The 140,485-nt window shown below is 53.9% G+C and overlaps 5 protein-coding genes across 8 annotated transcripts in view; 1 reads left to right on the top strand and 4 right to left on the bottom strand.

Moving 5' to 3' along the window:
• LOC115653514 (avidin-like) overlaps positions 1-2,089 on the bottom strand; it is a 9,418-nt gene extending 7,329 nt beyond the window's left edge. Inside the window, exon 1 of one of the 2 annotated variants that reach the window (XM_030566884.1) lies at positions 1,842-2,089. In XM_030566884.1, the coding sequence (XP_030422744.1) occupies positions 1,842-1,910 (69 nt within the window). In that variant the 5' untranslated portion in view covers positions 1,911-2,089. The remainder of the gene's footprint in view (positions 1-1,841) is intronic. The other variant, XM_030566883.1, reaches the window with a different exon arrangement.
• A 23,604-nt stretch (positions 2,090-25,693) lies between these two features.
• On the bottom strand, positions 25,694-34,377 carry LOC115653504 (avidin-like). Of its 2 annotated transcripts, XM_030566866.1 has the most exons (5): positions 34,208-34,303; positions 31,618-31,718; positions 29,612-29,822; positions 27,621-27,741; positions 25,694-26,023 (listed from the first exon to the last, which is right to left on the bottom strand). In XM_030566866.1, the coding sequence occupies exons 2-5, from the start codon at positions 31,618-31,620 to the stop codon at positions 25,990-25,992; spliced, it is 369 nt and encodes a 122-aa protein (XP_030422726.1). In that variant the 5' UTR covers positions 31,621-31,718; positions 34,208-34,303; the 3' UTR covers positions 25,694-25,989. The 2 variants fall into 2 exon arrangements, with proteins under 2 accessions (XP_030422726.1, XP_030422725.1); XM_030566865.1 differs by lacking the exon at positions 31,618-31,718 and having other exon boundaries at positions 34,208-34,377.
• A 19,461-nt stretch (positions 34,378-53,838) lies between these two features.
• GBA2 (glucosylceramidase beta 2) lies at positions 53,839-111,115 on the bottom strand. Its single transcript, XM_030565821.1, is given in 18 exon segments — positions 53,839-55,129; positions 55,211-55,402; positions 59,594-59,709; positions 59,945-60,087; positions 62,101-62,207; positions 62,351-62,502; positions 63,786-63,893; positions 64,760-64,864; positions 65,232-65,416; positions 66,332-66,457; positions 69,624-69,772; positions 78,630-78,737; positions 79,327-79,386; positions 79,388-79,585; positions 83,920-84,138; positions 85,651-85,766; positions 88,900-88,991; positions 109,803-111,115. Coding segments are annotated over 18 exon segments (2,589 nt in total). The 5' UTR covers positions 109,979-111,115; the 3' UTR covers positions 53,839-54,892.
• Positions 111,116-111,322: 207 nt separating this feature from the next.
• RGP1 (RGP1 homolog, RAB6A GEF complex partner 1) lies at positions 111,323-126,511 on the top strand. Of its 2 annotated transcripts, none has more exons than XM_030565820.1 (9): positions 111,323-111,411; positions 112,030-112,169; positions 122,000-122,136; positions 122,591-122,674; positions 123,821-123,970; positions 124,053-124,199; positions 124,659-124,786; positions 125,089-125,266; positions 125,564-126,511. In XM_030565820.1, exons 2-9 carry the CDS (start codon positions 112,054-112,056, stop codon positions 125,785-125,787), a joined length of 1,164 nt encoding a protein of 387 aa, XP_030421680.1. In that variant the 5' UTR covers positions 111,323-111,411; positions 112,030-112,053; the 3' UTR covers positions 125,788-126,511. The 2 variants fall into 2 exon arrangements, with proteins under 2 accessions (XP_030421680.1, XP_030421679.1); XM_030565819.1 differs by having other exon boundaries at positions 124,053-124,203; positions 124,609-124,786.
• A 1,645-nt stretch (positions 126,512-128,156) lies between these two features.
• On the bottom strand, positions 128,157-130,474 carry MSMP (microseminoprotein, prostate associated). Its single transcript, XM_030567788.1, has 3 exons — positions 130,363-130,474; positions 129,015-129,123; positions 128,157-128,361 (listed from the first exon to the last, which is right to left on the bottom strand). The coding sequence occupies exons 1-3, from the start codon at positions 130,472-130,474 to the stop codon at positions 128,172-128,174; spliced, it is 411 nt and encodes a 136-aa protein (XP_030423648.1). The 3' UTR covers positions 128,157-128,171.
• Positions 130,475-140,485: the final 10,011 nt, after the last annotated feature.

The raw sequence follows: 140,485 nt of genomic DNA, 5'->3' as shown, positions 1-140,485 counted from the left end.
AGAGCCAGCGCCCAGCCCCCTCGGCCCCTCACCCTGCCCAGCCTGAGACACCCCAGAGCCAGCGCCCAGCCCCCTCAGCCCCTCGCCCTGCCCAGCCTGAGACACCCCAGAGCCAGCGCCCAGCCCCCTCGGCCCCTCACCCTGCCCCACCCTGAGACACCCCAGAGCCAGCGCCCAGCCCCCTCGGCCCCTCACCCTGCCCAGCCTGAGACACCCCAGAGCCAGCGCCCAGCCCCCTCGGCCCCTCACCCTGCCCAGCCTGAGACACCCCAGAGCCAGCGCCCAGCCCCCTCGGCCCCTCGCCCTGCCCAGCCTGAGACACCCCAGAGCCAGCGCCCAGCCCCCTCGGCCCCTCACCCTGCCCAGCCTGAGACACCCCAGAGCCAGCGCCCAGCCCCCTCGGCCCCTCACCCTGCCCAGCCTGAGACACCCCAGAGCCAGCGCCCAGCCCCCTCGGCCCCCCACCCTGCCCCAGCCTGAGACACCCCAGAGCCAGCACCCAGCCCCCTCTGCCCCCCACCCTGCCCCAGCCTGAGACACCCCAGAGCCAGCACCCAGCCCCCTCGGCCCCTCGCCCTGCCCAGCCTGAGACACCCCAGAGCCAGCGCCCAGCCCCCTCGGCCCCTCACCCTGCCCAGCCTGAGACACCCCAGAGCCAGCGCCCAGCCCCCTCGGCCCCTCACCCTGCCCAGCCTGAGACACCCCAGAGCCAGCGCCCAGCCCCCTCGGCCCCTCACCCTGCCCACCCTGAGACACCCCAGAGCCAGCGCCCAGCCCCCTCGGCCCCTCACCCTGCCCAGCCTGAGACACCCCAGAGCCAGCGCCCAGCCCCCTCGGCCCCTCACCCTGCCCAGCCTGAGACACCCCAGAGCCAGCGCCCAGCCCCCTCGGCCCCTCACCCTGCCCAGCCTGAGACACCCCAGAGCCAGCGCCCAGCCCCCTCAGCCCCTCGCCCTGCCCAGCCTGAGACACCCCAGAGCCAGCGCCCAGCCCCCTCGGCCCTCGCCCTGCCCAGCCTGAGACACCCCAGAGCCAGCACCCAGCCCCCTCGGCCCCTCGCCCTGCCCAGTCTGAGACACCCCAGAGCCAGCACCCAGCCCCCCTCGACCCCTCGCCCTACCCAGCCTGAGACACCCCAGAGCCAGCGCCCAGCCCCCTCGGCCCCTCACCCTGCCCAGCCTGAGACACCCCAGAGCCAGCGCCCAGCCCCCTCGGCCCCTCACCCTGCCCAGCCTGAGACACCCCAGAGCCAGCGCCCAGCCCCCTCAGCCCCTCACCCTGCCCAGCCTGAGACACCCCAGAGCCAGCGCCCAGCCCCCTCGGCCCCTCACCCTGCCCAGCCTGAGACACCCCAGAGCCAGCGCCCAGCCCCCTCTGCCCCCCACCCTGCCCCAGCCTGAGACACCCCAGAGCCAGCGCCCAGCCCCCTCGGCCCCTCACCCTGCCCAGCCTGAGACACCCCAGAGCCAGCGCCCAGCCCCCTCGGCCCCTCACCCTGCCCCAGCCTGAGACACCCCAGAGCCAGCGCCCAGCCCCCTCGGCCCCTCACCCTGCCCGGCCTGAGACACCCCAGAGCCAGCCCCCAGCCCCCTCGGCCCCTCACCCTGCCCAGCCTGAGACACCCCAGAGCCAGCGCCCAGCCCCCTCGGCCCCTCGCCCTGCCCAGCCTGAGACACCCCAGAGCCAGCGCCCAGCCCCCTCGGCCCCTCGCCCTGCCCAGCCTGAGACACCCCAGAGCCAGCGCCCAGCCCCCTCGGCCCCTCACCCTGCCCAGCCTGAGACACCCCAGAGCCAGCCCCCAGCCCCCTCGGCCCCTCACCCTGCCCCAGCTTGAGACAAACCTTCTGCCCTGATAAAGCCCCCAGGGATGCCAGCCCCAGAGCCACCGTGAAGCTGATCTTCTTTATCATCTCTGGAGTGGAGGGTGACCGCAGGTGTCAGCTGTGCCCCTCTCTGGTGAGCTTCGTTTATAGCTTGGGGCCCCACAGCTGACAGGGAGCCCTCTGAGCTTTGTACTCCCAGCTCCCAGCTCATCAGCGGGACCATCATTTCCATCTGGTGTTTGTTTCGTTTCCTCTAAGTAGCTGAATTCCGAGAAGGAGGCACAGGCTTTGGGGGAGGCTGAAAGTGAAAGTGAGAGAGACGTGTGGCCAGCAATGCTGGGACCCATGCCAGGTGTAAACGTCCAGAGCAATGATTTCCCTACCCCCCCACCCCGAATTTCCCCAACATTCCCCGCCCCCCTCCCCACACAGTTTTGTGAACTGGTTACATGCAGCATTGCCAATTTAGTGACTGTCTGGAGATTTGAATTAAAATTGAAACATTAATACACACTTCAAAAGCATGTACAGTGTCTGATAAAAGACATGTATCTGAACACAGACTAGCTTCCTTACACAGCTGTGTTTTTATGACAGTGCCAGGGCATTCATTGCGGTGATGTTGGCCAACCTAATAATTTCAAATGATGATTTGTAAGCAAAGTCTAATGAGCTCTCCCTGGCAGCTAGTGATGAGCTGGGGCTGAGGGAAAGGCTTCAGGTCCAGATTATATTTACGTTCACACCTAATCTACCTAGGGATCCAGCAAACAGAGCTGTGTTCCTCAAGTGATAGAGTTTGGCTGGGGTTGGGTTACAAATCACTGGAATGCAGGAGGGTGGAGGGGATGAAATGTTGTTCTTACTGTATGAGTAAAGGGCAGTAGAACTGTTGTCAAAGTTCCTTCCCCACTCTGAACTCTGGGGTACAGATGTGGGGACCTGCGTGAGAACCTCTAAGCTGAACTTCCAGCTTAGATGTGGTTTTGCTGCCACCACCTAAATTATTTATGAATCATTTGGGAAACTCTGTCTACCTCCCCCCCTCCACCCCCAATTGCTCCATCCCAAGTACTACAACCCTTCCCTGGGCAGCCCTGAGAGACTTCTCCACCAAGTACCTGGGGAACACTGATTCAAACCCTTGGATCTTAACACAAGGAGAAATTAACCATTCCTCCTGCTTTCCCCCCACCAATTTCTGGTGAGTCCAGATCCACTCCCCCTTGGATCTTAAAACAAAGAAAAATCAATCAGGTTCTTAAAAAGAAGGCTTTTAAATAAAGAAAGAAAGGGAAAAATCATCTCTGTAAAATCAGGAGGGAAAATACTTTACAAGGTAATCAGATTCATATAGCCCCAGAGGAACCCCCTCTAGCCTGAGATTCACAGTTACAGCAAACAGAGGTAAATCCTCTTAGCAAAAATGAACATTTGCAGGTTGAGAAAACAAAAATAAACCTAACAGGCCTTGCCTGGCTGTTACTGACAAGCTTGAAATATGAGAGTTGGTTCAGAAAGGTTTGGAGAGCCTGGATTGATGTCTGGTCCCTCTTAGCCCCAAGAGCGAACAACCTCCAAAACAAAGAGCACAAACAAAAGACTTCCCTCCACCAAGATTTGAAAGTATCTTGTCCCTTTATTGGTCCTCTGGGTCAGGTGTCAACCACGTTTCCTGAGCTTCTTAACCCGTTACAGGTAAAAGGATTTAGGTGTTATAGTATTGTACACAGGAGGGCTGTTCCCTTCCTGTATAGTTATGACACCTGTACTTAGCCTGTGCTGACTGAGGGCATCGAGAGAGGGTGGGGACCTGTCTCTCTCCACTGATTAAAGACAGAGCTGATTAGGTTCCATAGAGAGTCTTCTGTTCTGTTAAGTGACCAGTGCAGCTGGAATCACAGATATTCAGGTCTAACGTAGTCCGGCCGTGGGACAGTGTTTCTGTGGAAGAGATGGCCCAGACTGCACTGGCAGCAAGCGAGGTTCCCCCACTGAGAGTTCAGGAGAAATGACTGAGAGCTGGTGGAACCTCACGAGACCAACTCGCAGAGGTCACAGTGGCAGGTGGCAGCAGAAGGTGACTGTGCAGGTGTGACGAAGTGGGGCTGTTCTTAATGTTCCCTCTGAATACTGTGGGGGAGCCTCAGTTCCCGGCTGACCCTCTGTTGCCTGGCAATTAATGGCCAGGCCCTTCCCCCACTGCAAGGGGATGCTAAAGGTGTGGGAGACAAAGATGTCGGGTGACCTCCTGGCCCGGGAAAGAGACAAAGCCCAGAGAGGAGGGGCTGGAGGGGTTGTTAGTCTGGAGCTGGCTGGGGACGAGGAGTGAAGTGCAGACGTGGGGGTCTGGCTCACTGCCCCCCAGGATGGACCCGGCCTAGGGGTCCGGTTCTCTGTACCTACAAGCTCTGTTTTAGACCCTGTTCCTGTCATCGAATAAACCTCTGTTTTACTGGCTGGCTAAGTGTCACATCTGACTGCGAAGTGGGGGTGCAGGACCCTGTGGCTTCCCCAGGACCCCACTGAGGCAGGCTCACTGTGGGAAGCGCACAGAGGGGCAGAGGATGCTGAATGCTCCAAGGAGAGACCCAGGAGGTGAAGCCGTGTGAGCTTCTTGCCCTGCAGACAGTCTGCTCCAAGGGAAAGGAGGCTCCCCAAAGTCCGGCCTGGCTTTGTGGGGAGCAGTTCCAGAGCATTGCCCGGGGACTCCGTGACAGCAGGGCCATTGGCAACAGAGTGGTGGACTGAACAGTGGCACAACGAACAGCCATGGCCAGAGCGAGGGGTGAGCAGCTGGAGGAACGAGCAAGGTGCCTTCTTGCCCCCAACCTAGGAGGTGAACTCATGTGAAAGCACCTCTGAACTCTGAGTCTCCACTGACCAAGGACAACACCGGTGAGTGGGGTGCGGTGGAGGGAAAAGTAAGGGGCATGTTAAATAAACATTTGTTTGTTGGACTATATTTTAGTGATTTTGCTCCAGAATGCTAGATTTGTGACTGGGAATGGAAACTTACATAAATAAGTTTCCTAGTAGGCCAAGATTTTTAAAATGCAGTATTTGCCAAGGTTGTTATCTCACATCATTGCTATCTTGAGTGGTCATTGTGTTGAGGAGTTTCTGTACTAAATCTTTTTATTATTATAATTAATTTTTACATAAGAATGGTCATACTGGGTGTCACGGAGTCACCGGGCGATGCTCTGGAACTGCTCCCCACCAAGCTAGTCAGGACTTTGGGGAGCCTCCTCTCCCTTGGAGCAGACTTGTTCAGGGCAAGAAGCTCACACAGCTTCATCTCCTGGGTCTCTCCTTGGAGCATTCAGCATCCTCTGCCCCTCCGTGCGCTTCCCACAGCGAGCCTGCCCCAGCAGGGTCCTGGGGAACCCACAGGGTCCTGCACCCCCACTTTGCAGTCAGACGCGACTCAGCCAGCCAGTAAAACAGAGGTTTATTAGATGACAGGAACAGGGTCTAAAACAGAGCTTGTAGGTACAGCGAACCGGACCCCTCAGCCGGGTCCATTCTGGGGGGCAGTGAGCCAGACCCCCCACATCTGCCCTCCACTCCCTGACCCCAGCCAGGTCCAGACTAACAACCCCCTCCAGCCCCTCCTCTCTGCTCAGCCCCTTTCCCGGGCCAGGAGGTCACCTGATCTCTTTGTCTCCAACACCTTCAGTTGGCACCTTTGCAGGGGAGGGGCCCAGGCCATCAGTTGCTAGGAGACAGAGTGCCAGGCATTTAGGTGCACTGGCCCTTTGCTCTTCAGCAATCACATGCCCTTATCCCACCACCTAGATACTTAAGAACTGCATAGGGGACACTGAGGCACCAACACAGTATTCAGAGGAAACATCAAGAACATTCCCAGTTCGTCACACTGGGTCAGGCCAATGGTCATATAGCCCAGTATCCTGTCAAGGCCAGGTGCCCCAGAGGGAATGAACAGAACAGGGAATCATCAAGTGATCCATCTCCTCCTGTTACCCATACCCAGCTTCTGGCAAACAGGCTAGGGACACTCAGAGCATGGTGTTGCATCCCTGGCCATCCTGGCTAATAGCCACTGATAGACCTATTTTCCAGGAATTTATCTAGTTCTTTTTTTAATCCTGTTATAGTTTTGGTATTCACAGCATCCCCTGGCAAAGAGCTCCACGGTTGACTTTATGTTGTGTGAAGAAGTACTTCCTTTTGTTTTTTTAAAACCTGCTGCTTATTAATTTCATTGGGTGACGGCTAGTTCTTGTGTTATGTGAGGTACTAAATAACATTTCCTTATTCACTTTCTTCACACCAGTCAAGATTTTATAAACCTCTATCATATCCCCCCCTAGTCTCCTCTTTTCTAAGATGAAAATTCCCAGTCATTTTAATCTCTCCTCCTATTTCATATCCCTAATCATTTTAGTTGCCTATCTCTGTACTTTTTCCAATTCCCATGTATCTTTTTTGGGATGGGGTGACCAGATCTGCACATGGTATTCAAGGTGTGCATGTAGCATGGATTTATATAGTGGCAACACAGTATTTTCTGTCTTATTATCTATCCCTTTCTTAATGATTCCCAGCATTCTATTAGCTTTTTTGACTGCCGCTGCACATTGAGTGGATGTTTTCAGAGAACTCTCCAGAGTGACTCCAAGATCTTTCTTGAGTGTTAACAGCTAATTCAGACTTCATCATTTTATATGTATAGTTGGGATTATGTTTTCCAATGTGCATTACTCTGCATTTTTTCAACATGGAATTTCATCTGCCATTCTGTTGCCTAGTCACCCAGTTTTGTGAGATCCTTTTGTAGCTCTTCGCAGTCTGCCTGGGACTTGAGTAGTTTTGTATCACCTGCAAATTTTGCCACCTAGCTGTTTACCCTTTTTCCCAATTTATGAATATGTTGAACAGTACTGGTCCCAGTACAGACCCCTCAGAGATACCACTATTTATCTCTCTCCATTCTGAGGTAACCCTTCTGCCAGGCCGAACTGATAGCAGCAAGGGCCGGGTTCAGTACATAGGGGTCCCTTCCTTACAACGTAATGCAAAACTAGCTCGAGCCCCCACCCAGTAACCTGGGAAAAACTTACACACACCCCTGGGCACCTCAAAGAGGCAATACTTCCCCTCTTGCAAGCACAGAGTCTCGGTGTAGCAGAAAATGTTTAATAACATGAGATAAATAACATAGCATTAAATTGGGAAAACACCTCAGCTAGAGTTTTTAGACCAAATCATGAGCAAAGACCCACCCCAGGAAGTTGGGCCATGTCCTTTTTCCTGGGCTCTTGAGTCCAGCAACCCCAAAATCACCCCAAGACTCCAAAGTCCAATACCCCAAATGTCCCTAGAGTCCAGCAACCCAAAGATCACCCACAGTCCCAAAAGTCCTGAAACCCAAAAGTCTCTGTCCCAGGTCAGTGCAGCCCCGGAGTTCAAGAGTCTATCTGCAGGATTTCCCCCTCCCCCCCAGCCTGGGTAGAAAGGTGCACCTTATGTGGTCTGGGGCCGACTGCCCTGCCTCTCCGTGGGGTTCTGCTTCCGCCTTCACCACGAACTGTTCCACTCTACCAGCCACTCCGCTCTGCTCTGCTCCACCAGCCATCCCCGCAAACTGCTCAGCTCCACTCCACTCTGCTCCGCCAGCTGCTCTGCTCCACCAGCTGTCCAATGATCCACTCCAGCCATCTCCACTGCAAACCACTCAGCTCCGCAGGCCGCTCCAACCATCCCACAAAGTGCTCCACTCTGCTTCACCAGCCACCCCCACAAACTGCTCTGCTCCGCAGTGTAGCTTCAGGCTCCCCCACTGGTTAGCACAGTGCTCAGTGCTCTCAGCTCAGTAATCTCAGCTCTTTAGTGATCTCAGCTCTTAGTAGGGGAGCCCCAGTGCTAGTGCACCATTAGCCCAAAGTGAGTTCAGCTCAGTCACCTGTAATTAGATTCTTAATGGAATAAAAAATCAGCTCTGACATTCAACAGCGGAGAGAGAAGAAGGTGTAATTGGTGCTTCTGGCTCATACAAAGGGCCCACACCACCAGATTCAGATACCTGTCCCCAGCCTCTCTCAGTTCACTCAGTTTTGGAATCCATGTCCCTTGTCTAGCAAGTGCTACTTAGTTGATGGTGAGACCCTCTGTCATAAAACAGTTTCATGGTTCCTCATACACATAATCAGGGTGACAACATTTTATTCCTCCTGCCCCAATAACAGAGAAATTGGGGATCCCACAGCTGTCAAAGTGACCATTTTCGGCTGCCGTGGGCTATGCTAGGCAGGGTGGGTGTGCCTATGCAAACAAAATCAGCCTCTGAAATAATTTTCCACACTCTCCATAAATCACCACTGGATATCAAGGTAGAGCTCATCCTGACTCTGCTTACACTGAAAACTGATAATTTATTCCTACCCTTTGTTTCCCATCTTTTAACCAGTTACTGATCCATGACAGGACTTCCCATGATGGCTTACTTTTCAAAAGTCAGTTTAAAATTAAATATATTTTTCTTAAAAAATTATTTATTTTTTTAGAAATCTAGACTTGTTATGTGTTTTGGTGTAATTTGCATTATCCTTATGTTAAATTTGCATTATCCTAACAAAACATTTACTTTATTCATATCTCTTTTATATGTTGCAGGTCAAAGTGAAAATGAAAAGACAAAAAACAATACAACAATTTTTCCACTCAAAAGCATCAAAAACTAACCAAGGTGAAGAACACATCAAGAACTAAGAATATATCAACATGTCATCTGAAGGTTCAAGTGGTGTAGCTACATCCGACCATCCCGAAGCACAAACACAGCTAGCTACTGAAGAAACAGTGTCTCCAAAACCTAAAGGCGGTTCCCGATGTTTGTCGGTCCAAGTGTCCCCATTTACTGGGGTTAGAAAAGATGGCTACTGGTGCACCTCTTGCAAAAAAAAAAAACTTACAAAGAAGGAAAGCTTCTCAATGCTATAAATGGTAAAAGTGGAGGAGCTTGGTTTGTCAAACCGGTCAGCAAAGCCAGTGCTGACAAACTACATGAAAAGGCTGCAAAACACCAGGCCTCTGGCGTGCACCAACAAGCAGAAAGCCTTATAAGCCCATTTTCAAAGCCAATTTTAGAAGTACTCAATAAGGCTGTTAAGAATGCTGGAGACACAACACAGTTCATGTGAACAAACATGGCTGCGGCATCCTGCTTTCTATTTAAGCAAGAGACACCACACACTACAGACTGGAGACCAATGTTAAGGGCATTGTCACTTGTTCATCCTGAAGTTGAACGCTGCTTCCAAACAAGACAGCAAATGCCCCCTATCTTTCTGCAAGAAACTCAAGTGACTGGCTAGAAGCATGCGCTGCAACAGTGAAAGACTCAGCAGCTGAAGCTCTCTCTATGATGAAGTCTCTCAGCACATTCAAAAAGTTTGCATACATGGCTGATGAATGCACTGATGCAAATGGGCAACAAGAATAAAGTCATTGTGTACGCAAGCTTGATGTTAAGGGTAGACCAGTAGATGTATTTCCAGATGTTCAAGTTATAGAAAACACATCAGCTGCATCTGTGACAACTCCCATCTTAGAAGAGTTAAACGCTTGTCAATAGGACCCCAAATAGATGGCTGCTTGTGGATTTGATGGAGCTACAAACTCCTCTGGAAGACATGGTGGAGTACAAGCTTTGCTCGGAGAAAAGTGTAACCCTAATCTCTCCTATACACACTGCAGAGGCCATCTACTCCAACCAGCTCTAGTACGAGCTGCAGACTCTTCAAAAGACATTTTAAAAGCTATTAATTTAATGTCTTCATTATATTCTTTTTTCAGCAAGAGTCCAAAAAGACTGAATATCTTGGAAAATATAGAAGTTACACTAGGACTGAAGTTCAAATTAGTCAAACCTGGGAAAACCCGCTGGCTTTCTCATGGGCAATCCTTGGCTGTTGTCTTTGTCATAAACAGATAGCTAAGGGTTAATGTCTCTTTCACCTGAAGCACCTGACCAGAGGACCAATCAGAAAACTGGATTTTTTCAACTCTGGGTGGAGGGAAGTTTGTGTCTGAGTCTTTGTTTTCTGGCTGCCTGCTTTTCTCTGAGCTTTGGAGAAGTATTTCTGCTTTCTAATCTTCTGTTTCCAAGTTGTGAGTACCAAAGAGTTTGTTTCTTTTGTATTTACATGAATATAAGTGCTGGAGTGCTTTGATTTGTATTCTTTTTGAATAAGGCTGTTTATTCAATATTCTTTTAAGCAATTGACCCTGTATTTGTCACCTTAATGCAGAGACACTATTTGTATGTATTTTTCTCTTTCTTTCTTATATAAAGCTTTCTTTTAAGACGTGTTGAAGTTTTCTTTACTGGAAAACTTCAGGGAAGTTGAGTCAGTACTCACCAGGGAATTGGTGGGAGAAAGGAGTCAGAGGGAGATCTGTGTGTGTTGGATTTGTTCGCCTGACTTTGCATACCCTCTGGGTTGGGGGGGGAAGGGAGATTGACTCGGTGATTCTGGTTTCCAGGACTGGGAACGGAGAGGGGGAGTCACTCTGTTTGGATTCGCAGAGCTTGTGTCTGTGTATCTCTCCAGGAGCACCTGGAGGGGGGAAGGGGAAAAGGATTATTTCCCTTTGTTGTGAGACTCAAGGGATTTGGGTCTTGGGGTCCCCAGGGAAGGTTTTTCAGGGGGACCAGAGTGCCCCAAAACACTCTAAATTTTTGGGTGGTGGCAGCAAGTACCAGGTCCAAGCTGGTAACTAAGCTTGGAGGTTTTCATGCTAACCCCCATATTTTGGACGCTAAGGTCCAAATCTGGGACTAGAGTTATGACAGACTTAAAATTACTCCAGCTGTTATTACTGGCTTTGGAAAGTATCTACCAAGATGGGATGGATCTAAATAGTGAGGCTGGTAGATTACTTTTGCTACTACAGTCAGAGAAAACTACTCTATCGTAAGTCTACTGTTGAAACCACTTGGGTCATTACACAATGCCATCCAGGCATCTGCTACAACAGTAAGAAATCATTGTCCAGCCATAGAAGGTACATTTGGATCAATCAGAGAGTTATCCATTGAAAAAGTACTGGAAGAAGCAAAGACTTCAGCCCAGAAGTTGACTAACGAAGGCATTTATACTGAATCCTTAAGTGAAGAGGACAAGAAATGTTTGTTCACACAAATAAAAAAGTACTCAGACTTGATTCTTAAAAATTTACAACAGCAACTTCTAAATTCTACTCAACTGCTACGCAGCTTTTATAGACCCCTGTCCTAGAAAGCCCCAACAGCTGAGTGGAGTGAGGCACTACCAGCAATAGGGCTGCCATGTGATCAGGACAGAATAGAGAATTTGAATGCAGAGTGGAATATCACACGATGAATGAATGAAGATTCGACTTCAACTTCTTTTTTATCATCCCTAGGGGCTCGACCCGATCTTTGTGTTCTGTTTCCTGGGATGAAAGAAGTAGGAATTCATCTCTTGCCACTCCCAGTCACAACAGCTACAGTTCAGTGTCTTTTTCCTCATTGAATAGAATTTTGGGTTCTGAAAGAAGTCACCTTCTGCCTGATCATGTGAATGAACTAATGAGCAGATCAATTGAAGGAAGGGAAGTACCGGACACACGAGAAACCACCAAAAGATGAACACACTGCATTCAAGAAGTTCATTAACAGAGTTGTGCAAAATTATAACAAGAAACCAAGAAGGATGTAGACATAGTGCTTCATAGAAGGCTTGAGTAGCCAACTTTAATTTGTGTGAGGATTTTAAAACATGAGTCAACCTGTGGAACTCCTTGCCTGAGGAAGTTGTGACGGCTAGGACTATAACAGCATTTAAAAGAAAACTGGATAAATTCATGATGGTTAAGTCCATAAATGGCTATTAGCCAAGATGGGTAAGGAATGGTGTCCCTAGCCTCTGTCTGTCAGAGGGTGGAGATGGATGGCAGGAGAGAGATCACTTGATCATTACCTGTTAGGTTCACTCCCTCTGAGGCACCTGGCATTGGCCACTGTCGGTAGACAGATACTGAGCTGGATAGACCTTTGGTCTGACCCAGTACAGCCGTTCTTATGTTCTTATGCACTTGCCCAGGCCCAAGGATGTGTTCTGTTTAGCTTGAGCACTGATTACTGGACCAACCTTTTTTGGTGAAAGGTAAGGTGATTCCCTTCCCCACCTGGACTTCCTCATCCCCTGGGACCAGCACGACTACAAGAACCCTGCACACAACGGGGTCAGCAGACATTGTAGGCATCCACGTTACACAGAGAGCGACAGTCCTGGATGCTCCTTCTAGAGACAGCTGCACACCACTGCCCTGCTCCCACGGCCCTTTTCACTTTCTCTTCCTGGCCCTGCCAGCTGCTTGCTGGGCAATTAAACTTAAGCAAACAAAATAGCTAAAATGCCTCACCATGCAGGGAGCTGCTAGTCAGTAAAAAAACAGGACAGGTCCCAGCCCTGCCTGTGCCCAGGGTTACAAGCAGGACACTGACCGGGGCCCAGACACAAGTCCCGGGAAGGAGTCTCACTTGGCATCCACTCCCAAGCTTGGAGACCTACTGACTCAGTACTCAGAAATTCAACACTACAAACATGCCTGTAACCCCCAAGGAGATGACCTAGATTCCTGGGGCTCTGTCTGCTGGCAGCTCAGGGAGAGGCAACCAATAGGGAGTGAGATGCCCCTTCCCAGGGAGTTCAGAAAAGGGGAGAAGCCATTTTGGAGTCAATCTGGAGCCAGCCAGGGCAGGACTTAGGTGAGAGGAAAGTGATCAGAAACAGTCACCATGGATTCACCAAGGGCAAGTCATGCCTGACTAACTTAATTGCCTTCTATGAGGAGATAACTGGCTCTGTGGATGAGGGGAAAGCAGTAGACGTGTTATTCCTTGACTTTAGCAAAGCTTTTGATACGGTCTCTCACAGTATTCTTGCCGGCAAGTTAAAGAAGTATGGGCTGGATGAACAGACTATAAGGTGGATGGAAAACTGGCTAGATCGTCATGCTCAACAGGTAGTGACCAACGGCTCCATGTCCAGTTGGCAGCTGGTTTCAAGCGGAGTGCCCCAAGGGTCGGTCCTGGGGCCAGTTTTGTTCAATATCTTCATTAATGATCTGGAGGATGGCGTGGACTGCACCTCTTAGCAAGTTTGCAGATGACACTAATCTTGGAGGAGTGGTAGATACACTGGAGGGTAGGGATAGGATACAGAGAGACCTAGACAAATTAGAGGACTGGGCCAAAAGAAACCTGATGAGGTTCAACAAGGACAAGTGCAGAGTCTTGCATTTAGGATGGAAGAATCCCATTCACTGCTACAGACTAGGGACTGAGTGGCTAAGCAGCAATTCTGCAGAAAAGGGCCTAGGGGTTACAGTGGACGGGAAGCTGGATATGAGTCGACAGTGTGCCCTTGTTGCCAAGAAGGCTAACAGCATTTTGGGCTGTATAAGTAGGGGCATTGCCAGCAGATTGAGGATGTGATCATTCCCCTCTATTTGACATTGGTGACGTCTCATCCGGAGTATTGTGTCCAGTTTTAGTCCCCCCCCACTACAGAAGGGATGTGGACAAATTGGAGAGAGTCCAGCTGAGGGCAACAAAAATGATTAGGGGGCTGAGCACATGACTTATGAGGAGAGGCGGAGGGAACTGGGATTGTTTAGTCTGCAGAAGAGAAGAATGAGGGGGGATTTGATAGCTGCTTTCAACTACCTGAAATTGGGTTCCAAAGAGGATGGATCTAGACTGTTCTCTGTGGTAGCAGATGACAGAACAAGGAGCAATGGTCTCAAGTTGCAGTGGGGGAGGTTTAGGTTGGATATTAGGGAAAACGTTTTCACTAGGAGGGTGGTGAAGCACTGGAATGGGTTCCCTACGGAGGTGGTGGAATCTCCTTCCTTAGAGATTTTTAAGGTCAGGCTTGACAAAGCCCTGGCTGGGATGATTTAGCTGGGGTTGGTCCTGCTTTGAGCAGGGAGTTGGACTAGATACCTCCTGAGGTCCCTTCCAACCCTGATATTCTATGATTCTAGAGCCTCCAACCACTTTACTCCCAGATGCCCCATTCAGTCGCAGCAGGCCTTCAACATGCCTCGCTGGTATTTCTGCAGTAGCACCAGGGTGGCTCTAGACATTTTGCCGCCCCAAGCACAGCGTCATGCCACAGGGGTTGTTCTGCCGCTCGCCGGTCCCGGGGCTCCGGTGGACCTCCCGCAGGTGTGCCTGCGGAAGGTCCACTGGTCCTGCGGCTTCGGTGCAGCCACGGGACCAGCGGACCCTCTGCAGGCACGCTTGCAGGAGGTTTGGTGGAGCCATGGGACCAGTGGACCCTCTGCAGGCATGCCTGCGGGACGTCCACCGGAGCCGCAGGATCAGCGGACCCTCCGCAGGCATGCCGTCGAAGGCACCCTGTCTGCCGCCCTCCCGGCAACCGGCAGAGCGCCCCCCGCAGCATGCCTCCCCAAGCACGCGCTTGGCAGGCTGGGGTGTGGAGCCGCCCCTGAGTAGCACCAACTGCTTTGAGTGAGGCATCTGGGGATGCTTCTGCCCTCGATAAAGTCGTCCATCCCGTACCAATAGATGGTCCCATTTATTTAGCAAAAGAGCCTCATCTGGGTGACATGGTTGGATAGGCATGGGGTCCTTTCCCCTTTCAAATGTGTAAAGGACGTCCTTCATCTGTGGATCAGCTCGCTGGGCATGCTTCACCTCTTGATCGTTTAGTCTGGGCAGCTGCAGATCCTGTACTCTAGTAAAACTTGAGTAGACTATGGGTTTGGCTTCTGGTGGTGCTCCCAGAGAGTAAATCACTTGATTTTCATTGGCTGTAGATTTTTTCTTCACAATGGATACCCATTGGCAGAAAATTCTTAATTCAGGGGTCCTCACATTCATCCAATCATTGGATGATAAGTTCTTAGAGTGAGGCCCCTGAGACAAGTCATCCGCATCCAAGTTTGTTTGACCAGCTGAGTACTGCAGGGTGAAATCATACGCAGGGAGTGCTAACTACTGCTATCTGGCTACAGATAATGTCACTATTGTCTTGACATACGTTAAAGGGTTATTATTAGTGTTCAGGGTGAACTTGACCCCATAGAGGTAGTCATGGAACCTCCCTATCATGGCCCACTGAAATGCCAGGCACTCCTCTTGCGGAGCAATGTCGTTTCTCTCAGGGGGTGCGAGAGTTAGGGTTGTGAACTCATTGTTTCATTTCCTCTAGTTCTCTATATTCATATTTAAACAGTGTGACAGGGTAAATGTTTAGTTTTGCTCTGTGTATGTGTGTTCTCACAGCAAAATGACTGACCAAATATTATTCTTTTATCAGCTAGAATTGGTGAATGACATAGTAGAAGCATCCAGATTGGTTAGTGGGGTTAATAATTACATCACATAGTGTTTTAATATCATGTGCTGCAAAGAGCACACAAAGACACATTAAAGAGTAACTTATGGCACCCCAGCCTCAGTCTGAGTATCACCGGTCTAAGCAAATAGGTAATATACCACCCTTGTAGCTCTGCAGTTTCATATCAGAGTGTCTTCAGACGGCTTGGGTGAATACCAGCTGGTCCTAGTGACTTATTACTCTTTAATTTGTCAATTTGTTTCCAAAACTCTGTGACACTCTATGCCTCAGGGGAACTCTCTGCACCCCTATGTTCAGCCTTATAATATGATTGTGTGGTGTCCAATGCAAAGTTTGTCCTGTCGGGTGTCTTCGGAAGGCTCACGATGCACCGAGCATTGTTGTTACAGGAATGTTATAGTGATGTTATAGGTCATAATTCCACGTATATCGTTAGGAGGCTGAAAATGTCTCCTCATGACTTAAAACAAGCACAGGCAAAATGCTCCAGGGACAGAGGGGCAGTTCACACCTCATCAGGGCAGGTGTGGGACAAACCCAGCCCAGCCTCACAGGAACAAAGGACGCTGGCCTAGGCAGCAACAACGGATCTGTTGGACTCTCCAGTGAGTCACCCCCCTTCCCTTGGTCAGTTTGGGAATGCAGTGAGGTAATGCTCACCTGACTCTGAAGGGTGGGGGGGGGCAAAGCCAAGAGGGAAGAAAGAACATGATAAAAGAGATGTTTGCCATGCTCTTCCTCTCTCTTCCACCTTCATCTACAGACACCACCACCAAATGACTGAAGTGCTGATCAAACGGGAGAGCCTGGCTGAAGGGTGACGTCTAAGTTTGTAAGGGCATTGAAAGTGTTAAGATCAGCTTAGAATGAGTTTTGCTTTTATTTCATTTGACCAAATATGACTTCTTGTGTTTTGACTTACAATCACTTAAAATCTATCTTTATAGTTAATAAATCTATTTGTTTATTCTACTTGAAGCAGTATGTTTGGTTTGAAGCATGTCAGAGACTCCCCTTGGCATAACAGCTTTGGTATTGATGAACTCATATAAGCTTACAGCATCCAGCAAGCATAACTGGACAGTGCAAGACAGAGGTTCCTAGGGTTGTGTCTGGGACTGGAAATATTCGTTAGTGTCATTCAGTTGCAAAATCCAAAGAGCAGTTTACATGCCAGTGGCTGTGTGTGAACAACCCAGAAGTGGGGCTCTCACAGCAGAGCAGGGTAAGTACATAAGAACATAAGAACGGCCATACCAGGTCAGACCAAAAGTCCATCTAGCTCAGTATCTGTTTACCGACAGTGGCCAATGCCAGGTGCCCCAGAGGTAGTGAACCTAACAGGCAATGATCAAGTGATCTCTCTTCTGCCATCCATCTCCACCCTCTGACAGAGGCTAGGGACACCATTCCTTACCCAGCCTGGCTAATAGCCATTAATGGACTTATCCTCCATGAATTTATCTAGGTCTCTTTTAAACCCTTTTATAGTCCCAGCCTTCACAACCTCCTCAGGTAAGGAGTTCCACAAGTTGACTGTGCACTGTGTGAAGAAGAACTTCCTTTGATTTGTTTTAAACCTGTTGCCTATTAATTCCATTTGGTGACCCCTAGTTCTTGAATTATGAGAATAAGTAAATAACTTTTCCTTATCCACTTTCTTCACATCACTCATGATTTTATATACCTCTATCATATCCCCCCTTAGTCTCCTCTTTTCCAAGCTGAAGAGTCCTAGCCTCTTTAATCTTTCCTCATATAGGACCCTCTCCAAACCCCTAATCATTTTAGTTGCCCTTTTCTGAGCCTTTTCTAGTGCTAGAATATCTTTTTTGAGGTGAGGAGACTACATCTGTACTCAGTATTCGAGATATGGGCATACCATGGATTTATATAAGGGCAATAATATAGTCTCAGTCTTATTCTCTATCCCCTTTTTAATGATTCCTAACATCCTGTTTGCTTTTTTGATCGCCTCTGCGCACTGCGTGGACATCTTCAGAGAACTATCCACAATGATGCCAAGATCTTTTTCCTGACTCGTTGTGGCTAAATTAGCCCCCATCATATTGCATTGATAGTTGGGATTATTTTTTCCAATGTGCATTACTTTACATTTATCCATGTTAAATTTCATTTGCCATTTTGTTGCCCACTCGCTTAGTTTTGTGAGATCTTTTTGAAGTTCGTCACAGACTGCTTTGGTCTTAACTATCTTGAGTAGTTTAGTATCATCTGCAAATTTTGCCACCTCACTGTTTACCTCTTTCTCCAGATCATTTATGAATAAATTGAATAGAATTGGTCCTAGGACTGACCCTTGAGGAACACCACTAGTTACCTCTTCCCATTCTGAGAATTTACCATTAATTCCTGCCCTTTGTTCCCTGTCTTTTAACCAGTTCTCAATCCATGAAAGGACCTTCTCTTTTATCCCATGACAGCTTAATTTACGTAAGAGTCTTTGGTGAGGGATCTTGTCAAAGGCTTTCTGGAAATCTAAGTACACTATGTCCACTGGATCCCCCTTGTCCACATGTTTGCAGATCCCTTCAAAGAACTCTAATAGATTAGTAAGACACGATTTCCCTTTACAGAAACCATGTTGACTATTGCTCAACAGTTTATGTTATTCTATGTGTCTGACAATTTTATTTTTAACTATTGTTTCGACTAGTTTGCCCGGTACCGACGTTAGACTTACCGGTCTATAATTGCCAGGATCACCTCTAGAGCCCTTTTTAAATATTGGCGTTACATTAGCTAACTTCTAGTCATTGGGTACCGAAGCCGATTTAAAGGACAGGTTACAAATCTTAGTTAATAGTTCCACAACTTCCCTTTTGAGTTCTTTCAGAACTCTTGGGTGAATGCCATCGGGTCCCGGTGACTTGTTAATGTTGAGTTTATCAATTAATTCCAAAACCTCCTCTACTAACACTTCAATCTGTGACAGTTCCTCAGATTTGTCGCCTGCAAAAGCCGGCTCAGGTTTGGGAATCTCCCTAACATCCTCAGCCGTGAAGACTGAAGCAAAGAATCCATTTAGCTTCTCCGCAATGACTTTATCGTCTTTAAGCACTTCTTTTGTATTTTGATCGTCAAGGGGCCCCACTGGTTGTTTAGCAGGCTTCCTGCTTCTGATGTACTTAAAAAACATTTTGTTATTACCTTTGGAGTTTTTGGCTAGCCGTTCTTCAGACTCCTCTTTGGCTTTTCTTATTATACTCTTGCACTTAATTTGGCAGTGTTTGTGCGCCTTTCTATTTGCCTCACTAGGATTTGACTTCCACTTTTTAAAGGAAGTCTTTGTCTCTCTCACTGCTTCTTTTACATGGTGGTTAAGCCACGGTGGCTCTTTTTTAGTTCTTTTACTGTGTTTCTTAATTTGGGGTATGCACTGAAGTTGGGCCTCTATTATGGTGTCTTTAAAAAGCACCCATGCAGCTTGCAGAGATTTCACTTTAGTCACTGTACCTTTTAACTTCTGTTTAACTAACCCCCTCATTTTTGTATAATTCCCCCTTTTGAAATTAAATGCCAGTGTTGGGCTGTTGAGATGTTCTTCCCTCCACAGGGATGTTGAATGCTATTGTATTATGGTCACTATTTCCAAGCAGTCCTATTATAGTTACCTCTTGGACCAGCTCACAGGGGTGGGGGGGAGATAGCTCAGTGGTTTGGGCATTGGCCTGCTAAACCCCGGGTTGTGAATTCAATCCTTAAGGGGGCCATTTGGGGGAACTGGGGTAAAAATCTGGGGATTGGTCCTGCTTTGAGCAAGGGGTTGGACTAGATGACCTCCTGAGGTCCCTTCCAACCCTAATATTCTATGATTCCACTCAGGATTAAGTCTAGAGCTGCCTCTCCCCTTGTGAGTTCCCATACCAGCTGCTCCATGAAGCAGTCATTTAAAGTATCAAGAAATTTTATCTCTGCATTTCATCCTGAAGTGAAATGTTCCCAGTCAATATGGGGATAATTGAAATCCCTCACTATCATTGGGTTCTTAATTTTGATAGCCTCTCTAATTTCCCTTAGCATTTCATGATCACTATAACTGTCCTGGTCAGGTGGTCGATAATAGATCCCTAATGTTATATCTTTATTAGAGTATGAAATTTCTATCCATAGCGATTCTATGGAACAAGTGGATTCGCTTAAGATTTTTACTTCATTTGAATCTACATTTTCTTTCATATATAGTGCCACTCCCCCACCAGCACAACCTGTTCTATCCTTCCAATATATTTTGTGCCCCAGAATGATTGTGTCCCATGGATTGCTCTCAGTCCACCAGGTTTCTATGATGCCTGTTATATCAATATCCTCCTTTATCACAAGGCACTCTAGTTCACCCAGCTTATTATTTAGACTTCTAGCATTTGTGTACAAGCACTTTAAAAACTTGTCCCTCTTTATTTGTCTGCTCTTTTCTGATGAGTCAGATTCTTTTTTATGTGAATGTTTATCATCTGATCTGGGCCTTACATTATCCTCTTCCGTCCTCTGTTCCTGACTATAACCTGGAGATTCCCTATCATCAGACTCTCCCGTAAGAGAAGTCTGTGTCCGATCCACATGCTCCTCTGCAGCAGTCGGCTTTCCCCCATCTCCTAGTTGAAAAACTGCTCTACAACCTTTTAAATGTTTAGTGCCAGCAGCCTGGTTCCACTTTGGTTTAGGTGGAGCCCATCTCTCCTGTATAGGCTCCCCCTATCCCAACAGTTTCCCCAGTTCCTAATGAACGTAAACCCCTCCTCTCTATACCATTGTCTCATCCGCGCATTGAGACCCTGAAGCTCTGCCTGCCTACTTGGCCCTTCGCTTGGAACTGGGAGCATTTCTGAGAATGCCACCATAGAGGTCCTGGATTTCAGTCTCTTCCCTAGCAGCCTAAATTTAGCTTCTAGGACGTCTCTCCTACCCTCCCCTATGTCATTGGTACCTACATGTACCACGACCACCGGCTCCTCCCCAGCACTACACATAAGTCTGTCTAGATGCCTCGAGAGATCCGCAACCTTCGCACCAGGCAGGCAGTCACCATACGGTTCTCCTGGTCATCACAAACCCAGCTATCTATGTTTCTAATGATCGAATCTCCCATTACTAACACCTGCCTTTTCCTAGCAACTGGAGTTCCCTCCCCCGGAGAGGTAACCTCAGTGCGAGAGGCAACCTCAGCACCATCTGGAAGGAGGGTCCCAACTATGGGAAGGTTTTCCTCTGCTCCCATTGACTGCTCTGCTTCCCTGGGCCTTTCGTCCTCCTCAACAGCGCAGGGGCTGTCTGAGCGGAGGTGGGACAATTCTACAGTGTCCCTGAAAGCCTCATCAACATACCTCTCTGCCTCTCTTAGCTCCTCCAGTTCCGCCACCCTGGCCTCCAAAGTCCGTACGTGGCCAGGAGCTCCTTGCACCAACAGCACACATACGCCACCCGCCCACAGGGCAGGTAATCATACATGCTACACTCAGCGCAATAAACTGGATAGCCCCCACTCTGCTGCTGGGCTTCTGCCTGCATTGTCTCCTAGTTAATGGAAGGGTGGTTTAAAGCAAGAAGTTTTGAATATTGTTTGGATTACAGGTTTTAAGGGGACTAAAGGGGCACAGATGGAACTGACAGGGGACCCTCGCTCCCTTCCAAACTCCCTTGCGAAACTCCCTGTTAGCAGCCCCTGGTCTCTTGTGAGCAGCTTTATAAAGCCCTGGCCTGTGTGAATGCCCCGCCCACTGATTAAGGCTCAGCCAATTATCAGAGGCTTCTAGCTTTCAAACCTCCCTTTGAAGCTCACGGCCTCCAACTGCCAGCTACAGTACATGGTCCTTCAACCAACCAACCAACCAACCAGACTGACACACACAAGCTCCCCCCAAACACAAACACACACACACTACAGAGAGTCACTTACCCCACAGATGCTGTCTGTGCTCCTCCTTCACCTGGAGAACTCCCTTGCGAAACTCCCTGTTAGCAGCCCCTGTTTGCAAAAGTCTGGCTCACAGAGTCAAGGACTGGAGTGACTTAGCAGGTCACCGATCCAGATAACACCGGGGGAATGTCACCACCCCTACTGACACCTCAATCTGGGACAGTTCCTCAGATTTGTCCCCTGAAAAGAATGGCCCAGGTGTGGGAATCTCCTTCCCATCTGCTGCAGTGAAGACTGATGCAAAAAATTCATTTAGCATTTCTGCAATGGCCTTGTCTTTCTGGCTGAAGGTAGTTGTTGTGATCAAGTTTTGGCCCTTGTAATGCACATGGAGGCCAGATTCCAGAGGAAATCTGAGACCAGTGCAGCTTTGTAGACCCATCATCTGCCTACGACATGGATTAAAGGCTTGATGCTGAAGCTCGCAAGGATCATCCACTGCCACAAAACATGATGCTGAGCAGTAGGCTCCATGTGTCCACTTGGGCAACAAAGTCAGTTTGCCCCAGTTCCTCAACAACGGGCTGCCACAAAGCTCAGTGCTCGCACCGACACTTTTCATTGTCTACACGAGCAACATGCCTCCAACGAAGTCACGCAAATTTGCATATGCAGATGATCTTGCCCTGGCAATGCTAGCAGCCACTTTCAAGGACCTCAAGTCCACTTTGAACGGGGACCTAAACACCATGGAGGAATATTTCCAGAAAGGGAGGATCAAGGCAAATCCGCACAAAACCACAGCACTGCATTCCATATTGATAACAGGAACTCTGCGTGCACCCTGAAAGTGACCTTCTGCGGCAACATTGTGCAACATGACCCCACTCTCACCTGTCCCGGAGGGAAGCTGGATCACACACTAACCTTCCATGACCACCTGAAGAAGGTCACTGCCAAGATGAAGACAAGGGTCAACTTGGTCCAGAAACTGGCAGGCACAAGCTGGGGACCAGTGGCATCAGTGTTACAGATGTCAGCAAGGGCCCTTGTCTACCCCGTAGCCAAGTGCTGTGCACCGGTATGGACCAGAAGTATCCACACTTGACTTATTGGTGTCCAGCTGAACACTGCCATGTGGTGCATCACTGGAACCCTCAAGTCGACCCCAGCACCATCGCTGCCGGTGCAGTCGTGCATTGTGCCCCCACCCATTGGCCACGATGCTGCAACCCTTCAAGAATTCCAGAGGATTGTGGAAAACAAATGTTTTTCCATCCACCAGGACCTTAGCAACGTCCCTCACCATCACTTGAAGTCATGTGAGCCCTTTTGCACCCTCGCATTTAGCCCTCAACAATACAAATGTGACGGGTTGGATCACAGAAACCCCCCTGGGAGCTGTCACTTGATGTGCCAAGACTACTTCTGCCCCTGCTTTCCCTGCCAGCTCAGGATACCAGCACCCTGTCTTGCTGAGCCAGACACACCCGTCTGCTCCAACACAGACCCAGGGTCTGAACCACATGCCGCAAAGCTGCAGATTTGACTGAAAGCAGTTCACAGAAGTGTTCCTGTCTTTAACACTTAGATGCCCAACTCCCAATGGGGTCTAAACCCAAATAAATCCATTTTACCCTGTATAAAGCCTTTAAAGGGTAAATTATAATTGTTCATCCTCTATAACAGTGGTCTCCAAACTTTTTTGATCACACACCCCTATCAATAAAATTTTTTTGAGCATGCACCCCCTCCTACATCGAAGCAAAAAAAAAAAAAAACGCTCAGAATCACACCCGAACTGCCAAAGTGAAAAACAAAACAAGAAAACCAAAATGCTCCTCCTGCTGTGCATCCCCAAGGAGCCTCTTGTGCATCCCACTTTGGAGACTACTGCTCTATAACACTGATAGAGAGGGATGCAAAGCTGTTTTCTCCTCCAAGTATTAATACATACTCTGGGTTAATTAATAAGTAAAAAGTGATTTTATTAACTACAGAAAGTAGGATTTAAGTTGTTCCAAGTAGTAACAGATAGAACAAAGTGAATTACCAAGCAAAATAAAATAAAACATGCACGTCTAAGCCTAATACAGTAATACAATTGAGTACAGATAAAATCTCACCCTCAGAGATGTTTCAGTAAGTTTCTTTCACAGACTGGACGCCTTCCTAATCTGAGCACAATCCTTTCCCCTGGTACTGCCCTTGTTCCAGCTCAGGTGGTAGCTAGGGGATTCCTCATGATGGCTCCTTCTTTTCTTGGTTCCAGCCATTTATATATCTTTTGCATAAGGCGGGAATCCTTTGTCCATCTGGGTTCCCACCCCCTTCTCAATGGAAAGGCCTGGTCTACACTGGGGGGGCAGGGGCAGGGAGATCAATCTAAGATACGCAACTCAGCTATGAGAATAGCGTAGCTGAAGTCAACATATCTTAGACTGAACTAAAATGACTTACTTCACATCCTCAAGGCGCTGGATCGACGGCCGCGGCTCCCCCGTCGATTTTGCTTCCGCCTCTCACCAAGCTGGAGTTCAGCAATCGACGGGAGAGTGATTGGGGATCGATTTATCGCATCTACACTACACGTGATAAATCGATCCCCAATAGATCGATCACTATCCACTGATCCTGCAGGTAGTGTAGACGTACCCTTAGACACCAGGTTAAAGATGGATTCCAGTTCAGGTGATGTGATCACATGTTGCTGCAAGACTTCAATGCCCACTTGCCAGCACACACGTATACAGGAGGACTCACAGGTAAAACAGAGCCATCTACAGTCAATTGTCCTGGTTAATGGGAGCCATCGAGATTCCAAACCACCATTAATGGCCCACACTTTGCATAATTACAATCGGCCTCAGAGTTATATTTCATATTTCTAGTCCCAGATACAAGAGTGGTACATTTATACAAATAGGATGCTCACACGCAGTAAATTATAAGCTTTGTAATGATACCTTACAAGAGACCTTTTGCATGAAGCATATTCCAGTTACATTAGCATATTTTCATAAAATCATACCGAGTGCAACGTCACAACAACTTCAACCCTGATGAAGCTTGGAAAGCCGAATGGAGTTCACAAGAAGTCACAAATAAACACCTCGTAAAAAACCTGATGCAGAAGATCCCTGGCTTCACTCTCCCACGAAGCTCATTGGAACCCTAACCCGTAGCCGCACAAACCAGGGCAGATGCAGCTACTTGCTGCACAAATGGAAAATTAAAGACTCTCCAGTGGGCAACTGGTCACCCAGAACAGACCATGGATCATATGATGACTCAGTGCCCAATTCAGAAATACGAATGAGGCACCACAGTGATACACGCCACTGCTCCTGACGCAGTTATCTCACTTAACCGTGTGAATGTAAAATTACAGGTCTTGCTCTACATTTCCATCAGCCATACGAGGACGTGGTGGTGCTCCTTTAGCATTCCCAGTGTCCAGCCCCCCCCCCCCCCCCCCACTGTCTGGCAGCTTCCTGCTTCTAATGTAATTAACAAGTTTTTTATGTTAGTTTTTGAGTCTTTGGCCAGTTGCTCTTCGTATTGTTTATAGGCCTACTTGAGTTGATGCTCCTTTCTATTGTTTTCACTAGGATTTGACTTCCAATTTTTAAAGGTACCTTTTGCCTCCAACCACCTCTTTTTCTCCGTTAGCCACGGTGGCTTTTTTTTTGGTCTCTTTACTACTTTTTTATTTTGGGTTTACATTTAATTTGAGCCTCTATTATGGTGTTTAAATAGTTTCCAGGCAGTTTGCAGGCATTTCCCTCTTGTGACTGTTCCTTTTCATTTCTGTTTTAACTAGCCTTCTCCTTTCTGCGTAGTTCCCCTTTCTGAAGTTAAATGCTACAGTGCTGAGCTCCTGCTCCCCAGAGGCTCCCTCCCCCTTTGGATTATTGCTCCAGTGTGTTAATGTGGGCCTGCCCCAGGGACTGACCCCTCCACCCTCTGCACCAGGGCCAGCCACCCCCATGCTCCGTGGGCTGTTCAAATCCCAGGAGATGAGGTCAGGTCCCACTTCAAGGCCTCTCCCTTCCTGCTCTATCACGGGGGGCAGGGTTTCCAACTCCTCCAATCCCATCCAAGCAGCAGTGGGATTTTAGTCGGGGTGGATGAGAACATGTGACTTTGAATCTCCAGAGTTTTAATCCATAGGTTTGCCCATCCCTTTCCCCATGCCGGGTTCCTCTGGAGCGTTACGCCTCCAGTGGAGGGGTTCAAGGGAGAACCACACAGAACTGAGCCCTGTTTTTCCAATGGAAAATGTTCCAAGGTGGGCGGCGCCAGATGCCCAAGAGAAACGAAACCTCGGGCTGAGAGCGCTGGACAGGAACCTCCTGAGCGAAGGGCCATTTAGCAGGAAGGGCGTCTCCTCGGGGCTGTACAACGGCTGTTGCACTCTCTGTCCCAGGCAATGGGCAGTCAGCAAAGGAGCAAACCAGGGGGATGAACCTGCCAAGGGGCATCCCAGGAAGGGCCTGGCTCATGGGAGAGAATCCAGCACCTGGCAGGGAATCCAGGGAGGGGCAGGTGGGAATCACGGCTCAGCAACAGCTTCAGCCCAAGAGCAATAAAAACACCAGAGACTCATTTGGCTCCCGCGCTAGAACTTTACTGGGAAAGGAACTTAACTGCAGCGTCAGGGGCGCAGGCAGTGACTCTGGGGTGGGGTGTAACCGGAGAGCGAGGGGAGATGGAGATGGAGACAGAGACGTCGCCTCTGCAGTCCAGCAAACAGCCCTGACACCGGGCAAGATGTTCTCAAGAGATCCCAGAACGATTCCAGACGGTGGGAACCAGGAGCCCTGGGATTGCAGAGTGGGGTAACGGTGCTGCTGAGTCACCGGGCACCATTGCTCCTCACAGATTCACCCACGTTCAGTCACTTGATCCGGGTGAAAACGTTTGTGCCGACCCTGCAGGGAAGCGCAGAATTCATAGATTCACAGAACGACAGTCAGAGTAAGGCTACAATTCTGACACGGAGGTCATGGATTCTGTGACTTTCTGTGACCTCTAGGACTTCTTCTGGGGCAATGGAGCAGCTGTCAGCACCAGGGTGTCTGGAGCTGTGGCCGGGGTCGGGGGAGGCACCAGAACTGGCAGCCAACCTTGGGGCTGCTGGAACAGAGGTCCCCAGCCTGCTGGGCAGCGGGCCCCAGCCTGCTGGAGCAGCGGCCGCAGTTGGGTCAGCTCCTGTGGGGCTGCAGGAGCAGTGATCAGCCCTTGCTGCAGGAGCAGCTGCAATCCCCGGCAGGCTCTGTTTGTTTCTCTGTTTGTTGCAGGCTTCCATTAATTTTTGTTCATTGCCCGTGACCGGTCCCTGATTTTCCCTAAAAATACCTGGGACAAAACTCTTACTCTTAGTCAGAAGGGATCATCAGCTTATCCAGTCTGATCTGTGCAGCACAGGCCAGCCACACTGCCCCCCGCCCTGAGCCCAGTAACTCGGGAATGGCTGAAGCATCTTCCAGAAAAGCAGCCGGGTTTGATCTGAAGCCCGTGAGGAGCTGGAGAACCCAGCGCTGCCCTGGGCCCTTTGCTCCAAGGGTTAAACATTTGGGCCTTATTTCTGATGGGAATTTGTCCGGCTTCAGCTTCCATCCTTTGGTTCTTGTCTTGCCTTTCCCTGCGAGACTGAGCAGCCCGCCAGCACCTGGCATTTCCCTCTGTGGTTTGTTCTCACCTGTTATTTGCCCAGCACAGACTATGTGCTCGGTGCTGCCCCAGACAGGGTGGGGGAGGGCGAAGGAGGGCAAAGGGGCAGAAAGTGTGTCAGCCTCAGAAGGAGAAAAGACCAAAGAAGGACACTCCCTCCCAGGCCACCTGCCTGAGCACCATGGCCTAGGGAAATGCTTCCTCCAGGCTGCGCCTCAAGGGGGGCATCCAGCCGCCCAGCCCAGGGAGGCAGTGTGGCTGTGGGCACCCCACACTGGCACGGCCTCAGAGCCACCCAGCAGCACCCAGGAGATGGGCAGGGACTCTGGGGGCTGCTCATCCCCGTGGTGCTCTGCAAGGCCACTGAGAGTAGGGACCCGCCAGCAGCCACCCACTCAAAGCTCCCCTTGGTGCCCTGGGAGGTGCCCCCAGGGCAGGCAACTCCCTTCCCCCATCCTCCTCCATATGGGCCTCTCCAGAAGGCGGACAGGGCCAAGGGGCACTAGCAGCCCCATGACGGGGAAGGGTTAAGCAGTGTGTGCTGCGCCATGGGGCAACTCAGCCTTTGCTGGGGCCTGGTCCAGGGTAACAGCAGGAAACGGCTTTGCCAAGGTTAGGGTTAGGGTTAAGGTTAAGACACTGGAGGGCAAAGAGTCTCCATGGGTCTGTGACTCTGAGCTGAGAGCCCTGCCCTGTCCCTGCAGGCTAGTTTTCCTACATCTCCAGTGCTAGGAGCCCTTTGACTAGAGCCAGGATCCCAGCCCTGCCCTTGGCACAGAGACGGGGCTAGGCCCTGCAGTCCCAGTTCCGCAGGCGGCTCCTTTGCTCCTGGGCAGCCTGTGCCCAGTCACCCACCTGGTCGCTTTCCAGTCGGCAAAGGGGGATCCGACCTCCTGGCGCAGCAGCCACATGGTCTTCAGACTCTCCTCCCCATTATCATCCATGAAGCACTGGCCCACGAAGACGGTCACTGAGTCTGCGGGGGAACCGGACAGGCGTGAAAATCAGTGAGGCCCCTGAGAGACAGACCCAGACCCCAGGGAAGGAGGAGGAGTTGCTTAAAGCGCGACTGGAGTGGAAGGAACCGCTACAGAATAGAACAGAAAGTCACGTTGTAGGTGGAGCTGGCAGCAGCACCTAGAGTTAAGAACGCCTGACGTTTTCCATTATAAGACCCTGTTCTCAATTGATTATAATTTGCTGCATTTCACAAGAACATAAGAACGGCCGCACTGGCTCAGACCAAAGGTCCATCTAGCCCAGTATCCTGTTTTCCAACAGTGGCCAATGCCAGGTGTCCCAGAGGGAATGAACAGAACAGGGAATCATCAAGTGACCCATCCCCTGTCGCTCATTCCCAGCTTCCGGCAGAGTTCGGCTGAAGTTTCCCATTTCAGGCACCTGCCTCAGGCTGGTGGGGTTTTGGTTCTTTTACTTTTTATCATAATATGGTTCAGCCATTTCCAAGAACAAAGTTGAGGGAAAAATACGTTAATTTTGCCATGTTAAAAATTGCGTATCACCATCTCAGTGGGAAGTTTGAGTGCCCCACGCTCGAGCTGGTGCTTGACACTTGGCAGCGGGGGAGACTGGCCTTTTACCACCCCATATTTGGGCAGGTTATGAAAAATCGCCCTCACACATGCTCAGTTGACACTTGTTAGAGTGTGGTAGCTAAGTGTCCCCAGGAGTCCCTGAGCGTGGTGCTGAACAGGACTTTCCCTGCAATTGCCTCTTTGGCCCGGAGTGGAAAACTTGCCTTTCCTGTGCGCTCACTGGCCCCCTGCTTTCCCCAGGCCGGGTGGAGGGACAGGGGGCACAGCCTGTCTGCAGTGCAGAGGGGTGAAGAGATGCAGGACAGGTCAGAGTTGGGTGGAGGAGGCAGAGGAATAGGGAGGGCAGATAAGGATGGGGCAGGCCAGGGAAAGGGGGGGGGAAGAAGCGGGGGGATAGGGATGGGGGAGGGGCAGAAGGGAATGGGGAAGACTAATGGGATGGGGCTGAAGGCAGGGGCTGAATGGAAGTTTCTGCCTCAGGTTCCCCTGCTTCCTCCTCCGTCCCCACCCCTCAGTCTGCTCTGGTTTGTACTCCCTCCTTCAGGCTCCTCCTCCACCCCTGTGTCTCACAGCCCCCGCGGCTGCAGGGGGACATGCTCCTGCTTCCCACAGCCCCTGACCGCTGCTGCGGAGCCCCCCAGTAATGGTCCCCAGCGCGTCCTGCTGAGTGAGGCCTCACAGCCAGCCTGGGGAGGCCGACAAGTGCCCTGTGCACACGGGATGGCTGAGCGCTGAGCCAGAGCTGGGTCTGTCCAGCGCCTAGCGCCACAGAGTCCTTGGCACTACCTACTACAGACAGTGACTAACAGTTCACAGCAACACTGGGGCTGAAAAGCGCAGGGCTCTCCAGTGCCTCCAATAGGCTGCCACGGACAAGCCAAGGTGGAGCTCGCGGTGCCCCCCAGCGCCTCTCGTCCCCAGAGCACTTGCTAAGCTGGCGAGGTGGGCAGGTGGAGAGGTGATGGGTGAGCTGCCCGAGAGCCCTCGGTGAGTCCCAGGCAGAGCCCAGGATGGACCCCAGGGCTTCGGAGACAGCTCAGGGTGAGCAATGGGCCGGGCGGGGGGCGAGGCTGGGCCCCAGCCTTTTGGTTTGAGGTTGTTACATTTGTATCTCGTTTCCGTTCTGTTCAGTTCTGACTCAGAGCACCGGCACCGGCCAGCGTTGAGCATTAAGGGGCCAGAAGAGCAGAGGTTGGTGCAGAGCCTGGGCGGGGAGTGTTTCAGCCTGGTTAGCACTGAATTCCCCTCTGTTCCCCTCCACCCCGGGCACCGAACCCTCGGGCCACATACTTGAGAAAGTCCAGCTCACGGTGAAGCCAAAGGTCGGCTGCTTCCTCTGGCTCTTGCTGTTCTGGGACCCCTTCAGGGGTGACACCAGGATGCGTTTGTTGGTGGCCGTCACTGCCGTGAAGTATGAACCAGTGAATCCCCCTTCGGCGTTCACGGCAGAGATGGTCATGTTAGAGCCCAGCTCATTCCTCCACGATCCAGACAGGACGCACTGAAAGAGGGACACAGTCAGCAGGATGGGTCCCCCCGCAGTGCTGCAGGGTCAGAGACTCCCCCAGGCCAGGAACGCGGGAGCCAGACCCACAAACCAGGAGAGGAACAGAGCAGGGTCTGTGATCAAATTCCCATGACCCAGAGGGAAGCCTCTTTCTCTGCCCCAAACCTGCAGAGAATGGCTGGCTCAGGGGTTCGATCCCTCCTGTGCTGTGTTTTTCTCTTCGTGCACTGACTCCAGCTGTCCCCATTCCCCACAGGAACACTCGGCCCCTTTCCAAACCCTGCTCAGCTGTTGGCCTCAGCGAGATCTTATGGCATGAGGTCCATGTCTTAATCACATGCTATTGTCCCACAGGCCCCATCTCATTCAGTGCTCAGTACAGACCGGCTCTGGGGCTGTGCAGGGAATGAGCTGTAGGACCTCTGCCTCCTTTGTTGCAGAAGCTGGAAGATGCGGAGTGACTGAGGCAGGGGACTGCAGGAAGAGAGAGGACAGTCTCATGGTGAAGACAGCTGAATGCTGCCCCGGGGCTGAGATTCTGTCCCTGCCTCTGCCACACGGGTCCTATGTGATGCTGGGCAAGTCACCTACACCAGCCTTGCCAGCGAGAGCCCCGGTGCGCTCCTCATTTTCTGGGTGCCTGACTCGAGATGATGTGGGTGAGATTCACAGAAGGGTGAGGCCCCCACTGCTGCTGTCAGTGGGAGCTGGGCTTCAAGCTTGGAAAGTGCTCTCAAGCACCAAGTTCTCTGACAAACCAGACCCTCGGCCTCACAAATGGGACATCCAAAATTAGCCAGCACTTGTGACGGATCTGGCCTTGACCTCGGCATCCCCGTCACTCACCTGTAAAACAGGGACACTTCATAGTCATGGATTTAGGGGCAGAAGGGCCCTGCCGATCATCTGTGTCACTGCTGGCTGCGCCAGAGCAGAGCTCTGAGGAAGACACCCGGTCTTGACTTTAAAACTCCACGACATCCCTGGGTCAGTTGTAAATTCCCCTCCTGGTTAAAATTTACACCTTATTCTGCCTTTGGCTGCTAGAGCAAGTTGCTGGCTGCTTCCAGAAATCTCTGCTCCACCTAGGGACTTGTGTTCCATGTTCCAGTCACTGCTGAGCCCTCTCTGGGATAAACTAAATAGCTTCAGCTGCTTTCTCTCACCAGAAGGCAGATGTTCTAGGCAAATCATTCTCCTCCCTCTCTTCAGAGCCCTTCCCAAGAGTTTCTATGAACATAAACTCATGAATAGTTAAAAGCAGCACTGAATCCTGTGGCACCTTATAGACTAACAGACGTATTGGAGCCTGAGCTTTCTTGGATGAACACCCACTTTGTCAGATGCATGACATGCTCCAATACGTCTGTTAGTCTATAAGGTGCCACAGGACTCTCTGATGCTTTTACAGATCCAGACTAAAACAACTACCCCTCTGATACCTGACATCATGAATATTGTAACCCACTGAAATGCTCCAGCAAGAGCTACCTAGAGAAGCCCAGGAGGAAATGAACAGCTCTGTGTTCAGTGCAGGCTTTAAACGGTGCACAGTAAATAAAGCCCAGGGCTATGCCTGAATAACGAGCAGAAAAGCAAATATTGCATAACAAGGCATTGAATGAGTGCACTGACTGAGGCCTCAGCGGATGCCTGTATGCACTGACGGAGCTGTCTGTGACTGTGGAATTAGAGACTGTAGCATGGGGCTGATGTACAAAGCAGCTGAAGTAAGGCTGTCTGGGCAACCTGGTAGTTCCTGATTTCTGAGTGCCTGACTTTTTCTTACCATTCTCTTAACGCTGGGTTTTTTGGAGGTTATATAAGTCACTGGGAAGCCCTCCCGAGGAGCCTGGCTTCTGGTCTGGCCATCCCACCTCAAAGCAGACACTGCAGGAATCGAGGGGTTTGCAAAGGGGTGACAAGGGTGGGTAGAGATGTACCAGGGGAGACAGAGAGGAGACACATAAGAGCTAACGTAACAGAGGGACACATGACCGTGGAGGTTCTCAGGTGCTGCTGCTCACTCTCACAACATGGGAACATTAAATAAAACTGAAAAGCAGCACATTTAAAACTGATCCAAAGGAAATACGTTCCCATACTATCCACAGTCTGTGGAACTCCCTGCCACATGATTTCATCAAGGCCAAAAGCTTAGCACTGTCCAGAAAAGGCTCACACATTTCTGTGGTGAATGAAACCAGACTGAAATAGAACAGTAACGATTAAAACAAATACAAGTTTTGGGAGGGCTCTGACCCCTCCTGCTTCAGGGCAGGAGTGCACCCCTCACTGCTGGGTTCAGGCAGAAGCTCTTCTGGGGCACATTAATCCCATCACTGCCTCCTCGTGCTTCCTCACACCTTCCTCTGAAGAAGCAGGTATTGGCTAGGTTTGGAGATGAGAAACTGAATTAATTGGCTCCATGGGTGAATCCAGGCTGGGAATTCCCACATGCCCAACTTGCCCTGCTCTACCCACGCAAAGGCACGGCCATGGGACCCTAGTGCCAAACAGCTGGGGGGTGACCAGCAGCCAGAAAAGGGGGTGTCATGCTATCAAATCAAAGGGAATCTTGTGTCCCAGTGCTGAAGATTGGGAGCTTTGCAGAGCTGAGCCTGCTGCATCTGGCCCCCTCACACTGGGCATCGTGCTTGGCCAGCTGTGTCTGCTCGCTGGGACACGGCTCCCCCAGCTGGCTCTGTTTTTAGGGCACCCCAGCACCACATTGCCCATTGTCACACATTCACAGGGGGCATTTTCTGCCTCCCTCGCCCACCCACTGCAACATTCTGCTCCTGGCTCCATCATCCGCCAGGCGCCCCAGGAGTTCTTTCCTGTCACAATAACATAACAAATCCTGGAGCCATTCCTGCCCCTGCCCTTTGCAGGAGGTGGAATCTCCGGATGGGACGTGCAGCGGCTCAGCCCAAACGCTGCTGGAAGAGACGCTGCTGCTTTCCCCTGAGAGTAAAATCCCTGCAGGGGGGCAGTCCCTCTCCCCCTCGCCTCCCCAAGACTCATTTCAGTGCCTGCCGCCATTGACGCTCGCCCATGGCTGTCATGCCATCCTCCCTAAGCAAGAGCCCCCTGCCCAGCCCAGAGCCAGTGCCCAGGGCCCCTCACCCTGCCCCAGCCTGAGACACCCCAGAGCCAGGGCCCAGCCCCCTCGGCCCCTCACCCTGCCCAGTCTGAGACACCCCAGAGCCAGCGCCCAGCCCCATCGGCCCCTCGCCCTGCCCAGGCCTGAGACACCCCGGAGCCAGCACCCAGCCCCCTCGGCCCCTCGCCCTGCCCAGCCTGAGACACCCCAGAGCCAGCGCCCAGCCCCCTCGGCCCCTCACCCTGCCCAGCCTGAGACACCCCAGAGCCAGCGCCCAGCCCCCTCGGCCCCTCACCCTGCCCAGCCTGAGACACCCCAGAGCCAGCGCCCAGCCCCCTCGGCCCCTCACCCGGCCCAGCCTGAGACACCCCAGAGCCAGCGCCCAGCCCCCTCGGCCCCTCACCCTGCCCCAGCCTGAGACACCCCAGAGCCAGCGCCCAGCCCCCTCAGCCCCTCGCCCTGCCCCAGCCTGAGACACCCCAGAGCCAGCGCCCAGCCCCCTCGGCCCCTCGCCCTGCCCCAGCCTGAGACACCCCAGAGCCAGCGCCCAGCCCCCTCGGCCCCTCACCCTGCCCAGCCTGAGACACCCCAGAGCCAGCGCCCAGCCCCCTCGGCCCCTCACCCTGCCCAGCCTGAGACACCCCAGAGCCAGCGCCCAGCCCCCTCGGCCCCTCGCCCTGCCCAGCCTGAGACACCCCAGAGCCAGCGCCCAGCCCCCTCGGCCCCTCACCCTGCCCAGCCTGAGACACCCCAGAGCCAGCGCCCAGCCCCCTCGGCCCCTCACCCTGCCCCAGCCTGAGACACCCCAGAGACAGCGCCCAGCCCCCTCAGCCCCTCACCCTGCCCAGCCTGAGACACCCCAGAGCCAGCGCCCAGCCCCCTCAGCCCCTCACCCTGCCCAGCCTGAGACACCCCAGAGCCAGCGCCCAGCCCCCTCGGCCCCTCACCCTGCCCAGCCTGAGACACCCCAGAGCCAGCGCCCAGCCCCCTCGGCCCCTCACCCGGCCCAGCCTGAGACACCCCAGAGACAGCACCCAGCCCCCTCGTCCCCTCGCCCTGCCCAGCCTGAGACACCCCAGAGCCAGCGCCCAGCCCCCTCGGCCCCTCACCCTGCCCAGCCTGAGACACCGCAGAGCCAGCGCCCAGCCCCCTCGGCCCCTCACCCTGCCCAGCCTGAGACACCCCAGAGCCAGCGCCCAGCCCCCTCGGCCCCTCGCCCTGCCCAGCCTGAGACACCCCAGAGCCAGCGCCCAGCCCCTCTCCCCCCTCGTACCTTTTTATCTGCAGAGGCCCCGAGGGTCACCAGAGGCAGGGCGAGGAGCAGGGAGAAGACGACTTTCCCCATCGTCTCTGGGAGTGGCAGGTGCCAGCTGAGTCTTCCGGAGGCTCACGTCTGGGGCTCCTGCTCAGGCTCCTATTTGTAGCTGCAGGGAGCTCCCTCCCTGGCAGTGCCAGCTATTGAGCAACCGCTGGCCTTTGAAAGTTGTTTCTTTCTGCAGCGGGAACCGAATTTCCCAGAAGTGTTTGCCAGTGGCTGGCCAGGTGCCGCCTGCCCTGCGGGGGGGAAGCGTTTGGCCGCTCGCTGGACGCCCACGTAGGCCAGGTGGGGCTGGGGGTTGACGTGAGCGCAGCTCGGAGTGGGCCGTGCTGGCCGGAGGGCACCGCTCCCTGCCCGGGGGGGCCCAGCTGGGCTCTGCAGAGTGGAGCGCTAGGGGTGGAGGGTCCCACGGGGGAGCTCCTGGCCTGGAGACAGGCTCCATGGGGCAGAGGAGCTTCAGTCTGAGGGCTGCTCTCGCTTGGCACCACACTGAGGTCACTGGCTCCAGGCACAAGAAACTCTGGGAATCCCAGCGGGCTGGAGGGAGCGTCTCTGTCTGGCAGCTTTGGGCTCCTTTGAACTTTCAGCTCCAAGTCAGGCTGGGCCCAAACCCTGTAACCCAAACGCCAGGAGACCACATCTCCCATCCTGAGCCCTCACATGCCAGGTCTCCCACCTGAGCCTCCTGCAGCCTGAGCCCCAAACCTGAATCCTCCCCAGCCTAAGCCCCCCGTGCCCTGGTTTCTCCTGTCTCCAATCCTGCCATGGGCAGCAGGCTGCTTGGAAGGGCCCTGGCCAAGCCCTGGGGGCCTTTCTGCCCTGGCTCTGGGAGGTGCCAGCCCATATTTGCCCCCTTGTTGTTTCAGGGGCAGCACCTGCTGTTGTTACTCTCAAGCCGAAGGTCGAAGTGACCCCCCAGGGCTGGGCTCTGGCCCTGCTGCCTGGGCAGCGTCTTGGTGCCGTGCTGCCTTGCGGTACTGGGACTGGCCCTGCCTCTGGAGGGCACTGTTACTGCAAACCCAGCTGAGCTGGCCAGTATGCGCAGCCCACGAACCTCAGCTCCCTCCCGCCTCTCCCTGCCCCAGCCCTGGCCAGGAACTAGGCCTGCCCCCTCCACACGGGCAGAGCCTCCTGCTGCCTCTGCCCCCCTCAGCACCTCCTACAGGCAGCTTGGCCTGGCGCAGCCCCCCGGGTGTGAGCAGCTTCCCCAGGAGGAAACAGGGCAGGGGACCACACACACTTTCGAAACACCCCGACTGCACAATCACAGGAACTGGGCAGTGAGCGAGCCTGGCGCAGCCACGCCATCCCAGCACCTGGAGGGAGGGGCCCTGCCACACGCCGTGCAGAGAAATAGAGATGGTAAATCACGTGTGTAGGGAGACTGTCTGCGACAGGGAGGGGCTGGAGGAGGCTTTGCTGGTGCCAGCTGGAGACGATGGGAGCATGGAGGGGGCATCGCTACACCTTTACTTCTCCCACCCAGCCAAGCTTGCACCCCCCCAAGAGCTCCTGGCTGTGCTACAGGGGAGGGCTCAGAGAGAGACATCCCAGCTCAACTGAAAGGTTTTGAGTGATGGAAACTCCAGTCCCAGCCTCCTCCTCTTCTGCATCCGTGCCCAGTCCCTGCCCCAAGCCAGGGCCTCCCTCAGCCAGGGCCATAGCCAGGGCCGGCGAGCGGGGCAGCTGGCCAGGGCACAGAGTCGCAGAATGGAGAAATGCTGAAAAAAACCAGCAGAAGGCGCAAATGTGTCTAGTTACAGCTCTGCCAGCAGCATCTGCCGAACCCACTCGAGCTTTCAGTCAACCATGTTCCTGGTCCGGACCATGTTCCTGGTCCCTCAGCTTCAAACATCAGAACGGCCAGATTGGGTCAGACCAAAGGTCCATCTTGCTCAGTGTCCTGTCTGCCGACAGCGGCCAGTGCTAGGTGCCCCAGAGGGAATGAACAGAACAGGGTATCACCAAGTGATTCATCCCCAGTCACCCATTCCCAGCTCCTGGCAAACAGAGGCTAGGGACACCATCCCTATCCATCCTGACTAACAGCCATTCATGGACCTGTCCTCCATGAACGTATCTAGTTCTTTTTTGAACTTTGTTACATTCTTGGCCTTCACAACATCCTCTGGCAAGGAGTTCCACAGGTTGACTCTGCATTGTTTATTTTAAATCTGCTGACTATTAATTCCATTTGGTGACCCCCTAGTAGTTGTGTTATGAGAAGGAGTAAATAACACTTCCTTATTGACTTTTGCCACACCAGTCATGATTTTATAGACTATATAGTCTTTATGTTCTTATCTGCCAAACCCCCTGAAGCCTCTGGTCAACCATGTTCCTGGTTCCCTCAGGTTTGCAAACAGCATTATTGAGATCTGTGGGGCTGGCCCCTGCGCTATGATGTGACACTGATATGTTTGGCAGGTGGGTCATAACTGGCTGTTTCTCAGGAACTGGCTGACATATTGCTGAGAAAAAACAACAAGGAGTCCTTGTGGCACCTTAGAGGTGAATAAATTGATTTGGGCATAAGCTTTCGTGGACTAAAACCCACTTCATCAGATGCACGGAATGAAAAATACAGTATGCAGGTATAAATATACAGCACATGAAAAGATGGCACTTGCCTTACCAAGTGGGGGGGTCAATGCTACCAAGGCCAATTCAGTCAGGGTGGATGTGGCCCATGCCCCAAAGCTGACAAGAACACATGAGTATCAACAGGGGGAAATTACTTTTTGTAGTGACCCAGCCACTCACAGTCTTTATTCAGGCCTAATTTGATGGTGCCAAGTTTGCAAATTAATTCCACTTCTGTTTCTCGTTGAAATCTGTTTTTGAAGTTTTTTGGTTGAAGAATTGCCACTCTTAAATCTGTTATTGAGTGTCCAGGGAGATTGAAGTGCTCTCCTACTGGTTTTTGAATGTTACAATTCTTGATGTCTGATTTGTGTCCATTTCTTCTTTTGCACAGAGACTACATAGCAGTAAAGAATGAAGAATAAGCCTAGAACATAATGCAGTTGAGATCCCAATGCAGAAAAGTAATTTTTCTTTAAGGATTTATAGTATCTATAACCCACGTGGGAAATTAGAAAGTTCAGTGCAACAAAAAATAGGGAAGATCCTAAAAGACCATATATTGTATGTGGTGATCTAAATAGTCATAATAACTTGTGGGGAAGTAAAACAACTGATAAAATGGTACCGGGCATCAAAGGGGCAGCCGTGTTAGTCTGTGTCCACAAAAACAATGAGGAGTCTGGTGGCACCTTAAAGACTAACAGATTTATTTGAGCATAAGTTTTGTGAATTAAAAAACCCACTTCTTCAGATACATGGAGTGAAAATGACAGATACAGGCGTAAATATACACCGGCACATAAAGAGAAGGGAGTTACCTTACCAGTGGAGAACGAATGCTGAAGGCCAATTCACTCAGAGTGGATGTGGTCCACTCCCAATAACTGATGAGGAGGTGTCAGCACCAAGACAGGGAAAATTACTTTTGTAGTGAGCCAGCCACTCCCAGTCCCTATTCAAGCCCAAATTGATGGTGTTACATTTGCAAATTAATTCCAGTTCAGCACTTTCTCTTTGACGTCTGTTTTTGTTGTTGAAGGATGGCTACTTTTAAATCTGCTATAGAATGTCCAGGGAGATTGGAGTGTTCTCTACTGGCTTTTGTATGTTACCATTCCTGATGTCTGATTTGTGTCCATTTATTCTTTTACATAGAGACTGTCCAGTTTGGCCAATGTACATGGCAGAGGGGCATTGCTGGCACATGATGGCATATATCACATGGGTAGATGTGCAGGTGAACGAGCCCCTGATGGCGTGGCTGATGTGATTAGGTCCTATGATGGTGTCACTTGAATAGATATGTGGACAGAGCTGACATCGGGCTTTATTGCAAGGATAGGTTCCTGGGTTAGTGTTTATGTTGTATGGTGTGCGGTTGCTGGTGAGTATTTGCTTCAGGTTCAGGGGCTGTCTATAAGCGAGGACTGGCCTGTCTCCCAAGGTCTGTGAGAGTGAGGGATTGTTTTCCAGGATAGGTTGTAGATCGTTGATGATGTGCTGGAGAGGTTTTAGCTGGGGGCTGTATGTTATGGCCAGTGATGTTCTGTTATTTTCCTTGTTGGGCCTGTCCTGCAGTAGATGACTTCTGGGTAACTGTCTTGCTCTGTCAATCTGTTTCCTCATTTCCCCAGGTGAGTATTGTAGTTTTAAGAAAGCTTGATTGAGATCTTCTAAGTGTTTGTCTCTGTCTGAGGGATTGGAGCAAATGCAGTTGTATCCTAGGGCTTGGCTGTAGACAATGGATTGTGTGATGTGTCCTGGATGGAAGCTGGAGGCATGTAGGTAAGTATAGTGGCCAGTAGGTTCCTCATATAGGGTGGTGTTTATGTGATCATCACTTATTTGCACTGTAGTGTCCAGGATCTCTTCTGTGGACTGGTCCAGGCTGAGGTTGATGGTGGGGTGAAAATTGTTGAAATCATGGTGGAATTCCTCAAGAGCTTTTTTCCCATGGGTCCAGATGAAGAAGATGTCATCAATGTAGCGCAAGTAGAGTAGGGGTGTAAGGGGACAAGAGCTGAGGAAGTGTTGTTCTACGTCAGCCATAAAGATGTTGGCATACTGTGGGGCCATGTGGGAACCCATAGCAGTGCCGCTGACTTGAAGGTATATATTGTTCCCAAATGTGAAATAGTTGCGGGTGAGGACAAAGTCAGAAAGTTCAGCCACCAGATTTGCTGTGATATTATCAGGGATGCTGTTCCTGATGGTTTGTAGTCCATCTTTGTGTGGAATAGTGGTGTAAAGGACTTCTACATCCACAGTGGCCAGGATGGTGTTTTCTGGAAGATCACCAATGGACTGGTATTCACCCACGAAAGCTCATGCTCCAATATGTCTGTTAGTCTATAAGGTGCCACAGGACTCTTGTTGCTTTTTCCAGATCCAGACTAACATGGCTACCCCTCTGATACTTGACACAATGGATTGTAGTTTTCTCAAGAAGTCACTGGTGTCTCCAAGATAGCTGGGAGTGCTGGGAGTGTATGGCCTGAGGAGAGAGTTTACATAGCCAGGCAATCCTGCTGTCAGGGTGCTAATGCCTCAAATGATGTGGTGTCCAGGATTCCCAGGTGTATGGATCTTGGGTAGCAGATAGAATACCCCTGCTTGGGACTCTAGGGGTGTGTCAGGGTAGATTTGTTCCTGTGCTTCTTCAGGGAGTTTCTTGAGAAGATAGTGCACTTTCTTTTGGTAACCCTCAGTGGTATCAGAGGGTAATGGCCTGTAGAATGTGGGGTCAGACAGTTGTCTAGCAGCCTCTCGTTTATACTCCGACTAATTCATGACAACAGCTTCTCCTTTGTCAGCCTTTTTTATTATGATGTCAGAGTGTCACGGACTCACATATCGTGCCCACTCTTGGCCCCGTGTGGTCTGTGGGGGGTGCCCCTTTCAGTGCGACAGCCCTTCTCCCGGGGTCCATTCTCTCTCGGGGCCAGGCCCCTCCACCTCCTGGAGCCGCACCTCTCCGAGCCTTAGCACATCTGTTTCTTACTGTGGGCCCCCTCAGGGAGTCCCCTCGCTCTGGACCCCCCGGGCCTCCTCACCCCTGAAGGGGCTGATGCAACCCTGTTCTCTAGACCGGAGCGACTGTCAGCCAGCATAAAACAGGAGGGTTTATTGAGAGTTGAACACAGCACAGGAAACTCTGAGGGCCTCAGCACAGCAAGTTGTCATAGGATAAGAGGGAAGGTCCTTTCATGGACTGAGAACTGGTTAAAAGACAGGAATAAATGGTAAATTTTCAGAATGGAGAAGGGTAACTAGTGGTGTACCCCAAGGGTCTGTCCTAGGACCAATCCTATGCAACTTATTCATAAATGATCTGGAGAAAGGGATAAACAGTGAGGTGGAACTGCTCAAGATAGTTAAAACCAAAGCAGACTGTGAAGAATTTCAAAAAGATCTCACACAACTAAGTGACTGGGCAACAAAATGGCAAATGAAATTTAATGTGGATAAATGTAAAGCAATGCACATTGGAAAAAATAACCCCAACTATACATACATGATGGGGGCTAATTTAGCTACAAGGAGTCAGGAAAAAGATCTTGAAGTCATCATGGATAGTTCTCTGAAGACGACCAGGCAGTGTGCAGAGGCGGTCAAAAGAGCAAACATGATGTTAGGAATATTAAAAAGGGGATAGAGAATAAGACTGAGACTATATTATTGCCCTTATATAAATCCATGGTACGCCCACATCTCAAATACTGTGTACAGATGTGGTCTCCTCACCTCAAAAAAGATATACTGGCACTAGAAAAGGCTCAGAAAAGGGCAACTAAAATGATTAGGGGTTTGGAGAGGTCCCATATGAGAAGAGATTAAAGAGACTACGACTTTTCAGCTTGGAAAAGAGGATACTAAGGGGGGATTGTCATAACCTATTCCCAGATTTGGACCTTAGCGTCCAAAATATGGGGGTTAGCATGAAAACCTCCAAGCTTAGTTACCAGCTTGGACCTGGTAAAGCTGCCATCACCCAAAAAATTAGAGTGTTTTGGGGCACTCTGGTCCCCCCAAAAACCTTCCCTGGGGACCCCAAGACCCAAATTCCTTGAGTCTCACAACAAAGGGGAATAAACCATTTCCCTTCCCTTCTCCCTTCCAGGTGTTCCCCCCCCGGGTTCCTGGAGAGATACACAGAAGCAAGCTCCGTGAATCTAAACAGAGGGACTCCACCCTCTCTATTTCCAGTCCTGGAAACACAAGGAGAGAGAGCCAATCTCTCCCCCACCCCCCTCCTTCACCCAGAGGGAATGCAAAGTCAGGCTAGTAAATCTAACACACACAGATTTCCCCCTGACTTCTTCCTCCCACCAATTCCCTGGTGAGCACAGACTCAATTCCCTGGAGTTCCCCACTAAAGAAAAACTCCAACAGGTCTTAAAAAGAAAGCTTTATATAAAAAGAAAGAAAAAGTACATAAAAATGGTCTCTTTGTATTAAGGTGACAAATACAGGGTCAATTGCTTAAAAGAAATATGTATAAACAGCCTTATTCAAAAAGAATACAATTCAAAACATTCCAGCAACTACACACATGTAAATACAAAAGAAAACCATATAAACCTTACTGCCTTATTATATTTGTACTTACAACTTGGAAACAGAAGATTAGAAAGCAAGAGACAGAAATCCTTCCCATAGCCGAGAGGGACAGATACAAGACAGAACAAAGGACTCCCACACAAACTTCCCTCCACCCAGATTTGAAAAAGTCTTGTTTCCTGATTGGTCCTCTGGTCAGGTGTTTCAGGTTACTTCTTTCCAGGTGTAAGAGACATTAACCCTTAGCTATCTGTTTATGACAGGGATATGACAGAGGTTTATAAAATCATGAGTGATGTGGAGAAAGTGAAAAAGGAAAAATTATTTACTTGTTCCCATAAGATAAGAACTAGGGGCCACCAAATGAAATCAATGGGCAGCACGTTTAAAACAAATAAAAGGAAGTTGTTCTTCATGCAGCGCACAGTCAACTTGTGGAACTCCTTGCCTGAGGAGGTTATGAAAGCTAGGACTATAACAGGGTTTAAGAGAGACCTAGATAAATTCATGGAGGTTAAGTCCATGAATGGCTATTAGCCAGGATGGGTAAGGAATGGTGTCCCTAGCCTCTGTTTGTCAGAGGATGGAGATGGATGGCAGGACAGAGATCACTTGATCATTGCCTGTTAGGTTCACTCCCTCTGGGGCACCTGGCATTGGCCACTGTCGGTAGAGACTGGAGCAGACTCCATGAGGAGTTGTTTCAGGCGAATGTCCCTCTCCTTTCTACTGTGAGGCGTAAAGGCCTTGCAGATCTTGCACTTATCTGCCTGATGGGCTACTCCCAGACATCGAATACAGGAGTTGTGGGGGACACAACAGTGGTACCCCTAACCCACCCAGCAATATCGTCAATCTATCCAACTACACACTCAGCCCAGAAGAAAAGTCTGTCCTATCTCGGGGACTCTCTTTCTGCTCTGCCACCCCCACCAACATGATACAGTTCTGTGGCGATCTGGAAGCCTACTTTCGCCGTCTCCGACTCAAAGAATACTTCCAGGACAACACTGAACAGTGCACTGATACACGGGTGCCCTCCCACCAAGAGCACAAGAAAAAGAACTCCACATGGACTCCTCCTGAGGGTCGAAATGACAGCCTGGACCTATACATTGAATGCTTCCGCCGGCGTGCACAGGCAGAAATCGTGGAACAACAACATCGCTTGCCTCACAACCTAAGTCGTGCAGAACGCAATGCCATCCACAGCCTCAGAAACCACCCTGACATTATCATCAAAGAGGCTGATAAAGGAGGTGCCGTTGTCATCATGAACAGGTCTGACTACCAAAAGGAGGCCGCCAGACAACTCTCCAACACCAAATTCTACAGGCCACTTCCCTCAGATCCCACTGAGGAATACACTAAGAAACTACAGCATCTACTCAGGACACTCCCTACACTAACACCAGAAGAAATCAACATACCCCTAGAGCCCCGACCAGGGTTATTCTATCTACTACCCAAGATCCACAAACTCGGAAATCCTGGACGCCCCATCATCTCGGGCATTGGCACTCTCACTGAAGGACTATCTGGATATATGGACTCTCTACTCAGACCCTATGCCAACAGCACTCCCAGCTATCTCCGCGACACCACTGATTTCCTGAGGAAACTACAATGCATTGGTGACCTCCCAGAAAACACCATCCTAGCCACCATGGATGTAGAGGCTCTCTACACAAACATCCCACACACAGATGGAATACAAGCTGTCAGGAACACTATCCCTGATGGTGCCACAGCACAACTGGCTGCTGAGCTCTGTGCCTTTATACTTACACACAACTATTTCAAATTTGATGACAATATATATCTCCAGATCAGTGGCACTGCTATGGGCACCCGCATGGCCCCACAATATGCCAATATCTTCATGGCCGACCTGGAACAACGCTTCCTCAGCTCTCGTCCACTCACACCCCTTCTCTATCTACGCTACATTGATGACATCTTCATCATCTGGACCCATGGGAAGGAGACTCTGGAAAAATTCCACCATGATTTCAACAGCTTCCACCCCACCATCAACCTCAGCCTGGACCAATCTACACGGGAGGTCCACTTTCTTGACACCACGGTGCAAATAAGTGATGGTCACATTAACACCACCCTATATCGAAAACCCACTGACCGCTATGCCTACCTTCATGCCTCCAGCTTCCATCCCGGGCACATCACACGATCCATTGTCTACAGCCAAGCACTGAGGTACAACCGCATCTGCTCTAACCCCTCAGACAGAGACCAACACCTACAAAATCTCCACCAAGCATTCTCAAAACTACAATACCCGCATGAGGAAATAAGGAAACAGATCAACAGAGCCAGACGTGTACCCAGAAGCCTCCTACTGCAAGACAAACCCAAGAGATAAACCAACAGGAGTCCACTGGCCATCACATACAGCCCCCAGCTAAACCCCCTCCAACGCATCAAGGATCTACAACCCATCCTGGACAATGATCCCACACTTTCACAGGCCTTGGGTGGCAGGCCAATCCTTGCCCACAGACAACCTGCCAACCTGAAACATATTCTCACCAGTAACTGCACACCACACCATAATAACTCTAACTCAGGAACCAATCCATGCAACAAACCTCGATGCCAACTCTGCCCACATATCTACACCAGCGACACCATCACAGGACCTAACCAGATCAGCCACACCATCACTGGTTCATTCACCTGCACATCCACCAATGTAATATACGCCATCATATGCCAGCAATGCCCCTCTGCTATGCACATCGGCCAAACTGGACAGTCTCTACGGAAAAGGATAAATGGACACAAATCAGACATTAGGAATGGCAATATACAAAAACCTGTAGGAGAGCACTTCAACCTCCCTGGCCACACTATAGCAGACCTTAAGGTGGCCATCCTGCAGCAAAAAAACTTCAGGACCAGACTTCAAAGAGAAACTGCTGAGCTCCAGTTCATCTGCAAATTTGACACCATCAGCTCAGGATTGAACAAAGACTATGAATGGCTTGCCAATTACAGAACCAGTTTCTCCTCTCTTGGTTTTCACACCTCAACTGCTGGAACAGGGCCTCATCCTCCCTGATTGAACTGACCTCGTTATCTCTAGCTTGCTTGCTAGCATATATATACCTGCCCCTGGATATTTCCATTACATGCATCTGAGGAAGTGGGTATTCACCCACGAAAGCTCATGCTCCAAAACGTCTGTTAGTCTATAAGGTGCCCCAGGACTCTTTGCTACCCATGGGCATAGGCTCCCTGAAGGAGCTACAGGGTTTGAGGCCCTGTCCCAGAGCACTGCAGGGATTTAGGGATTAGTGGAGCACTTGCAAGCAAGAGACCACTGTTCTGACACCCATCCCAGGTGATAAGAAGGAATTGAAGGGGGCTCGGGCCGGCCAGGACTTATATAGATCACCATTTCGGCACCACTCCAGGCAGGACCGGCGCTAGGGTTTTGAGCGCCCTAGGTGGATGGCAATTTCGCCGCCCCGCACATTGGTCCCGCAGTTCCAGTGGAGCTGCTGCAGTCGTGTCTAAGGGAGGTCCACCGGAGTTGCGCGAGCAGCCGACCGTCCGCAGGCACGACTGCGGCAGCTCCACGGGAGCTGCCTGTTGCCCCCTCCAGACACCCTGGACTGCCGGCTGCCGCAGCGGCGCCCTGACCCAGGGTCAGTGCGCCTCCGCGGCAGCCAGCAGCCCGGGGTTTCTCTGGGCCAGAGGACCCCCGCCCCTGGGCTGCCGGCTGCCACGGCGGCGCCCTGACCCGGGGGACCCCCTGGGCTGCCGGCTGCCACGGCGGCGCCCTGACCCGGGGGACCCCCCGGGCTGCCGGCTGCCACGGAGACGCCCTGACCCGGGGGACCCCCTGGGCTGCCGGCTGCCACGGAGACGCCCTGACCTGGGGAACCCCCTGGGCTGTGGGCTGCCGCTGGCAGCTCAGACTCCCTTCTCTGTCCCAGCAGCAGAGGCTGCTCAACCATTTACAAAAAATGTGGGGGCGCTTTTTGGCGCCCTCAAATCTCTGCACCCTAGGCAACCGCCTAGTCCACCTAAATGGTTGCACCGGCCCTGACTCCAGGGGGCTCCTCAGCCAGCCTGACAGGTAGCTGCTAGGGAAAAGTTTCCGACATCCGTGCATGTGGCATGCGCACACACCTAGCTGGAACAGCTATGAAGAAGCACTTGAAGAAGAACCAGTGTTGTGGCCCCTTGAGGCATGCAGGAGTTTAGATAGTTCAGTGCCCTTTTTCCTCTGTAGAGAAGCGAAGTGTGTGTTGTAAATGGCTTGTCTAGTTTTTGTAAAGTCCAGCCACAAGGAAGCTTGTGTGGAAGGTTGGTTTTTTCACACGAGTTTAGAGAGCTCATTCTTGATCTTCTCCTGTTTGCTGTATAGGATGTTGACCAGGTGGTTCCGCAGTTTCTTGGAGAGTGTGTGGCACAATCTCTCACCATAGTCTGATGCTGAGAAAGACACTCCCCAAACTCCTCTGAGGGAAAGCTCATGGAGGTAGCATCCCGGCTGCCATGGCCTGCAGTTAATATTGCTGCCCGTTATTAACCCACCCCTCGTGCCCGAGCCCTCGGCAGGCAGGTAGCACCCCCTGTCCCTTTCCAGAGAAGACAGCAGAGTGCTTACACAAGGTCACGCCAGGAGAGGCTGGGAACCCCACAAAGGAACGGGCCCAGTTAAATGGTATGTGCTAGCCAATGCAACCACTTGTCCCCATTGTCAGAGCCAGGAATAAGAACCCAGGAATCCTGCTCTGTCTCACAAATAGTTGTGTAACTCACTGGCCTAGCACATGCTGTCTCCCCCTCGGCATTGAGAAGAACAGAGTGCTGCCACCAGCTGTCATAGCTATTGCTGGAGTGGAAAAGGCTCGTGCTGCGAATCTGAAGGCCTTGGATTTGCACTCTGCTGGTGCCCCCACTGGGGGGTGCGAGGAATAGTCATCAGATGTTTGAGGACAGGACATTCAGATCAACAGCACAGGCCTCATCATTAGATAAATAACCTCTGGCAGTCCTGAGGGGGTGATTTTACATTGCAGAACACAGCGTGCAGGAGTGAGTTTGGAGGCTGTGTTAATATTCAGTTTACTGTTTCATTTTGGTATTCGCATTTGATTTAAAGGAAGCTGCCCTGTAAGAACAGGGCAGGCGCTCACGTCACAGGAGGAGCAGAGAAAAGCATTTGGGTTCCCTGCTGGCAAGTACTGCCTCTGTTACGGGTAGCCCTCAGCTATTGTGCAACCTGGGGATTTTGAAATCTTCTGTTCCAGCCCTAGGTCATGCCCTTTGGGTACTGAATTTACCAGAACCAGCTGCCCTGAGAAAAGGGAAGAGATGTCCTTTCCAGCCACTGCAGGAAACAGTTGGGTAATATGTGCTGTGGGTGACCCAGCAGCCAGAGACCCAGGCAACCCGAGGAGTGAACTCTCCTCCACAGGAGTCTTGGCATCTTCGTCTGGCAGGATTTTCCCATCCTTTCATTGCCTGCCTGGCCGTGCCACCGAGGGCAGCCCTGCTTTGTATGGCATTGGACAGAGCGGTCTGGGCTGGAGGTAGCTGGCTCTGTCGAGCCCTCGTTAACAGACAGATCGAGTCCCCCTTCCTCCAATGGCAAACGGTGGGTGGCCCTTCTCTGCGGGCGGTGGGATTTCAGACCCTGGCGTCTCTGCCCTGTAGCTTGTAGCCTTTCCCTCCCTCCCCCAGTTCTCCATGGCAGCTCCTGTGGGGTGCTGGAGCCATCTGTGCTGCTCCTGGGGCAGGAGACCCTCAGGGCACATTTACTCTCTGAGGACAAATAGTGGCATAGCCACGGTGCCATAGCTAAGCCGGCAGAGCCCTGTAGTGTAGACACAACCTACGCCGCAGGAAGGGAGTTTTCAGCTTGACAGTGCTGAGGCTGATGGAAGGACCCATCTGTCACACTGGCTTCCTCTGCACCGGGATTAGGTCAGCGTAGCTACAGCATTCAGCGATGTGGATTCTTCACACCCGTGTGTAGCCCAGGTCTGAGACCCAGCGGAGGCCCTGGGCTGGCTGGGAGGACGTGGGCTGACTTGAGCTCTGGTCCAGTAGCTGAAGAAGAAAGTCCATCGACATGAGCTCATCTGAAGCATAAGATTAGATGAGACTAAATCTGCGTGTTGGCTTGTTTGAAACTCCCTTTTTCTGTAGTGTTTTGTTCCATTGACTCAGTGAACACACTCGTCACAGCTTCCCAAGGGAGGAAACACAGGCCCTGAAGCCCAGTCAGACCAACAGGTGGTACCGGAGCTGGGTGGCCAGGCCCTGGACTAGGAGTGGGAGAATCGTGAATCCGCCCTTACTTGAGAGATCACAAACCACAAACCAGACTCTGGAAAAATCACAAGATTGGCCTCAACATCCTGAGATTTTTAAAAAGACAAAACCTAAAACCAATCACGTTTTTTCAGTCTGTCTACTGACTTTTTACCTCCCTCCTCTCCTCTGCCAATGAGTGCATGAGAATTTCAGGTTGAAAGTCAACCTTCAATTCACACAAACATGGCCACCTCGCATAGGCTGCTCAGATGAAGACGCTGGTGCTGCCCACCCTCGCCTCACTCCTGCGACAGGGGAACTGCCCTCCGGGCCCTGCTGCTCTCTTGGCTCCCCTCCATGGTGGCTGGAGAATAAACAACGAACACCCTAGTAACACAGAACACCCACCATGGAGCCAGTTTTGTGTGAACTGCAAAGATCGTCAGGTGCCAGAATGTGGTCACATGAGCAGCCACTTTCCTAAACGCTGGGAAACTCTAACCAGCCCAGAGCCCTGTGGCCTGGTGCAGGGATTGTATCTGTAACCTGCAGAGCATTGTAAATAATCCGTTCTCTCCACTGTGACCTTCCAAAACACTTCTCACTCACTCAGCCTCCTTTACGTAGCTATGCCCAGCTACAGAAATACAGAAATGAGCCAATCGTTACGTTAGGCTTGATAAAAGAAACAATTAATTGTCCAAATGGCTAAAACTATTTCTTTCTTTTAACTCTCCTCCCTCGCTGCTCAGGACCCCCTGCCCCCTTCCCCTCCCTGTGCATGCAGCAGCTGGGACCTGGGCTGAGAGTCCCAGGGCAGAGGGAGGCGGGGGAGCGGAGCTGGAGACAAGCTGCAGCCGTGTCCGGGGCAGAGGAGACATGGCGCAGCAGCAGGTGGGGGAGTTCTGCTGCTGGGGGCAGGCCCCCAGGCCCAGCAGCAGCTTTTCCTCAGCTCCCCCCTTCTCTGCTTCCCGGTGCCATGTGAGCCTCTCTCAGCTGCTGTTGAGATGGGTCAGCACAGCTGTGCAGGCCAGGCTCTGTGGCAGGGCAGGGCAGTGTCCTCAGCCCAAAGGCTCTCGCCCACACGCCCAGCTCTGAAAACAGTTCTTGTGTCCTTGCAACAGCTCTCCTTCCAGGCACCATGCAGGGCCACCCAGAGGATTCAGGGGGCCTGGGGCAAAGCAATTTTGGGGGCCCCTTCCATAAAAAAAGTTGCAATACTATAGAATACTATATTCTCGTGGGGGCCCCTGCAGGGCCTGGGGCAAATTGCCCCACTTGTCCCACCCCGCGGGTGGCCTTGGCACTGTGTGACCATTTGACACTCTCTTGAATTCACTGCTGCGCCTGCAAGACAGGTAAGGCAAGAGGCAAGAGGCACTCGGCGAGCACAGCAGGGGAGCAGAACCACAGCTAGCTGTGGGAGTGCGACAGGTGCTAAACCGGGAGGGGCAGGACGTGTTAATGAGGGTCAGGCTAAGGGCACATCCCAGCTTCCCTGGGACGCCTTTGCACAGTCCGTACTCATCAAGCTGCATTTGAGGGACTGGTGCACAGATGAACTGATGCAGTGTAGCCTCCTGCTGGTTGCAGCAGGCTCCAGGTCAAGGCCGGGATGCCATGCTGAGACCAACATGTTCAGGCAGGAGCCTGCCCTGGAACTGTCATTTTCCCATGTTTCTAGGGTGAGGTGTGGACTGCCTGCTCAGGTCGCCTGCCAGACTTTCACTCCTCAAGTGACACGTGTCTTGGCTCGAGGCTGTTGCAGGACTTTGCTGATGCTTGATCTCAGTGACAGCTGGCACAGGGGGAGGGGGTCCTCTGTGTCTGTGCATCAGGGTAATTAACCGCACAGGAAAGTCTGGATTGGAGCAAGGTGGCTGAACCCTGGGAAAACATTCTGAACATCCTCAGATGGCTGCTGTTAATAATAGTCGCATTCCAGTAGAGCCCAAGGCCCCTATATTTCAGCCTCACACTAGACCATAGAATCATAGAATATCAGGGTTGGAAGGGACCTCTGGAGGTCATCTAGTCCAACACCCTGCTCAAAGCAGGACCAATTCCCAACTAAATCATCCCAGCCAAGGCTTTGTCAAGCCGGGCCTTAAAAACCTCTAAGGAAGGAGATTCCACCACCTCCGTAGGGAACCCATTCCAGTGCTTCACCACCCTCCTAGGGAAAAAGTTTTTCCTAATATCCAACCTAAACCTCCCCCACTGCAACTTGAGACCATTGCTCCTTGTTCTGTCATCTGCCACCGCTGAGAACAGTCTAGATCCATCCTCTTTGAAACCCCCTTTCAGGTAGTTGAAAGCAGCTATCAAATCCCTCTTCATTCTTCTTTTCTGCAGACTAAACAATCCCAGTTCCTTCAGCCTCTCTTCATAAGTTATGTGCTCCAGCCCCCTAATCATTTTTGTTGCCCTCCGCTGGACTCTTTTCAAATTTTTCATCCTTCTTGTAGTGTGGGGCCCAAAACTGGACACAGTACTCCAGATGAGGCCTCACCAATGTTGAATAGAGGGGAATGATCACATCCCTCGATCTGCTGGCAATGCCCCTACTTATACAGCCCTAAATGCTGTTAGCCTTCTTGGCAACAAGGGCACACTGTCGACTCATATCCAGCTTCTCATCCACTGTAACCCCTAGGTCCTTTTCTGCAGAATTGCTGCCTAGCCACTCAGTCCCTAGTCTGTAGCAGTGAATGGGATTCTTCCATCCTAAATGCAAGACTCTGCACTTGTCCTTGTTGAACCTCATCAGGTTTCTTTTGGCCCAATCCTCTAATTTGTCTAGGTCTTTCTGTATCCTATCCCTACCTCCAGCGTATCTACCACTCCTCCCAGTTTAGTGTCATCTGCAAAATTGCTGAGGGTGCAGTCCATGCCATCCTCCAGATCATTAATGAAGATACTGAACAAAACCGGCCCCAGAACTGACCCTTGGGGCACTCTGCTTGATACTGGCTGCCAACTAGACATGGAGCCATTGATCACTACCCACAAGGCTGATCACAAGGCTGAACTGCACGCTGCGCTCCAGCAGATCTGTGCACATGACCAGATATTCAGTCAGGACTGGCGGGGCTCCATTCAGAGCCTGAGGACGAGGAGCCTTTTGTGTTCCAGCTACTTAGAGCAGGAGTTTGTTTTCTCACAATTGGGATGTAACTTGGTGACTTAGGAGTGGAAACACCAGAGTGCCCACATGCCATGATGCTGCATATACCTATCGAGGGCTAGCTGCCAGAGACGCTGACAGACCACTGCTAGCTTATGCCAAGGCCCCTAGGCTCTCAGCTGGACACTGCCTGATACCCAGCTGGAAAGCAGTCTGGCTCAGCTGTGGGTTAACGTTGTTAAAGCAGATGTGAAGTTGGTAAGAATGTTGAGTGCTTAGACTTGATGAATTGCCTGTCGGATGCTGCACGTAGTAATCTCACTGACAACATCCGCACCCCGTGCTGTGCTGAGGTTTGCCTTGCGAAGCTCTGTGACTCGTCCGGTTGGAAAGCAGCATGACCAAGTGTAAAGTGCTGGCTGCACCCACCAAGGCGGCCCATTGAAACCAACGAGCCATCGCAAGACATCCGAAGAAGTGGGCTGTAGCCCATGGAAGCTCACGCTGAAATAAACGTGTTAGTCTCAAAGGTGCCACAAGCACTCCTGTTCTTTTCACAAGCACTCCTGTTCTTTTCACAAGCACTCCTGTTCTTTTCACAAGCACTCCTGTTCTTTCTGCGGATACAGACTAACACGGCTGCTACTCTGAAACCTGAATCCAAGAACTAAGACTTTGTTAATTGCTCCTCCCAGGCAGAAGGACAGGCCCCCGGGCGGGGCCGGAGGAGGCCACAGTCCCAGGCAGAAGGACAGGCCCCCTGGGCGGGGCCGGAGGGGGCCACAGCCCCAGGCAGAGGGACAGGCCCCTGAGCGGGGCCGGAGGGGGCCACAGCCCCAGGCAGTGGGACAGGCCCCGGGCGGGGCCGGAGGGGGCCACAGCCCCAGGCAGAGGGACAGGCCCCCGGGCGGGGCCGTAGGAGGCCACAGCCCCAGGCAGCAGGACAGGCCCCCGGGCGGGGCCGTAGGAGGCCACAGCCCCAGGCAGCAGGACAGGTCCCCGGCGCGGGGCCGGAGGGGGCCACAGCCCAAGGCAGAGGGACAGGGTCCCGGCGCAGGGCCGGAGGGGGCCACAGTCCCAGGCAGAAGGACAGGCCCTGGGTGGGGCCGGAGGGGGCCACAGCCCCAGGCAGAGGGACAGGCCCCCGGGCAGGGCCGGAGGGGGCCACAGCCCCAGGCAGAGGGACAGGCCCCCGGACGGGGCTGGAGGGGGCCACAGCCCCAGGCAGATGGACAGGCCCCAGCGCGGAGCCAGAGGAGGCTACAGCCCCAGGCAGAGGGACAGACCCCGGAGCGGGGCCGGAGGGGGCCACAGCCCCAGGCAGAGGGACAGGCCCCTGGGCGGGGTCGGAGGGGCCACAGCCCCAGGCAGAGGGACAGGCCCTGGCACGTGGCTGGAGGGGGGCACAGCCCCAGGCAGAGGGACAGGCCCTGGCACGTGGCCAGAGGGGGCCACAGCTCCAGGCAGATGGACAGGCCCCCAGCACGGGGCCAGAGGGGACCACAGTCCCAGGCAGAGGGACAGGCCCCTGGGCGGGGTTGGAGGGAGTCACAGCCCCAGGCAGAGGGACAGGGCCCCGGCGCGGGGTCGGAGGGGGTCACAGCCGCAGGCAGAGGGACAGGGCCCCGGCGCGGGGTCGGAGGGGGCCACAGCCCCAGGCAGAGGGACAGGGTCCCGGGTGGGACCGGAGGGGCCCACAGCCCCAGGCAGCAGGACAGGTCCCCGGCGCAGGGCCGGAGGAGGCCACAGCCCCAGGCAGAGGGACAGGCCCCTGGGCGGGGTCGGAGGGGGCCACAGCCCCAGGCAGAGGGACAGGCCCTGGCACGTGGCTGGAGGGGGCCACAGCCCCAGGCAGAAGAACAGGGCCCCGGGCGGGGCCGGAGGAGGCCACAGCCCCAGGCAGAGGGACAGGCCCCCAGCGCGGGTCCGGAGGGAGTCACAGCCCCAGGCAGAGGGACAGGCCCCGGGCGGGGCCGGAGGAGGCCACAGCCCCAGGCAGAGGGACAGGCCCCTGGGCGGGGTCGGAGGGGGCCACAGCCCCAGGCAGAAGAACAGGGCCCCGGGCGGGGCCGGAGGAGGCCACAGCCCCAGGCAGAGGGACAGGCCCCCAGCACGGGGCCGGAGGGGGCCACAGCCCCAGGCAGAGGGACAGGCCCCCGGCACGGGGCCGGAGGGGGCCACAGCCCCAGGCAGAGGGACAGGCCCCCAGCACGGGGCCGGAGGGGGCCACAGCCCCAGGCAGAGGGACAGGCCCCCAGCACGGGGCCGGAGGGGGCCACAGCCCCAGGCAGAGGGACAGGCCCCTGGGCGGGGTCGGAGGGAGTCACAGCCCCAGGCAGATGGACAGGCCCCCAGCACGGGGCCGGAGGGGGCCACAGCCCCAGGCAGCAGGACAGGTCCCCGGCGCGGGGCCGGAGGGGGCCACAGCCCCAGGCAGAGGGACAGGCCCCCGGCGCGGGGCCGGAGGAGGCCACAGCCCCAGGCAGAGGGACAGGCCCCAGCGCGGGTCCGGAGGGAGTCACAGCCCCAGGCAGCCGGAAAGGTCCCCGGGTGGGACTGGAGGGGGCCACAGCCCCAGGCAGAGGGACAGGCCCCAGCACGTGGCCAGAGGAGGCTACAGCCCCAGGCAGAGGGACAGGCCACGGCGCGGGGCCGGAGGGAGCCACAGCCCCAGGCAGTGGGACAGGCCCTGGGTGGGGCCGGAGGGGGCCACAGCCCCAGGCAGAAGGACAGGCCCCTGGGTGGGGCCTGAGGGGGCCACAGCCCCAGGCAGAGGGACAGGCCCCCAGGCGGGGCTGGAGGGGGCCACAGCCCCAGGCAGCAGGACAGGTCCCCGGCGCGGGGCCGGAGGAGGCCACAGCTCCAGGCAGAGGGACAGGGCCCCGGGCAGGGCCGGAGGGGGCCACAGCTCCAGGCAGAGGGACAGGCCCCCGGGCGGGGCCGGAGGGGGCCACAGCTCCAGGCAGAGGGACAGGCCCCAGGGCAGGGCCAGAGAAGGCTACAGCCCCAGGCAGCGGGACTAGCCCACAGGCAGATGATATTTTATTACAGTGATTTTAAATTAAAATGATTCAGCATTTAAAACGAGCTCCCTTGAGCTCCCGGCCCAGCGCCAGCTGTGATGGTGGGCAGTGGCCATGCAGGGTCGGGGACAGGAGGAGTTCACTTGGGATGAGGATTGTCGGATGCCAGGCAGTGAGCCCCGGGCCAGGGCTGGATCATGCTGAGGAACTGCCCTTGCCACGGGTTACCGCAGCGGCCCCTGCCCGGACCAGGCACGGTGAAGGGACCCAGCCCAGCTGGGCAGCCCCTTGGGCCAGGGAGGGGCAATGGCGCCTTTACTGACAGCAGTGCCCGCATCTTTAGCTCCCCCTGCACCTCTGCCGTGGGCCATGCCACTGGAGGGGGACCCCTGCCAAGCTTCTGTCCCGGGCGGTTCTCCCTGCAGTTAGGGCTCAGCATGTACCGGGCCCTCACCCACGGCCCATCTGTGCCCGGCAGCGGATGCTGCTCCACCAGGAAGGGCAGGTGAAATCTGCACCCAGCAGCCTGTGCACACGCCCTGCGCAACAGTGCCAGCCACGCACATGGGCTCCCCCCTCCATGTCCTCTACCACTCCCAGCCATGTGGATCTGGGTGGGGGAGCAGGCAGGACAGGCGCTGGGGGAGGCTGTGAGACCTGTCGGCCATAGGGTTACCCCACCTCCCGCGGGGACTTTCCCTGTGCACTGCAGAGTCCCAGAGCCATGCGGGAGGGGAAGGATCCTGGGCACAGCCCCCCCAGCTGCTCCTCCCCTCTTCCCGCTCAGGCAGCCAGGCCCAGGAAACCGTCTCTCTTGTGGCTGGAGGCCCCAGGGATGAGGGGTTAGCCAGGGTGTGGAACATGGGGCCCCGCTGTGCTGAGGGGGCAGGGTGCACGCATTGGGGGGAGGCACAGGGTAAGTGCAGAGAGGAGAGAAGATACAGCAATTAAAATCAGGTTTTAAAAAGGGGCAAGCTGCCTCCACACAGTCCCTGGCCTGCAGCGGGGGCCCTGCGGCTCCCTCTGGCTCCTGCTCCCAGGTTCCTTCCTTTACGGCTGGAGGGAGTTCTCCTGCCCCGGGTGTGGCGCTTCTGCGGCAGGCGCCTGGCAGGCTCTGCTCTCCAGGGCCAGCTGCATGCTCCAGATGCTGAGGGGACGCATGTAGGCCAGAGAGCGGAAGAGCTTCTGTTGGCAATAGGCCTCTGGCGTCTGGAAGGCCATGCCCAGCCGCTCCCACACAGTCCGGTAGCAGCCCTCCGCTGTGTGGAAGCCCTCCTGCACCAGACCCTGCAGCAGAGGGAGAAGAGAGTCAGGCCCGTGCCCTGGCACCGCCTGCCCATGCCAAGGGGCGCTGCGCGCCACACCCACCTCCTGGATCATGGTGGCTGCCAGAGCATACACGACCCCAACCCAGGCCTCGCTGGACTGCAGGCTGGACCTGTCCAGGCTCCCATCGGGCCTCATGCCGTTCACGGCTCCCATCGTCCCATTGGCAAAGCCCATGACGTTCAACTCAAAGATCGTCTTCAGCGCGCTGAGGATATGGCTCCTAGGGAAAACCTGTGGAGAGAGACGCCATCAGGCCTCTCGGCCACACAGGGCCCCACCCTGAGCCCAGGGCCCCGGGGCCGTCCTACACTTGGAGACGGCAGCGGCAGAGTCGTACTGCTTAAGGCAGATAGGGCCAGTAGATCATCTGCCTTCTGTCCAGCACAGAGACCCCTGGGCTGAGCCCAGCAAAAAGCCATGCGGAAAGGCAGTGGGCTGGATGTGAAGACACCAAGGCGGTGAACTCACCGCTGTCATTGCGATTTGGCAACGGTCCCGAGCCAGCGGCTCCTGTGGCTGTCACAAAGCCAGCAGCACACCAGTGCCATGTGCAGCGGTAGAATCACCTCTCTGCTGCCCTGGGTACACATCACATTAGCCTTGTGTGCCACAGCAGTGCACGAGCAGCTCGGAGCATCCTACGAGCGGGAGGGACCTCGAGGGGTCTCTCGTCCAGTCCCCGGCACTCATGGCAGGACTAAGTATTATCTAGACCAGTGGTCTCCAACCTTTCTACGCCCAAGTTCCCTTTCTGAATTTAAGTGCAACCCAGGATCTACCCTGGCCCTTCCCCAAGGCCCCACCCCTTCCCCGAAGTCCTCCCTCCATCCCGCCCTGCCTCTGTTGCTCGCTCTCCCCCCACACACACACTCACTTTCACCAGGCTGGGGCAGGGGTTGGGAGGGGGTGCAGGCTCTGGGCTGGGGCTGAGGGGTTCGCAGTGTGGGAGGTAGCTCCAGACTGAGCCTGGGGCAGGGGGTGAGCTACAGGAGGGGGTGAGGGGTGCAAGCTTTTGGAGGGAGTTTGGGTGCAGGAGGGGGCTCTGGGCTGGGGCAGAGTGTTGGGGTGCAGGGGGGTTTTGGCTCTGGGAAGAGATCGGGGGGGGGCTTGGGGTGCAGGAGGGGGCTTGGGGTGTAAGCTCCAGGAGAGGGTAGAGGCTGGTGATTGGAGTGTGGCTTCCCACCAGGCAGCACTTGCCTTGGTCGGCGGTGCAGTGGGGCTGCTGCTACAGCTGTCTCCCTGCCTGGCCCAGCTCCACGCCGCTCCTGGAAGGGGCCACTGCACCCCTGCGGGAGGTGGGTGGTTCCGCGCGCTGCTCCTGCCTGCAAGCACTGGCCTGCAGCTCCCACTGGCCACAGTCCCTGTTCCCGGCCAATGGGAGCTCCAGGGCGATGCTTGCAGGCAGGAGCAGCACATGGAGGGATGCTCCTGCCCCCCCACCCCGCGGCTGTGCTAGACACTTCTGGGAGCGGTATGGGGGTGGGGCAGGCAGGGAGCCTGTCTTAGCGGCAGCCACACTGTGCTGCCGGAGATCACAATCGACTGCTTGGTGACCACTGACCTAGCCCATCCCCGACAGATGTTTGTCCAACCTGCTCTTAAAAATCCCCAGTGAGGGAGATTCCACAACCTCCCTGGGCAATTTATTCCAGTGCTAAACCACCCTGACAGTTACGACATGTTTCCCAACCTCAGCCTAAACCTCCCTTGCTGCTTCTTGTCCTATCCTCAGAGGCTCAGGAGAACAATGTTTAACCCTCCTCCTTGTAACAATCCTTTATGTACTTGAAAACCGTTATGCCTCCCTGTGACGTTATTGATATAAACTGGGACCATATAGAACATGGGTTGCAACCAAGGTCCTGTAGTGGCACCAAATCCTAGGTAAAGGGGGGTCATATAAGGTGTCTAAGACCAAGTTATGAGTTACTGATTATGATTATGCTGTCTGTATGTCTGTATCATTTTGGTAGTTGAAGTTATGAATATTGGCTGTATGCTGTCTGTATTGCAAACTTGTGTTGTGTTACTGGGAAAGATCCCAGACAAGTTGCTGTCAGCTCTGTTTAGCCTGCTTGATGGCCCATTAAGGACCATCACCTACACAATTGTCTCTTCGAGAGAAGGCAGTTACGCCCTGTGACTCAGCAGGGTGTGCAGAAACTGGCCCATGTGACTGCAAACTCCATTTTGCTGTAACTTTCCACCGCAGGAACAAAGGAGTGTTCTTACACTTGGAAAAGCCTGTATAAGGCGGATGCCTCATCTCCATTTTGTCTTCAATCCTGCTTCTTACCTCTGGAGGGACTTTGCTACAAACTGAAGCTCTGCACAAAGGACTGAATGACCCATCCCAGCTGGGGATGTTCTCCGGAGACTTGATTTAAACCTGCAGTTTACTCCATCACTGCTACAAGCCTGAACTAAGAACTTTGCCATTACTGTATGGAATTGATTCCATTTAACCAATTCTAGCTCTCATCTCTCTCTTTTTCCCTTTATGAATAAACCTTTAGATTTTAGATTCTAAAGGATTGGCAACAGCATGATTTGTGGGTAAGATCTGATGTGTATATTGACCTGGGTCTGGGGCTTGGTCCTCTGGGATCGAGAGAACCTTTTTCTTTTACTGGGGTGTTGGTTTTCATAACCATTCATCCCAGGACGGGTGGCACTGGTGGTGACACTGGGAGACTGGAGTGTCTAAGGAAATTGCTTGTGTGACTTGTGGTTAGCCAGTTAGGTGAAACCGAAGTCCTTTTTGTCTGGCTGGTTTGGTTTGCCTTAGAGGTGGAAAAACCCCAGCCTAGGGCTGTGACTGCCCTGTTTGAGCAATTGGTCCTGAATTGGCACTCTCAGTTGGGTCCCGCCAGAACCGCACCGTCACACTCCCCTCTCCCCCTTCTCTTCTCCAGGGTAAAAAAATTGGATTTGTTTAACCTTTCCTCATAGGCCATGTTTTCTAGATCTTGAATCATGTTCATTGCTCTAATCTGGACTGACCATTTATTCCTACCCTTTGTTTCCTGCCTTTTAACCACTTACCAGTTCATGGCCTGGCTTCCTGCCTGGGGTTTGTCAGTTCTTAGCGGATGCCTGCGGCCTTGGCTTACTGGTGTCACACACACATCTAGGAAGAAGGAATTCAGGCCAGACCTAGAGCCTGGGGGACTATCCTGGAAAGCAGCGATTCTGCAGGGATCTAGAGCTCATTGTGGACAAGCAACTGAAGATGAGCTGGGAGGGGTTGCAAGTGCTTTGGAGGAATGGTTAAAATTCAAAAAGATCTGGACAAACTGGAGAAATGGTCAGAAGTAAATAGGATGAAATTCAAGAAGGACAAATGCAAAATGCTCCATTTAGGAAGGCACAATCAGTTGCACACGTACAAAATGGGCAATGACTGCCTAGGAAGGAGAACTGCGGAAAGGGCTCTGGGGGTCAGAGGGGATCACAAACTAAATAGAAGTCAGCAGTGTAACGCTGCTGTGAAAAAAGCAAACATCATTCTGAGATGTATCAGCAGGAGTGCTGTGAGCAAGACATGAGAAGTCGTTCTTCCACTCTACTCTGTGCTGATTAGGACCCAGCTGGAGTATTGTGTCCAGTTCTGGGCACCACATTTCAGCAAAGATGTAGACAAATTGGAGAAAATCCAGAGAAGAGCAACAAAAATGATTAAAGGCCTAGAGAACATGAGCTATGAGGGAAGAGTGAATAAACTGGGTTTGTTTAGTCTGGAGAAGAGAAGACTGAGGAGGGACCTGATAACAGTTTTCAAGTACATAAAAGGTTGTTACAAGGAGGAGGAAGAAAAATTGTTCTTATTAACCTCTGAGGATAGGACAAGCAGCAATGGGCTTAAATTGCAGCAAGGGAGGTTTAGGTTGGACATTAGGAAAAACTTCCTGCCTGTCAGGGTGGTTAAGCACTGGAACAAATAGTCAGGGAGGTTGCGGAATCTTCATCATCGGGGATTTTGAAGAGCAGGTTGGACAAACCCATCAGGGATGGTCTAGATAATACTCAGTCCTGCCGTGAGTGCAGGGGACTGGATTAGAGACCTCTCAAAGCCCCTCTGATTCTATGACTCCTTGATTTGGCCTCAGGGCTTTGCCCTTGTTGCTTGGCTGGTGAAATCTAAGTACAGTGCTCACAGCCAGTGTGGGGTTTTGTGCTCTGTTTCTGGCACTCTGCTCTGAGTAAGGTGCCCACACTTCTACGTCCCCCAGACAGTGAGACAATACGACTTTGCATTTGCCACATCTGGTTTGAGTGGGCCCAGCTTCCCACGCAATCCAGATTGCTCTGTATGGTTGCCCTGTCCTCATCACTTGCCACTCCCCTAATCCTTGAGCCATCAGTAAATTTGCCTTCCCAATCCATCACTCCCACCCTGGGTGGTGACAAATCTTCTCTCACCTGGAACTCGCTGTGGTCCAGGCCGCTGGCCCGGAGGAACCACTGCCCAGCGCACTGGTCGGACATGACGGTGCTGGAGAAGGGGCCCCCGCTGCTGTCGTAGTTGTAGTATTTCCCTGCAGTGGGGACAAGAAAATCAGCTAGACAGTCACACCCCTGCCTCTGATACCAGCAGCCCCTCCTCTCACACTGCACCCTCCCTATGGGGACACCACGCAGCGCCCCATGGGGTGGGAGACACTTCCTGCCCGATGCAGACAGCCCGTGTCCCAGAGCGGGAGCCTGTATCCCAAGCCAAGGGCAGGTCAGCGCAGTGCCCCTCGTGGGGCCCAGGCACCCTGCCATACGCACCATTCCACAGCAGCCGCTCAAACGCCTCCGCGCCCTTCCTTCGGATGGCGCTGTATTTCTGTAGGACCTCGCCATCACCCACAATCCCCGCCACCTTGCACATCACACAGACGGCTGCCAGCCACAGGCTGCCACAGTACGCGCTGCAAAGCAAAGGAGACAGGTTTGGGCACGAGCCGCTGCCGACAGCGCAGCCGTATCCGCCATGTCAGCCTCACAGCCCCAGCACTACATGACAGGCACATTACCAGGCCCTAGACAGAGACTGGGGCTGCACTTCTTGTTCACCTGACCAGCCCCTGAGCCTCACAGCGCTCATCCCCCTTCCCACCGGGGCTGCACCTCCCCTCCTCCAGCCCCTGAGCCTCACAGCATTCACCCCCCTCCTCGCCAGGGCTGCACCCCCACTCCAGCCCCCGAGCCTCACAGCGCTCATCCCCCTTCCCACCGGGGCTGCACCCGCCCTCCTCCAGCCCCTGAGCCTGACAGCGCTCGCCCCCTCCCTGCCGGGGCTGCGCCCCTCTCCAGCCCCTGAGCCTGACAGCACTCACCCCCCTCCTCGCCAGGGCTGCACCCCCACTCCAGCCTCCGAGCCTCACAGTGCTCGTCCCCTCACCCAGCCAGGGCTGCACCCCCCTCCAGCCCCCTCCTCACCGGGGCTGCAACCCCCCCCAGAGAGTGCAGCCCCCTAACCTGTCCTTTCAGCCCCATGGGAGCTCGAGCAGCAGCAGCCCCATGCCAGGCACAGACCCGAGCCATGCCTCTGGAAATGCTGGGTGCCTGCACTCCACACCGCGCATGGCAGGTAACAGGCGGCTAACCCTGGTCACACAGTGAGCGAAGGCGGGAGATGGATGGGGACACAAGCCAGGGCTGCCTTAGCTGGCAAAGCCACAGACCAGCTACACCCCCAGCTGCAGCTGGCGTGGCCAGGAGAGAGACTCACACAGGGACACTCCTGGCATCTGCAGAGAGGCAGGCCGGGCTCCCCAGACGGGGCTCTCAGCAGAGCAGCAATGTCCTGCCCTTGCTGCCTTCTAGACACCAGCCAGCTCTTGTTGGGCCCATTTTGATGGGTTCATTGTGATGACTCAGCAGCAGTCGCTCAGCACAAATGCACCAGGTCCCAATTGGTGCTTGGGGCAATTCTGAAAATGACTGTGAACTCCCTTCTCTGGGGTAGGCACCTGCCTGGGTACCCCAGGCTGTCTTGGACCGTGGTTCCGGCACAGTGCTGCCCTCGGGGCACTGGGACGCCTGGCACGGTGGGTGCAGACTGAGCCAGCCCCTGAACGGAGCCGCCTGCACTGGTGCAGCTCTCCCAGAGCGCTGAACACGCTGCCGGGCTGCCACGCGCACAGCCCCGACCCCGCAGTGCTGAGGCAGCGGGAGGGGCTCTGGCAGCTGAAGGCCAATGGGAGCAGCTCAGTCAGGCCCAGCCGCCCAATCAGCCGCGCCGCACTCTGCATGGAGGGGAGGAGGGGAAATCCCGGACCTTTTAACCTTATTACCAATTCCTCCTGGACGGCTATTTAAAGACAAAAAAGCCAGACACGTCTGGGGTAATACGATGGATGGTAACCCTAGCGGTGAGGAGCGAGCTGAGGGGGTGTGCCTGCCTGGGCTGTGCCCCTGCCCCCTGCGGGCTCCTGCAGCTGATGCATGCGGGCAGCAGCCCCTGCACCCCGCTCGGCAGCACCTGGGAATGAGAGTCGCCGACGCTGCCCCCCCGGAGCAGGCTCAGGGCCCAGCGCCCCAGCAGTGACTCTCACTCCCGGAAGCCGCAGAGCTTGAGCGTGGTGAGGGAGAAGCTGGAGGGCACACGGGGGCTGCCGCCCGCATGCATCTGCTGCAGCCTGCAGGAGCCCCCGGGGGGGGAGGGGCCGCCGGCTGCAGCCTGCGCAGGAGGGGTGGGGGGTGTGGCTGCTCCCCACTAGCGGCGCTGCTGCCTTTGCAGGGCTGCTGACTCCCCCTCCCCTGCTCCTCCATGGCTGGGGCTCGCCACCCCCCAAGCCACGGCTCTGGCTCTCCGGTGCCTCCGGAAGGAGGCTTCTCCCTGCCGAGCCAGGGCACCGCTTTTTGGCGCCCCCAACCACTTGCTGCCCTAGGTGAACACCTAGTTTGCCCAGTGGTTGCACCGGCCCTGCCCCACTCACCTGGCTCCAGTCGCCACCCAGGCGTCATAAGTCTGATCAGCAAAGCCCGAGTTTTCAATAAGCCCATCGTCGTCTGTGTCGAATTTCAGCTCCAAGTCCATCACAGCCTGTGGGAGAGAGACCGAGACCTTCGCCCAGCTGCTTCGTTGCACTGGCCCAAGGACACAGCCCTGTGCCGGGCAGCTGGGAGCTCCCACACAGGACAGGCTGGGGGCAGAGCTCAGAGCCCCGGCGGAGGCTCTCGCTGTACCTGGCAGACGGGCCACATGTCCTGCAAGTAGGCTGTGTCCTGGGTCAGGTAGTAGTCGCGGTACACCTGCAGCACGAACTTCAGGTTCAGGTCCTTCCAGCCGGCCGTGTCGTGGATCAGGTAGGCATTGACCCGTTGCCAGGGCTCGTCCTCTGAGCAGGGATAGAGTAGTTCTCAGCAGCCCTGCCTACGGGGGCTTCCCTGTCAACCCTACTGTAATTGCACTGCACCCCCCCACACACCTGCAATGAGCCCCCTGTAACTGCACTGCGCATGCCCAACACCTGCAGTGAGCCCTCCTGGAACTGCACTGTGAATCTCCAACACCGGCAGTGAGCCCTCCTGTAACTGCACTGTGAATCCCCAACACTGGCAGTGAGCCTCGTGTAACTCCACAGCACCCCCCAACACCGGCAGTGAGCCCTCCTGTAACTGCACTGCATCCCCAACACCTGCTGTGATCCCCCTGTAACTGCACTGCACCCCCCAAAACCAGCAGTGACCCCCCTGTAACTGCACTGCACCCCCCCCAACACCAGCAGTGAGCTCTCTGTAACTGCACTGTGCATCCCCAACATTGGCAGTGAGCCCTCCTGTAACTGCACTGGGCATCCCCAACACCTGCAGTGAGCCCCCTGTAATTGCACTGCATCCCCAACACCTGCTGTCTTCCCCTTGTAACTGCATTGCACCCCCCACACCTGCAGTGAGCCCCCAGTAACTGCACTGCACCCCCCACACCTGCAGTGAGCCCTCCTGTAACTGCACTGTGCATCCCCAACACCTGCAGTGAGCCCTTCTGTCACTGCACTGCAGCCTCCAACACCAGCAGTGAGCCCCCTGTAACTGCACTGTGCCCCCCAACAAACACCAGCAGTGAGCCCCCTGTAACTGCATTGCACCCCCAGCACCTGCCATGACCCCCCTGTAACTAAACTGCACCCGCAATACATGCCATGAGCCCCCTGTAACTGCACTGCACCCAATACCTGCAGTGAGCCCTCCTGTAACTGCAGTGTGTCCCCAACACCTGCAGTGAGCCCCCTGTAACTGCACTGCACCCCCACACCTGCAGTGAGCCCCCTGTAACTGCATTGCACCCCCCACACCTGCAGTGAGCCCTCCTGTAACTGCACTGCACCGTGCCCCTCCCCCCCAGGCAGTGATCCTCCCTGGGAATGGTCTCCCCATCCCTGTAACTGCACTGCACACCCATCTCCACAGCCTCCCCCCCTACAATCTGGCAGCAGTGGTGGTACCTTCCTGGCAGTGACCCCCCCTGCCCTCCCCCACCCCAGCACACCAAGGGGCAGAAGGACATGTTCCCCATGGGACTGTGCCTGGCTGTGGAGCTGGGTGAGCCCATCGCGTGGGGCGTTTATAACTGAGCACAGCCCAGCCCTGGTCCCAGCCACACACCAGGGCAAGACCTTACCGGGGTCCCCGATGTCGTGGGGCACCACGTTCTTCAGCTTCACCTGGGCCGTCTGCCCGTTCATTAGGTACAGTCTCGGCTGCGTGTCCTCGTTCAGCACAGCAGCAGCTGGGAGAAACAGACCCTCAGCGAGCTGGCGGGCCCCAGCCATGCCAAGGTCTCCCCGGCCAGTGGGGTGAGAACCCCTTATCCCTGCAGAGACCACTCACGCTGGTGCCAGGCGCGGGATGCTTGTGCCTGGGAAACCACCAGGCAATGGGCCCCGGCCTTGGCAGGAGCAGTGAGCTCAGACCGCCACTGCTGAGGGCCCCAGGCCACACACAATCCCTGCCCTGCTCAGGTGCAGCAAAGGAAGCAGAAACCACCCCCAGTGCCCAGACAGGATTCCCCAGCCTGAGCAGCAAGGTCACAGCCAGCTCCCTCCCTGCTGGATGGGGGCCCATAAACCCACCGAGGGGCCCGGGCAGGGGTTTGATGAACCTGCCGAGAAGCCAGGCTGGATGGGGGCTTGTGAACTTGCTGAGGGGCCCGGGCTGGATGAGGGCCCATGATCCCACCGAGGGGCCCGGGCTGGGCAGGGGATCCGTGAACCCGCCGAGGGGCCCGGGCTGGGCAGGGGGCCCGTGAACCCGCCCAGGGGCCCGGGCTGGGCAGGGGGCCCGTGAACCCGCCCAGGGGCCCGGGCTGGGCAGGGGGCCCGTGAACCCGCCCAGGGGCCCGGGCTGGGCAGGGGGCCCGTGAACCCGCCCAGGGGCCCGGGCTGGGCAGGGGGCTCGGCAGGGGGCTGGTGAACCTGCCCAGGGGCCCGGGCTGGGCAGGGGATCCGTGAACCCGTCCAGGGGCCCGAACTGGGCAGGGGGCCCATGAACCCGCCCAGGGGCCCGGGCTGGGCCGGGGGCTCGGCAGGGGGCTGGTGAACCCGCCCAGGGGCCCGGGCCGGGCAGGGCAGGAGGCAGGGCCCGCCGGGCACTCACCGATATCGTACTGCAGGCTGATCTCCAGCTTGGGCCAGAGCATGGCGAGGGCGAAGGAGGCGTAGAAGTGAACGTCGTAGGTGTTGTACATCCGGTACTCCTGGCCTGGAAGCCCAGCACAGACAGTGAGGGGGGCAGATCCTGCTGGGGGGCCGCAGGGGCACCAGGGGTCCCCACCCCTCCACACAACACGGGGAGCAGGGGACGAGGGGTTGGGCCCTGGCCCTGGCCCTGTGCCTAGCAGGGAATTTGCCCTTCCTGGGGGCCGAGAGTGGCGAGGCAGCGGCCTCAACCTGGGTGAGGGGTGCAGCCCCCAATGGACTCCATGGGGGGGGCAGGCTGCTCCCTCCCCCCACCCTGAAGGAAGTGGGTCAGCAAGGCCGCCCCAGAGGGTGACAAACCCCTTGCCCTGGGCTCAGTCGGGAGGGGTAAGTGGGACCCTCGCCCCGCAGCAATCAGCCCTGCACTTTACCTTCCAAGTAAGCAAACCTTCCGTACTCCCGCAGGACAGGGAAGATCTGGGACAGCCCGGCTCCCGCTGGACCCTGCACGTCCTCCGCACAGGCCTCCGGGGGCAGCTCCAGCCACAGGGTCCCACCATCCGCCACGAAGTAGAGCTCGTTGAAGAGAGCCGACTTGTACCAGGGGGGCAGGTGGCTGTGGGCAAGAGGGACAGATGGGAAAGCAAATACGTCGCCTCTGTGGATCCCCCTTCACGGAGCCACAGGCCGGCCTCATGGGCCTGGAGCCCTACAATGCATCCCATCCCTTCCTCAGCCCCCAGGAAGGGTCGTCCCCCACCCCCGCCCTCCTTGAGGCACAGAGCTAGGGGGCAGCATATTCAGACACACCTGCCCACCCCCCACCTCCCTTGCTGGGGAGGGGACAGAAGCTCGCGGGGATGCAGGCTCCAGCCCACCGCAGCAGCTGCACTGGGAACCGCTCACAGCTCAGGAGCAGCTGGCTTCTCAGGCCAGCCTGGGAGCTCTAGTTCCTGGGTCTTTCCAGGAGCCAAGCGCCAGCCTGGGCTGGCTCAACCAGCTCTGCTCTCCAGACAGCAAAAGCAAGCTCCATGGGCCTGCGTGCGCGCAGCCTCTCCTGCTCTCGGAGAGCCAGGGAAGCCAGGAGTGAAGGAGACATCCTGCCTGGAGCTCTGGCCTAAGGGAACCAGCGAGGAGAGAACCAGCCCCGAGGCCCAGCACCTGCCCACACACAGGCACGGGACTCACCCATCGGTGACAGGCTCTGAAAGGGGACCCCCAGAGACCCAGAGCACAGCAAGACACCCGCCCCCGTGCACACACAGGAGCAGCACGCTTGGCACCCCATGCTTCGGGATCCGGGTGCAACAGGGCCAGCCACTGGGGGGTGCGGTGACTCTCCAACGAGCCACTCTGCGGCTGGCAGGAGGCCGAACCTGCCCCAAACCAACTCTGCAGACCCCTGGTGACAGCAGCGGCTTGCCAATTGTACCCGACCCTGTCTGTGGCCTGGCCAGGGGGTCCCCTCGGCCCCAGTGGGCCCCCCCCCCACTGGAGATGGCCTCGGCTACCAGCCAGGCGACCGCTCTACCTGCTTTCCAAGATGGGCCTCTGCCAGCTCTCGATCTTCTCCTCCCACTGCTCATAGTGCGTGAGCGCGTAGTGGGAGAGAGCCGGGCACGCGTCCCCTGCACTGCCGAAATAGCGCGTGTACCGCCTGCCGGGAGAGACATTACTGGGTGCAGGCCTGCAAGAGGCAGCCCGGTGCAGTCTGTCCGGCCCTGTCTGCACAGGACAGCACGCTCCCCCGCATGGCAGGGACCCCTGCCCCAGCCAGCCAGCACAGCGCTTCAGGCCAGCAACCCACAGGGCCTGTTCTCAGCACAGCCCTGGCACTGCAGGGAGGGGTGGGGGCGATGGATTTCCCTCGGGTAGGGGCCCTGCCAGTGCTCTCCCTGCCCCCCTCCCTCAGGGCACCACGTGTGCTGGCAGTGCTGTACAGAAACGCTAACGGCTCTAGCACCTGCAGAACAGGAATTGATGACATCAGGAAACTGCCCCTTCCCAGGCTGGGCGCAGGTTGTCACTCTGACACATTGCTGCTGACCCAGGTGCAGCCATCCCCCCCTGCAGCCTCCGAGCAGGGCTCCCTGCTCGGATGGGAGAGGAGCAGCTGCAACTGGCCTGGCCGAGGGGTGCTAGGACAGGGTGTCCCAAGGCTGGGATAGCCAGAAGGGACCCGTGTCATCAACTAGTCTGAGCTCCTGCAGCACACCAGCTGCGGACCCCACCCAGCAGTGCTTGCACCAGGCCCAGTGCTGGGCTGAGCCAGAGCGGGGCCCAACCTTGGTATAAAGACTCCCAGCGACAGAGAATCCCCTTGTCTTGGCCGAGCCAAGCAGAGTCTGACCAAGTCTCGGAGGTTAAACAATGGGCAATATAGGCAAAGTTGCCCTGAGAGACAGCAGGCTGCCGGGCAGACTCTCCCGCACGTGCCCCCGACAGACAGCAGGCTGCCGGGCAGACTCTCCCGCGCGTGCCCTGAGAGACAGCAGGCTGCCGGGCAGACTCTCCCGCGCGTGCCCTGAGAGACAGCAGGCTGCCGGGCAGACTCTCCCGCGCGTGCCCCCGACAGACAGCAGGCTGCCGGGCAGACTCTCCCTCGCGTGCCCTGAGAGACAGCAGGCTGCCGGGCAGACTCTCCCGCGCGTGCCCTGAGAGACAGCAGGCTGCCGGGCAGACTCTCGCCCGCGCCCCCTGAGAGACAGCAGGCTGCCGGGCAGACTCTCCCTCGCGTGCCCTGAGAGACAGCAGGCTGCCGGGCAGACTCTCGCCCGCGCCCCCTGAGAGACAGCAGGCTGCCGGGCAGACTCTCCCGCGCGTGCCCCCTGACAGACAGCAGGCTGCCAGGCAGACTCTCGCCCGCGCCCCCTGAGAGACAGCAGGCTGCCGGGCAGACTCTCCCGTGCCCCCTGACAGACAGCAGGCTGCCGGGCAGACTCTTCCGCGCGTGCCCTGAGAGACAGCAGGCTGCCGGGCAGACTCTCGCCCGCGCGTGCCCCCGACAGAGAGCAGGCTGCCGGGCAGACTCTCCCACGCATGCCCCCGACAGACAGCAGGCTGCCGGGCAGACTCTCGCCCGCGCCCCTGACAGACAGCAGGCTGCCGGGCAAACTCTCGCCCGCGCCCCTGACAGACAGCAGGCTGCCGGGCAGACTCTCGCCCGCGCCCCCTGACAGACAGCAGGCTGCCGGGCAAACTCTCGCCCACGCGTGCCCCCTGACAGACAGCAGGCTGCCGGGCAGACTCTCGGCCCGCGCCCCTGACAGACAGCAGGCTGCCGGGCAGACTCTCGCCCGCGCCCCCTGACAGACAGCAGGCTGCCGGGCAAACTCTCGCCCACGCGTGCCCCCTGACAGACAGCAGGCTGCCGGGCAGACTCTCGCCCGCGCCCCTGACAGACAGCAGGCTGCGGGGCAGACTCTCACCTGCGCCCCTGACAGACAGCAGGCTGCCGGGCAGACTCTCGCCCGCGCCCCCTGACAGACAGCAGGCTGCCGGGCAAACTCTCGCCCACGCGTGCCCCCTGACAGACAGCAGGCTGCCGGGCAGACTCTCGCCTGCGCCCTGAGAGACAGCAGGCTGCTGGGCAGACTCTCGCCCGCGCCCCTGACAGACAGCAGGCTGCCGGGCAGACTCTCGCCCGCGCCCCCGACAGACAGCAGGCTGCCGGGCAGACTCTCGCCCGCGCCCCTGACAGACAGCAGGCTGCCGGGCAGACTCTCGCCCGCGCCCCCTGACAGACAGCAGGCTGCCGGGCAGACTCTCTCCCACACGTGCCCCCTGACAGACAGCAGGCTGCCGGGCAGACTCTCGCCCGCGCCCGTGACAGACAGCAGGCTGCGGGGCAGACTCTCGCCTGCGCCCCTGACAGACAGCAGGCTGCCGGGCAGACTCTCGCCCGCGCCCCCTGACAGACAGCAGGCTGCCGGGCAAACTCTCGCCCACGCGTGCCCCCTGACAGACAGCAGGCTGCCGGGCAGACTCTCGCCCGCGCCCGTGACAGACAGCAGGCTGCCGGGCAGACTCTCGCCCGCGCCCCTGACAGACAGCAGGCTGCCGGGCAGACTCTCGCCCGCGCCCCCTGACAGACAGCAGGCTGCCGGGCAGACTCTCGCCTGCGCCCCTGACAGACAGCAGGCTGCCGGGCAGACTCTCTCCCACGCGTGCCCCCTGACAGACAGCAGGTTGCTGGGCAGACTCTCCTGTATGCCCTGACAGACGGCAGGCTGCTGGGCAGACTCTCGCCCGCGCCCCCTGACAGACAGCAGGCTGCCGGGCAGACTCTCGCCCGCGCCCCCTGACAGACAGCAGGCTGCCGGGCAGACTCTCTCCCACGCGTGCCCCCTGACAGACAGCAGGCTGCTGGGCAGACTCTCGCCCGCGCCCCCTGACAGACAGCAGGTTGCTGGGCAGACTCTCCTGTATGCCCTGACAGACGGCAGGCTGCTGGGCAGACTCTCGCCCGCGCCCTGACAGACAGCAGGCTGCCGGGCAGACTCTCACGCGTGCACCACTCGGGGGGCCCATGCAGACCATATGCCCCAGCAGGCATGGCTCCTCCTTGATGGGACCAGCTGGGGCTATGAGAGACCATGCTGGGGTGCAAGGAAGTGGGATGGGCAGGGCATGTGTTGGGAGGTGCAGTGGGGGGAGCTGGGCAGTGTCTCAGGGGCATGGTGACCATGCAAGATGCCTGCCATGGAGGAGATGCTGGGTCCACGTTGCGTGACAGAGAGAGAAGGCTGGGCATACAGCACACACAGCTCTGTCTGGTGGGTGGCACCTGTGCCTGGAAGTACATAGGGGATCTGGGCACGTACCTGAGATGCAGCTTCTCCTTTGAGCCAAAGTGAATGCGCGGCATGTCCCAGGCCAGGCCCAGCTCCAGCGTCCTGTGCCCCTGGGCTGGTACTGTGCAGGTGGCGCAAACAGCTGCTGCAGTCACCTCCCCCTTCTCTGTGAGGCTGCCCTTCCCTGTCAGGTAGGAAAATCAGATGGTGAGAACACTGGGACTCTTACCCCCCAAACAGCATCCCAGGACCTGCTGCCAGCCCCACACTGTCCTGCCGTGGTCCAGACTCAGCACTTGGCCCCTCTGATAAACTGGGCAAAGGCACAAAGTGCAGAGAAACAATTTCTAAACATTTTCAGTGATTGCTTCTTGGACCAGCAACTTCTAGTGCCTACAAGGAAAGGCCAACCAGAGGCAACCCTGGCAACTGCAGGCCAGTAAGCCTGACCTCAGTGCCAGGCAAACGGGTTGAAACTATAGTAAAAAAACAGAATTGTCAGACACACAGATGAACACTATTTGTTGGGGAAAAGTCAACACAGCTTTTGAAAAAGGAATTCATGCCTCACCAATCTACTACAAGTCTCACAGTGTCAACAAGCATGTGGACAAGGGGGATCCAGTGGATATAGTGTACTTGGACTTTCAGAAAGCCTTTGACAAGGTCCCTCGCCACAGGCTCTTACGCAAAGTAAGCAGTCATGGGATAAGAGGGAAGGTCCTTGCATGGATCAGTAACTGGTTAAAAGACAGGAAACAACGGGTAGGAACAAATGGTCAGGTTTCAGAATGGAGAGAGGTAAATAGTTGTGTCCCCCAGGGGTCTGTTCTGGGACCAGTCCTAGTCAACATATTCATAAATGACCTGGAAATAGGGGTAAACAGTGAGATGGCAAAATTTTCACGATACAAAATTGCTCAAGACAGTTAAGACCCAGGCTGACTGTGAAGAGCTACAAAAGGATCTCACAAAACTGGGTGACTGGGCAACAAAATGGCAGATGAAATTCAATGTTGATAAATACAAAGTGATGTACATTGGAAAACATAATACCAACTAGCCATATAAAATGAGGGGGTCTATATTAGATGTTACCACTCAAGAAAGATCTTGGAGTCACTGTGGATAGTTCTCTGAAAACATCCACTCAATGTGCAGCGGCAGCCAAAAAAGCAAATAGAACATTGGGAATTATTAGGAAAAAAAGAGAGAAAATATCATATTGCCTCTATATAAAGCCATGGTACACCCACACCTTGAATACTGTGTGCAGATGTGGTTGCCCCATCTCAAAAAAGATCTATTGGAATTGGAAAAGGTTCAGAAAAGGGCAACAAAAATTATTAGGGGTATGGAACAGCTTCCGTATGAGGAGAGATTAATAAAACTGGGGCTTTCCACCTTGGAAAAGAGACAGCTAAAGTGGGACATGCTAGTGGTCTATAAATCATGAATGGTTTGGAGAAAGTAAATAAGGAAGTGTTATATAACAGGGTAAACAACATAAGAACCAGGGGTCACCCAATGAAATTAATAGGCAGCAGGTTTAAAATAAACAAAAGGAAGTGTTTCTTCACACAATGTACAACCTGTGGAACTTTTTGCCAGAGGATGTTGTGAAGGCCAAGACTATAGCAGGGTTCAAAAAAGAACTAGGTAAGTTCATGGAGGGTAGGTCCATCAATGGCTATTAGCCAGGATGGGCAGGGATGGTGTCCCTGGCCTCTGTTTGCCAGAAGCTGAGAATGGGTGACACAGGATGGATCACTCGATGGTTATCTGTTCTGTTCATTCCCTCTGGGGCTCCTGGCATTGGCCACTGTCAGCAGACAGGATTTGGGGCTAGATGGCCCTTTGGTCTGACCCCGTGTGGCCATTGTTATGTTCTTTGTAGAAGCCACTGTTGGCAGACTCGATATGGGGCTAGATGGATCACTGCTCTGACGCAGTCTGGCCATTCTGATGTCACTCTTGACTTTGTCTTAAGTAACACACAGAAGCCAATTCAAGATGTGACAGCAGCTGACTCACTAAGTAACAGTGGCCACAATCTAATTAGGCTCAACGTCCTGGGGAGAGGGAGGCACCACAGTGACAGTTCACAGAGCCTTAGTGAAATGCTTGTTTCTAGAAGGGCCTTAGCAGGAAAAGCAGAGGAAGTACAGTCCTTCGTGGTGCCACGGATGCTACAAAAAGCCAGCAGCAGAGGCTTCACAGACAGGCACCCCACTGGCTAACAGGGACTTGGCATGGAGCACATGGCCACAGCCAGTGGCAGGGCTGAGAGGCTATTCGAGCCAAAGAGAAGCCCTTCAAAATTGGAACTCTGCCCAGTGAGGCGATAAATGGGCGCTGGAGTTACAGCAGGGCCCGTGCCAGAAGTCAGCGCAGATTTGAAGACCCAGTCACTAAGGGTGATAAGATGGAGGTTACTGACTCATAACTCAAGTATCAGAGGGGTAGCCGTGTTAGTCTGAATCCCATTATCCGACGAAGTGGGCATTCACCCACGAAAGCTCATGCTCCAATACGTCTGTCAGTCTATAAAGTGCCACAGGACTGTCACTGACTCATAGCTGGTGTTCTCCACATTGTCTGCATGCTCACACTGCTGGGCCTGCACAGGCCAGACATTGGAACCTTCCCGGAGCAGTGCCACAGTGATCCTGTGCCCCCTCCCCACGAGGGAGATTACAAATTGGACGTGGGCGCTCCCTGCCCCGCAGCTCTGTCCACAGCCTCTGCAGTCACAGCACTGAGACTCGGGGGGGGGGGGGAGGGGGGGGGCACCTTCTCCTTTCTTCTGAGCACTTGCCATCTGATTTCAGCTGCTGCTCTGCTGCTTCCACTGGTATCCAGTAGATGACACGGAATCTAAGTATATTTCCAGAGTTAATGAAAATCAGTTGTACTTCCATCATACCAGATATTTCCACGTCTGTAAAAGTCCTACAATCCAAATTATTCGGTGCAGGGCCAGGGGACCCTGACGATAAATATTCCCTTCCTGATGTGACAACAAACCCAGGACTGCAGGCAGACATTTCAAATTCCCCTTGGAGACACTAGGGAGATCTGTGTGCCACTCCTGCCTTAGCCAAGCAGGGACTGGTACAATTACATTGGCCTTGTCCTGGTCTCTCTCTTTCCAGTACTGCTGGGAAATGGGGAACACATGGGACGGGATGGGCCCAGCCCCCTGTTAAGGACGAATGCATCTGAAATTGGATTCTTTGTCTCAAGCAAAATCAAGGTCCTTCCTGTCCCTGCTGGCAGCAAACATCTCTCTGGATCCCCCAAAGACATCTTGAAGTACTGGATCCTTCAGAGACCATTTGTGTGGCTGCATCAAATCTCTGCTGAGCTTGTCCACTTTGCTGTTCTCCTTGCCTGCTAGGTGAAGGCCTCTTGGGTAACCATTGGGTTGAATGTACCAGTCCCGTAGATCTACGGCCACCCTGCAAAGGTGAGATGAACAAGGCCTCCCTGCCCCAGGTAATACAGCATCGTCGTGTTGTGTGTAACACCTATTGCCGTCTCTCGTGTGTTCGTGGGGGAAAGGACCTCAGGCCAGGTAGACTGCTCTCAGTTCTAGCACAGGGAACGCTCCCTCTCTGTCACTCCAGCCATCTCTCCCCACCAACTCCCTTAGGTGCTCTCCCCATCCTGTTGTGAGTGCACTGGAAGAGAATGTCAGTGCCAGCTGTCCCTCTGAGCGTGTTTTCTGTCTGAGCCCCCCACAGCACAGACGTCAGAATCCCTATGGAATATGAATTCTTCTGGGCATGCAGTCCTTGGCTGGGCTGTAATCCTAGCCCCACCACTCCGAGCCTGGCACAGGGGTGACGTATGGGACCAGGAATTTCAGATAAATAATCACCTTTGGAACAGGTTTCCGGTCAAATACTGGTACTGCAGTTGGAATAGTCTAAAACCTGCCTGTGGGCAGGAGAGCGCTGCTCTCTCTAGGGTCAGGCCTATGAAAGGAATGCTCTGAACAGTTGATGAAAGAGACATGTTCACAGTTATTAACCGACTTACATTGTGAAACAGGCCTCTAGCAGACATCCCTTAGCAAAACTTCCTTGACTAGTGTCTTCAGAAGCCAATTGCTCAAAAGCAGTTAAATAAAAACTTCTTGATGTCTTAGAAAAGCCACTACCATAGAGAGGCATTTTGTTAAGACTCTAGGAACCACTGAAAGCCAAAAGGGTAGAACGTGGTATTGGATGTGATCCTGTCCAATGGCAAACTGCAGGTATATGCAATGTTTTGGTCCCCTCACACTATGAAAACACACCACCTGTACATCAAGGGCTGCAAACCAACCTTGACTTGAAAGATTATCTACTCTAGTGACACCATCATGGGACCCAACCACACCATCAGAGGCTCATTCACCTGCACATCTACCAACGTGATATATGCCATCATGTGCCAGCAACGCCCCTCTGCCATTTACCTTGGCCAAACCGGACAGTCTCTATGTAAAAGGATACATGGACACAAATCAGACATCAGGAATGGTAACATACAAAAGCCAGTAGAGAACACTTCAATCTTCCTGGACACTCAATAACAGATTTAGAAGCCATCCTTCAACAAAAAAATCTTCAAAAACAGACTTCAAAGAGAAACTGCAGAGCTAGAATTCACTTGCAAACTAACACCATCAATTTGGGCTTGAATAGGACTGGGAAGTGGCTGGCTCACTACAAAAGCAATTTTCCCTTTCTTGGTGTTGGTACCTCCTCATCAATTATTGGGAGTGGACCACATCCACCCTGACTGAATTGGCCTTCAGCATTGGTTCTTCACTTGTAAGGAAACTCCCTTCTCTTCATGTGCCAGTGTATATTTACGCCTGTATCTGTAATTTTCACTCCATGCATCTGAAGAAGTGGGTTTTTTTACCCAAGAAGCTATGCCCAAATAAATCTGTTAGGCCTTGGCTACACTCACAACTTTACAGCGCTGCAACTGGGGTGTGAAAAAACACCCCCCTGAGCGCTGCAAGATACAGCGCTGTAAAGCGTCAGTGTAATCATGGCAGCAGCGCTGGGAGCGCGGCTCCCAGCGCTGCAACGCTACACCTGTAAGAATGTGGTTTACATGCAGCGCTGGGAGAGCTCTCTCCCAGCGCTGCCGCTCTGACTACACTCACACTTCAAAGCACTGCCGGGGCAGCGCTTTGAAATTCCAAATGTAGCCATACCCACAGTCTTTAAGGTGCCACCGGACGGCTCGTTGTTTTTGTGGATACAGACTAAAAGGGCTACCCCTCTGATACTTGACTTGAAAATGAGGGGAAGGGAGAGGCCAGGACTACCATACGGAAACTGAACTTTCTGATGTATGCATTAAGCTTCCTTAGGTCCAATATCTGATGGAGTTCTCCACCCTTCTTCAGTGTAAGGAAACATCTTGAATAAAACCCCAGATTCTTGTACTCCGTGGTGAACTCCTCGATGCCCCTACTTCAAGAAGGGATTGAATTTCTATTCTTACATAGTCTCACAGGAGGAGTCCTGAGGAGAGAAAGGTGGGGAGGGAGAGTGTTGGGAGGGCCCTGACTAAATAGTTAAACCTTTTTCTGTCATTTCTAAAGTCCACCATTGTCCCGGTGCACGCATGGAGGACGTGAGAAAGCTGACATTTCAAAAAGGGAAGTACAGTTGTATCATTGAGTGGTTGGCAGATTTCAATCCTCACTTCTCAGATTTCCTAGAGAAGAGGAAATTGCAGAATGACTTGATGCCCTGAGTGGTTTAAAGACTTTCTCTGCTGCTGCTGAGAAGTTGCAGGTTTGTTGTTGTTGTTGGTATGCTTGTCATCTTTGGGTGTAGTAAGACAACAAAGATAATGGGAGTAAAACTGTTTGTGATGTATCTAAATGTTGGTTCCTGAAAGACTAAAACAGACTTAATGATCTTACTGTTGATCTTGTATCCTTTATCTTTCCTAAAACATCATTAATTTTGTCATTAAGAAGTCCATCTCCCTCACCTGAGGGATTTTCTATCTTAGGTTTTCTCTCTGGTGATATCCCAGCCCCGCATATCTGCGAGGAGGAACTGCAGATGCAACTGATCTTGCCACTGAGTCACAAACATTGAGTGAAGCTCTTAGCCCATGTTCTGCTACACGCTGCCCTCCTATATTAATAGTCACCTGTCTTTGTCAGTCCTCGGGCAAAGACCTGGCCAAGACTTTTCCCCCTGAAAAGGAAATGGTAACGAGACACGATTGCTTGGTAGTTTGCCAGTTTCATGCTAAGCGAGGCTGAATAACTTCCTTCCCAATGCATCCGTTCTTCTACCATCCTTGTCAGCAGCCACTGGGTGCGATAGGCTCTCTCTTGTTCTGTGTGCTGCTGCTGCCATTACTATCGGCTCAGGAGGAGGCTGAGCGGGAAATCGCTACAAACCCTCACAGGGAAACCGACATCATTGACCAGCTTTCCTTGCAGGTGACTGACATGAGGCTGGACCAGCCCACACAGCTTCAGCTGCTTGCCACAAACCATCCAGACTAGAAAGACTTTGACCACTGAACTTGAACCCAGACTGACGGGTGTGACAAAGTGGGGCTGTTCTTAATGTTTCCTCTGAACACTGTGTGGGTGCCTCAGTTTCCCCTATGCAGTTCTTAAGTCTCTAGGTGGTGGGATAAAGGCCAGTGTGCATAAATGGCCGACACTCTGTCTCCTGGCAACTAATGGTCAGGCCCTTCCCCCCTGCAAGGGGATGCTAAAGGTGAGGGAGACAAAGAAGTCAGATGACATCCTGGCCCGGGAAAGGAACTGAGCAGAGAGGAGGGGCTGGAGGGGGTTGTTAGTCTGGAGCTGGCTGGGGACGAGGAGTGAAGTGCAGACGTGGGGGGTCTGGCTCACTGCCCCCCAGAATGGACCCGGCCAAGGGGTCCGGTTCGCTGTACCTACAAGCTCTGTTTTAGACCCTGCTCCTGTCATCGAATAAACCTCTGTGTTACTGGCTGGCTGAGAGTCACGTCTGACTGCAAAGTGGGGGTGCAGGACCCTGTGGCTTCCCCAGGACCCCGCTGGGGTGGGCTCGCTGTGGGAAGCACACGGACGGGCAGAGGATGCTGAATGCTCCAAGGAGAGTGAAGCCGTGTGAGCTTCTTGCCCTGAACAAGTCTGCTCCAAGGGAGAGGAGGCTCCCCAAAGTCCTGCCTGGCTTGTGGGGAGCAGTTCCAGAGCATCGCCCGGGGACTCGGTGACAACGGGAAGTTTAGCCTGTCTACAAGGGCTTGAAATTGCAATGTCTGCTCAGATGGAGGGACAGCTGCAGTGTAGACGTGCACAGCACCAAAAGGAGCGTAGATACGCACGAACAGTGTCTCTTGTTCAGCTGCAAGCCCTAAATCACGTGAAATGCTTATATACCAGCAAAAACACATGAAGGACTGTAGCAAAGAGGTGTGGCCGTTCTTAGAGACTGACAATAAGGGACAGCCGGACGCACATTAGATTTGGAGGAGACGGGACTTTGTTGGTTTTCACTGTAAATAATTGTGACATAGGAATTGTATGACACAAAGATGAAGGAACACCGAAAGATATAAAACGGGGAGTAACTTGGAAAGGAGGACATTCTAATTAACAGTGTGGGCTAATCCGGAAATACAGTCCTTGAAATGAACGTAACATACAAAAAGCCCTGATCAGAAAAGCACTGAAGAAATGTGTTATACACGCCCGCCATCTACTGGACACCATTGGAAGCAGCAGAGCAACAGCTGAAATCAGTTGGCAAGTGCCCGTGAGAAATGAGAACGTGCCCCTCTAACAAACCCTGGAATGAGGGTATATAAAACTGAGGTCACCATGTGGGACCCCCAGAGCTCAGTGAACCCCCGAGACAGCCTCTCCCCTCATCCAGAGTCACAGGACCAAGAGGTGACAGAAACTGCAAAGCACCTGAAAAATGGACACCCAGAGCAGCCATGTGGAGGGGTTCCAGGGTTAATGGCGTAACACTCTACACCCAGGGGAGTGCCCTGTAACCCCTATATTCATCATTTGTATATAACTGTGACATTGCATATAAAGCCTCCCTTGTAAGGTATCAAGGGAAAGGCTATGATCTGCTGAAACCCACTGTTCCATCAACGTGTGTATTATTCATGCTTATGAAGTTATGAGAATTGTGTTGTATGGTGGCCACTAAACATGCTGTGGGTTTGGGAAGCGATAGATACTAGCTCTCCAAAGACAATAACTGGGGGGATAAACAACGTCCGGGCGAGTGAACTGTTGATCACATACTGATGTGTTTCCGGATGAACTGTTGATTGACTGAGAATAACCAAGTGCCTGATTGAACACTGTTCATGCTAAAAGTTGATGTGAAAAGAACCTAGCACTAAATTAGCACGCTAGTGTTCCCTGGGCTCAATTTAAAGGGATTAGCCTATTAGATTCTAGTCGAAGATTGGCTGGAACATTTAGACAACTGGCAAATCTAGTTTATTTGATGTCACCTTTAAAATTTGACCAGCATCTCAACAAGTTCATAAAATGGACCCTTTCATCCTTACAGTGATTTAAACAGCTAGCAAGGAGGTGCCTTCGGAGGCACAAGGAACCAGCTGGAGAATATTCTAATGCCTTTTTGGAATGTCTGCTCCCCCTCTCTCAGAGCACAAGAACAAGGGGATATTCAATGAAATTCAAAGTCGTAAAATTCACACCCAATCAAAGGAAATGCATGTCCACACAGTGCACAATTAGCCCATGGAACTCTCTGCCACAGGAAGTTGTGAGGCCAAGAACTTAGCATGAGGACAAAGAGAGAGATGGAGATTTCTATGGCCGACAAGACTACCCAGCGCGATCATAGCAGGGATATTAAACCTCCAGCTTCAGGGTTTAAACCACTATCAGAGAGCAGCATGAGCTCTTTGTGGGAGCCCAATTATCCCACAGCAGCTACTGCGGAGTCAGTACTGAGCTAGGTGGGCCTTGGGTCAGAACCAGTCTCTGCTCAGAAAGTTACCTGGACCATGCATCACCTCACCTGCTGGGGAGTCCAGCCTGCCGTCCTGAAGGAGGTCTTGCCACACTGCCTGCCCTGTGCCAGCGGGGTTGAACGCTGTGAAGTGGGTCACTCCTGTGCCAGCCTAGCGGAGGAAGAGAAGGACGCGGTAAATCTAGGGGAGCCGTTCATTTCTAGCAGCAGGGTTAGCACCTGCTGGATGACTGAGCCCTGGCGCCTGGCAGTGTTCAGAACTGGATGTCCTGCCCTGGTAACACACTGGGCCCAACTCTGTACCCATCATCAATCCTAGCTCCCCCTCCACCCCAGGGACCTGCAGGCCCAGGTCTTACCCAGCCCCTAGCCTACAGAGGGGATGTGAGGGGGCAAGAGCCCTTTAGAGCCTACGACTCACCTTCCTGCCCTCCCTGCAACTGGGGCCGACACTAGGGCCCCAGAGCCCAGGCCTCCCAATGGCCACAGCCCCACCTGGTGTAAAAGCACCCCATCCATGCTTCACTGGCTCCCCAGCGGCTGCAGAGCAATCCAAAGCCCAGCTCTTAAGCTCCAAGGCTGGGGCCTGCAGCAGCTGCCACAGACATGGCTGTAGTAGTTGAGAGAGGTCAGGTGCTGGGATCAGGAAGGGGCAGACTGAGGGGCACAAAACCTCCCCAGAACCCAAATCTGCAGGTGTCGAGACTCTGCAGCAGAGACAGACGTGCGTGCTCACCAGCCTGCCCTCTACCTGCTCCTTGGCAAGAGATGGCGAGGGTGTAGGGGTTTCATGGCGGCTGCAGTGAGATGCAGCAGAGAACTCCCGAGGACCCGTGCGCCCTCCTTCTCCAGGCTGAAGGGCTCATTCCAGTGGCCCCCCCTCTTGTCCTCCTTGGTGCCCATGCCATTCCGCAGGGTGAGCATGATGGAGACGTCCACGGCCTCGTCACTGCCATTCTCCAGCTCCCAGACGAACACTCCCACGGGCAGGCTGGTGTCCTGGGGAAACAGACACCAGGTACGCGCAGCTCAGAGCCTGCCAGGCAAACGGCTCAGAGCATCCCGTCCCTGCACCACGAGGAGCTCTGGGCCGCGCCGCTGCAAGGGGAACACGGGGCCGATGCAGCAAGGCCTGGGGACTCGTTTGCTATAGCGAGTGGCGGAGGGCTCAGGGCCCAAAGCACAGGGCTCCAGTGCTGCAGGACAGCTCTGCACCAAGCAGCACCAGGAATGCATGCCCATGGTGCTGGAAACAAAGGGGTAAAGGCCCCGAGGGCGACTGGTGCGCCTGGAGCCATTAAACCAAAGCGCTCTGGAGGCAGTGCCGGGACAGGTACATCAGTAGGGCAGCCTTACACCCACGCACGGGGCTGACCCGAGGCTGGGCCGAGGAAGGGCCGGGAGCTAGGCCAGCCTCACACCCACGCACGGGGCTGACCCAAGGCTGGGCCAGCGAGGAAGGCCGGGAGCTGGGCAGCCTCACGCACCACGCACGGGGGCTGACACCTAGGCTGGGCCGGCAGAGGAAGGCCGGGAGCTAGGCAGCCTCACACCCACGCAGGGGCTGGCCAAGGCTGGGCCGGCGAGGACAGGCGGGAGCTAGGCCAGCCTCACACCCACGCACGGGGCTGACCCAAAGCTGGGCCGGCGAGGACAGGCCAGGGGAGCTAGGCAGCCTCACACCCACGCACGGGACTGACCCAAGGCTGGGCCAGCGAGGACAGGCGGGAGCTGGGCAGCCTCAACGCCCACGCACGGGGGCGACCCCCCTAGGCTGGGCCGGCTGAGGACAGGCGGGAGCTAGGCAGCCTCACACCCACGCACGGGGCTGGCCCAAGGCTGGGCCGGCGAGGACAGGCCGGGAGCTAGGAGCCTCACGCTCACACACGGGGATGACCCGAGGCTGGGCCGGCGAGGACAGGCGGGAGATGGGCAGCCTCATGCTCACACACGGGGCTGACCCGAGGCTGGGACGGCTGAGGACCAGGCCCGGGAGCTGGGCAGCCTCATGCTCACACACGGGGTGACCCGAGGCTGGGCCGGCGAGAGGACAGGCCAGGGAGCTAGGCAGCCTCACGCCTCACACACGGGGCTGCACCCGAGGATGGGACGGCGAGGACAGGCCGGGAGCTAGGTAGCCTAACACCCACGCACGGGGATGGCCCAAGGCTGGGCCGCGAGGACAGGCCGGGAGCTAGGCAGCCTCACACCCACGCACGGGGCTGGCCCAAGGCTGGGCCGGCGAGGGACAGGCCGGGAGCTGGGCAGCCCTCACGCCCACGCACGGGGACGACCCAAGGCTGGGCCGGCGAGGACAGGCCGGGAGCTAGGCAGCCTCACGCTTCACACACGGGGCTGGGCCCAAGGCTGGGCCAGCGAGGGACAGGCCGGGGAGCTAGGCAGCCTCACACCCACGCACGGGGCTGGCCCAAGGCTGGGCCGGCGAGGACAGGCAGGGAGCTAGGCAGCCTCACACCCACGCACGGGGCTGGCCCAAGGCTGGGCCGGCGAGGACAGGCCGGGAGCTAGGTAGCCTCACACCCACGCACGGGGCTGGCCCAAGGCTGGGCCAGCGAGGACAGGCCGGGAGCTAGGCAGCCTCACGCCCACGCACGGGGCTGACCCAAGGCTGGGCCGGTGAGGACAGGCCGGGAGCTAGGCAGCCTCACGCCCACGCACGGGGGCTGGCCCAAGGCTGGGCCGGCGAGGACAGGCCGGGAGCTAGGCAGCCTCACACCCACGCACGGGGCTGGCCCAAGGCTGGGCCGGCGAGGACAGGCCGGGAGCTAGGCAGCCTCACACCCACGCACGGGACTGACCCAAGGCTGGGCCAGCGAGGACAGGCCGGGAGCTAGGTATCCTCACGCTCACACACGGGGCTGACCGAGGCTGGGCCGGCGAGGGACAGGCCGGGAGCTAGGCAGCCTCACGCCCACGCACGGGGTGACCCAAGGCTGGGCCAGCGAGGACAGGCCGGGAGCTAGGCAGCCTCACGCTCACACACGGGGCTGACCCGAGGCTGGGCCGGCGAGGACAGGCCGGGAGCTAGGCAGCCTCACGCCCACGCACGGGGCTGACCCGAGGCTGGGCCGGCGAGGACAGGCCGGGAGCTAGGCAGCCTCACGCCCACGCATGGGGCTGACCCGAGGGTGGGCCGGCGAGGACAGGCAGGGAGCTGGGCTGACCCTAGGCTGGGCCGGCGAGGACAGGCCGGGAGCTAGGCAGTGCTCAGCTGCATTACACATGGGGCTGCATCAACGGCCGCCTGCACTTGCGGGGAATTGGGGGAAATCACACTCCTTCTGCGGCAGCTTTCCCGGCCTGGGGAGCAGCTGGACCTGAGCGATTCCAGCTAATCAACAGCATCGCTGCTGAAGTCTCCCGTGGCGAGGGTGAGCTGGGCTGGGGCCCAGCTGAGACTGGCCATGGGGAGGGGAGGGCAGCTAGAAGCTGTTGGGAGCATACCCTGAGGCAGGACAGCCAAACACCCACATGGGCTCCAACAACAGTGGCATCAGGCCCCCTCTGCGGGGGCAGCGCCAGAGACAACGCCCTGGAGCCTCTGCAGCCCCAGACGCAGGCAGCTGGGCAGCGAGGCTGGGCCATAGCCCAGTGGGAAGAGGGCTGTATCTAGGTCAGGGACAGGCATCAGGAACAGGTAAAAAGGGGAGCTCAAAGGGTCAGAAACAGCAGAGCAAAAAGGGGACAGGCGGGTGAGAACTGCCGAAGAAAAAACCTTGGGGTGCGAGACTTCACAGGGGGCCCTGCCCTGTCACACTCTCCTCTGGCAGGAGGGGCAGACTGGAGGGGAACAGAACGTGAGATAGAAATGAGGAAGGAAGAAAGCCCCGCTGTTGTGAGCCAAGCAGCCCTCACCCCAGCCCGGCCGCATTCCTGCCTTGCTGGGGAAGCCCCAGAACTAACCGGCTTTGGCAGTTTACCAGCCGACTACCTTGCTGGAGTGCTGTCTCCCCTTCTCACTCGTCTGGCCAGTCTGACTCAACTCCCTGGGCCAGGGCCTGAGCCCTTCCCTGGGGCTCTGTAACACCCACCGCCCCGAGGTGCTGCTGTATGACACGCAAACTCGTAAAGGCTGCCAGATGGGGCCTGGCTCATCTAGTCCAGTATCCTGGACCAAGCAGCAGATGGTCTATGTAACACGACTGCCTGAGCTAGGAGACCCAGTTCCATCAGCCACAGGCTGCTGCAGACTCAACCCTCCATCCGGTGCAGCATCACGCCGTGTCAGGCTGTGATAATCTGCCTGGAGGAAGCCTCTTCCCCTAAATCCTGGAGCAGGAGCATTTATAGCATTTAATTTTGTAACACTGGACGTTGTTACCGATATGAGTGTCCAATCCCGCCTTGAATCCTGCTGAGCTCTTGGTCCCAGCACCATCCAGTGGCAGTGAGTTTCACAGGATAATTGTACAACACGTTGGAAAGCATTTCCTTTTATCCATTGTGAATGTGTACTCGTTCCTCGGCTATGAGACAGGGCGAGCAGATGCTTCTGCTGCACCTTCCCCTCCCCATCATTCTTCTGTGATTTCATCTCCCCCACCCTGATTCAGCTACACTCAAGGGCAACGGCCCCTGCCATCCAATCTCTCTCTGCTGGAGACCATTCTCTGTTCTCGCTGCCCATCGCTGACCCCCCCCCCCATTCTGTTTATAAAGGAACAAGGGCCCCTGCACACAGCCGGGTACCTGCAGCAGGGAGCAGGGCAGACCAGCCCATCACTCCCACTCCACTCCAGCTTTGGGAGAACACAGCCCAGCTGGCTGGAGCCTGTTGGTGCAGCTTTCCCCAGGCAGCTTTCCAACTCTCACCTCTCACCCAGAGTCCTCAGGAACTTCCCAGCCACTCTCTGCCTTATCTTCTATCTGGGACTGATAACCAGGGCCAAAGACCAGGCAGAGCTACTGCCAGGCCACAGGGCAGGGCGAGGCAATGGAGTGATAAGCAGAGGCGGATAAGGAAACACCTGCTGGTGACAGGATGAGAGGGATCTGGGCCATGGCAGGATGGAGGCTTCTCCCATGCCATACTCCAAAGCACTCGTCCTGCTGCCCAGGCTGTGTCTGAGACCATCCCTCAGGCACCAGGCCTGGTGCCCAGACTGTGACTGAGGCCATCCCCCAGGCACCAGGCCTGCTGCTTTATCTGCCAGCTGGGAACTCCAGGCTCCATTCCCAATACCTTGTGTCGCTCTGCACTATCCCTCTGGTCGAGGCTAGGAGAAGCAGGCCCCCCATGATGAGGACAGTGACTATGCTGGGTTAGGCCCTGCCAGAGGCAGGGATGAAGGCTGAAGAAGGGGGAACCTCACCTGGTAGTTGTGTGGGATGATCGGGCTGACCTGCCGACAGGTGAGCACCACGTCCTGCCCAGGGAGCTGGTAGACTGTCCAGGCCCGAGGGTACAGGGCATGGTAGAAGGCGTAGTGGCTGCAGTAGCCCCAGTTCCAGCCCTGCAGCACGCTGGGTCTCTCCACAGACAGGACCTGCTGGTAAACGGTCCGTCCCTTCCGGCGCAAGCAGACGGTGAACTGGGAGAGGAGGAGAGCACAGAGCACTGCGATGGGAATGCTGGGCAGCCGCCCCGAGAGCCGGGACCGTTTCAACTCTGGCAGCAGAACCCTCCCAGCACTGGCTGCCCGGGGCAGCTCAAAGAACTGGATTTGACCTATAGGCCCTAAATGACCCGAGTCCTGCTCACCCCACAGACCATCCGTCTCCCTGTGCAGCCACTCACCAGCCCTAGGTTGGCTCAGAGGGGTGGGTGGCCGGGCATTCACAGGGAGGAACGAAGGCCCAGAGTGCACTCACAGGGAGGCTGCCCAAAGGATCTGAGCAGGGACCAGCCAACCCAGGCCTCAGGAGGGACCCTGCGCCAGAGGGAACAAAGTCATGTTGGAGGCGGCAGAGGAGCCACCAGAACCTCGAGGGAGGAGCTCACTGAAAATAGGAGCACTGGGAACCTGCATCCAGCCGCTACATGGCTGTTTAGCCTGCTGAGGCTGCACAGAACACAAATCAGATGAATCACTTCTGCAGACAACCTCCCACCCGGCCGGCTCCCAGCACAGCTGTGTCCTGCTGGCACTGGGGGGCACGGAGCTGCTGCAGCCGCCCTCACTCCTGCTGCTGTGCAGGTGAGGCTCTGAAACCTTGGTCCTGTGCCAGGGTCAGCGCCTCGGGCCTGTGTGCAGGCGGCTCATTGTGGGTTTTATAGGATGCGTCAGCTCTATTGCAAAGCCGTAACATTGAGCTGCTGATGAGGCGTGCTCCACAAAGAGCCCTTGGCCCCTTTCCTGGGCATTGAGGCCTTCACTCCAGCATCTCGGTTCAGCCCCAACTCGGCTGAGCCCACCCTGCCTGTCCAGCCAACCCTGCAGTCCCAGGGGCCATGGCAGAGGCTCCCAGGCCAGCCCCAGATCCTGTTGTGACTCCTCTGCCAGCCCATGGGGTCAGATTAGGACAGGAGTGAAAGGAACTGGCAGTACCGGGTGGGGCTGCAGCACATCCCCCAGTGTCCCATCCTGGGCAGGCTCCATGCTCACTAGCCCTGAAGCCCTGTGCAGTCCGGGCCGCTCAGGACCCCAGGCTCCCAGCCCCTCCCATTGCTGTGCTGATCTGTCACTCGCTCGCTGCTGATGTCACCCTGACAGAATAATTGGCAAACGTGGTCCCTGAGCGGCTGTGTGAGGAGCGAACGACCCAGGGCTGGGCAGCAGCGACCCTGCCCGCATGACTGCTGGGAGCCGCTCCATGGCCCATGCTGCCAGAACTACGAGTTTCTCTCGGCCTCCTCCTCTACCTCATTGCACGGTGCTGATTAGCAGCTGCCACGTTCCACCTCAGAGGTGGCTGCATGGCAGTAGGGGGTGGGATGGAGCCATGCCCACACATCCTTTCCTTACCCCTGGGTGCAGAGGGGAAACTGGGCCTTCAGGCTGCACTGCCTAACGTGGATAATGCGCCAAACTCCGCGGAGGAAAGGGCTTGCCAGGGGACCAGGCGGGAGGATGCCACAGCCTGCGATGCAAACACACACCCACCTGGTCTGCTACGACTGTCTTATAGTGGTACACTCCGGGATTCAACTGCCATCGACAGAACTCTCCCCGCCAGCCTCGTGTGATGGTACCTCCCCCAAACCCACCCAGCGGGCACCCTGTTAGAGAGACAAAACAGCAGATTCACTTCTTCCTGCAGGAGCCTGGCAAGAGAGAGGGGCTAGCGGGACTTGGGAGCACATGCACGGTGCAGGGGAGGCTGAGCTCCACTCAGTGCACCCCCAAGGTAACCTCCCGCAGCACCTGCCCCTTGGGATAACCCTCACAGCATCCACCCACCCCACAGCACCTGCCCCCAGGGTACCCCCTGCAGCACCCGCCTGTCCCGTAACACCTGCCCCAGGGTACCCCCCGCAGCACCCGCCTGCCCTGCAGCACCTGCCCCTTGGGGTAACCCTCACAGCATCCACCCATCCCACAGCACCTGCCCCCAGGGTACCTCCTGCAGCACCTGCCTGCCCCGCAGCACCTGCCCCCAGGGTACCTCCTGCAGCACCTGCCTGCCCCGCAGCACCTGCCCCCAGGGTAACCCCCCGCAGCACCTGCCCCTTGGGATAACCCTCACAGCATCCACTCACCTCACAGCACCTGCCCCCCAGGGGACCCCCTGCAGCACCCGCCTGCCCCGCAGCACCTGCCCCCCGGGGTACCTCCTGCAGCACCTGCCTGCCCCGCAGCACCCGCCTGCCCTGCAGCACCTGCCCCTTGGGGTAACCCTCACAGCATCCACCCACCCCACAGCACCTGCCCCCAGGGTACCCCCTGCAGCACCCGCCTGTCCCATAACACTTGCCCCAGGGTACCCCCTGCAGCACCCGCCTGTCCCGTAACACTTGCCCCAGGGTACCCCCTGCAGCACCTGCCCCTTGGGATAACCCTCACAGCATCCACCCATCCCACAGCACCTGCCCCCAGGGGACCCCCTGCAGCACCCGCCTGTCCCGTAACACCTGCCCCAGGGTACCTCCTGCAGCACCTGCCTGCCCCGCAGCACCTGCACCCCAGGGTACCTCCTGCAGCACCTGCCTGCCATGCAGCACCTGCCCCCAGGGTACCTCCTGCAGCACCTGCCTGCCATGCAGCACCTGCCCCCAGGGTACCTTCTGCAGCACCCACCTGTCCCGTAACACCTGCCCCAGGGTACCTCCTATAGCACCTGCCTATCCCATAACACCTGCCCCCAGGGTACCTCCTGCAACACCTGCCCCCAGGGTACCTCCTGCAACACCTGCCTGCGAAGCAGCACCTGCCCCCCAGGGTACCTCCTGCAGCACCCACCTGTCCCGTAACACCTGCCACCAGGGTACCTCCTGCAGCACCTGCCTGCCGTGCAGCACCTGCCCCCAGGGTACCTTCTGCAGCACCTGCCTGCCCCGCAGCATCTGCCCCCCAGGGTACCTCCTGCAGCACCTGCCTGCCATGCAGCACCTGCCCCCAGGGTACCTTCTGCAGCACCCACCTGTCCCGTAACACCTGCCCCAGGGTACCTCCTATAGCACCTGCCTGTCCCATAACACCTGCCCCCAGGGTACCTCCTGCAACACCTGCCCCCAGGGTACCTCCTGCAGCACCTGCCTGCCAAGCAGCACCTGCCCCCCCAGGGTACCTCCTGCAGCACCCACCTGTCCCGTAACACCTGCCCCAGGGTACCTCCTGCAGCACCTGCCTGCCAAGCAGCACCTGCCCCCCAGGGTACCTCCTGCAGCACCCACCTGTCCTGTAACACCTGCCCCCCAGGGTACCTCCTGCAGCACCTGCCTGCCAAGCAGCACCTGCCCCCCAGGGTACCTCCTGCAGCACCCACCTGTCCTGTAACACCTGCCCCCCAGGGTACCTCCTGCAGCACCTGCCTATCCCATAACACCTGCCACCAGGGTACCACCTGCAGCACCTGCCTGCCCCGCAGCACCTGCCCCCTGGGAGAACCCTCACAGAACCCACCTGCCCCGCGGCACCGACCCTGTAGCACCTGCCCCCCAGGGTACCTCCTGCAGCACCTGCCTGCCCCGCAGCACCTGCCCCCCAGGGTACCTCCTGCAGCACCTGCCTGCCCCGCAGCATCTGCCCCCCAGGGGACCCCCTGCAGCATCCACCTGTCCCGTAACACCTGCCCCCCCAGGGTACCTCCTGCAGCACCTGCCTGTCCCATAACACCTGCCACTAGGGTACCTCCTGCAGCACCTGCCTGCCTCGCAGCACCTGCCCCCCAGGGGACCCCCTACAGCACCTACCTGTCCCATAACACCTGCCCCCCAGGGTACCTCCTGAAGCACCTGCCTGCCCCGCAGCACCTGCCCCCTGGGAGAACCCTCAGAGAACCCACCTGCCCCGTGGCACCGACCCTGCAGCACCTGCCCCCAGGGTACCTCCTGCAGCACCTGCCTTCCCCGCAGCACCTGCCCCCAGGGTAACCCCCCGCAGCACCTGCCCCTTGGGATAACCCTCACAGCATCCACCCACCCCACAGCACCTGCCCCCAGGGTACCCCCTGCAGCACCCATCTGTCCCATAACACCTGCCACCAGGGTACCTCCTGCAGCAGCTGCCTGCCACGCAGCACCTGCCCCCCAGGGGACCCTCTGCAGCACCTGGGTGTCCCATAAGACCTGCCCCCCCAGGGTACCTCCTGCAGCACCTGCCTGCCCCGCAGCACCAACCCCCAGGTGACCCCCTGCAGCACCTACCTGACCCACCACACCTGATCCCTCTGGTAACCCTCACAGCACCCACCTGCACCACAGCATCTTCCCCCGGGATAACCCTCACAGAACCCACCCGCCCCACAGCATCCACCCTATAGCAGCCACCCGCACCACAGCACCTGCCCCCTAGGGTAATCCCCACAGCACCTGCCCCCTAGGGTAATCCCCACAGCACCTGCCCCAGCACCCACCTCCAGGGATGACCCCCACAGCACCTGCCCCCTCTGGTAGCCCCCACAGCCCCCACCCGCACTCAGGGTTACCCACAGAACTCACCTGCCTTGCCATGTGCCCCCCCCCCCCCCGGGGTAGCCCCACAGCAGCAGCCTTCGTGTGTCTCCTGTTCTGTCCACACCAGCATCCCCCCATCCACAACTGCCTCCTCTAAACCCTCAGCCCTGGGGGAACCGTGGCATCGTCCCACCTGCCTCCCCGAACCTCAGGCCCCAGGAGACTCCAGCCAGCTTCAGTGCACCGGCGCGACCCTGCTCCCGCTCACGGGGCCCTCCTGGGTGGGTTGGCAGCTCACCGTAGATCTGACGCAGGGGGAGCGGGTTGAACAGGTCGATGACGGGACACTTCTTCTCCACGTGTGTCTTCCTGTACCACCACCGCAAATATCTGCTGAGGGGAAGGGAGACCTGAGAAGGGCCCCAGCGGGTCATGGCCCCAGCCCGCCCAAGGGGAAGAGAACGCAAGGGGCCTGGGCAAACTTGCCCAGGGCCAATGTGGGGAACGAGTCGGCTGGGGTCCCAAGCGGCCTGACAGGTCAGACCGCAGCACAGCACGTGGCAGGATCACACCACACACTCGAAAGGCACTGTCTGGCCAAGTGAGACACACCCCACAGCCCCAGGGCAGGGCAAAACCAAGCACCACCCTCCTCCCGTCCCCCACAAGACCAGAGCCAAGGCTGGAGAGCGCAGTGCTAGGAAGGAGGCAGGAGGGCCTTGGCAGCGTGGGGCAAGTGCTGAGCCGCCGAGAGAAGGGAAACAAACCCAGAGCCCGCAGGAGGGAGGAGTCGTCGCCGGCTGAGAACACACAGAAGAAGTGATCAGGGCAAGAGGAGAACTGTGAGGAGACCAGGGCACAGAGGCCAAGGGAGGACGTAGGGAGCAGCCAACAGGTCAAGAAGCATGATGGAGCCTTGGGATGAAAGGGAGATGAGGCAGCTGTTGGAGAGGCTGTTTCCAGCCTGGTGCCTCCATTGTCATTATTACCTCAGAGATTTCAAAGCCAGAAGGGACAACTGAGATTGTCTAGTCTGACCCCTGCACGGAACAGGCCTGGGATTGGTCCGAGCCCCCTGCACGGAACAGGGCCTGAGCCTGGGACCGGTCTGAGCCCCTGCACGGAACAGGGCCTGGGATTGGTCCGAGCCCCCTGCACGGAACAGGGCCTGAGCCTGGGACCGGTCCGAGCCCCTGCACGGCACAGGGCCTGGGACCGGTCCAACCCCCTGCACAGAACAGGGCCTGGGACCGGTCCAACCCCCTGCACGGAACAGGGCCTGGGACCGGTCCGAGCCCCCTGCACGGAACAGGGCCTGGGACCGGTCCAACCCCCTGCACGGAACAGGGCCTGGGACCGGTCCGAGCCCCCTGCACGGAACAGGGCCTGGGACCGGTCCGAGCCCCCTGCACGGAACAGGGCCTGGGATTGGTCCGAGCCCCCTGCACAGAACAGGGCCTGGGATTGGTCCGAGCCCCCTGCACAGAACAGGGCCTGGGATTGGTCCGAGCCCCCTGCACAGAACAGGGCCTGGGACCGGTCCAACCCCCTGCACAGAACAGGGCCTGGGACCGGTCCGAGCCCCCTGCACGGAATAGGGCCTGGGATTGGTCCGAGCCCCTGCACGGAACAGGGCCTGGGATTGGTCCGAGCCCCCTGCACGGAACAGGGCCTGGGATTGGTCCGAGCCCCTGCACGGAACAGGGCCTGAGCCTGGGACCAGTCTGAGCCCCTGCACGGAACAGGGCCTGGGATTGGTCCAAGCCCCCTGCACGGAACAGGGCCTGAGCCTGGGACCGGTCCAAGCCCCCCGCACGGCACAGGGCCAGGGCCTGAGCCTGGGCCCAGTCCGAGCCCCCCGCACGGCCCTGGGCCTGGGCCTGAGCCTGGGCCTGGTCCGAGCCCCCCGCACGGCCCTGGGCCTGGGCCTGGTCCGAGCCCCCCGCACGGCCCTGGGCCTGGGCCTGGTCCGAGCCCCCCGCACGGCCCTGGGCCTGGGCCTGAGCCTGGGCCTGAGCCTGGGCCCGGTCCGAGCCCCCCGCACGGCCCTGGGCCTGGGCCTGGGCCCAGTCCGATCCCTGCACAGTACAGGCCCTAGGATCGGTCCAACCCCCTGCACGGCACAGGTCCTAGGACTGGTCCGACCCCCTGCACAGCCCAGGCCAGAAAACTTCCCCAAAATAATTCCCAGAGCAGATGTTTTAGAAAAAATTCCAACTTGGTTTAAAAGTTGTCAGTGATGGAGACTCCACAACAACCTTTGGTCAGCTGTTCTAATGGTTAATTACCCTCCCTGTCAAAAAAGTACCCCTGATTTCCTGTCTGAAGTTGTCTAGCTTCAGCTTTCAGCCACTGGTTCATATTGTATCTGTCTCTACTAGAGGAGCAAAGAATCCTGTGGCACCTTATAGACTAACAGACGTTTTGGAGCATGAGCTTTCGTGGGTGATACCCACTTCGTCAGATGCATGTAGTGGAAATTTCCAGGGGCAGGTATATATATGCAGGTAAGCTAGAGATAATAAGGTAGTTCAATCAGGGAGGATGAGGCCCTGTTCTAGCAGTTGAGGGGTGAAAACCAAGGGAGGAGAAACTGGTTTTGTAATTGGCAAGCCATTCACAGTAGGAGGCTTAGACGTGTACCCAGAAGCCTCCTACTGCAAGACAAATCCAAGAAAGAAACCAACAGGACTCCACTGGCCATCACATACAGCCCCCAGCTAAAACCCCTCCAACGCATCATCAAGGATCTACAACCCATCCTGGACAATGATCCCACACTTTCACAGGCCTTGGGTGGCAGGCCAGTCCTCGCCCACAGACAACCTGCCAACCTGAAACATATTCTCACCAGTAACTGCACACCGCACCATAATAACTCTAGCTCAGGAACCAATCCATGCAACAAACCTCGATGCCAACTCTGCCCACATATCTACACCAGCGACACCATCACAGGACCTAACCAGATCAGCCACACCATCACTGGTTCATTCACCTGCACATCCACCAATGTAATATACGCCATCTATGCCAGCAATGCCCCTCTGCTATGTACATCGGCTAAACTGGACAGTCTCTACGGAAAAGGATAAATGGACATTAATCAGACATTAGGAATGGCAATATACAAAAACCTGTAGGAGAGCACTTCAACCTCCCTGGCCACACTATAGCAGACCTTAAGGTGGCCATCCTGCAGCAAAAAAACTTCCGGACCAGACTTCAGAGAGAAACTGCTGAGCTTCAGTTCATCTGCAAATTTGACACCATCAGCTCAGGATTAAACAAAGACTGTGAATGGCTTGCCAATTACAGAACCAGTTTCTCCTCCCTTGGTTTTCACCCCTCAACTGCTAGAACAGGGCCTCATCCTCCCTGATTGAACTACCTCATTATCTCTAGCTTGCCTGCATATATATATATACCTGCCCCTGGAAATTTTCACTACATGCACCTGACGAAGTGGGTATTCACCCACGAAAGCTCATGCTCCATAACGTCTGTTAGTCTATAAGGTGCCACAGGATTCTTTGCTGCTTTTACAGATCCAGACTAACACGGCTACCCCTCTGATACTTGTCTCTACTAGACGGATGAGCACTCCATTCTTAGCATTTGTTCCCCATATATGCAGTGTAGTTTTCTTTGGACCAACTTCCATTGGTGAGAATACAAGATATCACCTCCCGGCCTTGTCTTTCTGACTAACAGACATATCGGAGGATAAGCTGTCGTGCATCTGACGAAGTGGGTACTCACCCACAAGAGCTTATGCTCCAACGCGTCTCCTAGTCTATAAGGTGCCACAGGACTCTATGTTGCTTTTTACAGATCCAGACTAACACGGCCCCCCCTCTGATACTCGACACCTTGTCTTTCTGTTCCCCATCTAGATACACACAGACTGGAGTCAAGTCACCACTTAACCTTCTCTTTGTCAAGCTAAACATATTGTGCTCTTTGAGTCTGTCACGACAAGGCCGGGTTTCTAATTCTCTAATCATTCTTGTTGCTCTTCTCCGAACCTTCTGCAATTTATCAACATCCTTTTTGAACCATGGGAACCAGATCTGGACACAGGAGACTGACAGCAGCTGCACCAGTGCCATATTTAGCACAGAATCACAGAACTGGAAGGGACTTCGAGAGGTCTCTAGTCCAGTCCCCTGCACTCAAGGCAGGACTAAGCCCCTGCCTTCGCTGCTACCAGACTCCCCGGATGTCACCACAGAACCAGGGAATGCAGGGAGAGAGGTTAAAGGGAGGTGCCAGGGGGTCTTTATGGCCCATCGCCCTCTCTCTCTCTCTTCCGCCAGCTTTAACCCTGGGTATAACCTGGGCGGCCTGGGAAAGCTAGGAGAAGGGGTCAAGTATCAGAGGGATAGCCGTGTTAGTCTGGATCTGTAAAAGCAGCAAAGAATCCTGTGGCACCTTATAGACTAACAGATGTTTTGGAGCATGAGCTTTCGTGGGTGAATACCCATTTCGTCAGATGCATGAAGTGGAAATTTCCAGGGGCAGGTGTATATATATGCAGGCAAGCTAGAGATAATGAGGTAGTTCAATCAGGGAGGATGAGGCCCTGTTCTAGCAGTTGAGGGGTGAAAACCAAGGGAGGAGAAACTGGTTTTGTAATTGGCAAGCCATTCACACTCTTTGTTTAATCCTGAGCTGATGGTGTCAAATTTGCAGATGAACTGAAGCTCAGCAGTTTCTCTTTGAAGTCTGGTCCTGAAGTTTTTTTGCTGCAGGATGGCCACCTTAAGGTTTGCTATAGTGTGGCCAGGGAGACTGAAGTGTTCTCCTACAGGTTTTTGTATATTGCCATTTCTAATATCTGATTTGTGTCCGTTTATCCTTTTTCATAGCGACTGTCCAGTTTGGCCAATGTACATAGCAGAGGGGCATTGCTGGCATATGATGGCGTATATTACATTGGTGGCCGTGCAAGTGAATGAACCGGTGATGGTGTGGCTGATCTGGTTAGGTCCTGTGATGGTGTCGCTGGTGTAGATATGTGGGCAGAGTTGGCATCGAGGTTTGTTGCCTGGATTGGTTCCTGAGCTGAAGTTACTATGGTGCAGTGTGCAGTTGCTGGTGAGAATATGTTTCAGGTTGGCAGGTTGCCTGTGGGCGAGGACTGGCCTGCCACCCAAGGCCTGTGAAAGTGTGGGATCATTGTCCAGAATGGGTTGTAGATCCCTGATGATGCGTTGGAGAGGTTTTAGCTGGGGACTGTATGTGATGGCCAGTGGAGTCCTGCTGGTTTCTTTCTTGGGTTTGTCTTGCAGTAGGAGGCTTCTGGGTACACGTCTGGCTCTGTTGATCTGTTTCCTTATTTCCTTGTGCTGATATTGTAGTTTTGAGAATGCTTCGTGGAGATTTTGTAGGTGTTGGTCTCTGTCTTAGAGGTTAGAGCAGATGCGGTTGTACCTCAGTGCTTGGCTGTAGACAATGGATCGTGTGATGTGCCCAGGATGGAAGCTGGAGGCATGAAGGTAGGCATAGCGGTCCGTAGGTTTTCGGTATAGGGTGGTGGTAATGTGACCATCACTTATTTGCACCATGGTGTCTAGGAAGTGGACCTCCTGTGTAGATTGGTCCAGGCTGAGGTTGATGGTGGGGTGGAAGCTGTTGAAATCGTAGTGGAATTTTTCCAGTCTCCTTCCCATGGGTCCAGATGATGAAGATGTCATCAATGTAGCGTAGGTAGAGAAGGGGTGTGAGTGGATGAGAGCTGAGGAAGCGTTGTTCCAGGTCGGCCATAAAAATATTGGCATATTGTGGGACCATGCGGGTGCCCATAGCGGTGCCACTGATCTGGAGATATATATTGTCATCAAATTTGAAATAGTTGTGTGTGAGGATAAAGACACAGAGCTCAGCAGCCAGTTGTGCTGTGGCATCATCAGGGATACTGTTCCTGACGGCTTGTATTCCATCTGTGCGTGGGATGTTCGTGTAGAGAGCCTCTACATCCATGGTGGCTAGGATGGTGTTTTCTGGGAGGTCACCCATGCATTGTAGTTTCCTCAGGAAATCAGTGGTGTCACGGAGATAGCTGGGAGTGCTGGTGGCATAGGGTCTGAGTAGAGAGTCCATATATCCAGAGAGTCCTTCAGTGAGAGTGCCAATGCCCGAGATGATGGGGGACATCTCTTCTGTCATCCTTCCTAGACCATCCCTGACAGGTGTTTGTCCATCCTGCTCTTCAAAATCCCCAATGATGGAGATTCCACAACCTCCATAGGCAATTTATTCCAGTGCTTAACCAAGCTGACAGGCAGGAAGTTTTTCCTAATGTCCAACCTAAATCTCCCTGGTTGCAGTTTAAGCCCATTGCTGCTTCTCCTACCCTCAGAGGTTAACGTGAACAATTTTTCTCCCTCCTCCTTGTAATAACCTTGTATGTACTTGAAAACTGTTATCATGTCCCCTCTCAGTCTTCTCTTCTCCAGACTAAACAAACCCAGGTTTTCGATCTTCCCTCATAGGTCATGTTTTCTAGACTTTTAATATTTTTATTGCTCTTCTCTGGATTCTCTCCAATTTGTCCACATCTTTCCTGAAATGTGGCGTCCAGAACTGGACTCAATACTCCAGCTGACGCCTAATCAGCACAGAGTAGAGTGGAAGAATGACTTCTCGTGTCTTGCTCACAACACTCCTGCTGATACATCCCAGAATGATGTTTGCTTTTTTCGCAGCAGCGTTACACTGCTGACTCCTATTTAGTTTGTGAGCCTCTCTGACCCCCAGATCCCTTTCCACAGTGCTCCTTCCTAGGCAGTCATTGCCCATTTTGTACGTGTGCAACTGATTGTTCCTTCCTAAGTGGAGCACTCTGCATTTGTCCTTCTTGAATTTCATCCTATTTACTTCAGACCATTTCTCCAGTTTGTCCAGATCTTTTTGAATTTTAATTCTGTTCTCCAAAATATTTGCAACCACTCCCAGCTTGGTATCATCCACAAACTCAATAAGTGTGCTCTCTACATCATTATCTAAATCATTGGTGAAGACATTGAACAGAACTGGACCCAGAACTGATCCCTGCAGGACCCTACTCACTATGCCCTTCCAGCATGGCTGTGAACCACTGATAACTACTGTCTGGGAACGGTTTTCCAATCAGTTTTGCACCCACCTTATAGTAGCTCCATTTGGATTGTTTATGAGGAGGTCATGCGAGACAGTATAAAAAATTTACTAAAATCAAGATATACCACATCTACCGCTTCCCCTCATCAGCAAGGCTTGTTACTCTGTCAGGTTGGTTTGACAGGCATGATAAGACCCAACAGCAAACTTGGCATTGTACATCCAGATTATTACTGGCCCCCGCACAGGGAGCTGACAGACCAGTGCCGAGCCAGAGACTGCAGATCAAGCACAGATTGCTGGCAATGGGAAGGTTATGTACACACATGCTGATGCGAACCTTGCCCTCCCGTTATCACCTTCATCAGTGGTGTTTTGTCTAGAGGGAGAGTCCAGGCACTGGGGCAGCACAGTTCATAGAATATCAGGGTTGGAAGGGACCTCAGGAGGTATCTAGTTCAACCCCCTGCTCAAAGCAGGACCAATTCCCAACTAAATCATCCCAGCCAGGGCTTTGTCAAGTTTGACCTTAAAAACCTCTAAGGAAGGAGATTCCACCATCTCCCTAGGGAACCCATTCCAGTGCTTCACCACTCTCCTAAGGAAAAAGTTTTTACTAATATCCAACCTAAACCTCCCCCACTGCAGCTTGAGACCATTGCTCCTTGTTCTGTCATCTGGTATCTCTGAGAACAGTCTAGATCCATCCTCTTTGGAACCCCCTTTCAGGTAGTTGAAAGTAGCTATCAAAACCCCCCTCATCCTTCGCTTCTGCAGACTAAACAATCCCAGTTCCCTCAGCCTCTCCTCATAGGTCATGTGCTCCAGCCCCCTATTCATTTTTTTTACCCTCCGCTGGACTCTCTCCAATTTTCCCCATCTCTTCTGCAGTGGCCGGACCAAAACTGGACACAGTATTCCAGATGTGGCCTCACCAGTGCCGAATAGAGGGGAATAGTTACTTCCCTCTATCTGCTGGCAATGCCCCTACTTATACAGCCCAATATGCCACTAGCCTTCTTGGCAACAAGGGCACACTGTTGACTCACACCCAGCTTCTCATCCATTGTAACCGCTAGGTCCTTTTCTGCAGAACTGCTGCTTAGCCACTCGGTCCCCACCTTGTAGCAGTGCATGGGATTCTTCTGTCCTAAGTGCAGGACTCCACACTTGTCCCTGTTGAACCTCATCAGATTTCTTTTGACCCAATCCTCAAATTTGTCTAGGTCACTCTGGACCCTATCCCTACCCTCCAGCATATCTACCTCTTCCCCCAGCTTAGTGTCATCTGCAAACTTGCTGAGGGTGCAATTCATCCAGATCACTAATAAAGATGTTGAACAAAACTGGCCCCAGGACCGACCCCTGGGACACTCTGCTTGATACTGGCTGCCAACTAGACATCAAGCCGTTGATCAAGAGCTGTTGAGCCCGACGATCTAGCCAGCTTTCTATCCACCTTATAGTCTATTCATCCAACCCATACTTCTTTAACTTGCTGGCAAGAATACTGTGGGAGACTGCATCAAAAGCTTTGCTAAAGTCAAGATAAATCACATCCACCGCTTTCCCCAATCCACAGAGCCAGTAAGGCGATCAGGTTGGTCAGGCATGACCAGCGCAGCATGGTTTGAACTGATGCAGCCCATCCCCGTTTCAAACCTTGCCTCATAGGACTTGTAAAGTGCCCTTTAGGTGCTACATAACTAAAGCAAACATGGCTCTGTACAGCCCTGGGCTGTGCCAATCAGATAACTTCTCCCTACTGGAAGGCTTTGCAGTGTACAGGCAGATGTGAACAGAACAAGTCCAAGATGGAACACGTCCAGAGTGGGGCCTGGCCATGACAAGTGGAATGCTCCTGGGAATGGCATCTGACAGCATTTCCTATCTGAGATAGAACCAAAATGCTGTTTAAAAGGAATTACTGAAAATACAAGCCCGGTTTCCTCAAAGACAGACGATGAGCCGGCTTCAGGTTGGCCCCTCCAGCCTGGGAAGGGACAAGCCTGGGCAGAGAAATCGTAATTTATGGTGAGACATCAGAGGCTGGGTGTGTGCGGAGAGAGACTGAATATGGGTCTGCTCGCCCCAGCCTGAAGAGGGGCTGCAGGAAACCCAAAGCAGCAAATACAATATTGACTAACCCAGGAACACATGCCCTGGCCATCAGTGGTGGGGACTGTGACGATGCGGTTCTGGCGGGACCCAACTGAGAGTGCCAATTTAGGATCAATTGCTCAAACAGGGCAGTCACTGCCCAAGGCTGGGGTTTTTCCACCTCTAAGGCAAACCAAACTAGCCAGACAAAAAGGACTTCGGTTTCACCCCACTGGCTAACCACAAGTCACACAAGAAATTTCCTTAGACACTCCAGTCTCCCAGTGTCACCACCTGTGCCACCCGTCCTGGGATGAATGGTTATGAAAACCAACACCCCAGTAAAAGAAAAAGGTTTTCTCGATCCCAAAGGACCAAGCCCCAGACCCAGGTCAATATACACATCAGATCTTACCCACAAATCACACTGTTGCCAATCCTTTAGAATCTAAAATCTAAAGGTTTATTCATAAAAGGAAAAAGATAGAGATGAGAACTAGAATTGGTTAAATGGAATCAATTCCATACAGTAATGGCAAAGTTCTTAGTTCAGGCTTGTAGCAGTGATGGAGGAAACTACAGGTTCCAATCAAGTCTCTGGAGAACATTCCCAGCTGGGATGGGTCATTCAGTCCTTTGTGCAGAGCTTCTGTTTGTAGCAAAGTCCCTCCAGAGGTAGGAAGCAGGATTGAAGACAAAATGGAGATGAGGCATCAGCCTTATATAGGCACTTCCAGGTGTAAGAACACTTCTTTGTTCTTACTGTGGAAAATTACAGCAAAATGGAGTTTGCAGTCACATGGGCCAGTTTCTGCACACCCTGCTGAGTCACAGGGTGTAACTGCCTTCTCTCATAGACTCATAGACTCATAGACTCTAGGACTGGAAGGGACCTCGAGAGGTCATCGAGTCCAGTCCCCTGCCCTCATGGCAGGACCAAATACTGTCTAGACCATCCCTGATAGACATTTATCTAACCTACTCTTAAATATCTCCAGCGATGGAGATTCCACAACTTCCCTAGGCAATCTATTCCCATTCTCGATGGGACAATTGTGTAGGTGATGGTCCTTAATGGGCCATCAAGCAGGTTAAGCAGAGCTAACGCCCACTTGTCTGGGATCTTTCCCAGTAACACAGCACAAGTTTGAAATATAGACAGTATACAGCCAATACTTATAACTTTAACTACAAAATGATACAGACATACAGACAGCATAATCATAACCAGTAACTCTTAACTTGGTCTTAGACACCTTATATGACCCCCTTTATATAAGATCTGGTGCCACTACAGGATCTTGGTTGCAAACCATGTTCTATATGGTCCCAGTTTATATCAATAACGTCACAGGGACACATTCACATCCTGCTCAGTGGGCACCCCGTGCAGGTGGCTTGTATAGGCTGTATGGCATGACTTGAACAAGGTTGTATGCGGCCACAGAGTCACTTGCCCTGACTCCAGAGAGACACTGGTCCTGGGTCTGTAACACACGACAACCGCCCACAAGGCTCTAGGGAACTGGCCTTGGAAGCAGGACAGGGGGATGCAGAACTGACCTTAAGGGCTTTCCTGGGGAGGGAGGGGGAAGGGGGGAGCACTTTCTGAGCACTAGACAGATATTAACTAATGAACCTTCCCTGTGCCAGAGATGGGCCAGGGCATCTTTCCATTGGTTGAACAGGGCTAGTCATGATAGAAAGGGGAAGGGTCTTGCACAAGGTCACACAGCACGTAGTGCCAGAGCCAGGATTGCCCCTCAGCCCCCTGGCTCTGAGCACTGGGCTCATCCCTGCTTTGCATGCTCAGACACCATGCTGGTGAGCACGGTTACCGCCAACAGAACATGGGATCTCAGCCTGGCGAACGGGTACAAGGCAGCCACAGGACTCAGAAACGGCTATACTGGAGCAGACAAACAGTCCCCAGCTCAGCAGCATGTCCCCAGGAGAGGCCCACACCAGCTGCTTCTGGGGAAGGCGTCTGAATCCTGTGCAGGCCAGTGTGGGGTAACTTCATTCCTATCTATCCCCTCCCCTGTTTATATCCTTAGTGTTAACTATTATAGCTCTGCATATTCTTGGTAGTAACGACCACCCTGCCCTTCCTGGCCTGCTAACTGCGGAGTGGTGTCAACAGGTTATGATCCACAGAGAAAAATGCAAAGAAGGTCCTTGCTGAACTCAGCCTATAGATCTTCTGAGCCAAATCTAATGTGTTCAGGACAAGTATCAGGGGGTAGCCGTGTTAGTCTGTATCCACAAAAACAACAAGGAGTCTGGTGGCACCTTAAAGACTAACAGATTTATTTGGGCATAAGCTTTTGTGGGTTAAAAAAACCCCTCACTTCTTCAGATGCCTGGAGTGAAAGTTGCAGATGCAGGCATTGTTATACTGACACATGAAGAGAAGGGAGTTACCTCACACGTGGAGAACCAGAGTTGACAGGGCCAATTCAATCAGGTGGACGTAGTCCACTCCCAATAATAGACAAGGAGGTGTCAATCCCAGGAGAGGCAAAGCTGCTTCTGTAATGAGCCAGCCACTCCCAGTCCCTAGTCAAACCCAAATTAATGGTGTTCAATTTGCAAATGAATTCTAGTTCAACACCATTAATTTGGTTAAGTCACTTTCACCATTGAAAAGCAAGGTGGATGAGATTTAAATCAAACTGATTTAAATCAGTAGTCAGGAAGACTCAATTTAATCATGGATTCCTACATAAAAGGGCATTCTTGTTGGTTGTTATAACCTTAATACATATTCTTCACAACTCAGAGATAGAGGCAGGTTTCATTTTTAGAAGGTACACGCTATACATTCTTAAAGTGATTTATTTTGAAAACTTTTCAGATTAATTTTACAGCTATATCAGAAAATGAATAATTGGTTATTTCATTTACCAAAGATAACTGAAGATATTTATGAAGTCATTAGGAGGTAAACTATCTCCAATTCAACAGATAATCATTAATATTTGGAGGATTTTCTTGCCATCCTGTATTAGGAGATCACCACCAGAGAGACATTTTAAAGTGTTTTATTTAACTAAAAACAACAATGTTATGTATTCTGGATTTTTTTCTTCAACAGCAAACATATAATATTTTAACAAAACAAGCATATGAATTTTTGAATTTAGTTAAACATTCAAGTTTTTAAAAATCAGGTTTGTTTTTGTTAAAATTGTTTTTAACTAAAATAGTTAAATGAAATATTAAAACAAAATTTAAATTGACTAGGTCAACATGAGAAACTTAAAATATTGGCCTCTGCAGCTAACTCAGTCATCTCACTTCATCTTCCTGTTTGTTCATAATCTGGAAAAGAAAAACAAGCTTTCCTGCTTCTTCAGGTCCCAAACAATTTCTCAGTTTGGAATAAATTAGTCCAAAGGAAGAAAATATTCTTTCTACACTGCTGTTAAAAGTGAGATTATCACTTCAACAGTCTCTGAATCCAAGAGCTTAATTGACTTCCACCAGTTCACTGGTGTGACTTTCTTTAAAATATCATCAACAAACATATTCTTGAATGGTTCACCCCTAGCTCTGAAGTTTATTATAAGCAGCAAAGAGAGTCCTGTGGCACCTTATAGACTAACAGACATATTGGAGCATGTCATGCATCCAACAAAGTGGAGCCTGAGCTTTCGTGGGTGAATACCCACTTTGTTGGATGCATGACATGCTCCAATATGTCTGTTAGTCTATAAGATGCCACAGGACTGTTTGCTGCTTTTACAGATCCAGACTAACACGGCTACCCCCTGACACTTAAGTTTATTATAGGTGGCATTATGGAGGGATGATAGCTGGATGTCCATGTCATAGCCAACTCCTCTTCTTCGGCAGTTAAGGTTTGACCCTGGTATCGAGTACTGAGAATATTTGCAAGAAAACGAGCTGGAAATAGTGCTTGTCCCATTCGTTTTTTTAATGCTTGTTATTAACTCTGTCCTTTTTCACAGTTTGTTGTAGTTTTTACTGCTACTTCTTGTAAGTATTCCGCTGTGTGTGCATTTCCTGATGTATCAGTGGTTTTGGTAAGGAAGACATTCCTTTATTCTGTTGTTACACAAGCACATACAACAGGATCATTGTGGACACTGCTCCATCATCAAAACTCAGGTTAACAATTTCACCCTCTAGACCTTTTGCACACTGCTCCATTTCTCTTTCATCACTTTATCCAGCAATTTGTCTGCGACATCTGCTCTGTTGGGTGGATTGTAACCTGGTCTTAATGACTGAACCATGTTAATGAAGTATGGGTTCTCAATCATATGGAAAGGAGAGTTTGTTGCATAAACAAACTGGACAATTTTTTCATCAATTAGCTCTTTTTGTAATCTGCTGGTTCTTATCACAAATTTATCTATGGTTGTTTCTGGATCATGGAGATTTTTTTTTTCCTTTTTGCTGGAGGTGATATACTGTGGCTATGTGACTGAAACACTATCATTGGCAGATAACTGTGAAACTATAGAAAATGGTGATCTTGAAGGTAGATAGTCTTCAGAATCCTGTATGTTGAGGAGGATTCTCCTAAACAAAATAAGTCAATGCAGTTATTTAATTATTACCACCATTCTGTTCATTTAGTATTACTCATTGCATTCCCTGACACTCGGTACTACTTTAAAGGTGAAACTGTAAAAGGAAGATCTGCCTATTTCAGCTATTTATTTTTTATCACAACTGCATCTAAAAAAAGTACCATAGAGTAACAACTATATTTTTTGCTCAAACATGAGAGTTCAAGAATAGTCCAGAAGGAAGACAGGGAGTCCCTAAGAAAGTAGGAAATAAAAAAGTTTACTAACCTGAAGATCCTGCATGTTCAGACATGTTCCTTTCATCATCTTCAATGCAGCTTCCTCCTGAGAAGGAACACTTCTCATGATGTTGTTTCATTTGGGCAACCAGGCCTTGCATTTCCTTGTTGCACTGTTTGCATTTTACACGCATGCCTGTCTTACCCACAGGTAGAAGAACTTCATTAAAATATTCCCAAACTGGGTTTCTTTTATGGCCTGCTGCCATTATAAGTTTTCCCTTCTAGTGAGAGAATGGTACGGGTAGATCTCAAATCAATGAAGGCTACACTCAGAAAGACCTCAAGATTTCTGGAATATGCTGTTCAAACAGTTTCACTTTTGTTTCTACTCCCTGTTCCTCCCTTCTTACATTTATCTCCAGACTTCTTCTCCTTGTCCAGATCTATTCTGCCCCAGCAATCTTCTATTCATTTAACTTTTTGAAACTTTGCACTTTTAGAGAGAGGTAAGGGATTGACTCTGGGTACACAAATTTGCAGAGGGACAAGAGGGTTGAGGTCTGTTATTTCTCGCCTCTATATATTTAAAACATTTTTGCTGTTAACAAGCACATTATCTCTGGAGACACAAATCCACAGTTTGAGACCTGCAAAACTAAGCATCTCTGGTAGTATCTTCTGGACCAGGAGTCCCCAAAGCGGTGCCCACGGGCGCCATGGCGCCCGCAGGGGCATCTAAATGCGGCCACGTCCTGGCTGGTGGTGGAGCATCCGCCGAAATGCAGCCAAATTTCTGCGGCGTTTCACCAGTGACACCTCTTGATGACGCACCAAAGAATCCTGTGGCACCTTATAGACTAACAGACGTTTTGGAGCATGAGCTTTCGTGGGTGAATACCCACTTCGTCGGATGCATTGGGGGCAAGTGACGTCATCAAAAGGCGTCACCGCCGAAACGCAGCAGAAAATCGGCGGCATTTTGGTGGATGCTCCACCGCTGCCACGGTCCTTCGTCTGGCGCCCACCAGATGAAAAGGTTGGGAACCACTGTTTTAGACTGAGCACTGAGTCCCAGTGGGTAGATAGAAAGATTAACCTAAATAATATACACAGAAGTCCCTGGAACCCCATAAAATTGGGTGGCTAATCCATGAACGATTGGAACTCATTTACAAAACTTTTCTTAAACATTACATGGATATATTGTCTCATGCTATAGAGTTAGAATTTACAATCCCTACTCCATGATGAGATAGCTTTGAGCTATAATGTATCTTAATTAAAAACTATCTTTAGATAGGTTTTTCCTCAAAAAGCATTTTATCAACAAAATCTCATTTAAATAAAAAAAATCAATTTTTTTTTATTTGTTGTTGATTTTCATCCACCATGTTGAAAAGTATCAGAGGAACTAGGCCAAGAGCAACCCACCATGTTTAGCAGCTATGACACTTTGTCAGCTGGAGGGAAACTCCATGCCGGAGTCTGTGTCATTGCTCCCTTTCCAAAATATGCTACAGCCGCTCCTGCAAGTCGGCAAAATGGATACAGTCATAAGCAGCTGTAGCAGTAGGGTGGGGGCTGCCTGCAAGTCTCCCTACTCCACTCTCTCTCTCTCTCTGGGGTACCCCATGTCTAAAGCCCCACGGATATCTGCATCTGGGGATGCAAATGTCTACGGACCATTTTGCAGACTAGATGTGGATACAAATTTGTATCTAGAGTACTGCAAATCTGCAGATATCTACATAACACAGATGCAGATACAAATTTTGTATAAGCACAGGGCTCTACCCATGTTTGCCAGTGAGAAACACACCTCCTTCCACCTTCTCCCCTGCCGTTGTGAGACACCTACACCTGCCAGATGCCCAGAATGTTAAAACAACATTTTCTTTCTGTCTCCGCAGCTGTTTGCATCAATTAAATGTAGCACTGATTCTTGTGAAAGTCTCAGTTCACACACACACACACACTATCCCTGCAGGCGTCTTTCCCCAGGATCCCAGCACATCTTGTGAGCCTGACCCCTGTCAGTCTGCTACGGGACGCAGGGGCTGAGGTGCCAGGGGCAAGCAGCAAGGTTTGGGGGGAGAGTTGAGTGGGGTTATATGGAATTACTGCAGTGAATGGCAATACCACCATCGCTGGCTGGGGCGTGACTACATACAACCAGCGTGTAGTACACTGGCCCCACGTCACACGCTCCCAGCGTAAGGCACGATGGGCCTAAGTGCCTTGAACCAACGCACAATGTAAGCCGTGCGAGGCCAGCACAGCCCTGTCCCCCTGCAGTGGCTACCCCGGGTATGGAGGTTTAGGAGCCCCTAGCCAGAAGTCCAGCACTCCTTCCCCCACAGGTGATCCCACCTGGCACAACAAGAGCAGGACAGAGCATCTAACACAGTGTCAGCGGCGCGGCCACGGAAGCTGCGCCTCAGCAGCGGTGAGACCAGAAATTCAAGCCCTCAGCCATGACTGTGGGACTGAGCTGGGTGCTTTGGTCTAAAGCAGGTGAGCCTGGAGCCCTGGTGGGGACCGACGGCTACACCCCTCGTGGGGGGCGACCCTTCGGGGCGGGGGAGACAGAGCCCCATGCTGAACTGCACAAGCCCTGCGCATGATACATTGTATCACTCCAAGCCCTCGCCACTGTATCAAGACCAGGCCAAAGCTCTCACCAGAGCATGCCCCTTGGTAACACTGTGTCCATAAGGTGTCGAGTGGCAGTGAGTTACCCAGACAGGGCTGCTGAGGAAGGGGCCTACAGCTAGGACACAAGTCTATCACGCGTTGATCTGAAGAGCAGAACGGACTGAGACGAGCATCCTGCCTGCACAGCACAGCTGCGATCTCATGCAGTGAGTGACTCCTGCGCCCATGGCTGAGCGAGAGCATGTCTGAGAATGAGACTCTAGCATGCCCCACGCTCAGGCCAGGCTACACTGCAGACCTAGACTGGTGCAACCACGTCATGCAGAGATAAGAATCCCCCCGCCGCTCCCCAAGCAGCTCCATTCTACCAGTCTAACCCCCAGCATGCACAGCGCTATGGCAACAGGGAGTTTCTCCCATCGACGGAGTGACCGCCTTTCATGGAGGTGTATTCGCTACACCAAAAGGAGACGCCCTCCCATCGGAGTAGCAGCATCTTCACTACAGCAATACAGTGCTGTATGTGGAAACAAGCCCTAAGTTGTTCCACTGGTTGGTTACCCTCCCTGTTAAACATTTTTGCCTTATTACTATGAATTCATCTACCTTCAGCTTACAGCCATGGGGTCTCATTCTGCCTTTGCCTGTTAGATTAAAGAGCCCTCTGCTATCATAGAATCACAGAAGATTAGGGCTGGAAGAGACCTCAGGAGGCCATCAAGTCCAACCCCCTGCTCAAAGCAGGACCAACCCCAACTAAATCACCCCAGCCAGGGCTTTGTCAAGCCTGACCTTAAAAACCTCTAAGGAAGGAGATTCCACCACCTCCCTAGGTAACCCATTCCAGTGCTTCACCACCCTCCTAGGGAAATAGTGTTTCCTAATATCCAACCTAGACCTTCCCAACTGCAACTTGAGACCATTACTCCTTGTTCTGTCATCTGCCACCACTGAGAACAGCCGAGCTCCATCCTCTTTGGAACCCCCCTTCAGGTAGTTGAAAGCAGCTATCAAATCCCACCTCGTTCTTCTCTTCTGCAGACTAAACAGTCCCAGATCCCTCAGCCTCTCCTCATAAAAGTCATGTGCTCCAGCCCTCTATTCATTTTTGTTGCCCTCCGCTGGACCCTCTCCAATTTGTCCACATCTCTTCTGTAGTGGGGGGACCAAAACTGGATCCAATACTCCAGGTGCGGCCTCACCAGAGCCGAATAGAGGGGAATAATCACTTGACTCGATCTGCTGGCAATGCTCCTACTAATACAGCCCAAAACGCCGTTAGCCTTCTTGGCAACAAGGGCACACTGCTGACTCATAACCAGTTTCTCATCCACTGTAACCCCCAGGTCCTTTTCTGCAGAACTGCCACTTAGCCAGTCAGTCCCCAGCCTGTAGCAGTGAATGGGATTTTTCCATCCTAAGTGCAAGACTCTGCACTTGTCCTTGTTGAACCTCATCAGATTTCTTTTAGCCCAATCCTCCAATTTGTCTAGGTCACTCTGGACCCTATCCCTATCCTCCAGCATATCTATCTCTCCCCCCAGCTTAGTGTCATCTCCGAACTTGCTGAGGGTGCAATTAATACTTAATTAATAATCAAAGTCCTTCTCCTCATGTAAGTATTCATAGATCATGATCACCTCCCCTCTTAACTTTCTCCTTATTAAACTAAACAGGTGGAGCTTTCTTAGTGTCTCAAAGTCGGGCAGGTTTTCCAAACCTCAAACCATTCATACATATCACTTTTCTGAACTCCTTCTGAACATCCTCTTTGGTGCCCATCAATGGTCTCACCAGTGCTATATACAGATGTGACAGCATCTCTCTGCTCCCACTCTCCTGTTTATACAGACAAGGATCTTGTTTGCTCTTAGTCATTCCACCACCCTCCCAGCTCACTCTCAGGTATCAGAGGGGTAGCCGTGTTAGTCTGGATCTGTAAAAGCAGCAGAGAGTCCTGTGGCACCTTACAGACTAACAGACATATTGGAACTTGAGCTTTTGTGGGTGAAGTAGTAATCACTTTCCAAAACAGCCCCCCACCTATAAGTGTGACCTACAACCTTAGTTGCTAGGTTTATGGCCTTGCATTTTGTTGTATTAAAACACATGTTGTTCAAATGAGCCCATCTAACCAGGCAACCCTGATCAGTCTGTACAACTGAACTGCCACCAATTTGTGGGTCATCAACAAACTTTACTGTGACAGATTGGCAAGACCCTGTAATGCCCGGAAAAACCTGTTCACATTAACAAAACTGTATTGAATTGAATTAAACCTGACAGAATTAGAGTTAATCCCTCTGGAGGCCAGTGCATTAAAAACACAACCGCAGCTGTGTTGTTGCAACACTGTATGAACCTGCTGTAGTGGAAGGGGGGATGCGAATGCACTTCTTCAGCTATCAGCTGTGGAAGCCACAGCCCCACCTTCCACCCCAGGGATAGGCAAATACTCCTTAAAACTGGCTTCTCCAGAGACCAACAGACAGAAAAGAGTTTTGGATAAATAGCAGAGTTTAAACTGGCTCAGGGCCTTCTTCCTAATCCAGGAAACAGGCAGGAGCCGCAGGACCCCGGGCCACAGAGAGTCCTGATCCTTAGAGTAGGACTGGAAGGACTGGGCCTTCTACGGCCCCATGAGAGTGGGTGCTGCTTCTGATCTGAAGCTGTGATGCACTGGTAGGTGGTAACCACAAGGAATCCCCGGGGCTGGGGCGGGGTGGGGTGTCAAAGGACTGCTCACCTCAGACTCCACGAACTCTGGTAAGCTCATTAACATGCATGTAGGCTCTTTTATGGTTTTTAATACATTTTCTCTGTAATGCTTTTCACCTTTACAATAAAACAAGTGCTGCCTCACAACATATCTCTGCAATAACCACACTGTTACCAGTCTCTGAGGAGAAAGCAAGCAGACTCTCTTTGCTGGGAGATAAACAGTGAAGGCAGGGACCGAGGCAGCCTGGGAGTACCTCAGCCAGAAGAGAGAGATGTGGGTCTCCCCCCAGAAAGGAAGCAACTGGGGAGTTGGAATCCAAGGGTGGGTGCCCTTGCTGAGCCCCGGAGGAGAAATACAGGTACAGTGGCCCCAGGAACGCAAGAGCTCAGCTCTGCTGCAGACCAGCGTTTGTGACCTGTGAGGATGCCTCAGTTCCCCCGTGGCCCCATCTCACACAGCTAAGGCGAGGAAAAGGCAAATGATTAGGCTCAGATGTGACAGTAACAAGGGCCACACAGGAAAGCAAGCGCGAGGTACACGTGGTAAATAGCAACCAGGACCCTGATCAGTAACAGTAATTCTCTGCCAACATTCCAACAGTCACTTTTAACCCTTGAGTAACTATGTATCTAAAAACATGTTGCAACTTAACAGCCATTGTCCAATCTATTCATAGCACAGAATCGCACACGTTTCAGATCTCAGGCTGTTCTGGTCATTAAGAGAGCATCTAACGAGTGTCAGACCCTAGACAAATTATAATCACATGGCACTTTATAAGAACAGTAATAACTAGCCTTACATTAGATTTTATCACCACAAACTGCCAAATTAAAAACAAGCCATTAATAAATACAGTAAACACTTGACACTGATACTCTAGGACAGTGGTTCTCAGCCAGGCACGTGTACCGCTGGGGGTACTCAGAGGTCTTCTAGGGGGTACATCAACTCATCTAAATATTTGTCTAGTTTTACAAGCTACATCAAAAGCACAAGCGAACTCAGTGCAAACTAAAATTTTGTACAGACAACGAGTTGTTTGTTCTGACCTATAGACCACACACTGAAATGTGAATACAATATTTATATTCCGATCAATTTATAATTATATGGTAAAAAATAAAACATAAGCAATTTGTCAGTCATAGCATGCTCCGATACTACTGTATTTCTCTGTCTGATTTTGTAAGCAAGTAGTTTTTAAATGAGGTGAAATCTGGGGGTACACATGACAAATCAGTCTCCTGAAAGGGGCGCATTCGTCTGGAAAGGGTGAGAACCACTGCACTAGGAGCTTTCCAGGGACCATTTTTCACCCCTGTAAAATGGAAATACTGGTGCAACCTTAACTTATAGTGGCACTACGACCCCACTCAGAACACAGTCTATCCTGCAGGTGTGTTCCCCTCCTCCTCTGTGCTCATGAGCAAGACAAGGAAAAAACAACCCCAAGAAGAGCTGCCTCCAGCCGAGGAGAGGAGAAGTTCAGAAGACCAAAGTCCACTGCCTACCGTGCCAATCTATCCACCAGACTGGGACATGCACCCAGAGGCCAAGACACCAGGGAGATAACGAGGGGGGGATGCACGTGGGGAGAATCTGGCAGGACTGACAGGTCTGTCCACTCCAGGGTGGCAGGGAGAAGAGCTGGGGGAGGCCCTGCCAGGCTCTCAGACAAACAAGGCAAGGCAAAGCGCCCAAGGATACTGACCAGGCAGGTGGCCTGTGGATAGCTCATTGAATTCCCTGAGGAGGAGAAAGGGACCAGTGATCGCAGTGCGCTGCGAAGGGGCATTGAAGTGCACAATGGCCACAGAAGGGAAGAACCACCTACCGCATGCCCAGGGCCAGGTATTTCACCACGTCGTAGGCAGAGACGTCCGAGGCTTTGTAGGGTTTCCTCTTCTCCGCAAACTCATGGGCCAGACAGATCCGCCAGCCAGATGATGGCACCTGGTGCCCATGGGCAGTGCCCTCAAACTGCTCCATCAGCTTGGCGCTGTCCGCCATTGCTGCCCCGTCTGCCCAAGCAGCTTCCTTGTCCCGTGTCTGGCTCAGGGTGCAGGTCGTCCACCCCCAGCGTCCAGCTCAGGGTGCAGTCCCCACCCTGGTGCCCGGCTCAGGGTGCGCTGCTCAGTGTGCTCAGCCCCGGCCCTGCCTGGCCCCCTTCCCCCAGAACAGAGCCCCGGGCAAGACACACACGGGGGTCAGTAACAGCTGCCGCCCCACACACCCCGCCCCAGGCCCTATCCAAAGCCCTGGCCGCCCTGGGGCAGAGCTCAGCGCTTCGCCCTCGCGGGCAGCACCTGCCTCTGCAGCGGGCTCAGCGAGCCCCGCCGGTGCCTGTCCGTCTGCAAACACCCCCGGTGCCTACCTACCTACCTGTCCGTCTGCAAACACCCCTGGTGCCTGCCTACCTACCTGTCCGTCTGTCACTTCTCCCCGGTTCCTGTCCGTCTGCAACACTCGGTGCCTGCCTACCTACCTGTCCGTCTGCAAACACCCCCGGTGCCTGCCTGCCTACCTGTCCGTCTGCAAACACCCCCGGTGCCTACCTACCTACCTGTCCGTCTGTCACTTCTCCCCGGTTCCTGTCCGTCTGCAACACTCGGTGCCTGCCTGCCTACCTGTCCGTCTGCAACCCTCAGTGCCTGCCTACCTACCTGTCCCTCTGCAAACACCCCCGGTGCCTGCCTACCTACCTGTCCGTCTGCAAACACCCCTGGTTCCTGTCCGTCTGCAAACACCCCCGGTGCCTGCTTACCTACCTGCCCGTCTGTCACTTCTCCCCGGTTCCTGTCCGTCTGCAACCCTCGGTGCCTGCCTACCTACCTGTCCGTCTGCAAACACCCCTGGTTCCTGTCCGTCTGCAAACACCCCCGGTGCCTGCTTACCTACCTGCCCGTCTGTCACCTCTCCCCGGTTCCTGTCCGTCTGCAAACCCCCCCCCACGGTGCCTGTCCGTCCGTCCGTCCGTCCGTCGGGAAGCGCCCCACGGGCTGGCTGGCTGGCTGCCCACCCCCGTAGCGGTCCGTCTGCAAACACCCCCCGCCGGGCGCTGACCGGCCTCACCCTGCGAGCTCGACGGGCACCGAAAGGCGGGACTGGAGGAAACCGGCCCGAAGCCCAACCGGCTCGGCCGGCGCGGCGGGGCGGGGCGGAGCGGAGATGGGACTGCGAACCCGGCCGAGCGGGGCCGAAGATTCCCGGACGGAGCCGAGCGGCGCCCGAGCCTTTCCGAGGGGAGCCGAACATTCCCGGACGGAGCCGAGCGGCGCCCGAGACTTTCCGAGGGGAGCCGAACATTCCCGGACGGAGCCGAGCGGCGCCCGAGCCTTTCCGAGGGAAGCCGAACATTCCCGGACGGAGCCGAGCGGCGCCCGAGCTTCTCCGGGCGGGCCGGGGTCGCTTTCTGCGCTGCGGAGGGTCCCGGTGTCACGCGGGTGAGTGAGCGGGGCCCGCGGGCGGGGCAGGGCTCGGGGCAGCCCCGCGGCAGGAAGCCCAAGTAGCAGTCTTGGCCGAAGGCCGCCCGGACGCCTGGGTCCCTCCCAGCCCGGCTGCCCGCGGGGTTCGGGTCTCTGCCCCCCCGAGGCGCGATGGGGGGGGTTCGGGTGTCGGGGTGGCGTGTGGGGGGGCTCAGGATCCCCCCCCGTCTGGGGCGGTGTGTGTGTTGGGGGGTTCGGGTCTCGGGGTGTGTGTGTGGTCGTGTCTCGAGGGGGGCTCAGGATCCCCCCCCGTCTGGGGCGGTGTGTGTGTTGGGGGGTTCGGGTCTCGGGGTGTGTGTGTGGTCGTGTCTCGAGGGGGGCTCAGGATCCCCCCCCGTCTGGGGCGGTGTGTGTGTTGGGGGGTTCGGGTCTCGGGGGGGCTCAGGATCCCCCCCGTCTGGGGCGGTGTGTGTGTTGGGGGGTTCGGGTCTCTGGGTGTGTGGGTGGTCGTGTCTCGGGGTGGGGTGTGGGGGGGCTCAGGATCCGCCCCCACCGGGGCATGGTATGTGTGGGGGTTTGGGTCTCTGCTCCCCCCGCCCATGTGTCCGTTCAGCCGGGGTCTGTGGCGTGTTGCAGGTACAGGCGGCGCCAGCCGGAGCCATGATCGAGGTTCTGGCCCAGCTGAGCCGTGGGCCCGTCTTCCTGGCTGGAGAGATGCTGGAATGTGGGATCGTCTTCACCAACCCGCTCTCCGCCACCTCCACCTCCGCCAGCAGGTACCAGCTGCCCTGGAACCCCCTCCCCCAGCACAGACAGGGTCCCCCCGCAGCCCCGTGGAGGTGGGTGCCAGCCTGGCCAGGGCAGGGACTGGCCTCCAGAGCAGAGAGGAGGCCAGGGTGGGGTCCTGGGAGAAGGGGGCACGAGGGGATGCTGTGGCCTTGTCACTTTACAGCCTTCTTCACCCCACAGGGCCCCACTGCTCAGGCACCACTGAACTGGGACTTAGTAACCAGGCCTGCAGGGTCAGGTCAGTTTGGCCAAAGGGAATAAACTAGGCAAAGGATCTGACTGTGGGTGAGATGAAGCCTCCGCCGCCGCCACCACCACCACCACCCCCCTCCCCCCAGTCTGGAGTGACTGAAATGACACACGAGGTACAGAGGAAGAATGAAGCTAAACTGGCTTTTAATCCTGAAGGGCTGGTTCCCCCCGGGTGGACCGGTCACTGAGAGCAGAATAGTTACTTACTGGAGCACCCAGGGGCTCCGCTTGGCATCAGGACATCTTTCTGCTGAGCACTGCACAGACATACAGCCAGAGTCCTGCCCCCAGCGGCCTCACACACCACCATAAGAGCCGTGGATGAAGGGCCAGGGAGGAGGTAACACTTGGACACATACAGTTTGCATGTACATAACTGCCCCACAGCCGTGGTAGGAGTGTTAATTTTTCTGAGTAAATTCATCCCAAATTTGTCACAGTTGAATGCTCTGCGCAAATTTCCACCTAGAGACGTGGCCACAAGTGTCGAGAGAAAAGTTTTTGGCAGTTGAAATGTGTAACTGTCAGAAGCACCTGTTCCGAAATACTCTCGGATTAACAAAGGGCTGAGGTCTCGGGTGATGCAAGCTCCTGGTTTTGGTGCTGACCTCCTGCAAGATGATTCCCCCAAAGCAAGGGTGAAAGCACAACTTAGCAGAACTATGCTCACATTGAAAAAGAAACACTGGCAGTTGTTTGGTTGTGTGCCACGGCATTCAGAGAAGCGGGTGGAAAGTTGGGAATCATTCAGAAAGGAATAGTTAATAAGACTGAAAATATCATATTGTCTCTATATAAATCCATGGTATGCCCACACCTTGAATACTGCGTGCAGATGTGGTTGCTCTATGTCAAAGAAGATGTACTATATTGAAATTGGAAAAGGTACAGAAAAGATAAATAAAAATGATTAGGGGTACGGAACAGCTTCCATATGAGGAGAGATTAATAAAATGGGGGCAGGGGATATGACAGAGATCTATAAAATTGTGAGTGGGGTATAGAGAAAGTAAATCAGGAAGTGTTATTTACTCCTTCTCATAACACAAGAACTATGAGTCACCAACTGAAATTAATAGGCAGCAGGTTTAAACAAACGCAGAGTCATCTTGTGGAACTCTTTGCCAGAGGATGTTGTGAAGGCCAACACTATAGCAGGGTTCAAAAAAGAACTAGGTAAGTTCATGGAGGACGGGTCCATCAATGGCTGTTAGCCAGGATGGGCAGGGATGGTGTCCCTAGCCTCTATTTGCCAGGAGCTGGGAGTGGGCGACAGGGGAGGGATCACTTGATGATTCCCTGTTCTGTTCATTCCCTCTGGGGCACCTGGCATTGCCCACTGTCAGAAGACAGGATACTGGGCTAGATGGACCTTTGGTCTGACCTAGTGTGGCTGCTCTTATGTTCGGATATGCACTATTTAATTAATATATTGATGGACAGAAATTGGTCAGTTTAGAAACAGACCATAAAGTGTTGGAAGACACAATACAGAAAACATTGTACAAAGCATCACTTAGAATTCAGAAAAGGATCATGAAATTACAAGAGTAACCATCACATGTGAGACATGTCTTAGTAGAAGCTTCTTACAGCAAACATGCTTTCAAGAGGGCCTGTGAATAGTGGAAGACTTGCAAGAAGAAGAATGTGAAGTAAATGTGACTCAAGTACAACCCATTCCAAAGCAAAATCTAACCAGCTGTGGTAAGAATCACATAGTGACCACCCAGACAAGAACTTGAGACAGTTATTCGAGAGCGATGGTTGGCAGAAAGGCCGAGCCACCTCTCAGAATAAAAACATTTTAAAATGAATTTGCTGCATACGGAGATTCTGTGCAAAGAACATTGTTCGTGGTCTACTCAACATGCCGGAGAAATACCAGGTGTAATTCATGGTGCCCATTGACATATCAAGATGTGTGAGAGCAGAGTCTAGATGTCCTGTCTAGCCAGGCATAAATGCTGCTCCTGAAGATAAAGGATCTAAGTCTGGAAATCTGCAGTAAATAAAGGAAACAAAATGCTGAAGATCCTTAAAATAGCATCCATTTCCTGAATGCCCTTGAGATTGAAGTCCAGAACCTCCATGGTAACATTCTCTGAAATGCTTCCAGCTTCACGCACAGGGCCAGTTAGACCGGCAGAACTGCAGGGTCTCAACATGTGGATGAGACAAAGGTGTAGGGAGGAGGGATTTAGATTTATTAGGAACTGGGGAAACTTTTGGGTAAGGGAGAGCCTAAAAAGGAAGGATGGACTCCTCCTAAACCAAAATGGAACCAGATTGCTGGCACTAAAAATTAAAAAGGTTGTAGAACAGTTTTTAAACTAAGGGCTGGGGGAAGCTGACAGGTGTGGAGGAGCATGTGCTTTGGACAAAGACATCCCTTAGGGGAGGATCTATTAATGGAGATTCTCTATGTCCTAGTAAGGAGGAGAGGATGGACGTTGATAAAATACAACTAGGATCTGATGAGAAACAGTCAAATGAAAAAAAGCCCCATTCAATTACATCATGTAATGGCAGACAGCTAAAAAGTGACAAGTTTTGAAAGTGCTTATATACAAAGACTAGAAGTTTAAATCATAAGGTGGGTGAAGTAGAGTGCCTCGTATTAAACGAGGATATTGATATAACAGGCATCACAGAAACATGGTGGAATGAAGATAATCAATGGGACACAGTAATACCAGGGTACAAAATATATCATAAGGACAGAACAGTCGTGCTGGTGGGGGAGTGGCACTATATGTGAAAGAAAGCGTAGAATCAAATGAAGTAAAAATCTTAAATGAACCAAACTACCATAGAATCTCTATGGGTAGTAATTCCACACTCTAAGACTATAGCAGTAGGGATATATTACCGCCTACCTGACCAGGATGGTGATAGTTACTGGGAAATGCTCAGGGAGATTAGAGAGGCTATTAAAATAAACTCAATAATAACGGGGGATTTTAACTATCCCCATATTGACTGGGTACATGTCACCTCAGGACAGGATGCAGAGATAAAGTTTCTTGACACCTTAAATGACTGCTTCTTGGAGTAGCTAGTCCTGAAACCCACAAGAGAAGAGGCAATTCTTGATTTAGTCCTAAGTGGAGCAAAAGATCTAGTCCAAGAGGTGAATATAACTGGACTGCTTGGTAATAGTGACCATAATATAATTAGATTTCATATCCCTGTGCAAGGGAAAACACCACAGCAGCCCAACACTGTAGCATTTAATTTCAGAAAGAGGGCCTACACAAAAATGAGGAAGTTAATTAAACAGAAATTAAAAGGTACAGCACCAAAATTAAAATCCCTGAAAGCTGAATGGAAAGTTTTTAAAGACACCATAATAGAGGCTCAACTTAAATGTATACCCCAAATTAAAAAACATAGGAAGAGAACCTAAAAAATGCCACCGTGACTAAACGACAAAGTAAAAGGAGCATAAACTCTGGCAAATGAAGTTTAAAAATATAATTAGGAAGGCCAAAAAAGAATTTGAAGGACAGCTATCCAAAGACTCAATAAGTAATTGCAAAAAACCTTCTAAGTACATCAGAAGCAGGAAGCCTGCTAAACAACCAGTGGGGCCACTGGACGATCGAGGTGCTAAAGGAGCACTCAAGGACGATAAGGCCATTGCAGAGAAACTAAATGATTCTTTGCATCGGTCTTCACGATTGAGAATGTGAGGGAGATTCCCAAACCTGAACCATTCTTTTTAGGTGACAAATCTGAGGAAATGTCCCAGATTGAGGTGTCATTAGAGGAGGTGTTAGAACAAATGATAAACTAAACAGTAATAAGTCATCAGGACCAGATGGCATTCACCCCACAGTTCTGAAGGAACTCCAATGTGAAATTGCAAAACTACTAACTGTAGTTTGTAACCTATTATTTAAATCAGCTTCTGGACCAAATGACTGGAGGTTAGCTAATGTGATGGCAATTTTTAAAAAGGACTCTGGAGGTGATTCTGGCAATTATAGGCCAGTAAGCCTGACTTCAATACTCTGCAAACTGATTGAAACTATAGTAAAGAACAAAATTGTCAGACATATAGATTAACGTAATTTGTTGAGGAAGAGTCAATATGTTTTTTTTAAAGGGGAATCATGCCTCACCAATCTACTAGAATTATTTGAGGGGGTCAACAAGCATGTGGACAAGGGGGATCCAGTGCATATAGTGTACTTGGACTTTCAGAAAGCCTTTGACAAGGTCCCTCGCCAAAGGCTCTTATGCAAAGTAAGCAGTCATGGGATAAGAGGGAAGATCTTCTCAGGGATGAGTAACTGGTTAAAAGGCAGGGAACAAAGGGTAGGAATAAATGATCAATTTTCAGAATGGAGAGAGGTAAATAGTGGTGTCCCCCAGGGATCTCTTCTGGGATCAGTCTTATTCAACATATTCATATTCATAAATGATCTGGAAAAAGGGGTAAACAATGAGGTGGAAAAATCTGCAGATGATACAAAACTACTCAAGATAATTAAGTCCCAGGCAGACTGCGAAGAGCTACAAAAGGATCTCTCAAAACTGGGTGACTGGGCAACAAAATGGCAGATGAAATTCAGTGTTGATAAATGCAAAGTAATGCACGTTGGAAAACGTAATCCCAACTCTACATATAAAATGATGGGATCTAAATTTGCTGTTACCTCTCAAGAAAAAGATTTTGGAGTCATTGTGGATAGTTCTCTGAAACATCCACTCAGTGTGCAGCGTCCAGCAAAAAAAGCAAACAGAATGCTGGGAATCATTAAGAAAGGGATAGATAATAGGACAGAAAATATCATATTGCCTCTGTGTAAATCCCTGGTACACCCACATCTTGAATACTGCGTGCAGATGTGGTCGCCCCATCTCAAAAAAAAGATGTGTGAGTATTGGAAAAAGTTTAGAAAAGGGCAACAAAAATGATTAAGGGTATGGAATGGCTGTCATATGAGGAGAGATTAATAAGACTGGGACTTTTCAGCTTGGGAAAGAGATGACTAAGGGGGAGATATGATAGAGGTCTATAAAATCATGACTGGTGTGGAGAAAGTGAGTAGGGAAGTGTTATTTACTCCTCCTCATAACACAACTACTAGGGGTCACCCAATGAAATTAATAGGCAGCAGATTTAAAACAAACAAAAGAAAGTTTTTTTTCTTGCAACGCACAGTCAACCTGTGGAACTCCTTGCCAGAGGATGCTGTGAAGGCCAAGATTATAACAGGGTTCAAAAAAGAACTAGATAAGATGGAGGATGGGTCCATCAGTGGCTATTAGCAGGCTGGGCAGAGATGGTGTCCCGAGCCTGTTTGGCAGGAGCTGGGAATGGGATACAGGGGCTGGATCACTCGATTTTTACCTGTTCTGTTCATTCCCTCTGGGGCTCCTGGCTTGGCCACTGTCGACAGACAAGATAGTGGGCTAGATGGACTTTTGGTCTGACCCACTATGGCCGTTCTTATGGTCCAAGGTTGGCACTAATCTCTCTGAATGAAGCAGGAAAGAGATTGCCACTTAATGGTGAACTGCCACTCTCATTTTCTCTAAATGGGGCTGGTACTGCAGGGTAAATCCTAGAGATGCCAGGTGAAATAATAAGAGTGAATAGCTCATATCACGGATCCACTGGATCAGTGCTACAGCCCTGCCTTTGGAGCGGTCTTTAAGAGGAGCCCCCTCAGTGTGCCAGACCCCCTAAGGGTCTCATTCTTCCTCCATGGTCAGCCAAGCAGCTTCACCGCCTCCTCAGACTGGACCTCTGGGCCTACAGCCCCTCTACTTCACCCCATGAGTTCTGCTCAGTGAGTCCCACTGAGGGGAGACCTGTCCACTCCACAGGGATTAATGCACCTCGCCCAGCATCTGCAGCGACACTCACCCAGCGCTGCCAGAACAGTCGGGTGACTGGGTCTGTCCGTCACCTGGACACAGCACAGGGAGCCCTTAGGGAAGCCCAGAGAACTGACAGTTGGAGCATCGTCCAGTCTGGCCAACCCAGAGCCCAGCCACGCTGTAGGGAATCCATTTTCTTTGATCTCCTTTGTCAGACTCCAGGTGAGAGTCCTGGCTCCTCCCAGCTGCCAGTTCTGATCTCCCACCTCCTTCCTCCCCAGTCTTTTGTTCTCCAGCTGGGGAATGGTGCTCAGCCTCCCTGCTGAGAGGTGGGGAAATCCTGATTCCCCTGGGGCTTTGGTTGCTTGGTGTCAATATCCCAGCGATTGGATTTGTCTTTATCTTTTCAAATGCTCCACTGATATGGGGACTGGGCCCAGACAGCTTGGTGATACCCCCGCCTGTGTCGTCCCCCGCCCCCGCCTGCTCTGAGAGCAAACAGTCCCTTCCAACCCACAAGGTAACAATGCAGCACAATGGAGCTGAGGCACAACGAGGACTCATTAAAATGTTACAGAATATTCCCACTTGGTCACAGCTTACAGTTCACAAATGGCTCATTGTGCCTGTTCTGCTTGATAGAGCGATTCAAGAATGCTATGCACAGTCAGCTGGGTCAGCAGAAAAGCTAGTGCAAATGACAAGGACCTTGATTAAGAGGTAGAAAGCTCTGGTGAGTCAAGGGAGCCGGACCTAGCAGACTATTCCAGCATTCGCAGTGCCTGTTAGCATCACCAGCACACCAGTTAGAGACTTGTGGACGGAAGGACAGAAACCTTAATTCCCTCATCTCCTAAGCGTCTTGAGCCAAAGACTGCCACCCTCAAGTCCAGGAGAGCCTCAGCGTTATGACTCCTCGGGAATGGAGGTGGTTCATAACTCTAAATGTTCGTAACTCGGGACAAAAGATTCTGGTTCTTTCAAAAGTTTACAACTGAACATTGACTTAATACAGCTTTAAAACTTTACTGTGCAGAAGGAAAATGCTGCTTTTAAGCATCTGAATATAAAGGAAACAAACACAGAAACAGTTTCCTTAGTTATCAAATCTTTTTTCAAACTTTCCCTTTATTTTTCAGTAGTTTATATTTAACACAGTACTGTGCTGGATTCGCTTTCTTTCTGTCTTTCTTTCTGTCTCTGCTGCTGCCTGATTGTCTACTTCTGGTTCCAGATGAGGTGTGTGGTTGACTGGCCAGTTCATACTGTGGGATTTGTAACACTGAGGTTCTGCTGTACTTACAAAGAGCTATGGGCCAAGCAACTAAAACAGAAGAAATACTATGATAAAAATGTCAAAGCAAGGCAGTTACCCCCATTGCAAGTGGGAGAGAATGTTAGACACTCAGGAGATATTGGCTTGCAGGGCCAGCTTTAAGCCGATTCACCTGATTCCCCGGAATTAGGCCCCACGCCAAAGAGGGGCCCCGCTCCGAGGGTCTTCAGTGGCATTTCGGCCGCGAGGGGGTCCTTCGGTGCCGCGGAAAACCCAGAGCAGACCCCCCACCGCCGAAGTGCTGCCGAAGCCCCAGACCGCTGCCGAGTAGTCCAGTTGGGCCCCGCGGATCATAAAACTGGCCCTGCTGGCTAGCAGCCTGCTGAGGCAACAGCTGTACCATCCATGCCAAAGCTGTGTGTCAGAACTTAGACTCTCCCCCAGGGTCAGTTGTGCAAAAGCAATGGAGGATATCTAACCAAAGCAAAGACAGCTCTCAGGCTTTGTTCCTTAAGGATCTCTAGGTCTCTGTTTGCCAGAAGCTGGTAATGAGTGACAGGGAATGGATCACTTGCTGATTCCCTGCTCTGTTCATTCCCTCTGGGGCACCTGGCACTGGCCACTGTTGGCGGACAGGACGCTGGGCTGGATGGACCTTTGGTCTGACCCGGTCTGGCTGTTCTTGTGTAAGGCTCCTCAAAGCCCTGAGTGTAGTGGTTGTGCTACTTCTCCGTCCAGCCACTTTCCAGGAAAAGCGGGCCTGGGTGGCGGATCCACCTCCGCATCCTGTCAGTCACTGCAGATGGCAGTGTTTTGAGAACAAGAAATGACCATGTGCTCGAAACTCATAAACTTTAAGGTCAGAAGGCACCATTATGATCATCTAGTCTGACCTCCTGCACAAAGCAGGCCACAGAATCTCACCCATCCACTCCTGTAACAAACCCCTAACCTATGTCTGAGTTAGTGAAGTCTTCAAATTGTGGTTTGAAGACCTCAAGCTGCAGAGAATCCACCAGCAAGTGACCTGTGCCCCACGCTGCAGGGGAAGGTGAAAAACCTCCAGGGCCTCTGCCAATCTGCCCTGGAGGAAAATTCCTTCCCAACCCCAAGTATGGCGATCAACTAAACCCTGAGCATGTGGGCAAGACTCACCAGCCAGCACCCAGGAAAGAATTCTCTGCAGTAACTCAGATCCCATCCCATCTAACATCTCATCACAGACCACTGGGCATACTTACCTGCTGATAATTTGGCAACTGATCTTTGATTAATTGCCAAAATTAGGCTATCCCATCATACCATCCCCTCCATAAACTTATCAAGCTTAGTCTTAAAGCCCGATATGTCTTTTGCCCCCACTACTCCCCTTGGAAGGCTGTTCCAGAACTTCACTCCTCTGATGGTTAGAAACCTTCATCTAAGTTCAAGTCTAAACTTCATAGTGTCCAGTTTATATCCATTTGTTCTTGTGTTCACATTGGTACTAAGCTTAAATAATTTATCTCCCTCCCTAATATTAATCCCTCTGATATATTTGTAAAGAGCCATCATATCCCCCCTCAGCCTTCTTTTGGTTAGGCTAAACAAGCCAAGCTCCTCGTAGGTTCAGGGCAGTCGTTACTGCTGGGTGGTCGGTATCTTGACCTCTGTCCCTGATGTGTCTCTTTGTGTCCCTTTGCTTCCCTTGTCAGTTTTCTACAACTCCTACTTTCTGATTTATATTCATTACTATCAACTTTCCCTTTCTTATATTTGTAATATATTACTATTTAATTGTTATAGCTGTCCTTAACTTCCTCTCTAAAGCAGGTCAGTTTTTTAATCAGCATGGTCTTCTTCCTCAGTTATGGGAAGCTTTGGGGCCCTCTAGTAAGGTGTTCTTAAAAGATCCCCAATTATCAGTCACATTTTTCTGATTCAATTCTTCGCAATAGCTGATTTAACTTATAATTGTTTTCAGCTTTGTGAAATTGGCCCTGTTAAAAGACCAAGGTTATATATTATAGGTCTGGACTTTATTCTGCTTGCACATTATAAATGTAATCAAGTCATGATGACTTGTATCTAAGCTACTATTAACTTTTAGTTCTGCGATCAGTTGCTCGTTATCTGTTAGGACAAAGTCTAATGAAGAATTCCCTCAGCAGCAGCGCCTGGATTAAGGGGGCTGTAGTGTGGGGGTCTGCTGGGCAGAGCTGTGGCAGAATCCTATGGCATGAGGAGAGGCATCTCCCAAACCATTTGGGGTTTATATGTTAGGTGCTTTCCTGTGCCTGGGCTCAGCACCCACAGCTGGACAAGTGCAGCGAGTGGGGTTCCGGGGCATGTGATGTCATGAGGAGCAGAATGATTCCCCTTGTGTCCTCCCCTCTGGGTGTGTTGCCTGCCTTGGTGCCTGCTGAGCTGTGTCCTCCCATGTCTCACTGCTTGTCTCTTCTCCTCTGCACCCAGTGAGATGCTGGCGTGGGCCAGCGCCCAGATTCACTGCCAGTTTCATTCCAGCGAGAGCCGGGTGGCGTTGCCTCCCTCGGATGACAGCAAGCATGATGTGCAGGCTGCGAACGAGACAGTGTTTGTCCCCAACAGAGGTGTGTGCTGGCCTGGCCTCTGTTATGCCAGGCCTCGGTGGTGGGGGGGGAGAGGAGGTGTCCGTGTGAGGGGATGTGGCAGGGACTCGGAGTAAGAGACTGAGGAGAGAGCAAACGATGGCTGATACTGAGAGAGCTTGGGGGGCTGCTCTGTAGCATGCCGAGAGTCAGGGCAGAGAATCCATACTTCCCACCTTGTATCATCACCCCACAGAGCTTCTGCTGCAGGTGCCTTCGGCCCCAAACAGTGAGACTCGGAAAAGCAGTGACCCCAGCTAGGATTAAACTCTCAGAGCTGTCAGGCCTGTGGCTCCAGGGCAGATCACCTCCCTGGGCAAGGATGCCTCCTGCACTGCACGCTATCTGGGAGGGACCTAGCAGGGAAGGGGGACACTGGGCTGGTTGCGCCTGGTGCTCTGGTCCTGTGCAGCAGTTGTTGTTCTTTACCTTTCAGGAGAGCGAGGTCAGTGCATCCTGTCCACACCTCCAAAGATTCTCTTTTGTGACTTGCGCCTGGATCCCGGAGAGTCAAAATCCTGTAAGGACTAGCTGTAACTCATTTTATTCCTCAGCCTTCCTGATTTTGTCCCTGGAAGCTTGTGCTGCTCTTTGTACCCCTCCTTAGCAATTCACCCACGTTCCCATTTCCTGTAGGATATCTTTCTGAGTTTCAAGTCATTAAAGAACTGCCGATGAAGCTATATTGGCCTCTTACTATTCTTCTACGTTTCTTTCACATTGGGCTAATTGGCAGTTGTGCATTTACTGTTGTCTCCGTGAGGAACTGCCAGCTGTCCTGAACTCCTTTGTTTTCTTCCCATGGACCTTACCTACCAGTTCTCTGGGTCGGCTTTTGTGAAATTCATTGTGCTGCTCTCGCTCCTTCCTTTCCTTAGAACCATGAAATCATCATGTCCTGGTCCCTTTCTCCCAGTTGCTTTCCACCTTCAGACTCACAGCCAGTTCCTCCCTGTGGTCAGAATGAAGTCTAAAATGGCTGTCCCCCTGGGTACGCCCTCCGCTCTCTGACACAAAAAGTTGTCTCCAGTGCATTCCAAGAGCTTCCTGGGAATGTTGGGGTTTGCTGTGTTAATTTTCCCACAGATGTCTGGGTAGTTAGTCCCCCGTTACCACCAATTCACCGAATCCCACTATGCGTCAGTTCCCCATCTGTGAAATGGGGGTGATAGTCCATCCCTGTCTCCCAGGTGGGGGCGCTGTAAGGGTAATTCCGTCACGCTTGAGAGGCTCAGGTGTTCTGTGAGGAGAGACTATGGCCGTGTTCCAGGGAGTATAGGCAAAGCTGGCAGTGGCACCCACAGTTAAGATTGCTCAGCTCTTTCCATTGTAAGACCCATGGCAGGGGCGGCTCTGTCTTTTGCGGCCCCAAGCACGGCAGTCATGGGCCTTCAGCAGTGTTTCTGCGGGAGGCCCACTGGTCACGCGGATTTGGCGGCATTTCTGCGGGTGATCTGCCGGTCCCGCGCCTTCGGCATGCCCGCCACCGAATTGCTGCCAAAACTGCGGGACCGGCGGAGCCCCACAGAAATGCCGCCGAAGGCTGCCTGACTGCCGCCCTCAGAGCTACTGGCAGCCCGCCCCCGAGGGCTTAACGCCCCAGGCTGCGCTGGTGCCTGGAGCCGCCCTGACCGACTGACAGTGAGCCCTGCCCCTCTTGTTTCAGACTCATACTGCGAGACGCTGCCTGTGGACGGGCCGCCCTCCTTCAGGGGGCAGTCGGTGAAGTACGTGTACAAGCTGACCATCGGCTGCCAGCGGGTGAACTCTCCCATCAAGCTGCTACGCGTGCCCTTCAGGGTGCTGGTGCTGCACGGTAAGGCCCGCTGTGGCCCTCTCCCGGCAGGGCGCGCCCAGCCCACTGCCAGGCTGTGACCCTTGCTGCGCTCTCTCCCCAGGGCTCAAAGATTATCAGTTCCCCCAGGACGAAGTGGTTGCCCCCTCGAACCCCTTCCTGGAGGAGGAGGAGGGGGTGAAGAAAGACTCCCGGCTGGCGGACCTGGCCACAGAGCTGCTGATGGCAGCCACCTCCCGGCGCAGCCTGCGTAGGTTGTTCCCCACCTGATCTTACTGTCCCCCCTGCCCCTTCCGGCGTGCGTCTGGTCTGTGCGATCTCTGCCCTGCCCCCAGCCGATGTGTGCACTGCAGCCCATTCATCTGCCATTCCCAGCTCCCTGGATTCCTTAGCGGCGGCTCTGCACATCTTTCTTACCAGCCAATCCAGCAGCCTCACTGCGTGCCCAAAGCCCTGACGTTCTGACAGTTCACCCACGCTGCCCTGCCTGCGTAAAGGCCCTAACAGATGAAAGCATCTCTGTCCATAGCCAGCCAGGGCCCCTTTGTAACCAGCATGTGCAGTGCGTGTGCTGAGGGGTCCCCAAATGCTCCCCGGGAGCTGTCCTTGCGGGGAGTCCTGTCCTGCAGCCACACTCCTGGGCTGTGGCTTCGTTCCAGGCAGGGAGTCGCTGCAGCCCTGGCTCATCTGCCTGTCTCGGTCTCCACAGACATGTATAATATCAGCAACACCCGGGGCAAGGTGGGCAAGTTCGGGATCTTTAAGACTGTCTATAAGATTGGAGAAGACATCCTCGGGACCTTTAACTTCTCGGAAGGGGACATCCCCTGTCTGCAGGTGAGCGTGGCTCCTGCTTCCCGGCCAGGCAGCCCGTCCCATTGTCTAGCCAGAGGTGGATGTGGGCAGAGGGGCTAGCAGCAGTGGTGCAGACACTGGGCTGTTTTGGGTGCTTCTGGGCAGTCCAGGGCCCTGCCTTGTGCTTCCTGGTGGGTTGGGTTGGGGGGAGGGGGGGCTGCGAGTTATTCAGAGCAAACACCCCCCCCCCCCCGAGCCTTCTGCACAGCTCTCAGCTGGGATCCCGCAGTGGTGTCTGAAAGCCAGGGCTCTGCCCTCCCTCATGTGTGTGCCCTGCTCCCCAGTACTCAGTGAGCCTGCAGACAGAGGAGAGTATCCAGGAGGAGTTCCAGCGGCGGCACGGGCAGCCCGTCTCCTACAGCACACATGCCCGCCACCAGGAATCCTGTCTGCATACGGCCAGGAGCAGCTTCAGCCTCCCCGTCCCGCTGAGCTCCACGCCTGGCTTCACCACCAACATTGGTGAGTGCCTGAGGAGGGAGCTGCTGGCACTCACTGGGGGGTGGGCGTCGCCCCACTGCCATCCCTGAAGGCTCCTGCCCCTGCCAGCTCAGACTCCTGCTCTGCCCTGTGCTGGCATAGCCCCGTCAGAGCCGGGCGCCAGAGAGGAGGCAGCTGTGCCAGGGAGTCGCTGCCCTCCTCCTAGAAAGGGGGATCCCTTCACCAAGCTGGCCAGTGCTAATGTGGCTATGGAGCGGGGACCCCCTGCCATCCAGGTGCTGTTGCACTCGCAGCCTCTGATCCTCCTTTCACCCGCAGTGTCTCTGAAGTGGAGGCTGCACTTTGAGTTCGTGACCTCTCGAAAGTTGGGGGAGGCCCACACGGTCCCTGAGAACCAGTCGGAAACCATCACCTGGACTGGGGTGGAGCAAATCGAAGTGGATACCTTCAGCTGGGACCTGCCCATCAAAGTCCTGCCGACCAATCCCGTCCTGGCCTCCTATGTGTCCCAGTTCTCCAGCACAAACTCCATCACTATCTGAGCTGGGGCAGGACCTAGGTGGGAGGCTGGGGCGCCAGTCACACCACCCACTGGGGACAGCAGCTGCCAAGTGGCGGGACACAGGCCCACTCTGAGCCCTGCACCAGGCCCTGTGCCAGCTGTGCGGCCCTGCCTGTGTGAGAGACACCACTCGGTGCCCAGCACTAGCTGGCTTCTTCCTGAGCTGCATCTCTCTGCATCGGGAGCCAGGCTCCTGGTCACCTGGGCGTGCACAGGAACCCCAGTGCTCTCTGTCAGGGGCGGCCTGGCTGCTTTCTCCCCAATGTGGGGCCTCGTGCCCAGCCCAGGGAAGGGAGAAGGTCGCCCTTCCAGTGACTACCTGCGCCAGTCTCCTGGGAAGCCCACGCTCATTCCCGCTGGGATCTCCCCCCTCATCTCCAGCTGACACATGTCCAGTGCCCCTGCCCCCAGCTGGGAGCGACAACCCTCCAGCCTGTGACTGCCCTGGGACGTGTCCATCCCACGTGGGAACTGCAGTCTCGTCTGGTAGAGTCAGCCCTGCAACAGCCCCCTGCCTGGGACAACCCCAGCAGAGGGAGACCCCCTCCCACAAGACAGGCAGCAGCTTCACTCCAGCACTGTGCTCCAAGTGCTGGATTGACTGGGGCCAGGCCCGACCCCTCCAGGCTCCTGAGTTCTTTCCTCGGCAGCCCGATAAAGTGTCTGCTCTGTGTGCAAAGTAATAAACACCTGAGTGCCCAGCCCACAGCCTTCCCGGGTCCTTACAGCAGCCCAGGCTCTGCTATGTGTGTGTGTGTGTGTGTGTTTTTCCTGTAACAGCCCTAACTCTGTCCTTTGCGGGGAAGGGGGGGTCTCTGTAACAGCCCTGGGGGTGGGATCCCTGTAACTGCCCTAACTCTACTGTGTGCTGGGGAGAAGGGGTCTCTGTAACTGCCCCTGCCTGGTGGTGGGATGTTTCCTTGCTGACCCACAGACCGTTCCTGCCACGTCCCACACTGGCTCTGAGCAAACAGCCCAGTTGCTGAGTGTGGCCTGGCCTGTCCCTGGTTGAGGGACAGCATGTGTTCTGTGCAGGGGGTGTGATATGGGGCCCTTTCCCGCTACTGGGAGCTGCCCCCTCCCTCAGACAGTCACTGGCCAGAGCCCTCGTGGGATTTAACTGATACTTTTATTGCAAGAACAGAAACATCTACACAAGGTTCTGCAAAACATAGATGCGGTGCTGGCTGGACCAGGCTGCCAGGGCAGCCAGGTCACAGCTGGTGCGTGGGTCGCTTCAGCTCGCTGAGCCCCAGCAGGGCTCCTGGGCGCTCACACTTCCCATCTGCCAGGTCTCGCCCAGGGGGGTCAGACTCTGCGCTACCTGAGGCATGGCCTGGTTCACCCTGTACCCCCAGCACACCAGTGCCTCCAGGCAGGGCTCTGCTGCGTCACCAGGGCTGGAGGGGCACGTGGTGCAGGCAGGCTCCTTCTGCCCCAGGGAGCTGTGGGTGCAGGGGCTGCAGTGGTTCCAGAGGAGGTTTTTGCCCCCACACCCAAAGGCGGGACAGAGCCTCACTCATTTCACCCCAGGGCAAAGGGCCGGCAGGGGAAATGCAGTGACTCGGTCGGGTCTTCACAAGCAGAGCGTGTAAGTGCAAAGGGCTGTTGCTGGCCATGTGTCCCTGCCCCGCACTGGGATGCTGGCCATGGTAGGGGGAGGCCCAGGGTGCAATTCCTGGGTGATGCAGCGAGGGCAGAGGGCTGCCACAGTGCTGTGCGAGTTCGATCCTCTCTACCACTACGGGGATGTTAGAAAAGCAGCTCTTTGCCTCCCAGTAGCCAGAAATCTGCCTGCCTGGTCCATGTGGGGCTGCGTGCCTGGAGAGAGCCCAGCTCGGCTGCCCAGCCCAGACCCCAGGAAGGCATCACGGACTCCTCCCTGCCCTGCTTGGTGCCAGCAGAGCACTGAGGATCCTGCACTGGCTGAGGCCACAGGCCCAGGGCACTCAGACACGCATCTCCTGCTTCCCAGCCCCCCATCCTCAGCTGGGACTCCCGCTCCAGGGGCTTTCCTCAGTGGGTTTTGAGAAAGGAAGCAGGGGGCTTGTCCACTGCCCCCAGTGTGCGCCCCCCCCCCCCGTGCCGGGACCTCCCTTAGTGTGTGTGGAGCACTGGAGTGCAGGGGGGAGCCCTGGTTTGGTTCAGGAAGCTGAAGGCTAAGACGAAGCCGGGGCAGAGCAGCGCTAGGCTGTAAATATGAAGTTAGTTATTCCAGTATTGGGCGGCTAGTGGTTTCCCTGGAAGGTGGCTGCAGTGGCGTCTCACAGCACATGATGCAGGGACAGAACATGCAAGAAATGTGCTGTCAGGGGCAGTGGCGATTCATGCTGGACGGGGAGTGGACAAGGCACATCCCCACCTCTACCTGCTCAGCCGCGTCTCTAGCACCTTGTTGATCATTGGCTCCAAGGTGCCGGCCGAGCCCCACTCACGCTCCATGCTGTTCACACATGGCAGGCTGGGGTTGGCTTTCTGCACCACTGAAATCTGGCAGGTCTGTGAGTCGTAGTGGGCCATGCACCAGTCTGGAAAATCGATCGGGTGCTGGGTGCTGGACAGGAGAGAAGGGAGAGGGGTGCTTTGTCCACAGCGATCCTGCAGGAAGGGGGGAAGCTGCCTGGAAAGCCCAGATCCTACGGGGCATTGGGAGGGATTGCAGGCTGAGCCAGGTGGCTCCTAAGTGCATTCCACTGACTCACCTGTAAGGTAAATGGGAAACGCTTCCCTCCCCTAGGCCTGGCCATGGCCTAGCCTACCTCCTGCACCCCCCGGCTGCCCCACAGGACAGCCTCTCTCAGGACCTCCTGTGCCAGTGATACTTCCCCCAAACCTCTCCCCAGCCACCTCCATGAACTGCCCCAGCCCTCAGCCCAGCCCCACGATTCCCTGGTCTGATCTCCCCTGGCCTCTGGCTGCGCCTCCCAGCGCAAGTGGGGTGCAGCTGTGGCAGCACAAGGGAGATGCCATTTCCATTGCCTGCAGCTCCCAACACGGCCCTGCAACCCCTCGCACAGGCTGGGGGCTGGGTGCTGACGCTCCGGCTTGCACCGCCATGTGGCCTATTTGCTTGTCACATGCACAGACTGGCACTTGCTCACGTGCGTGGCACCTGCTACCGGGGACTGATCCCTGACCTGTGCTTCTGCGGCAACCCCAACAGAACTGGCTGCAGCAGCAACCCTCCCCTGGCATGTCCCCACTTACATCTCGCAGCAGCCCACGCCAACGGGGTGGAGGCAGGTACAGAGCAGGCAGGTGGTGCTGAGCCAGGACTCCCCCAGGGTGAACTGCTTCCCCTCGTAGTGACAGGGAGCTGCAAGGAAATGGGCCCCAATGAGTGCAGGTGACCCTGCCTGCCCAGAGCATGACCCAGGGCCTCCCCAGCTGCTCTACCATGTAAGAATGGGCTGGGGACCGTCAGGCCCACTGCCTTCTCTCTGACATGAGAAAGGGGGTGGGGGAGCAACCCCAGGGCCCCACTGCCTGCCCCCAATGTGAGATAGGGTCAGGGGGAGTGATCCCAGGGCCCCCCACCTCCCACCGATGTGAGAAAGGGGGTGGGGGAGTGACCCCAGGGCCCCCCTGCCTGCCCTTGAGATGACAAATGGGCTGGGGGAGCAGCCCCAGGGCCCCCCCACCAGCCCTATGATGCTGAAGATAGCCAGTAACCCCAGCCCCACACTCATGCCTGGGCTCCGTTACCAGACCAGGAAGCCCCTGCAGCTGTGGCTGGGGCCGGAGAGCAGACACATTTCCCCCGGTTTGTATTCTTGGCAAGTCTCTGTGGCACTTTCTTATGTGCTGTGAGCACAGTGAGGCCTGGGCTTGATACAGACACATGTCGCTCCTGCTCACTAACAGCTGTGCCCGTTGGCAAGGCCCCAGCACCCGCATCCACCTGCAGGGAGCTGTGATCTCCTCTGAGTGCTGGCCTGCTAAGCCCAGGGTTGTGAGTTCAATCCTTGAGGGGGACCACTTAGGGATCTGGGACAAAATCAGTACTTGGTCCTGCTAGTGAAGGCAGGGGACTAGACTCAATGACCTTTCAGGGTCCCTTCCACTTCTAGGAGATAGAATAGTTCCATTAACTTTTGGAGGAGGGATAGCTCAGTGGTATGAGCATTGGCCTGCTAAACCCAGGGTTGTGAGTTCAGTCCTTGAGAAGGCCACTTAAGGGATCTGGGGCAAAAAATCTATCTGGGGAGCAGTCCTGCTTTGAGCAGAGGGTTGGACTGGATGATCTTCTGAGGTCCCTTCCAACCCTGATATTCTATGATTCTACCTTGGCCACCTTCCTTGCCCTTGGCAGCAGCTCAGCCATGGTCCAGCAGGCCAGTTCTCAGCCAGGGCCCAGAAGAGCTATTCAGTGGTTTATGGGCTGCTTTGCAGTCATCACTGGCCTGTAATCACACTCCCAGGGCTCAGCCCAATTTGTTTATTGCTTTGCAGCCTGGGAGCCCAGCGCTCCCACTGCCCTGACAACCCCAAAAAAAAGCTGAAGGCCTCACCCAGCACCTGCGCATCCCATCTTTAGTCTCCTCGGCTGCCTTACCTTGCGCCTGGAAATAACATTTTGCCTGGGCTCCCTGGAGCTGGAGGAGGAAAGAGACCAGCAGGCAGATCCTGCCCCAGACATGGGCAACCTTCTGCACCTTCCTGGCCATTGCGGCAGTCGTGCCTCGACTCTTCTTAATCCCGATGAGTTCCCCAACTCCTCTCTCCTCGTCTCTGTGCTTTGCTCCTTCTCTCTCCCTCGCCTGTTTAATGTCTGCTCTCAGTCCCACCAGGAGACATTTATAAAGTTCAGCTTTATGACCCTGGCCACCAGCTGTGTCCCACTGGAAAAGTTGTAAAACTCATTTCCTGATGTGAAAGGCAGGAAAACAAGAGGTAGGATCAAGATTTTTAACAAGCTGTGAAAAGCTGATTCATGTCCTCCAGAACCGGCTCCAGTTGGAAATCCTGGCGGGTGCAAGGCTTGGCAGAGAGGTCACAGAGCAGGGACCCTCTCTGGGTCTCCGTGTGCAGGGTCCCTCAGAGACAAGCCACCAGGGCTGGCAGTGATGGGGGTCAAGGGAAAGAGGCCTTTGTGAAGGCTTCCCCTGGTTCCATTGAGCTGTCTCTCATTCCGGAAAACCTCCACCAAGAGATTTCAGGGGGCGTTTTGTCTCAATGGTGACCAGAACGTTCAGCTCCCACAAAGCACCTTGGGCTTTGTCTCCTGATATTAACCAGGACAGTCGAGCGGCCATCTTATGCAAAAGCAGGGAAACGCACCCAGTCAAAAGATGAAGTTGCACACAAACCTGACTACCATTCCTGCAGAAAGCCCGGGACCAAAACTACCAAGCAACAAAGCAAACGCTAGCCATCACCAGATACAACACACCTACAACCCCTTCAAGATCCAATGTGACTACAGCTACCAACAACAACCGAGGCCATGAGTACAGTCACACCATGACTTGGCCATCCACAGAGACAACGGGCCAAATTAATGCCTGGATTTCTCTGGAGTTCCATCAGGGAATGAGTCCCCACGAGTCAGCGTTCAATGCTTATCAGCCTTCTCCCATCACCAACCATGGCCACAGCCTCCCCGCCAGGATGCCCTCATCTCCCCGATGAGCAGAGTGCCCCCGAGCTGCTGCTGAACGGAGGGCTCGCCACGTGCACGTGTCAGGGAGTTCACCCCGGAGCAGCGGAGCACAATGTGGGTGCCCATCCCCCCTCTGGTTGTCTCTCCCACAGGTGGGATGTGTGGCTGTCTGCTCTGCCCTGCAATTCGCAATGGGAGGGCGTGTTCAGTCCCCTCCTGTCAATCCACCCCAGTTTACCGCTGGTGAGACACTGCAGTGGCCAGGCCAGAGGCCTGTTCTGCGAAGTGATAGGAGCCGCAGTGCAATTGACGTCAGTGTCCTTGGGGGAGGAAAGGCACCAGCAACTGAACGGGACCCTGAACTTCAGACAGGGGGAATCTCCAGCAAATGGGGGGATTGATCAGATGAGGAAATGAAACCCTTAAACTTCACATGGAGTTTGCTTTAATAAACGTGCAAGATGTCCAATGGCGTGGACGCATGAGCTGCCTGGTTAATGGCAGGTCCCGGGTTACTGGAGCCAAGGAAACAGCCCGAGAGAGGCCAGGGCGCAGGAGCTGGGGGACAGCAGGGAACAAGTGTGATGGAATTGGGAGGCTAAGGTGAATTAGTAGAAAAAAGAACCAGAGACATAAGAACAAGAGATCCTTGGAGTAGATGTGAAGCAGGAAGCCTGTGAGCAAACCAGCTGGTCTGCTGGATCAACAGGGCATGCAGGGAGCAATCATGGAAAATAAGGATATTGCTGAGAAGCAACACGATTTCTTTTTGTGTCTGTTGGGGTGATTCCTGCTCTGGACCTGCTCTTTTCTGGTAAGAAGGATGAGGTGTTTCCAGAGACTGAGGTATTGGAGTTGGGGATAGCAGAAGAAATTGATAAATCAAAGAGCAACAAGTGCCCCGGCCCAGATGGCACAGCCCTGAGTTCTGCAGGAAATTACGAATGAAGTGGTTGATCTGCTAACAGAAGTTTGCAACTGCTCCTTGGAATCAGCTACTGTGCCAGAGGGCTAGAGGGTAGCAGCCAGACTGGGTCGGACTCAAGATCCTCTCTCTCTCTCAGTGGCCTTTGCCAGCTGCTGCAAAGGCAAGTGCAAGAACCCCTGAATAGGAGGTGTGGGATATCGGCCCCTGCATTAGGGCTCATCCTAATTCCTCATAGTTAGGGGTTGTTTTAAACCCTGAAGTAGGAGGTTAAATGTTCCGTCTGGAATTCTTGTTAGAAATAACAATTATTATTCTGGATGTTCTTCTCGCCCACATAAACACCCAGTCTCTTTGAATTGTGCTGGTTTTGGTCTCAATGGTTTCCTGTGCCAGTGAGTTCCACAGTCTAACTGCACATTATGTAAGAAAGTATTTCCTTTTGTCGGTTCTGAATCTGCCTCCTTTCCGTTTCATTGAATGTCTCCTTGTCCTTGTGTTCTGAGACCAGCAGCTTCTGTTCTCTTGCCCTCCCTTCTCTAGAGCTTTCGAGTCACCTCGAGCTCTTCCTCAGGTCTGTGTAGCTCCTAAGCGTCTCTCTCACCAACGGCAGCTGGCCCAGTAAAAGGTATTACCACCCCACTATGTCTCTCTGATCTCCTGGGGCCGACCTGGCTACAACAGCACTACACACAACAGAGGAAGCTCTCTGGAGCAGTCATTGTCTTGTGTTCGGTTATCATGGAACCTTCTATTCATCTTGTCTCCAAGGTAACAGTCCCACTCTTTCAGTTTCTCTTTACAGGAGAGTTTTTCCAAGCCCTTCAGCATTCTCCTTGTCCTCTGAACCCTCCCAGCTCTGTGCTGTCCCGTGAGAGGTGGGCAGGGGTGAAAGTAACTTAAAGGACTTGCCGGTACTCTGGAATCCTGAGGAGGGGCGTGGCCTTTACCGGAAGAGGTGGAGCCTTTAAATCCCCAGACTCTTTAAATCAGGATTTAAAGGGCCCAGGACTAGGGCTGTGGTAGCAGCAAGCCCTTTAAATCACCCCCTGGGCTCCCAGCTGCAGAGGTGGCTGGGAGCCCTGGGGTTCAGGAGCAATTTATAGATTCATAGATTCATAGACTCTAGGACTGGAAGGGACCTCGAGATGTCATCGAGTCCAGTCCCCTGCCCTCATGGCAGGACCAAATATTGTCTAGACCATCCCTAATAGACATTTATCTAACCTACTCTTAAATATCTCCAGAGATGGAGATTCCACAACCTCCCTAGGCAATTTATTCCAGTGTTTAACTACCCTGACAGTTAGGAACTTTTTCCTAATGTCCAACCTAAATCTCCCTTGCTGCAGTTTAAGCCCATTGCTTCTTGTTCTATCATTGGAGGCTAAGGTGAACAAGTTTTCTCCCTCCTCCTGATGACACCCTTTTAGATACCTGAAAACTGCTATCAGGTCCCCTCTCAGTCTTCTCTTTTCCAAACTAAACAAACCCAATTCCTTCAGCCTTCCTTCATAGATCATGTTCTCTAGACCTTTAATCATTCTTGTTGCTCTTCTCTGGACCCTCTCCAATTTCTCCACATCTTTCTTGAAATGCGGTGCCCAGAACTGGACACAATACTCCAGTTGAGGCCTGACCAGCACAGAGTAAAGCGGAAGAATGACTTCTCGTGTCTTGTTTACAACACACCTGTTAATGCATCCCAGAATCACGTTTGCTTTTTTTGCAACAGTATCACACTCTTGACTCATATTAAGCTTGTGGTCCACTATGACCCCTAGATCTCTTTCTGCCATACTCCTTCCTAGACAGTCTCTTCCCATTCTGTATGTGTGAAACTGATTGTTCCTTCCTAAGTGGAGCACTTTGCATTTATCTTTATTGAACTTCATCCTGTTTACCTCAGACCATTTCTCCAATTTGTCCAGATCATTTTGAATTTAAATGGGGGGATTTAGAGGGCCTAGGGTGGTAGAGGCAGCGGGAGCCCCGAACCCTTTCAATAGCCACCAGAGCCCTGCTGCCACTAGCCCAGGGCTCCGGCAGGATCCAGGGGCTATTTAAAAGGCCTGGGCCCTGTACATTGTCCCCAGAGCCCTGGGGTAGCAGCAGTGGGGCTCCAGCGGTGATTTAAAGGACCAGGGGCAGTAGCGGCGGCAGGAGCCCTGGGCCCTTTAAAGCACCACCCTAGCCCCACAGCCGCTACCTCATGGCTCTGGCAGTGGGGCTCTGGGCTCCAGCCCTTTAAATTGCTGCCTCAGGAAGCCAGTCCACCCCGATATGGCACTCCAGCTCTTGCCGGCAGGGGTGGCAGGTTTTGTAGAAATTTTGGTGGTGCCCAGAACCTGCACCTGCCCAAACTCTGCCCCTCTAAACTCCACCCCCCATCCGCCCAAGACTCTGGGAGGGAGTTTGGGTGGGGGAGGAAGTCTGGGGTGCAGGCTCTGGGCTGGGGCAGGGGACTGGGGTGCAGGAGGGGTGCAGGGTGCAGGCTCTGGAAGGGAGTTTGGGGATGGGAGGGAGTGTGGAAGGAGGGGGTGCAGGTTCTTAGAGGGAGTTTGGGGATAAGAAGGGGTGTGGAGGGAGGGAGTGCAGGGGTGAGGGCTGTGGGATGAGGCTGGGTGGATTTGGGATGTGGCTTGGGATGAGAGGTTTGGGGTGTGGGAGGGGGCTCAGGGCTGAGGCAGAGGGTTAGGGTGCAGGGGTATAAGGGCTCTGGGTGGGGCTGGAGATGAGGGGTTTGGGGTGTTGGAGAGGCTCAGAGCTAGGACAGAGTGTTGGGGTACGGGGGGTGGGGGCTCTGGCTGGGGGTGTGGGCTTTGGGGTGGGGCAGGGCTGGGGATGAGTTTGGGGTGCAGGCAGAGCCAGAGAGAAGGACTCCCCCCAGCCCTCTCCCTGCTGGCAGCAACGAGCTCTGGGGTAGGGACCCCCTTCCCCCCCCCGGCAGCACACTCACCCCCCGCCCCCACTGTCATTGCACGTGCTCCTAGGGCCCCTCTCAGGTCCAGGAATCCCCCTCACCTCTCCTGTGGTGGGTGCCATGCTGGAGGCGGGTGGGGTCTGCCATCACATGTGCACCTCCTCCCCTGCTGCTGCCCCTCACTGGGGCTGCCCCTTGCCCAGTGTGGGGCAAGAGCAGTGACTGCGGGCAGGGTCCCACTGGGAAATGAAAGGGGCCGAGAGGGAAGGGCAGCCTGTCCTGGCAGTAGTGGAAGGGGGGCACTAGGACCCTGTGGCAGCAGTTAATGCAGGCAGGCAGCATGGAGCTGCAGGGGATGGGGAGAGACAAATGCTCTGCTCCAGGACCCAGAGGTGCATGGGGGCAGCAAAGGGGGGCCGGGGCACACTCAGGAGGCGCAGGGGGGCAGCAAGGGGGAGACCCAGCCCTGAACATTCATGGAGCCGGGCTCCCGGACCCTGAGTTTTGCTGGAGCCCAGAGGTGGAGTCAGAGAGGAGAGAATGCTGCATTTTCTTGCCAGTAGCTACTGCCCTTTTCCTTTCCAGAGCTCCGTACCGGCCCGTACCGGCTTACTTTCCCCTCTGGAGCTGAGAGGGGCTACACCATTGACTCTCGATTGCAAGGAAATGTTTTTCGTATGATTCTTCATCCCTTTCCTTATGCCTCCTAACGTCATGGGCTTCCAGTTGTTTTGTCAGTCTATTTTAATGGGCATTTTGGCAGTTCACCCAGTTCAGAGGCAAGGCTTACTGGTCTGTAATTGCTTGGATCACCCTTTGGAACAGGGTTGCCCCCCCCCCTTTAAAGGCCAGGGGACTGGAGCCAGCAAGCCCTGTTCAGTTCTCAGGCCCAGCTGGGAAGGAGTCAGGTGATTTCCATAAAGGGCAGAGACACTCACTTGGAGAAGGGCTGCAGGAGGGAGATTTGCTCCTATGGCTGCCCCAGAGCAGAGTGAGGCACACAGCGAAAGGCCAGGGAGGCACCTGCCCGTGGGCAGAATGCGATCAGCCCTAGGAACTGAGGGGAAACTGAGGCAGCAGAAGAGACTATGAAAGCAGCTACACAAAGTAAGTGGCAGAAGTGAAACATAAGAACAGCCATAGTGGGTCAGACCAATGGTCCATCTAGCCCAGTGTCCTGTCTGCTAATAGTGGTCACTGCCAGATGATCAGAACAGGGGCAACCATCAAGTGATCCATCCGCTGTCGTCCACTCCCAGCTTCTGGCAAACAGAGGCTTAGCTGCTGCATCTATGACCATCTTGGCTAATAGCCATTGATGGATCTGTCCTCAAGGGATTTAGCTAATTGTTTTTTTAATCTATTTATAGTTTTAACCTCACAAAATGTTCTGGCAACGAGTTCCAGAGGTTGACTCTGGGTTGTGTGAAGAAATACTTCCTTCTGTTTGTTTTAAACGGCTGCCTATTCATTTCCTTGGGTGACCCCTGGTTCCTGTGTTATGAGAAGGAGTAAATAACATGTCTTCATTTACTTTCTCCACACCAGTCATGATTTTATAGACCTCAATCATAACCCCCCTTAGTCGTCTCTTTTCCAAGCCGAAAAGTCCCAGCCTTATTAATCTCTCCTCATATGGAAGCTGTTCCAGACCTCTTTTTTGTTGCCCTTTTCTGAACCTTTTCCAGTTCCAATAGATCTTTTTTTGAGATGGGGCGACCACATCTGCACGCAGTATTCAAGGTGTGCACATACCAGGGATTAATATAGCGGCAATATGATATTTCCTGTCTTATCTCCTCTCCCTTTCTTAATGATTCCCAACATTCTGTTCCCTTTTTTGACTGCCGCTGCACATTGCATGGATGTTTCCAGAGAACTCTCCACAGTGACTCCAAGATCTTTCTTGAGTGGTAACAGCTAGTTTAGCCCCCGTCATTTTCTATGGCTAGTTGGGATTATGTTCTCCAATGTGCATTACTTTGCATTTATCAGCATTGAATTTCATCTGCCATTTTGTTGCCCAGTCACCCAGTTTTGTGAGATCCTTTTGTAGCTCTTCGCAGTCTGCCCGGGACTTAATTATCTTGAGTAGTTTTGTATCATCTGCAAATTTTGCCACCTCACTGTTTACTCCTTTCTCCAGATCATTGATGAATACAGCTCTACCCCGATATAACACTGTCCTCGGGAGCCAACAAATCTTACCATGATATAGGTGAAACTGTGTTATATTGAACTTGCTTTGATCCACCGGAGTGCACAGCCCTGCCCCCCTGGAGCGCTGCTTTACTGCGTTCTATCTGAATTCGTGTTATATCGGGTCACATTATATTAGGATAGAGGTGTATGTTGCATAGGACTGGTCCCAGTAGAGACCCCTGGGCGGGACACCATTTACCTCCCTCCCTTCTGAAACCTGACCTGTTTGATCTCCTCTGGGAGAAGTGGTGGGTGTGAGGCTCCATCCAGCTCCCACTCAGTCTCATCAGCCGGACTCCCCCATGCTCCCGAGCTGCCTTCCCAAGCGCTGTGAGGGTTTGCTCTGCAGGGCACAGACAATGTCTGACTTGCCCCACATTTGCCATGGGCGCCAGACATGACATGAGCAGCTGGGGCTCATGGATGATGGACATTGGGCTCGGATGTCTCCCGCTTTGAGACAGACCGGCAGCCCAGTCTGGGGCACTACCACCTCCTGAAAGCCTGTTTGTCTGCTAGGGGCCTATTTCTGCTGGAGCCCCTCACTGTGGTATCTGAGCACCTTCCCCATGGGATTGGTTAGGGAATAAAGCGACTGAGCCCTGGGGCTTGCCGGGCCATGATGGACTCTGGATGTCTCTTCAGACCAGGGGACTGTGCCCTAGGCAGCTAGGACTCTGAAAAGGATGTAAGGTCAGAACGCACAAGAGCTCAACAGGTGCTCCCAGCGGGGTGCTGCAGCCCGCAGGCGAATGTGACGCCCAGGTGTGTAAACAGCCACGTAGCAAGGAGGAGTGGGGAGGTGATTGTGCCTCTGTGTTTGGCCTCGGTGAGCCTGATACTGGATCCTGCGTCCAGGGCCGGGGGACACATCTTAAAAAGAATGTTGAAAAATTTGAGAGGGAACAAAAAAGAGCCACACAACGGATTCCAGGCCTGGGGGAAATGGCTGATAGTGAGAGCGTCAAGGGGCTCGATCTGTTCAGCCTATCGAAAAGACGAGTGTGAGTGACTTTGGCAGGGTACTATGGGCTCGTTAACCTAGCAGGGACAAGCAGAATGACAACCAGACACATTCAAATCAGAAATGAGGCAGAAATTTGTACTGGTGAAGGCGACGAACGTTGGTGCTGGGGTATTTTTACAAGGCTGCTGGTGTGTCCGAGAGGTTAGTATGGGGAAGCTGAGTTAGAGATGGGCCCTGGGCCAGGTCGGGGGAGATATCGGCATGCGGGTGTACGTGGCAGGCAGGGCTCTTCTGTTGTCAGCGGATGTGGCACTGGGGGCATGCAGGCGACGCTGCCAGGGAAGGAGGCAGAGCGGTGTCCAGGCCGGAGGAGACGCTGCAGAGACATGCAGCAGCAACAGCTCGCACCAAACCCACAGGAAGAGTGTTGGGCAATGGAAGCAAGTGGACACAGGCTGCCCTTGGAGGGACCCAGGAGTGGCTGTAAAACCAGAATCTCCAGAGCCTGGAGCCGGAGGTGCAGCTGCAGAGCAGGAAGCAACAGGCTCCTGCTGGCCCAGGCAGAGCAAACACCATAAACCCGAGGAAGTGGCGATTGCTGTTTTAGGCTCCGAGGAGGCCTTGGCTCCATTCCTCACACCCAGCTTATTTTCTCTCAGAACAGAAAAAATTCAAACTCATCGCTGGGCTGAGCTCGGCCATCCCAGTGTTCCCCTGGCCCCTCCACTCCCTGCGCCCAGGGACAACATCCTGAGGGAGAGGCTGTGGCACTGAGGCTCACACCGAGGCCCCAACACAGTCTGTGCTGCTCCTGTCTCTTCCCTAATGGTCTTTGGAAGCCCCCGGCAAGTACCCCCTTGCCCTGACCATGGCTCTGTGCCACTGGCTCCCAGCTCCTGGCCCGGACTCAGCACCTCCCCTTGCTAACGTTCTGGAGGGCACGGTTGCTCCTCTCCTCCCTTGGGCCCTGCAGCCCCAAGAGACTCCTGCCCATTCTCCAGTCTGCTCCATTCCCTGCTGTCACGGAGTCACCGGGCGATGCTCTGGAACCGCTCCCCACCAAGCCAGGCAGGACTTTGGGGAGCCTCCTCTCCCTTGGAGCAGACTTGTTCAGGGCAAGAAGCTCACACAGCTTCACCTCCTGGGTCTCTCCTTGGAGCATTCAGCATCCTCTGCCCCTCCGTGCGCTTCCCACAGCGAGTCCACCCCAGCGGGGTCCTGGGGAAGCCACAGGGTCCTGTCCCCCCACTTTGCAGTCAGACGTGACTCTCAGCCAGCCAGTAACACAGAGGTTTATTCGATGACAGGAACAGGGTCTAAAACAGAGCTTATAGATACAGCGAACCGGACCCCTCGGCTGGGTCCATTCTGGGGGGCAGTGAGCCAGACCCCCAGGTCTGCCCTCGACCCCAGCCAGCTCCAGACTAACAACCCCTCCCTCAGCCCCTCCTCTCTGCTCAGCCCCTTTCCCGGGCCAGGAGGTCACCTGATCCCTTTGTCTCCAACACCTTCAGCTGGCACCTTTGCAGAGGAGGGGCCCAGGCCATCAGTTGCTAGGAGACAGAGGGTCAGGCATTTAGGTGCACTGGCCATTGCTCTGCCAGATACTTAAGAACTGCCATGGGGACACTGAGGCACCAACACAGTATTCAGAGAAAACATTAAGAACTTTCCCAGTTCGTCACATCTCTCCCCCCTTCGAGACCGAACTGAGCGAGGTCACTACAGCCAGTGACCTGGGGAAGTTCGAACCCACCAAGGTTCCCATGGATGCCCCAGCATCTCTCCCATCCCTTGGTGTGAGTTACACCAGGACAGTCCAGTCTCACGCCCTCCCTTAGGTCGGGTGTGCTTGATGGCACTTGCAGGCCGCATGTGGGAAGATTTATGCAGCTTGAACCCTTTTGCCACCCCAGTACCCCTGGAGTTCAAGCTGGGATTGGGTCTTTTCCCAGCCCTCCGGTCTGTGATTCGGGCTCTCTTGGTTAAGAGCCCCCATCTTGGCCTTGGCCAGCTCTGGGCTTGGGCAGCCGCTTCCCACTTTGTGGCCCAGATACAA

This window comes from Gopherus evgoodei, chromosome 6 (assembly GCF_007399415.2).
Source record: "Gopherus evgoodei ecotype Sinaloan lineage chromosome 6, rGopEvg1_v1.p, whole genome shotgun sequence".
NCBI classification, from domain to species: domain Eukaryota; kingdom Metazoa; phylum Chordata; order Testudines; family Testudinidae; genus Gopherus; species Gopherus evgoodei.
Note: the sequence above shows the minus strand (reverse complement) of the source record. Positions and strands in the feature narration are given on the sequence as shown.

What these genes read in the sequence shown, in the direction of transcription:
- LOC115653504 (XM_030566865.1), bottom strand. Translation starts at nt 34,279, where the DNA reads ATGGGGAAAGTCGTCTTCTCCCTGCTCCTCGCCCTGCCTCTGGTGACC. An exon ending in CGTGAGCTGGACTTTCTCAA is followed by an intron (nt 27,742 to 29,611) that starts GTATGTGGCCCG and finishes GTTCCCCCGCAG; the next exon opens with ACTCAGTGACCGTCTTCGTG. An exon ending in GCCGACTGGAAAGCGACCAG is followed by an intron (nt 26,024 to 27,620) that starts GTGGGTGACTGG and finishes GCTTCCCTGCAG; the next exon opens with GGTCGGCACAAACGTTTTCA.
- RGP1 (XM_030565819.1), top strand. Translation starts at nt 112,054, where the DNA reads ATGATCGAGGTTCTGGCCCAGCTGAGCCGTGGGCCCGTCTTCCTGGCT. An exon ending in CAGGGTGCTGGTGCTGCACG is followed by an intron (nt 123,971 to 124,052) that starts GTAAGGCCCGCT and finishes CTCTCTCCCCAG; the next exon opens with GGCTCAAAGATTATCAGTTC. An exon ending in TCCCGGCGCAGCCTGCGTAG is followed by an intron (nt 124,204 to 124,608) that starts GTTGTTCCCCAC and finishes GCTTCGTTCCAG; the next exon opens with GCAGGGAGTCGCTGCAGCCC.
- MSMP (XM_030567788.1), bottom strand. Translation starts at nt 130,474, where the DNA reads ATGGCCAGGAAGGTGCAGAAGGTTGCCCATGTCTGGGGCAGGATCTGC. An exon ending in ATGTTATTTCCAGGCGCAAG is followed by an intron (nt 129,124 to 130,362) that starts GTAAGGCAGCCG and finishes ATTTCCTTGCAG; the next exon opens with CTCCCTGTCACTACGAGGGG. An exon ending in GGCGTGGGCTGCTGCGAGAT is followed by an intron (nt 128,362 to 129,014) that starts GTAAGTGGGGAC and finishes TCTCCTGTCCAG; the next exon opens with CACCCAGCACCCGATCGATT.